General features: G+C 39.0%; 12 protein-coding genes and 1 non-coding gene across 19 annotated transcripts; 7 read left to right on the forward strand and 6 right to left on the reverse strand.

Moving 5' to 3' along the window:
- Positions 1 to 5226: 5226 nt before the first annotated feature.
- Positions 5227 to 22711, forward strand: LOC116323140 (plexin domain-containing protein 1-like). Its single transcript, XM_031743402.2, has 13 exons — positions 5227 to 5831; positions 13444 to 13604; positions 16745 to 16888; positions 16974 to 17043; positions 17170 to 17292; positions 17378 to 17496; positions 17629 to 17728; positions 19028 to 19123; positions 19216 to 19297; positions 19366 to 19426; positions 19512 to 19629; positions 21051 to 21208; positions 21956 to 22711. The coding sequence occupies exons 1-13, from the start codon at positions 5756 to 5758 to the stop codon at positions 22079 to 22081; spliced, it is 1434 nt and encodes a 477-aa protein (XP_031599262.1). The 5' UTR covers positions 5227 to 5755; the 3' UTR covers positions 22082 to 22711.
- Positions 22712 to 23615: 904 nt separating this feature from the next.
- On the reverse strand, positions 23616 to 23687 carry trnac-gca. The gene has a single exon. It is a non-coding gene; the product is annotated as a tRNA-Cys (tRNA).
- Positions 23688 to 24421: 734 nt separating this feature from the next.
- On the forward strand, positions 24422 to 36175 carry LOC116324072 (LIM and SH3 domain protein 1-like). Of its 3 annotated transcripts, XM_031744613.2 has the most exons (8): positions 24422 to 24617; positions 25572 to 25666; positions 27140 to 27224; positions 30570 to 30677; positions 32089 to 32196; positions 34678 to 34747; positions 34826 to 34917; positions 35689 to 36175. In XM_031744613.2, the coding sequence occupies exons 1-8, from the start codon at positions 24549 to 24551 to the stop codon at positions 35860 to 35862; spliced, it is 801 nt and encodes a 266-aa protein (XP_031600473.1). In that variant the 5' UTR covers positions 24422 to 24548; the 3' UTR covers positions 35863 to 36175. The 3 variants fall into 3 exon arrangements, with proteins under 3 accessions (XP_031600473.1, XP_031600489.1, XP_031600481.1); XM_031744629.2 differs by lacking the exon at positions 30570 to 30677; XM_031744621.2 differs by lacking the exon at positions 32089 to 32196 and having other exon boundaries at positions 24423 to 24617.
- Positions 36176 to 36371: 196 nt separating this feature from the next.
- On the reverse strand, positions 36372 to 48533 carry LOC116323147 (kelch domain-containing protein 1-like). 2 transcript variants are annotated; one of them, XM_031743415.2, is made up of 13 exons: positions 48235 to 48533; positions 47341 to 47411; positions 46950 to 47067; positions 42661 to 42773; positions 42346 to 42436; positions 42156 to 42254; positions 41199 to 41273; positions 39293 to 39351; positions 39061 to 39173; positions 38694 to 38766; positions 38431 to 38515; positions 37132 to 37211; positions 36372 to 36752 (listed from the first exon to the last, which is right to left on the reverse strand). In XM_031743415.2, the coding sequence occupies exons 1-13, from the start codon at positions 48334 to 48336 to the stop codon at positions 36632 to 36634; spliced, it is 1200 nt and encodes a 399-aa protein (XP_031599275.1). In that variant the 5' UTR covers positions 48337 to 48533; the 3' UTR covers positions 36372 to 36631. The 2 variants fall into 2 exon arrangements, with proteins under 2 accessions (XP_031599275.1, XP_031599284.1); XM_031743424.2 differs by lacking the exon at positions 48235 to 48533 and adding an exon at positions 47829 to 47930.
- Positions 48534 to 50706: 2173 nt separating this feature from the next.
- On the reverse strand, positions 50707 to 68081 carry plekhm1 (pleckstrin homology domain containing, family M (with RUN domain) member 1). The gene is made up of 12 exons (XM_031744638.2): positions 67599 to 68081; positions 66830 to 66916; positions 62398 to 62639; positions 60766 to 61437; positions 59926 to 60382; positions 58804 to 58951; positions 56271 to 57239; positions 54598 to 54743; positions 53630 to 53823; positions 53408 to 53471; positions 53170 to 53327; positions 50707 to 52735 (listed from the first exon to the last, which is right to left on the reverse strand). The coding sequence occupies exons 2-12, from the start codon at positions 66878 to 66880 to the stop codon at positions 52627 to 52629; spliced, it is 3210 nt and encodes a 1069-aa protein (XP_031600498.1). The 5' UTR covers positions 66881 to 66916; positions 67599 to 68081; the 3' UTR covers positions 50707 to 52626.
- An 819-nt stretch (positions 68082 to 68900) lies between these two features.
- On the forward strand, positions 68901 to 74818 carry LOC120441526 (interferon a3-like). Of its 2 annotated transcripts, XM_039616833.1 has the most exons (5): positions 68901 to 70346; positions 70446 to 70529; positions 70916 to 71065; positions 71207 to 71305; positions 71400 to 74818. In XM_039616833.1, the coding sequence occupies exons 1-5, from the start codon at positions 70194 to 70196 to the stop codon at positions 71493 to 71495; spliced, it is 582 nt and encodes a 193-aa protein (XP_039472767.1). In that variant the 5' UTR covers positions 68901 to 70193; the 3' UTR covers positions 71496 to 74818. The 2 variants fall into 2 exon arrangements, with proteins under 2 accessions (XP_039472767.1, XP_039472768.1); XM_039616834.1 differs by lacking the exon at positions 70446 to 70529.
- Positions 74819 to 82310: 7492 nt separating this feature from the next.
- On the forward strand, positions 82311 to 88125 carry LOC116330610 (interferon a3-like). Its single transcript, XM_039616771.1, has 6 exons — positions 82311 to 82445; positions 82559 to 82642; positions 83011 to 83160; positions 83329 to 83400; positions 83497 to 83598; positions 88057 to 88125. Exons 1-6 carry the CDS (start codon positions 82311 to 82313, stop codon positions 88123 to 88125), a joined length of 612 nt encoding a protein of 203 aa, XP_039472705.1.
- A 7151-nt stretch (positions 88126 to 95276) lies between these two features.
- LOC120441501 (interferon a3-like) lies at positions 95277 to 96315 on the reverse strand. Its single transcript, XM_039616772.1, has 5 exons — positions 96184 to 96315; positions 96019 to 96081; positions 95711 to 95860; positions 95529 to 95612; positions 95277 to 95421 (listed from the first exon to the last, which is right to left on the reverse strand). The coding sequence occupies exons 1-5, from the start codon at positions 96313 to 96315 to the stop codon at positions 95323 to 95325; spliced, it is 528 nt and encodes a 175-aa protein (XP_039472706.1). The 3' UTR covers positions 95277 to 95322.
- A 2514-nt stretch (positions 96316 to 98829) lies between these two features.
- On the forward strand, positions 98830 to 99728 carry LOC120441502 (interferon a3-like). The gene is made up of 3 exons (XM_039616773.1): positions 98830 to 99015; positions 99082 to 99156; positions 99555 to 99728. The coding sequence occupies exons 1-3, from the start codon at positions 98830 to 98832 to the stop codon at positions 99726 to 99728; spliced, it is 435 nt and encodes a 144-aa protein (XP_039472707.1).
- An 11324-nt stretch (positions 99729 to 111052) lies between these two features.
- Positions 111053 to 112047, reverse strand: LOC120441528 (interferon a3-like). Its single transcript, XM_039616838.1, has 5 exons — positions 111916 to 112047; positions 111730 to 111813; positions 111439 to 111588; positions 111259 to 111342; positions 111053 to 111151 (listed from the first exon to the last, which is right to left on the reverse strand). The coding sequence occupies exons 1-5, from the start codon at positions 112045 to 112047 to the stop codon at positions 111053 to 111055; spliced, it is 549 nt and encodes a 182-aa protein (XP_039472772.1).
- A 2549-nt stretch (positions 112048 to 114596) lies between these two features.
- Positions 114597 to 115922, forward strand: LOC120441503 (interferon a3-like). The gene is made up of 5 exons (XM_039616774.1): positions 114597 to 114782; positions 114849 to 114923; positions 115331 to 115480; positions 115649 to 115720; positions 115824 to 115922. The coding sequence occupies exons 1-5, from the start codon at positions 114597 to 114599 to the stop codon at positions 115920 to 115922; spliced, it is 582 nt and encodes a 193-aa protein (XP_039472708.1).
- A 14133-nt stretch (positions 115923 to 130055) lies between these two features.
- LOC116330609 (interferon a3-like) lies at positions 130056 to 132017 on the reverse strand. 3 transcript variants are annotated; one of them, XM_039616829.1, is made up of 6 exons: positions 131966 to 132017; positions 131066 to 131145; positions 130880 to 130963; positions 130589 to 130738; positions 130407 to 130490; positions 130056 to 130299 (listed from the first exon to the last, which is right to left on the reverse strand). In XM_039616829.1, the coding sequence occupies exons 1-6, from the start codon at positions 131973 to 131975 to the stop codon at positions 130201 to 130203; spliced, it is 507 nt and encodes a 168-aa protein (XP_039472763.1). In that variant the 5' UTR covers positions 131976 to 132017; the 3' UTR covers positions 130056 to 130200. The 3 variants fall into 3 exon arrangements, with proteins under 3 accessions (XP_039472763.1, XP_039472764.1, XP_039472762.1); XM_039616830.1 differs by lacking the exon at positions 131966 to 132017 and adding an exon at positions 131312 to 131414; XM_039616828.1 differs by lacking the exon at positions 131966 to 132017 and having other exon boundaries at positions 131066 to 131303.
- A 1397-nt stretch (positions 132018 to 133414) lies between these two features.
- On the forward strand, positions 133415 to 134506 carry LOC120441504 (interferon a3-like). The gene is made up of 4 exons (XM_039616775.1): positions 133415 to 133567; positions 133662 to 133745; positions 134138 to 134287; positions 134429 to 134506. The coding sequence occupies exons 1-4, from the start codon at positions 133415 to 133417 to the stop codon at positions 134504 to 134506; spliced, it is 465 nt and encodes a 154-aa protein (XP_039472709.1).
- Positions 134507 to 135657: the final 1151 nt, after the last annotated feature.

A 135657-nucleotide genomic window follows, 5' to 3' on the forward strand; every position in this document is an offset into this window, starting at 1 on the left:
ATGCAGCTTACTAACCAATTTTGCTAGAGTTACTTGATTACTTCATATTGTCATTCTCCAACCTGAATAAAGTTAGTTTTCACCTTTTATTATCCAATACCTTTAACCACTTAGTGTCTAGTGTTTCAAGGATCAGTGTGACTGAAATTAAAAACTCAAATATGCAAATTAATATTTCATTTTTGTAAAATCAGAAGGTTCAATAAAGACACTACTTTCTGGTAATAATTTCACAGCTCAGGGTTTAAAGTTTTAAGTGCATTAAAGTGTACATATGGTATAAAACATGTCTCATTAATGCAGCAAACATTGTTTTGGTCACATTTGTTTTGTTGTTCTTTTTTCTTTTCTTTTTTTTAAACAGTTCACACAGTTCACAAACATTATGAGTCTGGAGGAAATTTTCATATTTGGCAAACATTTGTGTGTTGTAGCAATATCAGTGAATGTACTTTTAATGAACTTCTCACATCAATCGGCAAAATAAACAGTCTCCTAAGTAATCATGTGGAACAAATTTACTGGCTTACTGGACCTGTAAAAACAGTAAAACCTCCTGCTCTACAGTCACTGTGTTTACGTATTAAAACAGGGGAAAATAAAACATTGTGTAAGTTTATGGGGAATCACAAGGCAGGTCATATTTTAAGCATAATTCTTCCCGCTAAAGGATCAGAGTGTGTTGGATCATTTTCAGCCAGATCTAGCAGCTCATCTCCATCCAACATCTTGTTCCAATTGATGACAAATGCACTCATTTAACATTTTGTCAGGCGTGAAACACATTTTGATTTAGCCTTTTTGGTTTAGTCAAGTTAAACCTCTTTCACCTTTCATCCAGAGTTTTGCCCTAATTATGGTACTTTGTGAACAAGCAAGGAGTCACATGAGGAGAAACCCAATGTAGACACATAGAAAAGATGAAAGAAAAACCAAGAAATTTAAATATCCTATACAATACAAAAAGAAGAATACGCTTAAAGTAAGCCGACCACACTGCCTGTTTAATTTAGGACTAGGTTTGTGTACATCTGCTCACCAAAATATAATGTGCATATTCTGGTAAAAAGGGAATTTGCACGTTTCAACATTTATAATATATATGCAAGAATTTAACAAGGCCTACTCTACACAGAACCACATGATGTCCTCCTACCAGTTCATAAAAACACAGGATTATCTCTTGGGGAATATTAAGGCACAATAAGGAATACCATAGGAGAAAAATATTGGGGGGCGTTAACTGATCATTTCAGAAGAACTATGAATATCTTAATACACCTACTAACATTTCATCATCCCACTCTACTGGGACATTCATCGCTGAAAACAGAGCAGCACCAATTGCAAATATGTGCTGGTGGTTTCCTTATTGTTAACAAATCCTATGAAAAGACCAAAACAATAAAGAGATTCATGTAAAAATTATTGTTGTGCAGCCACAGCCTACACACACACACACACACACACACACACACACACACACACACACACACACACACACATTCTTCTATGCCATGGAGCTCAACTATTGACAAAAAAGATTAAAAACATGTCACAAATTCAGTGTGTGACATGTTTCCTTATTACAACAAGCACACACACCTTGACGTCCAATCCTGTTAACAGAAATGCTCATTGGAGCACCAAGTGTGTATTAATCTGCAGTGTTAAAATAGTCCCCAGGAGATGTTTGAAAAAGCTTTAGTATCAGCATCAAATATGAAAAAGAAACTACAAAACTATGAGATTTATATCTTGCATAAATTTGCTGTGCGTTTTAGAAAAGGATGATGATTTAGTTTTTTTTAATGAGATTTAAAATAAGGCCAGTCACAAAGCTTGTTATTTCAGTTTAATTATTCTTTAGTTTTATACTTTTGTGATCATTATATAAGACCAATAATAAAAACAAACTAAAAAGAAAAAGATGTAAGCTCTCTAAGAGCAAAAAACTTCAGAGTTTAGAGATTTTTTTTCTTTATGTGGACAGCTGTCTGTAACATGCTATTGGGACAGACGGAGAAACTTGTGAGATGCTTTCAGATGATGTTTCTTGTGCCTAAACATAATTACTTTGTGTGAGTGAGGGCAGGGGTGGGCAATTACCAATTTACCAATGGGCCAAAACTGGGACTATTGTTCAGAGCCTCGTGAATAAGATGAATATAGTTCAGTTTTTAAAGAGATAATCTTAATTTTATGTCTTTATAAACTGCTAGTGGTCAGAGTAGATAATTTAATTATTGTTTTTTCTTATTTAATTAACCAGGAAAATTAAGACAAAAAAGATTAAAGTTCCTTTTACGAGACAGTTCGAGAAGGACAGCAGTCCAAAATTAGTAGCACATACTATTAAACCCGATTCTTTGATCCCCATGATAGAACAGAGAAAACCCGAGTCAGGAGTGGTCAAAACATTTATAATTCTTTATTCAATCATCTTCTGGAAGAGAGAGTCCTGCACAGCCCAAAGCCAGTTGCAGGATCTCTAACATTAGAAGCTGAAAATGTGTCTCATACAGGTGTTGTTTTTATCGAAACTATGTGTGATGTGTAAAGTACCAAAATAAGTCCTTATACAGGGAGTGCAGAATTATTAGGCAAATGAGTATTTTGTCCACATCATCCTCTTCATGCATGTTGTCTTACTCCAAGCTGTATAGGCTCGAAAGCCTACTACCAATTAAGCATATTAGGTGATGTGCATCTCTGTAATGAGAAGGGGTGTGGTCTAATGACATCAACACCCTATATCAGGTGTGCATAATTATTAGGCAACTTCCTTTCCTTTGGCAAAATGGGTCAAAAGAAGGACTTGACAGGCTCAGAAAAGTCAAAAAATAGTGAGATATCTTGCAGAGGGATGCAGCAGTCTTAAAATTGCAAAGCTTCTGAAGCGTGATCATCGAACAATCAAGCATTTCATTCAAAATAGTCAACAGGGTCGCAAAGAAGCGTGTGGAAAAACCAAGGCGCAAAATAACTGCCCATGAACTGAGAAAAGTCAAGCGTGCAGCTGCCAAAATGCCACTTGCCACCAGTTTGGCCATATTTCAGAGCTGCAACATCACTGGAGTGCCCAAAAGCACAAGGTGTGCAATACTCAGAGACATGGCCAAGGTAAGAAAGGCTGAAAGACGACCACCACTGAACAAGACACACAAGCTGAAACGTCAAGACTGGGCCAAGAAATATCTCAAGACTGATTTTTCTAAGGTTTTATGGACTGATGAAATGAGAGTGAGTCTTGATGGGCCAGATGGATGGGCCCGTGGCTGGATTGGTAAAGGGCAGAGAGCTCCAGTCCCACTCAGACGCCAGCAAGGTGGAGGTGGAGTACTGGTTTGGGCTGGTATCATCAAAGATGAGCTTGTGGGGCCTTTTCGGGTTGAGGATGGAGTCAAGCTCAACTCCCAGTCCTACTGCCAGTTTCTGGAAGACACCTTCTTCAAGCAGTGGTACAGGAAGAACTCTGCATCCTTCAAGAAAAACATGATTTTCATGCAGGACAATGCTCCATCACATGCGTCCAAGTACTCCACAGCGTGGCTGGCAAGAAAGGGTATAAAAGAAGAAAAACTAATGACATGGCCTCCTTGTTCACCTGATCTGAACCCCATTGAGAACCTGTGGTCCATCATCAAATGTGAGATTTACAAGGAGGAAAAACAGTACACCTCTCTGAACAGTGTCTGGGAGGCTGTGGTTGCTGCTGCACGCAATGTTGATGGTGAACAGATCAAAACACTGACAGAATCCATGGATGGCAGGCTTTTGAGTGTCCTTGCAAAGAAAGGTGGCTATATTGGTCGCTGATTTGTTTTTGTTTTGTTTTGAATGTCAGAAATGTATATTTGTGAATATGGAGATGTTATATTGGTTTCACTGGTAAAATAAATAATTGAAATGGGTATATATTTGTTTTTGTTAAGTTGCCTAATAATTATGCACAGTAATAGTCACCTGCACACACAGATATCCCCTAAAATAGCTAAAACTAAAACAAACTAAAACTACTTCCAAAACATTCAGCTTTGATATTAATGAGTTTTTTGGGTTCATTGAGAACATGGTTGTTGTTCAATAATAAAATTATTCCTCAAAAATACAACTTGCCTAATAATTCTGCACTCCCTGTATGTTACTAGTTCTGCTTTTCTGTCTGGCTTCCTCTATGTATTAATATGCTTGTATAGCTCTACACTAACTTCCTGTTTTTCAGTCTGGCTGAGCACTTAGTTTGTGAGTCAAAAATGGCCTTGCTTTACAAGCCTTTATTATTAAAATACATAATATAATCAGAAAATAAGCACTAAGAATATATGTTTATTCCTTAACAATACACACATACATCCATCCACCAGTTAAATCCAAAATTTTAGGACTGCCCAACCCTAGGTTTGAGTCATATCATCGATTCTCAGTGCCTGACTGCAGCACGTATCATAACAGCAATTCTTCTACACAAATAAAGAAGTTACTAAACTACACACAAGGTTAACACCTAAGTTGTGTGCTTGTCAGTTTTTATTTGCAATATTTGCTTAATTACCTACTTACAGCGCCGACACCAGTCTTCACTTCAGTCACCCCTCCTGAAGTGGCCCATAGTTCTGAGAGGGTTTTATGAGAGACATATTAGGCATCTAGTGTGAACACAGGAAAAGCTCTGATGAAATCCAGCAATCCAATAGATAAGATGGAAGATTTCATCATGGAGCTGTAGCCAAGAAGTCTACAGCAACTGTGTGATGCTATCATGGACCAAAATGTCTGAGGAATTTTTCCAGCTCCTTGTTGAATTCTTTCCACGAAAACTTAAGATAGTCCTGAAGACCAAACTACCAATCTGTACCTAATGAAATGGTCAGAGACTTATATTGCACTCCTAGAGGGAAAAGAAACTGGTAAATAAAAATGGTCACCATAGCACCGCTATCAACAACACCTAAATAATTCCAGGTTCTTCTTTTTCAAGTGTTGGACACAAAACATATTTACCTTATCAAATAATCTTCTACTACCAAGAGTAGAAAAACGGTTATTTTCAAACCTTTCAATTAAAAATGTGCATTATCTCTGTAACAGACTACAGAGGAAGTTCTTCTCAAAATGCCAACCATTTAACTACCAGATTTGTTTTGGTTCAGCTTGCTTCCACATGGGGGAGACATGCTCCTCCCATCTCCAACACCCCCTTTTTTTTTTACTGTGGAAGGAAAGGAAAAAAATGTAGAAATACATAAATATTTCCTCTTTTTGGGAAGTCTTCTAAAAATCCAGAGCTCTGTTTTGGAGAAAACAGAAAAACACAAGAGAGACAGACAGACGTCCAGAGGGGAGGAAGTGAGACAACCGAGTGAAGAGCTAATTCAAAGATAGAAATGTGACTGAAGGAAGAGCACAGAGAAAACACATCTCTTCACTCTGCAACACTTCAGCTGTTTATCATCTCTCCTGCTGCCATGGACCGATCATCTGAGACAGTATACTGAGGGGCAAACAAGGGCAAAAAAAGCAGAGAATAGAGACAGACGGAGGAGGGAGAAAAGCAGTAAAACTTGGCTGAAGTGAGAAAACAGCAGTTGTGTGGGTGAGCAGAGGCGAAGAGACAGAGACGAAAGGTGGGGGAGTGGAGGAGTGAGGCGCCCCATTCCTCTACACAAAGTGAGAGGGGAAACTGGGGAAAAGAAGAAGAAGAAGAGAAGAAGTGATCAAGAGAAGGGGAAGGAAGGAGAAGAGTCAGCCGGACATGGGGCTTTGTGCTGTTCTCCTCATCTGTCTCTCCCAGGCTGAGCTAGGCAGAGTCTGGGCTCAAGAGCATGAAGGTAAGCCCCCTTTCTTTAACGTCAACACCCAATGCACTACAGATCTACAAACAACACCACCATTACGACTACCTTTCTGCACAACTGTCAAGTTTTGTCCAGTGCTGAACAAAACAGCTTCTAAAAATCTCAGTTAAAGTTAATATCACACACACACACCTGAATTTGTAGTCACTAACTATGGAAGGCTTAAAATGCTTTTTTGGCACTTTTTATGGCGTGTCTATGGATACGTGCATGTGTGAAGTTAACTGGTCTCGTGGTAGTTCTCACTGTCAGTCACAGGAAGCACATAAAAGATGGTGTACGAGTCTGGATTTTTATTTTCTCTCTCTCTTCATGATGCTATTCCAAAACCTCTGTATTTGCAGTTTGAAGGGGGAAAAATAAATGTCTGGGGTTAATTTGCTTTAATAATACTGATGCTGTAAATAAGAATTCTGGATTTTAACAAATAAATATTTGAGGTTTTAAGATTCATTTCCAAAGTAAAAGATGAAAGTCAGTCAGTGAGAACAGCATCTGAGCTATTTGGAAAGTTTCATCTCAGACCGTGTTTCATCACCTGCTCTGTGCATTTCCTGTATATGGATCCTCTGCCATCCTATCTGTAGGTGTGTTGGTGCGTGTGTGCATGTATGTATTTTTGTTCTCCTTGGAGATATATTATTTTTAGCCAGCCCCCGTTCTTCCGCTGCTCCTCCTCCTCCTCCGACAATCAGCAGTGCTCTAGTTTCTCTGGCCTCTCCTGTGGTCCCAGTTCCTCTGATCAGGGGCCTAGCTCTGCAGAGGACAACCAGACATAAAGAGAGACAGATCTCCTCTAATATATGGTCACACGAAGTCCAGCACAATGTCCAGCACGATGTCCAGGCTCATCTTTCCCATCAAACACTCCCAAACCAGTGATCCAGGTCATTTTATTAGTCTCCCTCATAAAGATGGATCCCTATTTTGGGCCCTGTAAACTCAGACGTTTTTAGATTAGTATTCTGTTGCAACAGAAAGTAGAACAGCTTTAAACTAAAAAGGAAGTGCTTGAAGCTTGGTAATTAAATGACTACACGCTCAATCGCTTATCCAAAGGAACGCCTGACTGCAGATGATGCCAAATCTCTTTTACAGAGCAGATAATAATCCAGCAGAGTTGATTAAAAAGACTACATGGCTGTCCCCACGTTCTCAAAGGTCAGGACCATCAAGGCTGTTTACACATCCGCAAATTTCGGTGTAAAAGTTTCACAGAAGTTAAACGCCAAATAAAAGTTCTGTGTGCATTTTATAAATGCTGATATATCCATGTATATGTTGCTTTTATAAGCAGGATATCATCATATTATATCAAATCTGTCTGAAAAATGTTAATGAGTTTGTGCAAAAGCAGGCAACACTGTAACTATGGGTCTATAAAGATGCTAGTTGCTAACATGCAATGACAGTACTAACAGTATTTAGCAGTCATTATCCCTAGCATGTTAGCATGCTAACTTTTGCCATTTAGTCTTAAACACAAACAACGTGTGGCCCAGGTATCTGGGCTAAAAGCAGTAGATAAGAAGCCCAAGTTTATCCACTAATCATCTTCATGTTAGCTGAACCAAATTTCCACAACAACCAATCCAACTAGAACCTAATGGAAGAAGCACAGTATAGGTTTGTGGCACAACCACCTATGTTCAAGGTGGAGAGGAAAATAGTCTGACTTTGGGGTCTTGATGGCTTTGATGATGCTGATAAAGGTCAAAAGCTAAAACACATCACTCAAACAATAATGTAGTGTCAGAGCTTAAAAATCTTGAGGCAACAGGGAGGTTGTAGCTAAAAAGTGCCTTTGCTACAAGACCTCTGTTGGTCAACAGAAGACAGCAACCTTTGTATGTGGTGCTGGATCCACTTGTGGATATAATGTGAGCCTCACTATATCTGCATTCCAGTTCCTCAATGTGATAACATCCTCAATGTGATACTACACAATAAGATACACCAACTGCACAAGCCTCTTTCAGGCAGACAATAGGAACAGATACGGTAAACAAGTATGCTCCCAGGTTCAAGAGTGATAAAAAGGGAGTAGAGCCTAATGTTGGTTTTAATCAAAATAAAACAATACATAAATAAATTGCACAAGGACAATGCAGAATAAGCTATTTGACAACATAAGAATGAGGCATATCTTAAGCATTGGTTGGGAAAGAGCCTTTCTCGTGTGTGACTTGTGAAACTAGCAAGATGTAAGCATGCAGGCTGTAGTCATCAACAACCAGTTTTCTGAGCTGCAAAACAACATATTAGATTAAACAGTCATGCACTTCTAAAGTTGTGCGATAAGCTCCCTGGCTTGAAATCTAAACTATAATCACAATGATCCTTAATGACAAAGTAGCTTTAATTTATATATATGTACAAGTAATCACTATAAGGGACAGGATCTGTGTTACCTCTATGGTTTCCATTTGTAGTCCAAGTTCCTAATGACCAATCATGTTTGAGCAGATTCTGGTTGCGTACAGGCAAACAATCTGCGCTAAGAGCCAAACAGACATTAGCCAAAGTATATATTTTTTTAAACCTGACGAGAATTTAGCTTTTTCTTAGCTGAAAAGTTTCTGCATAACAAACAGTGAATAGAGGACGGAGGACAAAGTTTTGGCCCGGATATCGCCTGAACACTCCGGAAACCTCCAAAAATTGGCAATGGACTCCAGAAGCGAGGGTTACCAGATGTCCCACTTTATATGGGAATGCACAGCATATTTGTCCCTTGTCCCGCCGTTCCACATATTGAGACAATGTCTCACATTTTGATTGGAACTAGTTTACAAAGTGAACACATGTGGGTCTCACAAGAAACACATGGCTCAAAAAGAGATGCGCTGACCTACTGCAACCCAAAGATCATTAGGCGGGAGAACAGCAGCTGAAATAATATTTAAAGTTTTTAACAGTATTTACAACAGAAAAAGGGAATGCACAGATGTATAAAGACTATAAATATACATTGTGGCTTTCATTTATGTTAATAATAAGTTGTGGAAAATTGCTTTCAAATACAAAACAGCATTTTCCAATAGATGGTCATTGCTAAATCATTAATTTAAACTTTTGTTTATTTATTAAGTTAGATGTTAAAATGTGAGACTACCTCTTAGCTCCATGTGGTTAACATATGCCTTGTGTAGATGGATTTGCACTATTAAGAGTTTTAATCTGACAGGCTGCACTGATCATTTCACAGGGCAGAACATAATTGTCCTCTGAAGTCATTTCTTGGTTGCTACTGCACATTTCTTACTAAGGTAATCTCAGATTTATGACTATAAATATTAAAGCACTAAATAAACAGTTAACTACAACTGGCCAAGCACATCTGCAAACTCAAATCATATGTCATCTGGACTGAAAATGAAAGATCTGTTCAAAAACATAAACAACTTTGTCTGTTACATTGAAGGGTCAGAGTTCAGAAACAAAGAGTTTCTGAACTCTGACCCTTGTGAATTTGTGCACATTAATCTAAACACCACATTTTTCAGGTCTTTATCATTCCAGCTGCTAGTGTTTGCGATTGTGTGTTATGGTTACTGCTGTTCTGAGGATAAGGTGCCAAATAGGGTCCTCCCACGCTACAAGCTCCAGGCTGGTTTTAACGCAGATCACCCTTTTAAAATCCAAACATAATAAAACCACTGCACTGAACTATACTGAGTCGACAAGCGATGACCTCGTCTTGTGATTATTGTTCCATTAATGATTCTTTACCCAAAAGACCGCAGGTGCTTTGCTAATCCCTGTCCTGACAAAGCACGTAATACTGTGTCTCATTTCCACCACTAGAAAAGACTGATAGGGTCAAGACTTTGATTGTATCTTGAGATTTAATCTGCTCTCGTGTGCTGTGTTTGGACAGTGCACAATAGTTCACTCTCTTCAGTGTGTCTGTCTCTGGAGCAAAGATGTTGGCCTTTTGTTCTCTGTTGATGGGCCTGCAGATAATTCTCTTTCCCCTTCATTGACCAAGTACATGCCCTCGATGTATTCCCGCCTGTACTCAAACTTCAAAGTGTTGCACATTTACCCAGGAAAATATTGTTTTCAGAAGAAATGTATTTTTCGCCCATGGACACAATCCATCCGAACAGACTGAAAGGCCATTTAGCTTTTGTCTCGGTTTAGGAACGTGGCTCTAGTTTTTGTAGCGCCTTCAAAAAATACTTTCATACAGAAGAAAATATAGCCTGTTGTGTTTCTTAGATATCTGTCTTTGACAACAGATGATGAGGTAAATTATAAGGATAAATAAAAGGTTTGTGTGTTTATATTGTTATTATATTATAGCTTTGCATTTTCATATTTATAAAGTAAAAAAATAGAGCAAAAAATGAGAGAAATGGGAAATAGGAGTGTGGAACATGGTACTGGCATGAATGAATACAGTCCGTGTATCAATAGAGCAATGTATATGGTTCATCAGGCTGTGTCCTAGTTTGACAACACCCACTAGATTTGTGGCGGATGCTGCAATGCAGACACATGTGAAGGTACAGTGGACACCGCTGCCATGCAGGTGCCATCTCCTCAAAATAGCAAGCATTTGTTAAGGGATTTAATGTTTCTTAATCAAGTCAACAGACTTGGCACAGAAATAAGGATTTTCTGCTGTTAGATGTGTGAGGTTGGCTAAAAAAGCTGAAAATCTGACATCCTGCAGATGCATAGATGTAAATTCAAAGGACTGTCAGAATGTGTTTCATGCCTTTGATTTTATTTAGCAGTAACATCAGAGGGCATATTTGCAGTGAAGCCACTGACTATTCACCCGTACATCTGTCACATCTGTCGCGTCAACAATTAGAGCATTTGGCCTTGTTCCAGATTCATCAGCATGTTTTTTTTCTGCACCAGTTTGCACATTCCCAGTGCAGGGTCCACATGCACATGTGTCTGCCAGACATGATGCTACTGAGGCCTGTCTTAAGTCCAGGTCCTTATGCAAAGCCCAGCACACTTTTGAACTTTTTTTTAGCGCCCCTTTTTGTGTTGGAAGTTCATCCAGCCCCACATGCAGACAGTTAGATAAGGTTAACGATGTTCCAGGAAAGAAAACATGAACACTTAGATATTTGCTTCACAGATCTTCCAAGTGACCTATAAATTGTAAAGGTGGCAGGAAAAAGTAAGTATAGTCACGGTCTATTAGACTGTAGCCTAAACTGCGCTAACTTGTGTGCAGCCCCTGAGCTCCCCTTTTCAGTTTTCCTGCTCCTCAAAGCTCCTCATTGTTTCACTCTGCTGTTTGACGCCTCCTCAGCTGTTTAGTGATGATGATGATGATGAGTGCCAATCTGACCCAGTTAGGAGCCTTTTGTTCTGCAGCAGTGAAATTAGCTTCCACCGCACCATAATCAAACAAGATTCCTCATTAGCACAATCTCCCCCGAGTGTGTAATAACCTCTCTTTTTCACTTGTCCTATTTTGTCTCTCAAGACTTTTTAATTTGATATAATTCTTAATTTAGAAAAATTAAAATTTTATATATATTTATTTCATGCACTCTCTGTTCATGTGGTATCAGGTATAACTTTGTGGAGTGCATGTTTTTTGAATCAGCAAAACAATCAAAATACAGGCAGTTAATTTTGGGCTTTAAAACTGGACAGGAAATTTTTGGTGTTGAAGCCACAAATTTATATATATATAATTTTTTTTTATAAAACTAAGTTTAACTATATTAGGTGCACAAAAAGTATAAGGTCGTAGCCACCATGACACATTGGCTTGTGAAGTCCGATTATGACCTGAGTCGACATTTCTTTGTTTTGAAAGTGTTTTGAAGTTGTACGCCAAGGCGCTAGATAATCCTTCTTTCTGACACATAGAAACCAAAGTTTACAAAATGGACTTTTATTTTATTTTATTTTATTCAGTATGACACAAAATGAGCGACTGAGCCCATAAACTCATCAGCAAAGTGTTTACAGAGGCCTGGGACGAGGGCCACTTTCTCTTCTTTTTGCAACCACATGTATTTCCCCCTGGTGATCGTTAAAAAGAATGCCATTTTAAGATACATTGACCCAGGAACTACATCCATCTTTTTCAGTCTTTATGATTAGGTGTGAGTTAGTCATAAATATTCATTGTAGTTTTTGTAATAATATATAGTCTATATAAAAGATGGCAAGCAATGTCAACGCAGAAGTGCCTTAAAGCAGCTTTTCCCCCCTAATTGCCAGCAGAAGTTGACTCCACTGGTCACAACATGAAGTCTGATTGTATAGATGACTGTGAAAAAATTACTGGTAAAATTACTAATAGTTAATTAACTGCCTGTGTTAAGAAACTGGTAGGTTACAAAGCTATGCAGCAGCGATTTGCTTTCCTGCCAATCTCACTTTCAAGCACAGAGACGTTAGCAAGTCCAGCCTTTGATCTTAGGTCATCTTAGGATCACAGTCAAAGTTTTCAGTTCATACCAGAGCTGTAGTAAGGGGTCATGGTTGGGGTTTTGTGCAGTTCTTCAACAACAAACTGTGAAAACCATTTTTTATAGGCCTATTTTTTTGTGCACAGGCCTTTCATGTTAGATGACACAGGAGAGGAATACAAACTACTGCTAAACTAATGATCTGGCATTAACATTTTAATCAGAACAAACTGTCAATCCAATAAAACCGCTCCAGACTAAAGGGAGGGGGGGTTATCCACATAATTTTGGCCATAACTTCGAGACGGGGTTCATCTTTCTCGCACTAAAGGGAATGTTCATAACATGCTGTTAATTAATAGCTCAGTTCAGTGAACTAACAGCTCAGAACCAGACAGCAAAGGGAATTTAATCCCTCTGTTTCAGAGGGAATAATGAGCTCTTAACCCTGTCGAACTATCAGTCAGTTCTGCTGATTTTGCAACTGCCAACTGAAAATGTGGACAGTGAGTCATAGATCGGTTGAAAAAAACATAAACAGCCATCTATGATCTGTTAAGCAGATGTCACAAAAACCCACACAAATGTAGGTGGTCAGTGGAGATGTGAATGCTCTAAAAAGATGCACACACAGACAAACCCCCACAATCCTTTTGTACAGACATAGGAATTATTTGACCAAAGAACAATGTTGGCACCACATGATTAAAAAGGAATCATGACCCTATTTCTGCTTGACAGATGTACAGAAAATCTACAGTGTTGTTTGTGCTGATCTTATTTCTGTCTCTATGTGAGTTATTGCTCCATGACCTCTAAACATGGATTTAATTTTCTTTAGATATGTATGCCTGTTAATGATCCAGATTATGGTAACCAATAAAGAACAGGTGTGACCACAGAGTATAAAGTCAAAGTCATTATAATGTCTATAAAAACTACATTTTATGAGACAGTTTTCACAGATTTTGAGAGATAATTACATTATCTTGTTTTTCTTCAAAGTAATTGTGATTTAGTAAGCAAGTCTGTGCGTTTTGGTTGTTGAACTCTTATGCCTCAAATTGATGGTTAACAACAGGTGAGAGATTATGTGGTGAAAGTATTTATTCATGGATTAAATTCTCAAGAAATACATCATCGTGAATGAATCTGCATGTGTGTGCTGCTGCCTTGTGTTGTTCTAGATGCACGGAGTGGGACTGCTTTGGAAGATCTGTCCAGTTTTCACAGAACCAGGAGAGACCAGCAGACCCCACACAAACACAGGGAAGCCCGCAGCTCACAGGCTGAAGGAGGAGGGGGAGTCACTATCAGTCCCCTGCCTGACAACATGACTCGCATAGTGGTGAGATGCAACGACTGATCCATGGCCTTAGATTACGATAGTGGCCGTAAGAAAATCAACTATTTGAATATGGCCTGAATTATGTTCATAGAAATGACGCTCCCATTTCTCTTTTACTAACAACATGTACAGTAAATATCAAGTTTATTGTAAGCTCTAAAATAATGACATCATGCCTATGCTTGAAGCTAAAGCTACACAGCTGTTCCTTAAACCTTCAATCTCTCTAATGGCCAGCAGGGGGCATCTGCTCTGGTTGTAAAAAGTAGTCCCTCTGTATAGATGGCCATAAGAAAGTGAGCCTTATATCGATCGATTTCATACCAAAGTAAACACTTTCCTAATGTCTTTACAGTCTTCATAGTTCAGCTTAAATGGCCAACTCTTTTTCAATTGAAAATAATGTTCATTTAGGAAATTATGGTCCTATTTAGAATAAAACAGACGCTTTTGGGTTGGCATACCTTCTGTAAGACTGCAATGGCCAAAACCGCCAACAGTTTCTTATCGAGCTACCTTTAGCAGTCATAACTCAAAGTTGGTATGAGGTATTCTGAGCAGATAGGCTGTGTTTGGTTTTTTGCAAACATGGCACTGTGCATTATAGCCAAACATCTCCAATTTGGTTTTATGTTTCCAAGGGGCACTTAGGATTGCAACTGTGCAAACCTTAGCATGCTGTTATGTTCTTTCTAGAGAGAAGAGCAGTCCAAAAAACCCATATTATTCAGCCATTTTCTAACTGTACTGTCTTGAACTTTAAAAGTTCTACAGAGGAAGTGTCTACAGAGTCAGTTTTGTTGCTAAATTTGTATGTTGAGACTGCATCACTGCATGTGGCTTCAAAATGTGCTTTCTGTATTGTATTATCTAACTCTACTAAAATTATGCTGAAGTTAGCCTAAACTACAGAATACTTCCTTAAAGAATGGAGGGCTCATGTTGTAGAAAACTGTACAGCCACAGAGCTACAACCAGTAAGAGCAGCAGAAAAACTGCCCCAAAAAACTGTGACCAGTGAGAATGAGGTCAACACAGCTGTGCAAGTCATTGTCAGCTGAATTACAGAAATAAGAATTCTTATATCTTTTGGTTCTGCAAGAAAAAGGGCATTAATAGCTGCCAACTTAAAATTACATTAGCTTGAGGGATAAATATCCCCTACTTATTTTAGGAAAACTAAACCATCCATTACACCAAAGCCAAAGAATCTTTAGCGTCAATAAATATAGTGATGTTTATATGGTTATTATAATGTTTAACCCAAGAAAAGAGTTACTTTCACAAGAACTGCAGAATTAACCTAACCATAGGGTGGGGTGGGGTATCACAGGTTGGTGTGTTGATCCTTAAATGTCCAACATGATAACCCAATGGTCAGGTTAATACTTTTTAATATAGCTTATTGTTATCTGTGTATGAAAATATGAAGAGATAAATGTGAGGCAAACTGTAACTGTAAATGGCTTTGGTAATAATATTGTGCTGACAAGTCAAGTAGCTACTGCCAAGCCAGAAAAAATAAAGTTTAGTCAAAGGTAAAGCCTGTAGCACATCAGTGTCCTGTGCCATTTTCCAGTCATTATTTCAGAAGTGTGTGTCTGCGTGTGTGCGTTTTTAGTGCATGGGATGAGGTTTTATGAGTGTCTTACCTCCTAGACTCATCTTTCACTTCAATCAGCCTCAGTAAAATTCAATCCAAATAAATTGTGTTGTACGTTTTTTTGTTTTTTTTCTTCCTCTCCCTACAATTCAAATTGAAAACAGACCACATACTTGTGTTGCCAGCTTACAGTGTTTGTTTAAGCATGGCTGCGCACGAGTATGTGCATGTGTGTGTGACTCACTTGGATGGGATCACAAGTAACCCTGTTATAATGCTGCTGCTGCTTTTTTAGGGGGAGGCCTGATCTCAATTTCCAAAACCCTCCATCTCCTGTCCAATCAGAGTCACTTCAATAAGTCAGTCAGCTGTGAGGGAAAATAAATGATTATTCTCCTCACCTAGAATCCCCCTAGAAAATACAGGCTGGTGTCAGGCAGTGGAGATGGAAGAAAAAAAGTGGGTCACTTGCTGTAAATGGAGCAGCCGGAGAGGTTGTGAGAGCGCTGCATTTAACTGCTCCACTTTCTGAGCCCACACTAAACCCCAGAACCATTGCTCTCTGTCACCTTCAACTGTGCTATACATTAATAATGCCATCAAGACTGGAGATCTGTATGAAGACACAAGTGCTTGTTGTCAAAGCCAATGTGTAAACAGCTCCATCAAGTGGCGCTATATGGGCAGAACGGAAGGGAAAAATCCCTGCATGACTCATTGAGGTTTATCCCAGTTGTTTTGTCAAAATAAGACATTTTTGCTATTTTCACATTATTTTTGAGCTGATCAACTAAATAGTGTTTTTTTTTTCAGTTCACTCTTACACTAACCTAAATATTTTTCACAAAAAAGAGGAAAAAAGGTAAGACTGTACTTTCATCTAATACCAGTTTGTACTACAAAATGGTGCAGCGAATAATTATAAGCTTTATTTAATTAAGTAAGCCATTAAGAGCACAGGAAATAGAGTAGCTTAAAACATATATATCAAAACTTTAACACTGGAAAATCTCAACAAACCAACTCACAAAATGCTGCCTCCTGTCGGTGAAAGTCAAGTTCTGAAGAAGGTAATTACAAAAAAGTACCTTGTACAAACACAAATGTAAAAACAATCTGTTTAGAACCATGATAAATGTATTGATTAGCTATTAGAAACTGGTACAACAGGATGCAAAAATCCCCAAAATCTTCATAAAGATGAGTTCTCTTTGATAAGGTTTCTTCTCAGAGATATGTAAAAGGGTAAGATGTTCTATTTTTTTCATTTGTTATTATTATAAAAAAAAAAATGCATGCAGCAATCCTTTAGACTACTAGTTTGAAATGTACATAAAACATGATTGAAATACTACACATCTTTATTTTGAAGTGGCTAGAGTTACCAAAATGTATACATTTGGAATTATCCAGTCCTGTAGTAACTCATTGATTTCAATATAAATCAGTCTATTTCATAGTGAGACCTACTCTAAACTACCTCACCATGACTAATGTATTCCGGAAACTTGTCTAATGAGTGACCTCTTTCTCTCAGGAGGACTCCCAGAGGTACTACAGATGGCAGAGTTTTGGTCCAACAGACAGACAGATTGCAAACTTGTGGGTGGATATGGACAACCAGCACAAAAACCAAGTCAGAATTCACGGCATACTGTCCAACGCCCATCGACAGGCAGCGGTGAGATGAGCGTTCACACATTAAAGCACTAATGTCTGATTTACAGACAGATTTAACCACATCTGACATTTCTTCTTATTCACAGAGAGTGGCACTCTCCTTTGATTTCCCCTTCTATGGGCACTACTTGAGACAAATTATTATAGCAACTGGAGGTAGGTCACATGCTGCAGCAGCATTTATCAACTCATCTCCTTCACTTTAAAGATGTGCTGTTCAACCACCAGGTAGAGGTGTTAAACAATCTTTAACTGTTCACTTCTCTTAATGTTTCTCTTCAGGTTTCATCTACATGGGTGAAATAACTCATCGAATGCTAACTGCCACCCAGTATGTTGCTCCCCTCATGGCCAACTTTGACCCTAGCTTTTCTAAAAATTCAACAGTGAGGTACTTGGATAATGGTAGGTAAAGGTTCCTCTATGAAGTCTCTAGAGTTTGGGAGCTCCTGGGTATCTCTGACTGCCCTTTGTATACTGCTTTGCCCAGGTAATTTATTTGTCGTGCAGTGGGACAAAGTGCGGTTAAAGGACCGAGAGGCAGCGGGGCCTTTTACTTTCCAGGCAGCGCTCCACAAAAATGGAACAATTGTTTTCAACTACAAAGATGTAAGTTGTGTTTTTTTTAATCAGATGTAGCAAAAATATAATTCCACCACTTCAATATATTGTAAAAAACACAGCTCAGCTTGAATGTCAGGTTTACAAGTGTCACAACAAACTCTGCTGTTCTTTTTTGAGATCCCATTGCCAGTGGAGGAAATAAATTCTACTGAGCATCCGCTGAAAGTTGGACTGTCTGACGCTTTCATGGGATACCTCCCTACATCACAGCTGTCAGGTCAGTTCCTTTAAAATAAAAAAAGAGATGCTTCTTCTATTGTTAATTTATATTAATTATTCATATTTTGGTAAATTATTAAGCCAGTTAACTGTGGGGTCTAATATGTTTCGAGGGGTACGCAATAAGACATCCTCACAAACCAGTGCAGTTTTTCAGAAAATGATCCACAAAATGAGCAGCTATATGTAAGCTACATCAGAGTAAACTGACCAACCAAGTGATCAGAGGACATTGTGCACAGGTGTGTGGATGTTAACCTGCAAGGAAAGAAGGCTGATGACTTTAGCCCTGATTGGAAACCTAATCTGACATTGTGGTTTCACAAGGTTTTGGATAATGGTTACTAACGACCATTAGATAAACACAGATTTTTTTCTTCCGCTTTTCTGAGTATTTCTGAGCATTTTCAAACTTTTATAAAAACTGACTACTTTGATTTTTCTTCTAGCTAACAAATTAACTATTAGAAACATGCCTAGTGAAAGCCACATTGCTGCCATAAAGAAAAAAAAACAAATAAATATTGCATTATTAAAATAAAAATGGATAGTAAATACATTTTCAAAAAAATACACAACAACAAATTTCTGTACAGAAATTCCAAGTTACATTTACTGTTAATAGTTAAAGCTTTATATTAGAGCCAGTTAGCCTGGTCTGAAGTAAAGTATAATATCAATTTCTTCAATTTCTTTAAGAGTGCTGTAAAATAAATAAATAGTTCAACACCATTCCTTACTTTTCTACAAGACAAAGTCCATCTTTAGACTCGTATACATCTCAAAAGTCCTTTTTCATGTTGTCAGAATATAAACGGTACTTGAACTCAGATATCGCATCTCGTGCCAAGATCAGCACTACATTTTGCAGTTTGTGATCTGAGTTCTTTACCCTCCACCTCCTCGCCTAATTTCATGAAATTTGGACCGACATTCCCAGTTATCATCTCGAAGTCTCTTCCTATTAAAATGGGGTGCTTCCCATTGTCATCAGGTGGTACTCGGTCTAGTACTGTAGGATCATTATCCTCCAATACAAAGCTCTTTGAGATGACTGTTGTTGTGAATGGGTGCTATTTGGACAAATCAAATAGCGAATAATCAATCAAATCTCAGCTCTCACCCTGGCAGAGGAGTAAAAGCAGAAACTAAATACTTTCCATCACAAGTAGTTCATTTTGAGCAGGAGTTATTCCCCTCTCAGAAACATGGAGCACAGATTTCTTTTTAAGTTTTCACATGAGACTTAATACGGAAGAAAGACTTGTAGGCTGATATTTAATTTTTGTTTTGATAGAGGCAAAGCGGCGTAATATCTATGAGTATCATCGTGTTGCCATTGACACCACAAAGATTGTGAGCGGATCAGCTTTTGAGTTCACACCTCTGCCCAGTAAGTCCTGTTTCAAACTAGCTTTTGTGCGACAGCTTAGCCTCATTACTCACCTCTGTAACTGCGTAACGATGCAATTCCCGTTCCTCCAGCTTGTCTTCAACACACATCCTGTGATCTCTGCCTAACATCCAACTTGACAAGCGGCTGTGGCTGGTGCAACACACTTCAACGGTAAGACAAAGTTCAATTCGTGATGTTATGAGATTCTCGCCTTTTCTCACTTTGCTTTTCATTTCTAGATGTTCTGATGGTATAGACCGACATAGACAAGAGTGGCTGGATTACAACTGCCTTGAAGAGGTGAGACTCATTACCATGTCACACAAGAGAGAGATGAGCAGCTTTGCTACTGATTCCTGAGTCATTCTTTTCGGCATTCACTCAGGCTAAAGGCATGTGTGAGGACTACAACACAGTTCTACCTGAAGCAACTATGAGCTCCTTTAATCACTCCTCTCCAGGTCCAACTGTTTCAGTGCTTGAAGAACAGCCTGTTACTAGGGGTGAGTTGGAAAATACAGTGCTGGTATGTCAGCAAAGACTCAGTCCTGCAACTGGTGAAGGATTAATGAAGGAATATTTATTTGTTTATTTTTTGGGATCATGCCAAATGTGACCCTTTGTGAATAGATTAAGGAGAAGCAGAATTACTAGTAGCTCTAGGACTTCTGAGCATCACAGAATTAAAGCTGAATTTCCATAGAGAGCATAAGCGTACAGGTACCAGCTGCACGACTCAATATACACAGGAGATAACTCTTAAATCTGTGTCAGATTTAAACTTCTACATCTTCACATTTTCAGAATGTAAAAAAAATAACAATAACAGAAAGCTTATCATAAAGCTAATCTCACTCTGACTATAAAATTTTGACTAATAATCGTTGATCTTATGTGTGTATTTATACATGAGATTTTGTATAGATCTTTTCAAAAGACACAGTTTATGTAAAATCAAATCTACCTAGGCAAATAGGAGTGCCTTTTGTTGCACTGGCTCGGACACTTTTTTTTAATGAAGAACTAAATGTTACATTTGACAATACTAATCAGAAGAAGCCATAAGATAATTTGGAAATTATCCTACAGAAGTGTGTGAGCAGAAACTATGATTGCTAAAGCTTATAATCTAACCAGGGGTAGGCCACAGGGATCAGTTTTGGGACCACAATTATTCATACAATATGTTCACAATTTTGGGCGGAGATTTTTGTCTTAGTTCATCTATATGTTTCTACTTATATATTTGTGTAAATTTGCTGATTAAGGAACCAATGACAAGGAGATTTTAAATCTCATGTATTGTATTATCCTAGTTAAATAAAGATTACATAAGTCTTAAACTCAACCTTAATGAAGTCCAGCAGAAAAGTAGTTAAATATTTGTTTTCCATGTGGACTTTGGGAAGAGACTGAGGATTGTTTTTAATGTTTTTCTGTGGATTTTCTGTGTATACAGATTTTTGGGAGATTTACTGTAAATACAAACAAGTGAACATGAATTATTTTCTTTCTTGTTTTTTCAATCCACGCATCACTTTCTGCTTCTAAGAGTTATGTTAATTTAATGTCAGTTCATTTATAAACTTATAGTAATTAAAAGCTTCATATAAGAATCCAGAAGCTATTTAAAGGCTTAAATATAATGTGGTAAACAAAGGACAAATCATTTTTACTTTACTCATGTCACACTGTACAACAGCAATGCTCTACAGATTTTCAGTAAAACTCCCTCTGCCTCTTATCGGACGGGCACTATGAATTAAAGTATTCCAAATTTTAAAAAGAAAATCGCCCCCACTTAGTTTTAGGAAGTTATAAGGATGGCCACAGAGTTTTCAAAAGAAAAGTCCATAGTGAGTTACCTAGACATTTGTATATTTAGAACCGCTTTAACAGGAGCAACAATCTTCCTTCCTTTCAGATATACAGACAAGCCCTCCAAACAACGGGATGACAGAGAACACGGCCATCATCGCAGGCGTTGTGGCTGCTCTAGTTCTGCTTGTAGCTCTCACCTTACTGGCTGTTTACTACATCAACACACACCCCACAGTGGCTCCACCATTCTACCTCATGCAGGTCAGAAAAACAACATCCAGCTCTCATTCCCTCTGCAGTAGGGATGGTCACCAAATTTAACTTTCATTTAAAATATAGAGGACCTTTTCTTGTCTTAAAATATATGTTTTCCCTTAATTTTACTTTGACCCGGTGCGCTGTAATATACTGCTATGGTCAGATGGTGGTGGTAATGCACATTGAAGCTGTTTTAAGCCACTATTGAAATACATCGTGGATGCTGGTATTAAAAGGCATGTAGATTTAAGGCACTTCTGCATTGGCTTCACTTTTCAAACCTGGAAGTTATGTCCATCTTTTATAAAGTCTATATAACTACCAGACTTCAGGCAGGTTAAACGTGTAATCAGCATACTCTGTCACTGGGTGACCAGTTTACTTCACAGGTCAATGAAATGACTGATTCACCTGATGAATGAGAAGTGAGTGATATCCATGTGTCTGCAAAAAGACTTGCAGAAGTCTGTAACAAAACAGCCCTGAACTCTGGAAACACTCTCCTGATGATCTTTAAGCTCCAATGAGCCAATGACTCAGTGGCTTCACAGTAAAACCCACACTTGAATTGAAAACACTAACCTTTAAAATTCATAAAAGCACTTGCAGTAAAGTTTAGGGCATTTATGGATGTGGAATAGGCACACTGCAGTGGCTACATTCATCTTTTATGCCGTCTATGGTTGAAGCCTGCATCTTCCCATTTGCCTGCTATGTGGTCTTTACCTACTACTGTTTCTCTGTCTGCAGCGACGCACCAATAACTACTGGCCCTCTATGAAGTTCCGCAATCAGGGCTGTCACTCCAGTTATGCTGAAGTCGAGCTCGGGGGCCATGAAAAGGAAGGCTTCATTGAAGCTGAGCAATGCTGCTAAGGGTCTAGGACTTGCAGGACTCAATCAGCAGAAGAGAGGACACCATCTTGAGGAAAACTGCGGTACTACAGGAGGATGAATATGGACATTCAAGCTGACCATCAACACAAGATGTCCTTACTCCAACCTTTGAGGCTGGACAGTGTTTACTGTAACTGCTCTTGTAGCTCTTGCCAGCTTTCTCTGTGTCTTTTGCTGTTTGCCATCACACAGGGGATTAGCCATATTATCTAAGGGTTGGAGGGTTTGAGAGGAAGACAGCAGTACAGAAACGATGAGATGCAAATGTCCAAAAGCCAACGATGCAAGGGCCTGTCAGGGAATGAATTAAACTAGCCTTCATACTGCAAATCAATGTACCACTCAACTTTACTCTGTGTTTTTTGTTTTTATCCATTTTATGGAGTCACTTTTGTTTCATGAAACTTCTACGCGAGCAACGATGAGTTCATAAAATGTTATATCTATGTGGACTTCACTACAACAGATATTTAGCTTTATAGCTGATAGTGATTATAAAGAGGTATGTTGTTTGGATGAATTTTAGAGATGTGAAGTTATGAGAGTTTTCTTTGAACCTTTCTGTTTAAATGTCTTCTAATAAAAGCTGGTGACGAGTCTGGATTTTGATCTCATGGTCATAGTCTGGTGAGTGACGTGGAGTAACAAATCTATTTAGATGCTTTTCAATTTTTATAACTAAATGAATGAGCCTTAAAATTGAAGGAAACAGCATTAAAGATAATATTTGAGAAATACCTTATGTGGGCATTAATGCTTCATGTGCATCTAATTTTAAAAAATAAATTTACATTATAGCTTAAGCACAGCTGTAATAACAACTCAAAATGACTGCATGTATGGAATTCATTTTTTATGCAAATTTATTTTACAGCAAATGTATCTCTCTTGCTCTGGAACAGCTGGGATGGATGGAAATTTATCTCCTTCCTTGCTCAAGTCCCATGATAGGTTAAAAATTGCAAAAATGCAAGGCATTTAGGGCTGTGCACAGCATTGCCACAGGATGGCGCCATAACACAACACGAAATTCCACATGACAAGCGCAGCCATGATGATCATTTATCATATTGAACTTAAAAAATGAAGTTGTGTACCGAGCAGAGACAGATATTCCGATAGTTTTGCTAACATGCAGGCATATTAACCGCTTGCAACGTCTATGCAAACTTATTTTTCTTATTAATCTGCAAACTTTGCAGATTAATAAGAAAAGAGATTTTCCACACAACTAATGGTGGCAAAATCAAAACGTAAAGTAACAGTACACATTGGGACATGTAATTAATTTAGTGGTAAAACCCTCTGAAGAATTTCTTATAAATAAGGTGGAATATAGTATTTGAAGACGCGGTGGGAAACATAAAAGCGACAAAGAGACATACGGCAACACGTAGAGATTATGTTCGTTAAGTATGGAATAAACTTCATATATCACTATGCAATCGGTGTAGTTTTCTATTACATTTATTTATACGAACGCAACGATAAAAAGTCACCAAGGGAAGAAAAGAGGGGGCACCCGGATTTGAACCGGGGACCTCTTGATCTGCAGTCAAATGCTCTACCACTGAGCTATACCCCCGATGTACGAAACAGCCAAGTACTGGCTATATGAATATACCACATGTTCAGTACTGACACGCTGAACACATTGTAATAGTTGTTTCTTGCATTTACCAATAAATCCCAACATGTATTATAATACACAGGTGTGTTTAGTCCGAAGCTTTCCGCTAACGTTAACAATGTAAACAAAATGGCAGACCTGGTTGTAATCGACCTTGTTTCCAGCAGAGGGCGTCAAATAAACAAAGTCGAACCGCAATACAGGATATTATCATGTCCCCACGTAGCAGTTGGAGATATCTATTTATCATTCACGTCATCAATAGCGTGAAAAATTGTCGTTGTTGTATAGATGTAGATATTTAGAGTTTACTGCGATAAATTTATGTTTAGAGTCGACCTTATTTATTTAAAAGCGTTATTACAGTACATTTGGATTAGTCTATGTTATTACTCCTTTTAAGGTTATCAACCTCACTTCTCCTCAACGCTGCTGATGCTGCCTTCATGGCATGCGAAAACCATGTAATGTATAAAACGTATTTGGACAAGCTAAAGAGGTCGCTGAATGATGCGCAATGGTTTCGTTGTTAATTCATTTTAAGTTACTAAAAATATCATATAGAATCACGTTTGACGACCATCTCGTAATAATTACTTAAACACCAGAAGTAAAATTGCTATATCCGACGACCCATAAAGGCAACATGAGGTCTCCGTGCTGCACAGTTGACTCCTCCTCGCCTTGGGGTCATATTAACTGAAATGCCTGCGAGAAAGCGGGAGGACGGTTCGAGTACCAGCTGCCCATTACAGGTCCTTTACTCCTGAACTTTTTTACTGGACCAGTAAACTTGTTTTTCTTTTTTCTGCAATCATGAATCCGCCCTGTGGGAGATGCAATAAACCAGTTTACCCAACAGAAAAAATAAACTGCCTTGATAAGGTAAGGTGAAACAAGTTTAAGCCCATCCACTGACTTTAATGTAATTTACTCTACTGTATGCAAAGATTTATCAGTTGAATATGAAGACTAACTTATACTGTCAATTTTATTATAGATATTTTGAATTTATATTAGTTTTGTCCACTTGCAAAAGTTCTTTTTTATTCTACAGTTTTAAAAATATTTTTATGCAGTCATATCTCATGTGATGCTTTAACTAGGTGCATATTTTGTACAGTCACAACCAAGACAGAAAACATGCAAAATGCAAGTCCAGATAATAACCCCGTTACACATAAAAATCAACTCGAAATCTCCAAATGTTAAAAAAGGGATATCTTACATAATCAATAATAATCTGTGTATCTGTGGTTTCTCAAATAGATGTACTCTGATCATTTTAGTGGAATCAGATGAATATTATTTATAATCAAGATAATCTAATCACTTTAAGGACTTAACCGAAGCAAAGTGACCTGAGTTACAGAGATGTTATCAATTCCTGATTTCTTTTGGGAAGAATGGCTTCCTGCAGGACATTTCTTTTAATAATGTAAAAAAGATATTTATGGGAAAATTTATATGCATATGCATAGTGCATAGGTTTAAAAATGCACCTAATTTTACAGCATTTTTTCTCATACAGTCATTTTCCACTGGAACCATTTCTTATTGGCAATCTTATAGTGAAGCGATGGGAGAAATAGAAACAGATTAGTAGGACAGCTGTGGCCTTATGTAGAGGAGTCAAGGGATTTCCCCGCTCAGCGAGAGAAAGAGAGAGAAAAAAGTTTTATTTTTTCAAATGAAAAACCATTAAATTCAATCAGCCAGTAAGAGTGAACAAGATTTCCACAGTGTTCTGTCAAAAAAGGTTAATACAGATCTAAATTTGCGTCGATGGAAATGCATTTTCTTCTAAGTGCTAAACCTATCTCTTCTCTTTTTTCCTAGTATTGGCACAAAGGTTGTTTCAGCTGTGAGGTCTGCAAGATGGCCTTGAGCATGACGAACTACAAAGGCTTTGAGAAGAAACCTTACTGCACTATGTGAGTGTTCACAGCGTGCACCACCATGATGACTAAAACAAACACTTAAAATAGCTGGATAGCATCTGATTCTTTGTTAAGCGCTTGCAGTATATTTGTAAGAAACAAAACCGTATATAAAATATAAAAGATGTGGTTACCTTCCCTCTGAAGCCTCAGCATTAGCATTTCAGACGTAGACGTGGTGGTTTTTTTGTTTGTTTGCTTGCTTTTTTTTGAGCCAGCCTTATTTGGATGAAAGAGTCAAGCGCTAAGTTATGAGGAAACGCTAGCAAGCTTCATTCATGCACTGTACAGATGATTCACGCAGACACTGTGTGTGCTAACTAGTGCCAAGTAATTGACTAATAAATTATAGAATTTCATTCATTAAATTTGAAGCACAGATTTCTTGGACAGGCTGTACTTTGCAGCATGCCATATTATTAGTCAGATATTAGTCAGTTTGCATTAACACACAATGTCCAGAAGTACAGTTCAGTAATGCCAATTACTGGAGGTGAGCCCTACAGTATCGGCTATGGGCTAGGTGTTGGCACACCTGTCAGTCAAAGGGCTCAACTACTTTGGGCCTCAACAAAATCCAAATGAGTGATTTCTTGAAAAGAAAAATCCACTGTACAGTAATCACAAAAGGCAAATATTGTAAGTTTATTGCTGAATTTGGACATTTTAACATGGGAGTCACTTTTGGAGCCAGCCTAAAATGGCCCTTAGAAGCACTACAGTTTTTGGCATTTCACTTTTTCAGCTCCTTTATGTTACTGCTTGTTATTAAGTAACATTAGCGTCAATCAAAATCAATTCATTACACAACTATAGCCACAAAATTCTAATACGTAGCATCATAGGAATTATTTACTACGGCCTTTTTTCTATTATCTGTGCAAGGTGATTCAACAGGTTTGGTTGTTTTATCATTAACAAATCTGCCACATGAGCAGAAGTTAACTTCTGAAGCGGTTGAGCAGGAGAAGCTGCAGGCAGCATGTGGAAGTGATGGAAAAGAGAAGTGTGAGCAGACAGATTGAATCATGTGATTCCAGTCATTCCTAAGGATTGACGTGAGATTAGAAATTTGCTGTCCAATTGTTATTAAACAGCAACCCGGGTTCATCTGTTGTGCTTGTTACGTAATCCACAAATGATTTGCAGAATGAACAAATTAATCAGTTTATTCAATTCAGTCTGACAACAGTTTACTTCTCCTGAAAATCAAATATAGCTAAAAACAAAGCAGCCAAGCATAAAGCCATTGAACATCCATAGGAGCTAAAATGTATGGAAAAACTCTATCAGCCAATCATATTGTTGCGCTGGATTTCATAGAAGATTGCTGTTGTGTTGTAGGACCTTGGTTAACACAAATCAATCTAGTGATGGCCTTGCTGCTTAACTGGATAGATGGGCGGATGAATGCATGATGTGAATCTTCATTTATGTAATTTCTTCCCTTCTGGGTTTTTTTTTCAGGCATTACCCCAAAACCTCCTTCACCATAGTGACCGACACCCCCGAGAATCTGCGTCTCAAACAACAGAGCATGCTTAATAGTCAGGTGAGACTTTAGCAGTTCAGGCCTATCTCTGCTATCATTTCCATCTCGGTTTTGACCGGCAGAGAAAGAAGATACTTTTTGTAAGCTCACTGCAGCAACATCGCTGGGTGTTACAATATCTGTCAGTCCTGATTGCCTCTTTTCTGTCATCACAGTGTTGGTGCTGGTGCGAGAAATAACAGTTCTGCTTTGGTGTCTTTGATAACCAGATATGCCAGGGAACTGAATTTTACATTGTGAAAGCTGCACATTTTAACAGAAGTTGCTTTGGCTCATGTTTTATTAAAATTAGCCCTGAATTTTCCGCCATGGCCCTCACACCGCCACTGGGAACAGTGATTCCAACTTTGGTGGCAGCAATTGTTTGGAGCTGTGCTGATGTCAGCTTTTTTGGCACCAGCATCAGTCTTTTTAAAGGTGGAAATAAGTGGAGCTTTTTCTAGGTTAAGCACTGGCAACAGCAACCCATTGGTGGAAAAGTTCTATATATATCTCCTTTACTGAGCTCGGTATCAGAGCAGGAGATCAGGACGCAGATCTTGGCTCTGCTCTCATGACAATTGGATTCCTTTGATTAAATCAAAGGTACCCTTTGATGAGTTACTTAAATAAGGACATGGTAGCTTCATTTTGAGACTCTACTTTTACAACATGAGCCAATCTGACATTCGTGAAGTTCAAATGCGTTTTGTCAGGAACTCTTATAAGTGATCAGAGGTTTGAGAGCATTTTTAAAAATACTCTCAGATTCGGTCTCCTTTTAGCCTCTGATGTGGTACCGGCCTCCTTTTCCCTGCCATCCCTGTTCTTAAGCTCTAAACTAATCACACTGTTCATGCCAACCTGTTCTAACCTGATCAAAGAGATAAATCCTGCAAGTCACGCAAAATTAAAGAGATTCCTTCACCGATTAAACTTTAAGGATCATCTTGCCACTCAGTATTTTGAGGTGAAGCTTCTCTTCCCTTTTAAAAGGACAAAAAAAGTCAGGCTATCCACTCACGAGAGACCCGTGCAGACCTGTATTTGTATTTGAATATCGAAATTTGCAGGGAATAGTTCAATTTAGTTAACTGAACACTGCATAACCTTTTACCAGTTCACATTTCCTGTTTATCAGCGAATGGTTTCTATAGCAAAGTATTCATGCACACTTGCACATTTGTTTTGGAATTTCAAGTGCTTTAAAAGAAACTGCATAAGCTGATGAATGGTCTTTTTTCAGTTCTTAAGAAAAATGAGTGGTACTACTGCGTTGCCAAGAATCTGCATTGCCAAGAAAAATCATCCAAGTGAAAAATGTGAATTTTGTGAATTATTCAACACATAAATTGTTTCAGAAAAGAGAGGACACAGTTTTAAATGTAACTTTTTCAATGCAGTGAACAATGCAAAGGTCTTATAATGGCTGAAAAAATCTTAAAGGTATGCGCTTTAAAGTCTAAAAATACATGAAACCGTTTAATATTTTTGTAGCTTCATTGATGTCATCTATAAATGCATCAAACAGTATTGACTTTCAGTACTGCTCTTCTGTTTCCTTTGTCACCGCCTTGCTATTTTCAAGTGTTTCTGTGTCAACATGTGGTAATAAATCAAAACCATGCATGGTAAATATTAGCACAATTGTTTGATGAGAGGCACTGTGACCTACATCTGCCCAGTTCACTGAGGTTTGTGGGCATTCATTTATGCACAGCTCTTTTAAGGTCCCCGTCACAACAATTCACCTGGGTTGAAGTGTAACCTTGACTGGGTCATTCCCTTCTTTTGTAGATTTGCTGCTGTGCTTGCAATCATTGTCCTATTGCACGACCAAATGTTGACTAAGCTTTAGCTGTCAGGCACATGGCCTCACTTCTGACTCTAGAATACTCTGGTATACAAAGTTCATGGTCGACTCAGTGACTGCCCAGGTCCTGTGGTTGCAAAACCTCATGATGTGTGAGGTATATGTGGTGCTTCTTTGGTTTGCTGTTCTTTATGGCTCCACTTTGTTCTCCTCTGTCGAAAGCACATTGTTACAAAAGTGTTGCAGTGCGTTCAGATGCAGCTTTGCAAACCTAAACCATACTGCCAAGTAGGGCTGAGTGATAAGAGGAAATGTAACTGTTGGGAGGGGGGGATTAATGATGCATTGGCAGCGTGTGGGAGAAAAAACTCTGAATTACATGCAGACAGCTTAATATTGCCACGGCAATTTATACTGGATGGTTATGATAAAGCCATTTTTACCATCGTACATAGGAAAATTCACGATACATAAAATTTATTCGTTATATTGTCTACTGCCATGTAGAGGCTTTCTCTAACCAACTCTTCCAAACAAGCAAAAGAAAATTTCACCTTTTTTCTAATTTTGCTGTTATGAATTTTATTATTTAACATTTTTACTGAGGTGTGTAGGGTCTGATATATAAGTCTTGTTTTTTTTTGTTTTGTTTTTTAAATTTCTCTGAGCACAGTCTAACTTGGGGGGAATTTGCTGGAAAATCCACCCCCGGGAAGATTGTGGCGTTGTGGTACCACACACCTTAATTCTGCAGAGCAGCAAAGTGCTGAAACTTTTTGACGATCAGTTAATTAAGTGTATTTGATTAGCAGCACTTGGCTGCAACTTACACTCTTAATTCATATGGACACAGTAAGGCTGTACTGAGTTTTTCTGGTTTTCTTTTTTTGCAAAGGATTGAGTCCTATAAAAGAAATGTGACCGTCTTTTATTTTTTATTCCACTAGATTCCTTTTAAGCTGTCTCTTTGAACAGTTAGTCTCTAAATAAACAAGCACCTGATGAACCAAGACAAACACACCAAGAGCGGCTGTATTTTTGGTTAACAATTAAATCTGTCGTTTCATTTCAACACGGCTGTTATAACAGCCTGATCAAATTTACACCACCACCCCTCCCGTTCTGCGCTTTACTCATCAAACCAGCCCAGTTCATTGTTTATAACCATAAAAGTCTCTGCAGTCAAGCTCTCTTACCGAGGAGGCATATTCCTCATAGCAACATCATGACTCACTTATGTTTGCATGTCTGCGTGAGTTCGTGGGGATCTCAGATTTACTTTCAAATACACATGCAGGCATGGAATAAGTTTGCAAGTGTTTCCCTGAGGTTTTAAGCTTCAAAAATTCTTGCCAAAAGGCCATTTAAAGCCCTGCATGAATCAGTTTTTGTATATTTTTTATTCAAATGCAGTAAAAATGTTTAACATGGTCATTTTAACAAGTATAACCCTTTAGAATTGAGAATTCAAGCCAAAGCATGTTCCTAAGCCCCTTTGTCTAAGTTAAAAACATTAAAATGAACAATAAAGACTGACGAATGAAAATTTACAGGCGCTCTATAAGGAGGAGTTTGAAAAGAACAAGGGGAAAGGTTTCAGCGCCGTGGCTGACACTCCAGAGATGCAGAGAGTGAAGAAGACACAGGACCAGATCAGTAACGTATGCTCGGTCCACCTTAAAGACCGGCAAGAATCGAATTCTCCAATAACATCTCCATTTATCCATTACTTCTCCAATTATAACAAATGATCTTCCTTCCTTTTTTCCCTCCTTCTTTAAAACATTATTGAAGTTTGTGATGCGGCTTTGCTATCTGCATGTCTGCATGTCTGCATGTGCTTCCATACCATCTTGTTCTTTACATGCAAGTCTTTGTTAATCATCCTTTGTTGGCTTTGATTCAGTGCTGCATTCAGGTTGTGCTAAATTTGAGATGAAATTAAAAATAATAATAATCCTAGGAAGTTACAATTGCAGGTGTGCCTTGCAAAATAATAAAAGCATAGATGAAATGTTCTATAGAGATATCTGTTTAGTTTACAAGCTTCACTAAAATGTAAACGTTTGCAAAAAGTCATAGATTTTCCACTTCAGGCTGCAAAGAACTATGCAAATATCCCTTAGAGAACTATTTTAAGAACTATTTTCTTTTAGCGTGCATGGTAGACGGGCTGCAGGATTGGATTTTTTGTCACTGTAATAACAGATTGTTGTAACAGTAAAACAATGCACAATGAAACTGAATGCAGCTTCATTTTAAAACTCGACTTCCGTGTTTTTAGCTGATGTCAAAGATGAAACGATGCATGCATTCGATATGTAACAAAGCTAACTGTTTCCTTCCACTTGTGTCATTGAACTTGTTTAATGTTTAAAGAAATATTGAATCATTGTTGGGAATATGACCACTCACTTTCTTGGTCAGAGGCAGATAAAAAGATTGACAACACTCTCATGTCTGTATGCTAATAATGAACCACCAGCCAGTTGGCTTAGTTTAACCATTAGGCCTCTTGATATCAATAACATTACCCCCTAAGAGCTGCAGATTTGTTTTTACACTGTTTTCACAGAGAAAGTGTTCACTAGTGAACCTTATACATGCTTCAAGAGGAATTTCGGGGACAGTCCCACGTTAATGGCTGTTAGCGACTTCATATTAACCGCTTTAAACTGTCCTCATGAAACAAAACTTTAAATCTAGTCAATGACAGCTCGAAGTCTGTAAGGCCAAAAGGAAAAATATAGACCTCCATGGTTAAACCTTATAGCGATAAGGAAAGTCAGTACACACAGATGTTATTGTACCTGGGCTACAATGCAACCAAGATTGATGCAAAGGAGAGGAAGCGCAGCATTACTACATATTTTTTAGTCATAGTAATTTCAAGTGGTATCGCCATCCTTTCAAAAAAAAAAAAGGCATGCGGTTGGATTTTAATAACAGATAAAACTCAGTCCTGATACACAAAGAGAGTGGAGTCAATTTTTTTAAATACATTTCTACCAATCAAGCAGGTTTTTCTTTAAACTTCAAGTTATTCTTCTAAAATAACTCTGAAATTTGCAGGCCCTTTACAAGGAGGAGTTTGAGAAGAGCAAGGGGAAAGGTTTCAGTGTGGTGGTCGACACTCCAGAGATGCAGAGAGTGAAGAAGACACAGGACCAGATCAGTAACGTAAGTGCAGTCATGTTGTCAGACTCCTTCAATACCCTTCTAATAGAACTTTTGTATCTTCAGTTTACTCTTTACTTGCAAAAATGAGGGAAAACTGCTGGATGCTTGGCCTTGACTGTCAAACATCTGGTATGCATCTCACTATGGCAACATTTTTCAGTTCCAGAAGCATGTCATAGACAGATGCAAGCAAGTCTGCAGATGTTAAACAAGGCATTTTAGTTTTCTAAGAAGAAAACGAGAAAGTCCAGATCAGGATTGTAGATTTGCTGACGGCTTCAGCATACAAAGCAGAGAACGTGTTGCTGCAGAGAGCAGCAAAAGATGTCAAGAGTACAACCCTGCAGAGACACACAGGCACATTTCAGGCATTTCTCTCCATCCACTGAGGAACAGCTGCCCTATATGGTCAAAGTCTCTCAGCTGTGGACACAAAGGGAACTGCTATCCACACACACATACACACAAACTTTCTCTTCTTCTCTCATGGGAGCACTAGTTGTAGAAAGGAATCACGGGTGATAAGCTGTGTGTCAAAGGGGCAATATCTTATTTTTTCCACTGGTATTCGTATCAGTCTTTTTCTCCTTTCTCCACCCTCACTTCCCACTTTAAAAACAATCCCTTTCCTCCAGTTTTATTCCCACAAATTCCTGTTTCTGTTTACTCCTCTCGAGGTTTCTTGAGGTCACAGGAGGCTGCTCCTTCTCTTCCTTAAGCAACATCCAGTTTCCTCTAAGTAGCCTACTAGACCCAGAGTTGTTTTTATTCTTGGGGGACATACTGTATGTTGCACAAGCAACATACCAAACTAACAACAAAATAAGTTCAGCACATATCTAGTTCAAGAATCTTTGAGTTGCTTTGTGTCACTGAATACCCCATCACCAGTGGTTTCTGTTGGAAAACACTGAAAAAAACAGTATTTAAAAATAAGTTGCTTTCAGGCAGTTAGACCAAAAAAGGCAAATACAATTTACTGCATATAAAAGATCAGCCAGCGATGTCACTAGGCCATTAGTGGAATTCTGTTTTAAAGCCTCAACTTGAATATTTTTGGCATAGCCATGTTGGGTTTTTTTTTTTTTAATCAGTGAGGGGTACATCTCCATGACATATGGCAGTGATCTGTCATCAGTATTAGTCTGAATGGCAACATAATTGACAGCATAAACACATTGTTTTATTAAATAATATGTTAAATTAGCAATTGAGGCTATAAACTTATTAGACAAGTGTCACAACTTGGCTCATAAGGCCATGACAAAAAGGTCGACACACCGCTTGCCAATATAAACATTATTTATTAAACCAAGTTAAACAACTGAAATAGAAACTATTGACGTTTGCAAATCTATGGCCTCAGTGATGTAGGTTGTAGATATGTAAGGAGATGTAAGCAAGTGTATGTACGTGTGCAATGTATGTGTGCAAAAACAAGTGCTATGCAGGGCGTGATGGTGACAAGGAGCAGGAGGGAAAAAGAGAGTGCCAGCTCTAGATTTATAGTCTGGGAACAGCTGGCACTGACAAACCCTCCTCTGCCCACCAGCGACGTCAAAGCAAATGAGAAAACCCAAAAAAGTTGATTCTGTTCATCTAAAACGTTTCTCCCACTGAAAACGCTACGTCCAGATGAACAGAATCAACTTTTTTGGGACTTCCTTAACTAGGTGATTGAGCATGCATCAAGACAAATGTGAAGAGTTGAAAACAAGAGTCAGGGGTCGTCACACGTCTTTACTAACCACAAAGATAAACTGAAGTGTAAGACTACATTTGCAACTTCCTTTTGCAACCAGTGGAGAGAAACATAATTTTTGCTAAGTGTAAGACGCACCAAAAGAAGCTTCTAGGACATGCTGTTAGGACAGGTAACTGCGCAGCAAGTTTGATAATGCCATTAAAAAAGCTTCAAAAGGCACAAACGTGGCAAAGCGGTCCAGGTCAGAGGACCCTAACTATAACCCTAACCCTGTTATTGGAAGTGAAGCCTTGAAGACAGCTTTCGGCTACAAGCCTGTGTCAGCACACCTGCACATCAAAGTGATTCCCTGTAATATCCAAATGAATTAATTAAAAAATAGTTTCCTGTTTATTTAATGAAGGAAAAAACAGTTCTCTGTATTGGGCTATAAACATGGTATCTAATGATATAAAGTTCAGCATTTTTAACATGGGAGTCTGTGGGGGCTTTTTGAGCCACCCTCAAGTGAAACTAAACAAATGTGACAGCGGTTGACCTTCAAAAATGAGCAAGTGGGCTGCAACTACTGAAAATAGACAAATAAAAGCGGACACTAAATAGATGTGGGTCTTTCTCTCTCTGCGTCTGTGGCTGCGATATCCACTCGTCATCTCTCAGCACCTCCTAAAATGGTGAGCTGCTTCTCACAGTGGGAGGGTTTGCTGAGGCTGAACCGTCAAATGTGAAAGCTCAGCGCCCCCGTGTGGATTTAACATGTGTGCATGTGTGTGCAGATAAAGTACCATGAAGACTTTGAGAAGAGCAAGATTCGAAGTGACGCGCCTCCTCCGGAAAATAGGCAAGGTGAGATGGATCCTTACACAGGGACTTTATAACAATTTTTCCTTTAAATATGTGAATCAAGTCTGTGTTTGTGTTTAGACTATGAGGACCAGCCTTCCAACCCTGTCAGTCACTTCAGTCAGTCTGCTGGACAAATGCGTACTGCTGCTGTAGCACCACACAGTGGAGGGGTAAGGACAATACATAAGCAAACGTATGCCCAAAAGTATGTGGACACATACATTACACCTGTGTGCATGCTCTCTTTTAAGATGAGCCTCATTCTGTAGGTACATCAGTCATCTGGAGAGATTCCTCCAGAGGTTGATTCTGCAGGGATTCACTATGAATGTTGATTGATAAGGCCTGGCTTCCAGTTCAACCAAATCTATTGTATTCCAGAATAGAAAACCAGGTTTTTATGGACGTGACTGTGTAGACTGGGCGATATATTTACCAAAAAACCCGCAAGAAGAAACACAAGCTGTTGCCACAAAATTATGTTTTCTATACACGTCATTTCAAGTGCACTCCCACATTTTAATAGTAAAGAAAGGTGTCTACACACTTTGGCCCATACAGCATACCCTGTATTTGTGTGAAATGCTTTTCTAGCTTTTTTAATTTTCTCTTGTCTCCTGCAGCGATAACACAGATCCCGGATACTATCACTTCATGAAACACAGCTGTAGTTTTTAAGCTTTCATCATAGGTGTGAATGCTCACAGTTTTAGACTTTAGATTTAATTAACTATAAGCACAGCAAGCTCTAGTGAATTGTTAAAACTTCTTGCCATGTATTACATTTGCTTCTGTTTATTTTTCCTGTAGGGAAATTAAATTCAAATGTATCCTGGCAGACTGTGTGCTCTTTATGTTGTTATCTGCTATATCAGTGTGTCTGCATGTCTGACTGGTTCTGTTCATTCATCTCTTCTCTGTGTGTGTTTCCACTCATTCAGAAGCGCTACCAGGCCATGTACAGCTACATGGCAGCTGAAGCGGATGAGGTTTCTCTGCAGGAAGGTGATCTGATCTTAGATGTGGAGCCGATAGACGAGGGATGGGTGTTCGGCTTTAACCAGCGCACTGGGCAGCGGGGCATGCTTCCTGCTAACTATGTACGACCTGTGTGAAACAAACAGTTCTGCCCAGCAGATATTAAGAGATCCACCTCCTGCCCTGTGGATCTGCTGCCTGCACCTGCAATCAGGCTTTGAAATCACCTTTTTGCAAATGAAATATTGCATTTAAAAAGCATCCCTGCCTGGTTCTGCTTTGCATTTTTTCCATAAATGTAATTTTCAAATCGTATGTTGGGGCTCTGCTTATAGTTTCTTTGACTTCCATGAAGAATAAATATTGATAATAAAGCTTTTATGTTTGTAATAAGGTCAAAGGAGAAAGGAGGAAAGGAAACAAATTCACAATAAAACCCATTCATCTTCAGATTTACTAATTATTTATATATTTTTTTTTGGGGGGGGGGGTAACATTTACTATCACAGAGCCCACTCTTAGAGTAGAGTGTTATCCTGTGTATTTTTAAAGCTACAATTACTTATATTTTTACAATTGCTTATGCTTTTATTTTGCAACATTTTCCACTCTGAAAGTGATAAAAAAAAAAAGCTACACTAATGTGTTACATCAATACCTTTTATTACTATTTCACAGAACATATCTAAACATTAAACAGACAGCACAACATGAAACCACAAAATGGAATAATATTTTACCCAACATGAAAAAGGCTTCATTTACAAATTAAATTAAAAAGTATCTTTAGCACCATTTTGTTTTTAAAAGTATAAATACATATTCCCAACTTATAAATGAAGACATTTCAGTGACAGATTTGCTCAGAATTTTGGTGTCTAGTCTAAACATAGTCCTCTTTAAATTTTAAGAACTGGCAGAAAAAAAGCTCATTCTCTTCTCAAGTGTCCTCTGTAGCTTCGATGGCAGCCAGCTGAGCTGCATCCTGAGCAGCTCTGAGTTTCGTCCAATGACATCCTCACATAACCTGAAGAAGAGCAGAACACAGGAAAATACCTCAGCGTGCAGTTTTATTTATTCAAGGGAACCCTTATGTTTTCTGTCACCTACACTCTCACCAACCACTTTATTAGGTAGACCTTGCTAGTACCAGCTTGGGGCCCTCTCACACGCCTTGCTGCATGTGAGGCACAACTACAAGGAGTTGCATAGCTCACAGTGAGAATAGAAATAGCTCTAAGTGTTTGCAGACTTTATTAAAACTGATTAACTCTGTGTAAATGGAGATTTCAGTGATGACAAGAAATACATGTGTTAAAGTATGAAATCATTAACACAACAGAAAGTATGAAACCCACGCTGCATCTGTGTTGTTAAATGAATCCTAAAATTTTAGTTAGTCATACCTGGAGAGGGAGTAAGGCTGAGTCTGAAAGATGAGTACGTCTCTGCAGTGATGTGGTGATGGAAGCCTCAAAATAACCATCTGGTGACAGGATTTAAAATAATCCCATGAGGATGGATGATACATGAAAGAATCATACTTTTTTCCCTACTTGAACGTTTTTGGACACAAAAATTGAATCAGAGCTTATGGTTGCCACACTCAGCGAACCCTCTGCATGTCCTACTGTACGGACTGTCATAAACGTTTGCACGGACTTCTTGCAGATGATAAATCCTGAAGGCTTTCTTCAAATCCCTGACATTTTCTAAAATACTGCTGCATTTAACATTAACAAGAACAAAATGTCAAAATGCTGTTTTTTCCTCTTTAAAGCTCATGATTTCTCTCCCACCTGTGCTCCTAGGTTCATTTTTTCTGTGCAACATCAACACCAGTGATTCCAGTCATCTTATTTGAGTTAGTTTTCTGTTTGTGAACAAAGCATAATGCTACAATTTCTACATCTGAGCAGGAAATGTAGCTTTTAGGAGGTTTTTGCAGTTTCTTTAAGCATTGCATGATCTGAACTTGAGGTGAATTTGCTAGGATGTCTTCCTTTGGGAAACACACTGGGAGACATCGTCAGCTTCCCTCTCATAAATAAACTTTCTGACTGTAAACTTTCTGACAATAACCCTTCCCAGATCAATGAGCAGCAATAATGGCTTCTCTGAGATCATTGCTGGTGTCTCTCCTCCTTTATACTGTGTTAACACACAGCTGGAGGCTCCAGACCAGCAAACTGCCAAAATTTATGTATTTATAGAAGTCTCCACACTTGCTGATGATCTGATAAACAGATAATAAACTTCACTTTGGCTTAGTATTTGTTAAATAAATAATGGCAATTTGTAAAGTGCCATGTGTTGTGGTTCATCTGAGGCTTATTTACCTGATTTTAAGACCCGCTAAGGAACAAATTACTTTTTCTGTTGCCTTGATATGTAAAACCTTACAACTGAAAGAGGTTATTTTTCACATGACTCTGCAACACATTGCAGGTGCATTTAATACTTTGAGCCCTTAAACTACTTATCCTTCATTTATGTAACACTCCTGATTAAAGACGACGCTGTAATTGGTTCACTCAACAAATTACCTTAAGAGTAATGGGGTTTAAAAGTATTTAAGGAAAGTTGCTGTTTAATGCAGCAGCCTTTTGTTGCTGTCTGCAATGTGAAAGGATTATACCACAATGGATTTATTCAGTAAAACCTTACAGTGTAACAAAACAATATGACCGATGTTAGTCACATACTGAGTCCATGACGATGCAGAGGTTCCTGCTGCCCCCAAACACCACGACATCACTATCCCTCCCCAGGCACGCCGTATGGAAAACTCTGTCAAGTAAATAAAGGTTTACTGCAGAAAGGCTTAAATTTTGTACAGTTTGAAGAGTTCTGGGGAACAAATAACAAGATTTTATGGATAAAATAGACATTTCTATGAGAACAAATTATGATAAAACTATGACGCTGAAACACTTAATTTTAACACGTATAAAATGATTTTAATTACCTGGGCTTGTCTTTGTGGGGGTGTATCATCTTGGTCCACTCTCTTGTTTGTGTGTTAAACTGCCAGGCATCATCTAAAAGAAAGAGGCTCATGATAAAATAAAGAAGCTTCACTTTCACAAACCATTCACTTCCTTGAACCAAAAGAACCAAAAGATTATCATTAAATGCAATCAGAATGGTTATCTGTTTTATAAATGGCATCAGGCAAAACAAGGAGGGATTTGCTTAAATATTTGGGAGTTTTTTGGGAAATCGGACCATAAAGAACCACTTCATTTTCTGCCTCTTTATAATTACTTTCATTCTTGTAGTATTTTGTCTCATACCATAACAGATCGGTGCTTATTCTGGGTTCTTAGACTTACTTAAAGTATCTCCATTTGTGCCAAAGCCTCCGTACATGAACAGCGTGTGATCTGACGTGGGCGTCATGGTATGCCAAGAGCGACCAAGAGGTGCAAAAGCTGAGGAGATGTCACTGTTCAAAAAAGATAAATAAAAAAAAAAAAAATATAGAGCAGTGGTCAGTAAGCCACTAAGGACAAATGCTGTTAGGTCATTGCTTTTGTATGTGTGCAAGAGTGAAAGAAAATTTACAGTTTGGTCCAGGTCCAGGTGTCCAGGTCTAAGCAGAACATGTCCAACTCTGCTGCTTCCTGCAAATGTAAACTCAGATTTTTTAGGCATTGTTCTTGCCTGAGGCACTACACTTGGCTGTAAATGACTGCAGCGCTCAGCATTAAAAGAAAAATATGAAGTGCAACAACTTTATAAATTTGTGCACATCTGGATCGGTTATTTTGCAGCTGCTATTTTTGGACTGTATGTAAAAGAGGGACCGACATAATCACCCCCTGATGGCCATTTAAGGAAAGTTCAAAGCACTTCCATATTGGCTACACTTTTCAGACCTGGAAGCTATGTCCATCTTTTATGTACAGTCTGGAAGTCCTGTTTTGACCACTTACTGGCTCTTCCACCAGTCTATCAAAACAACAACACATTTTTATTTTGAGGAGAAGGAGGACAAAGTTACAGGAAGTTACAGTCTGCCAAGTCGGGCAGGTGGTGAGTTAGTAATATGCTCTTGTTTTCACAAAACTCTAAAACCCCTCAGCCGCCTAGTAGACACACCTATGGTATCGATTTCAAAATCACCCTGTTCTCAAGTTATTGCATTCACAAACTTAGGTGTCCACGCCGCCCGATCAGTGGGGTGACAACAACACCCCATCACCCTTTTGCAGTTGAGGGGTAAAAAGCAGCTAATTTCAGGTTCAGCTCCACACAATCTTGTGAATGCTGCAGTGTCGATCCTCAAAATTAAAGTAGAATCAAAAGAAAGATGATGCAACAAAATCAGAAGCTTCACACAAAGATAAAGGCATACATTTAATATACCTTAAGGCCACCAGTTATGCGGGTCTCAATGCATATTTTGCCCTCTCATCTTTCTTACAGGACAATTTTACATGCAAAGTTTTTTTTTTCTACTTTGTCTACACCGTTTTGGGCAAGAAAAGTGTTATCAGCCTTTTAGAGGGCCTTGAGGTTTATGTTCATTGTGTGATCCTGTGGGTGCTTACGTTACACTTTCACTCACACCTGTGGTGAGTGAAACTATATTTGCCTCTTTGTGTCTCCATATAGAGAAGCTGCAAGCTGATATGAGTTGGTGTATTTTTTCAGTGTGTGTAGCCCTCAGAAATATAGGCCTTTTATTACGACCTTTAGTGTCTGAACCTGGACTTTGTCATATTTTTTACTGTATGACAGTCGGGTCAGTCTGAGGTCAGAACAGAATTTCTATGGAGCAAACTAATAATATTGGCATGCTGGGAGAGGACTGGAGGTGTGGAAGGAGATAAACCTAAAAGGGGCAGCTGGGAAATCTTAAATCCTGGAACTTTTTGGCATTTAAAATCATACTTTTGGAGAAATAAAGTTTTAAGAGAGTGACTGTTAATCTGCCATCACTACATGACCGACAGAATATATATTATTGTTGAGCATCTCAATATAAAGCTATGTGTATTAATTTGTTGTATTTCCACTCCACTTTTCTGAGATTTTCCCGCAAGACTGTAGCTGCATTTGTAAGGTGGAACACTGTTGTTAGGTGATAAGCATTGACTTCCACCTCATCCCAGAGAGGGTGGATGGGACTGAGGTCGGGACTCTGTGCAGGTCAGTCAAATTCTTTCACACCAAAAAAGAAAACCATTTTTATAAAGGATCTGGCTTTGTGCATGAGAGCGGCGTCACGTCACAACAGGAAAGGGATGTTGAAACAGGAAAGGGCCTTCCCCAAACTGTTACCACAAAGTTGGAGGCAGAGTATTGTCTAAAATAGTCGCAGTATACTTCAGCATTAAAGTTTCCCTTTGAGGACGACTTGAAACAAAATGCAGATCAACCGATACAAAATAGGTTGCGTGCAAGAGTGTCTGCATATTTTTGGTTGTTTATGGTGTCGTTAAGCAGCTCAGAAAAGTGAACTCACCACACCACCATTGATGTAACCTTTGTTCCCCAGCAAGGCACTGGCATGGCAGCCTCTGGGGGATGGAGCAGAACCCTGAACAAAAGAAAACACACCATTTCATTATAAAAATTACCAAAACACGAATTATAGTTTTGTGACATCATCCTACTCCATTTTTTTATTTTTTTAAAATTTATTTTAGGCCCACCCAGAGAATCATCCTTGCTAGTCTGATAACCTTGACAACAACTGATGAGGCTGGTGATCCTTCCACAAAATGGTCCTCAGATGATGAAGCTTAGACCTGCAGCTTTTCCTGTAGCACCACCAGCATTTCAATACAGTGACTTTACCACTGAAACCTGTCCCTTCGCTTTCAGTTAGACCCTAATTTTTCTACATATATGAAAAACCTATCATATACCCACCATGCTGTAATATGGTATTCTATTATATGAGCATGGTAAACACAATGTAGGATGTAGCTAAAACCTTAACTCCTTCTAATGGCCAGCAACTCCTCTAGTTGCAAAAAGGTGTCTAATTGTGTACAAGTCTGTGGAAAAAGAGCCCTCAGCTCCCTTAATTATGATATCAGTAAACACTTTATTTGTGAGTGTATTGTCTCAGTTGCTATTTTAATGTCTTATTAATTGTTACAAGGTATTCATTTAGTAAATTACAGAATCTTTTTGAAGTGTGGAAGTTTTCAGCTGGGATCAACTTCTGCTCCAGTCATTTGATTAAAGATAACAAAATATACAATTTTAGTGTGTAATGCTTCAAGGTCATAGGTCAAAAGTCAGACATCAGTGTGTCGTTAGAAAAGCAGGCTGATGTCAGCACGTTGTAATAAAACATCAAAGTTTTAGTATAGCTTTTAGCACAGCTGTGTCTGAATACAGCCTCTGAGAACTGTTAGCATGGTTATAGCCTAATAGTTCAAAAGTAGGACCATCGTACTGTTCTACTCACTTGAGTCTCCGGCATGCTCCATGTAGCTGTGAGTGTGTCAAACACATTCACCTCACTGTTCCATCCCTTGCACAGAGTTACTTCATTTACAGCTCTTGACTAAAAAGAAAAAAAAAATGGATCATCATTAGTAAAACAATGATTAACCAATAAATCGGCAACCAAAGCTCTCTATCAGAGTAATATCTACCCAGGACATCTCTTCCAAAGTGAAGTTTGATGACGATGTGTTTCGTAACTCACTCAAGGTCTTGCATCCATATCCACCAAAGTAGATCAATCTGCACAGAGACAAATAAAGGAGACAATAATGCTCTTTTTACCTTTCATTTGAAAAAATGAAATTACTGAAACCTGGAAGAATTTGTGAAAAAAAACAACGACAAACAAACATCCCTCAATTAAACAAAACAATGAGGTGAAGGTGCAACATAAACCACTGCTATTTGTATTTGTAAAACTGGGGCTGCTATTCACTGACAGCTTGTGTATTGTAGTAACTGACCTGTCTCTGTGTACCCAGCAGGAGTGTTTGTTACGAGGTGAGGGGGTCGTTCCCTTCGTGTCAGTCACTCTCTTCCATGAGCAGCATGGCTCAGAGAGGTCAACGCTGAACATCTACAAAAACAGTTCAATTTATTAAACAAAATAAGAAAAATACACTCGCTGGCTACTTTGGTAGGTACACCTGATCAGCTGCTCCTTAATGCAAATATCAAATTAATCAATCACATGGTCTAATGCATTTAGGTGTGTTAGACATGGCCAAGATCAAACTGTGGATCAGAATGAGGAGGAAAGGTGATTTAAGACTTTTAATGTGGCATGTTTATTGGTGGCAGATGGGTTGATCCGAGTACTTCACAAATTGCTGATCTACTGATTTTTTCCACACAACCATGACTAGGGTTCAGAGAGAATGGTCAGAAAAAGAGAAAATATCAAGTGAGCGTCAGTTCTCTGGGGGAAAAATGCCTTGTTGATGTCAGACATAAGAGGAGAAACAAAACTGGTAGGAGCAAATTTGCCATAAACAGCATGAAAGCATGGATCCATGCTACCTTGTATCCATGGTTCAGGTGGTATAATGGGGATATTTTCGATCTAGCCAATTTTTAATTCAAACCTTTTTTTTAAGGAGCTTCTGGCTGCTCGTGTTTGTATTTTATTGTCAAAACTGAGCCACAAATTCTTGACTCTAAATTTTTCATATTATAGGGATGGTAAACCCACACTGCTTATGCACCTTTTCATTTTAAAAGCCATTCTTTGTGAACTTCTAGTCTGCCTCTGCAGAGAGCTTTCACACGCTTCAAATAGCTATCAGAACAGATGATCGAGCTGGATAATCTCCAGTATCTACAGAGTCTGGTATGAGCCTGGCAAAACAGCATTTGTGAATCATACACCCATACACCCACACACACACACACACACACACACACACACACACACACACACACACACACACACACACACACACACACACACACACACACACACACACACACACACACACACACACACACACACACACACACACACACACACACACACACACACACACACACACAGCTTGGAATAATACACAAGATAAACTACATTTGGAGACCGTCTTCATACCCTGAATCAAAACACCACAGTCAAAACATGAAAAAAATGAATTATTTTAAATAGATGAATCTCCTTTATGCCTCTCTAAACACTGATGTGCAGACAAGCCCCTGTGACTCTGGGGCAATCTTTATGCACGTCCGATCACATTGTCCAATCTTCCATATCAGTGATAGCCACCAGAAAGTATAAAGAACAGGTCAGGCTCTTAGTGAGTTCTTCTTAAACATTATCACAACAATGAAGTCACACAGCTGAGCCCGTTTTCAGAAGAGACAAATATTTGATGACCTCTGAAAAAGTCAAACAACTTTTACAGCTTTCTTTTTAAAAAAAAAAAAAAGCTCAGAAGACTTACTCAAATAGTACATCTGAAACATAATGAACAATATTACACTTAAAAAAAAAAATACACTACTTCAAATGTGTTGTTCCTGGGGAAGGAGGCATGCATACCGCTGCACATACATGTGAAGTGTCAAAGAGTTATGCAAGGAATTTTTTTTGTTTGTTGTTTTTTTAGAAAGCCCGAGAAAGAGAGCCTTGTCTGCTTTCTTACTATTGTGCATCTTAGTAATATTGTGCTGAAACTGACTTTAAAAAAAAATTTGTTTGGTTTTTGGTTTGTTTTTTTGCAAGTTACCAAAAAATGTAAAGTCTGATATCAAAAGTTTACGGGGGGGTAGCTAGGTGTAGTTTTCCAAATCTATTCAACTATCCTTTAAACAGTTCTGCTGAAGTATGGACTCCCACTGTGAGCAAATCTAGCAAAGTTCAGAACGATAACCTGATCTCAACAACATTTACACCAGCTCAAGTCACTAGCTAACTTTTTGACTTTGTGCATGCTAATATTTGCTCATTATATCAAAGACAAAGGACAGTCAGTGCTAAATGCAATGTTCCAATGTGAATGAGACATTTTAATTTTGAACTGTAACTTATATATATATATATATATATATATATATATATATATATATATATATATATATATATATATATATATATATATATATATATATATATATATATATATATATATATATATATATATATATATATATATATATATATATATATATATATATATATATATATATATATATATATATATATATATATATATATATATATATATATATATATATATATATATATATATATATATATATATATATATATATATATATATATATATATATATATATATATATATATATATATATATATATATATATATATATATATATATATATATATATATATATATATATACATACATACACATACATACACACATATATATATATATATATATGGGCAGCACGGTGGCACGGTGGTTAGCACTGTTGCCGCACAGCAAGAAGGTCCTGAGTTCAATTCCACCATCAAGCCGGGTCTTTCTGTGTGGAGTTTGCATGTTCTCCCGTGTTTGCGTGGGTTCTCTCCGGGTACTCGGCTTCCTCCCACCGTCCAAAGACATGCAGCTTGTGGGGACAGGTTAATTGGATAATCCAAATTGCCACTAGGTGTAAATGTGCGAGTGAATGTGAGTGCGAATGGTTGTCCGTCCCTGTGTGTTAGCCCTGCGACAGACTGGCGACCTGTCCAGGGCGTACCCCGCCTCTCGCCCTATGACAGCTGGGATAGGCTCCAGTGCCCCCCGCGACCCTGAAAAGGATAAGCGGAAGCGAATGGAATGGATATATATATATATATATATATACATATATAAATAAGAGCTGCCATGGTGACAGTTTGGAGGTAGGGACACTTTCTTGTCCATTCTTTTTCTAAACCAGGATTACATGTTTGTACAACTCATTTACCAAATTTTAAAGTAAACTATCTGACAGGAGCAAACTGGTAGCCAAATTGTGACTGATACATCTGCACCCAGTCAAATAGAAAGGCTAAAATCATTTTCCAACAGTTTCACATATTACCATCAAGTTAGTTAAGTGAAATAGTGAACTTATACTGGTCATATGTGTGAATGTGAGCGTGAATGATTGCCCTGCAACAGACTAGCAACCCATTTCGGATATACCCCACCTCTTGTTCTATAACAGTTGGGATAGGCTCCACCCCCTTAACGACCCCAAATTGGATAAGCTGAAGAAAATGGATGGATGGAAGTAGCTGGAGTGCTGTTCACAGCATGCTCCGAGAAACTGCAAAAAACCCAAGAGCTCAAACTCTACAGGCCTCTGTTAACATGTTAAATGTAAAAGTTCATGGCAGTCCAGTTGTCAAGTACGGTGGTGGATGGGTAAAGATTGTAGGGCTTATTATGCAGCCACAGGAGCATGAACTCCTCTAGATGTGAGGACATCTCTCCGACAAGTTAAAACTTCCTTAAAACTGAGCCATACAAGAGGGCATTTACCTTAAGTACTAATATCTGCATGGAAAAGTTCTTGCCCTGCACAAAATTGTAAAATTAGTCTCTGATTAGTGAAACATGCACACTGGCCCATTTTTAACTTACCACTGTGCATTTGTTGTTAGAGCTGAATTATCCTGAACCAACAGGGCTGTGCAATCTGCATTCAGACACCCACTATGGCTCAAGTGAAAGCTCAATAAATAAAAAAAGACTACAAGAAAAGGAACCAAGCAAGTGAAAGCCATGGAGCGCATGATTTGCCAGTCCAAGATAAGAAAATCACCGCAAAGAAGAAAATGAAAATCCAGATTCTCCAGCATCCATAAGATAGTGCCAAGATGTCTAAGTGTCGGCATCTGACAATATCTTTCATTAAAATACTTCTGGTATGATTATTTCAAATAAGATGAGTTGAGATAAAGAATACTGGAATATGCTTACACTAAAAAGTTTAGTATTATGTTTTCAAGAGGAAGTATTGGCTGTATTCATGTTAAACACTATTTAAATTGGCTGAACAAGAAAAAAAAATGCTGAAGCTGAAACACTGTCACACAACCTTGTGCATAATTATTTCCTCCACTGAAGTTTTTCAGACACTACTTCTGCATTTTGATGGATGAACCTGGTAAGTACCAGATGATTTATTTTATTACCTCCTGATACATAAAACCATAAAATTGAACGAATGTTTTTATATGATTGCAGAAGTTTGTTCAAGCGTTTATCTTTATCAAACGTGACGCTCAGGTCTGAGTTGGAACAGAATGTGTTGCCCAGCATCTCACCTGGTTGGAGTACCCAGCTGTTTCATAGCCTCCAAAGATGTAGAGTTTAGTGTTAATATTAGCACCGCAGAAGCCCGACAGGTCTGGTGGGATGTCCCCAGTCATCTCTCTCCGCTCCCTGCAAAGACAAAAATGTTAAAAAACGCCTGTAAAAGATAAGAAGGTAAAGCCTTAGAAATCTTAAACACACCTATAAAGTAAACACTAAGAAAGGTTGGCTTTGGTTTTAGTTGACCTGACTCAAATAACCATAAAAGAAAAGGCTGTTGTTTGAATCTGTGTTCTTATACAGCTGCTAAGTCACTTTTATCTAGTTTGTCCTATCCTCTGATACATATCAGTGTGACACAGCATTTATCTCAGCTGATAAACAGCCCTCATTTGATCTTACCACATCCCACTGTCTAAATCACAGAGCCATATCTCATCACTGGGCAACACGACATCCTGTCCAGCAACTACCTGTGAAGGAACAAAGACAAGATAAAGCTGTGAAAGGATTTTCTTTTTAAAAAACAAAGAAAAAAACGCATATGTCCTCTTTTGTTCACTAAAGCTGCACATTGCTGAAAAGCTTTGGTGGCTTTAAATAGCTGATGGACATAGCAACAACCTGGATGCAGCAAGATGCAGTTTAAAAAAAATGTTTCTCGTTTAAACATGCTCCTGTAGCTAAGGATTCCTAGAAGGATATTTGAGATCTCCAGTTCATTTGCCAAGTTGGTTTCCGCAGTGTTTTTTTAGGTCTACGTATACATATACAGTCACAAACGCACTGAACCAAAACAAATGTTCACTTTGAATTAAATCTATTACACAAAGGTGCTGGTACACTTTTGTGTAACTCATTCAATTCAGTAGCAGCTCAAGCTTTAGTACCTTTCAACGAAACATGCGTGATGCATGTTAAAGCTTTCATCGTGGTACTCATCACATAAATACGAGCACTGATTTACTCCGGTGATTTATTCCTTTAGGATTCAATTTCCTCAAAGTAAACACAGCGAGGACGCACTGAGTTACCATAGAAGCAGTCACCGGTGACTTTTTTTTTTTTTTTTTTTATTTATTGTCATGACGTGGCTCCGCGTACCTGCACCTAATCATCCAGGTAAAGAAAGGAAATCCTAGAAAGTTAATTCTCTTCATCATCAGTACGAGACTGAAGAAGTCATTGGATGAGTGACGAAACGTTTCTCCAACTGAAAACGTCCAGATGAACAGAATCAAGTTTTGGGGACCTGCACAGGTAGCGAGGCTATAATTACACCTCGGCGCTTCTTACCTGGTAACCTCCCCACACATACAGCGTTTTGTTGTGTATGAACGCGGTGTGGCTGCTCCTCTCCAGCGGGCTGACCGGCGCGTCTCTCTGAGCAGCATCCATCCCAGCTCTGCGCTCTTACTCTCCTACCTGATGAGCAGCGCTACGCCGCTCAAATAAAAACCGCCGAAAAGTGCTTAACAAAGCTTAAGGTGAATGCTGTGGCGGCTCAGAGGATCTGATCATGGCTCAGAGAAAAGAACCGTCTGGACTGGAGGCTTTGCGGAACGTGTTTTTCAGGCTTGCTGCCTTTGCTTACTCCTCCCACAAGTATGAGCCCTTCATGCAAGTTCGCCTCCACCGGCATACCACAGCGCACGGAGGTTGCGTGTTTAGAATACCTAAGTAATTAAGAATCATTTGTTTTGATGGGCCGCATGAAAATTTAACACATTGCACATAATTTCTGCAGCTTATATCTGATAGAGTGAAATATAATCATGCTAGTATACTCAACAATAAACAGGCAGGTTAGAGAAGCAGTGAAGTGGATATTTTAACACCCCAAACACAGGTGAAATCAGAGCATAGAAGCGTTAGGTATGGTTTGGTGTTAAGGAATGTGCTCAGAGTGATACATCTGTTGCTTTTCATGTCAATTTGGCAACATAAATCGTCCCAAATTAAAATGAGCAGCTCAACCTGTTATACAGCCAAGACTTCTCCCTCCTCCCCTCTTCAGGAGCTTCCAAAAACAAATCCTAGTTGAATTCTAGTGAATTGAAGGTCAAAACATTAGATTCATCAATCCTGTTTATTTTCAATAATACTGTAAATCACATCTAATCTGTGTATTTTCACTACATATTACTGGTCATCCCCTTCCTTCTGCAGGAGCTCTTTGTCTCTAAAAGTCCTGCACATTTCAAGGTTCATGTTAAACGTGGACTTAACCAGAGTAGCTTCGCATTATTCAGTTTAAAATAATCCTTGTTTTTCTAATACTGGTCTTTGTTACAGCCCCATAGACTGTTTTAGGGCCTCTTGCTTTAAGCCATCTTTCTTCTGATTGGTAAACATAAGGTCCCTGGGACAGCCATGTGCCACATGTGACCATATAAGGGATAGCCACGCTCACTGAAATAAAACAGAGTCCAGAGTGAGGATCAAACTATCCGTTTAAAACACTTTGAAGCATCAGCTTTTGTCATTTATAAATATTGATTTCATTATTCGCAATTTTAGTATTTCTTCATCTTAATATGAGCATCAGTATAAATATGACAGAAAATGAGGAAAAGCACAACATGTTCACCTTAAATGTTGTTGAAAACAGGAATTTCCCTTCTATTTTTCTACATGTAAAGACACACCCAAATTCCAACAATGATTTTAATGTGACAGATGGTGATGAAGCTAACCTCCTGACTTCCGTATTACACAGAGTAACTTGTTAAACACTGTGTTATTGTTTTTGTGCAGTCATGTTAAAAACAAAGTTTCCACAGGACTTGATGGAGTCCCCTTGCGTGACCAAATTTGAAGCATTGGACAAATGGCCTCACATTTGACTGGAATACTTTCATATACAGGGTCATGGGACATCATCCCAGGGCTGTTAAAAACCTGTTCTGCAGAGATATGTGGTCCTCCAGCACACCTGCATTTGCGAAAGGTCCCAAGCCTGTGAAACACATCTTGCTTGGTCCCTGTTGCAAAGGAGAGTCATCACATTGAATACCAAGACTACAAGACCTGTAGCGCTCACCACACGTGTCTTTAAGACGCTTGAGGGACTGGTCCTCTCGTATATCAGAGGTATTGTGTCAGATCAAACCTTTTACAGTTTGCTTCCTTAGACCACAGTATGTGCATTAGCAAGACATCATCTCTACTACCATCTTGAGCAGCACATGGGCGCCACAAGGAACCATATCGTCTACATACCGTAGCATACGGTAGGCACTCCACGGCCTGTTATTTGTGTGTCCACAGTGGAGACAAACATATGAAGAAGACCAGCTTTGTGGTCCAGTCTCAAAATTGAGGAAGTCCAGCAGGTGGTGGAAGAAGAATCCTCTCGAAACTGAAGTCAATTATGATCAATCCTGCACACCCAATCCATGCCCTGGAGGTTTACCAACAGTAGCATCTTCAGCCAAAGACAGTGCACCACAGTGCAAGCTGCTATAAGACTGTGTAATGCACAATAATACTATTCGATCCAGGTTTGCATAGTTGTATGTTATTGGCAGTTGTATTTAATTGTTTATATATTATTGACTTTATTAGGAATTAATATTGTTTAGCTGAGATGACGACTCTGTGACTGCGAGGTGCCGGGGTGTGTGTTCTGCAAAATAAGCGTCTGGTCTTCATCAGCCTTCCAGGGACTGATGATGAAAATTAGCCTGTATGCCTGTGTGTGCCATGGCTTTGTGAGTAAAATGAACATGATCTGGGGTGAAAGGCTTAAAATAAAAGACAACCGAATCAAATACACTGACATTTATTTCAATACAGTCATTCATACATAATGAGATGAAATAAATACAAAATCAAGAAATAACAGTACTGCAGTATATGCAATTTTCCCTTGCATTTGATATGTTCTGCATATAGCAAAATGGAGTTAAGTACACCTTCAACTTATTTTTGTTCTTTGCAGACCCCAAAGAAGTCTGATGATTCTCAGTTCAAAGTCAAAAATGAAAGAAAAGGGAAAAAAAGATCAGAAACAGCTTTTAGTTTAGGGATAATTTAATGTGGCTGGAGATATTAGAGCTCAAATAACTCAGCTGAAATATCGATTTAACAGTCATTTCCGAGTGCAAATACGCAAATTACGTTTAAACTTTATAAACACTCATCTCAAATCTTAATTTTTAATGTTTTTGGCACACACTTATTAAATTATTTCATTAAATGCATGAATAAGCAGCATAAACAAATCTCTTCTTTGAGCCTTAAGAATTGCCTGTTTAATCACACATATATAGAGAAACATTCCACAAAGCTCTTGTATTTACACTAAATCTAAATATTTAATAGATCAATGTAATTTTTTTTATTGTATGATTATGGGTTAAAATTAAAAAAAAAAAAAAAAGGCATTTTGGCCCCGTAATAGTGAGATATCATGGGAAAACTAAAGCTTAAATAAAAGAGAAGGCACAATCAAGATCTGTTAATCACAACATTTCTCATTATTCTACAAGTACAGTACTAAATATTAATGCTGGAAATCATGTCTGAATAATTTGTGCATCGAGGGCAAACAGAAAACGTACTGTGGATCACTTCTGTGTAAACATGATGGTTAAGAAGACGTTGATGTGACAAGCAAAGTAAAGAGCGTGAATGGTCACTTTTCCACTGCACGAACTTGTAGCAGGAACCAAGTTTACAGGAAGTCCCCATGATCAGCTCTTAATGTCTGTTTCTATGAAGGAACCCATGTGTGGAGATCCTGAATGCACCAAAACAATGCGAAGGGTAAGACAGTTATCCAACGCTACGATTTCTGCTCGTAACTTGGTTTTTCTCTAGAGGAATGAATAACACTGATCAGCGCATTACAGTGTTTACCAGACTTGTATGTTTGGTTCGGAAAAATTGAACCAGTCTTCGATACGGTCTCTGAGACTTTTCTATCTCAATTTCAGTCTCAATTTCAGAATTATTAAACCACTAGTTAACTATGAATCTGTGAAACCAGATAATGATGGTCGTCATTCGTTTTATCCACTTATGTCTCAAATTTTACAATTTGAAAGACTCCTGATCTTCTTTGTTCGAATGGGTTTGGGGTTTTTTCAAAGATTTTCTTTTTCTGAAACTTAAAAAAAAGAAAGAAAAAAAAAAGTAGTGTTTCATAGTAGTTAAGAACCTCAAAGTACAGGCTCTTATCCTGGAGTACATATTGATCCAGAAGCAGTCCTAGAAGAGGTTCTACAGGGGTGGGGGTGGGGATTCCTGAGTTTAGAATAGGTAATGGTGCAAGCTACTTCATAGTTCCTGCAGTGGAAAATGGCCAACGCTAAAAAATGTTTGGATACAATAGATGGCAGCAACCTCCACCTCTGACCTGGCCTTTTTTGATGTCGTGGCTGAATCAGAAATCAGAGAGGTATTTAAATCACTGGTCAGTAACATTTGGCTGCATCGTGTGAGCAGCACGAGGCTCTGAATGCCTCTACATTAGTGCAAGAGAGTCTAGCTACTGTAGCACTGTGGCTTCAAATACCTTCATCTTCATGCTTGCTTTAAGTCAGTTAGGGCAGGCAAACTTATAATTGCACTTGAGGTTACATCATGTAAAAGCTAAATTTTGTTTTCTTTACTGTCCACCAGCTTACGTTTAACAGTCTGGCCCCGTGGCTCACAGCTCAGCACTGTCCCTGCTGACCGTGCTCAGTCCTGCAGATCCCTCTCCATGTATTTCCTCATCCGCTGACAGCGAGGACAGGACTGCCCATCAGCCTTGCAGCTTATGTGAAACAAAGCTTTGCAATCTTCACACCTGGGCAAGAAAAAAAACAAACCACTGTGGCGACCCCTAAAAGTAGCAGCTAAAAGACGATCATTTTGGTCTGTGTGCTTGACTAAAAGTGTTTTCTACGTCTCTCCGGTAGATTGTGTCTTGCTATTCATATTAACAAGAGGGCTTCAGTTTATTTTTGTCCTGTATTTACACTTTATGTAGCCCATGTTAAAAAGCGACAGACAGTGGCGACTAAACAGAACACTGAAAACACAAACAAGGGGAAAGAAGTCACACAGAAGAACAGGATGTTTAAAAAGTTGGAGCTGGTGTTTAGCATTTAATTTAGAATGTTTGGACAACAAGGCTGGCCTCATTGTGGAGACTTTTTCCTTTTTAAAAAGTATTTTGTTTTAGGGTTCAAGCAAATAAAAAGAATGAGGAATGAAGAGAGTTGCCTTTGGAAAACATACCTTGTGGTTGTCTCAAACTGGAAGGGGAAGATTGTGTCGTTAGAGTGGCATATCTGACAAATGTAGCCACGCTGGGTGCAAAGGTCACAGCTGAACACGTGATTAGAGGCGTGTTGCACCAGCGTGCGCAGAAAGTTTACATACTGGCCCTCTGCTACCTGGGAAAAAATAAATAAATACAGATGACTATATGTAGTCATCTGATCGTGTATGCAATGAAAATGAGCCAGAAGGTTACCTGTCGCAGGTCCTTGACACTGTACAGGTGGTTTGACTCCAACAGGTAAGTTCGCTGCCCCATTCTAGAGAGAGAAATGGAAGGGGAGAAAAAAAAAAAAAAAAAAGGTGTTTAAGATGTTTTAGAGAATTCAAATTGATCGTTCCTATTGGAAAGAAATTCAACGGGAACAATGTAGCCTATAATATTTTATTATTATTGCCGAGGCATTCTGCCAAACACCTCGCTTGGAGTTTCTTGCAGGCTCCACTGCGGCAGGTACGCAGATATTCACCCAGAAGGCATAGCTTCTGCCTCTGCTCGTGGGCCTGACCCATGGACTCAGCGTGCGCAACCAACTCAGGGTTCAGCTGCTCCAGGTTGAGCAGAGGCTCTTGTTCTACCTGCTTCAGAAGCCACAAGGCTTTCTTAGACACCTGTGCAGACAAACAAGTGTAAACAGTCTCATGAGGCTGATATGTTGCTTCAAGATGTTCAGCAATTAACAAAACAAAACAAAAAAGACAAACTAGAATATTTAGTTATGAGTGGATTAGAATTCATAAAACACACCCGTGCACAAAAACTGTAAAAGGACTGTACTGTCAGTCAGCCTGGAGGAAATGCAAATAGTCTGTACTGCCATTTAACTCTATTCCAGCAGATGGCGCTGTGCAAACAGTTTCTGTGACAAACAGCAACAACCAGACTTTTTGGTCTTGCAAAGAGGTGACCGCCTCAAAATATAAACACTGCGTGTGTACATTTAGTACATATTAGCCTAATCCAGTGTTCAATTCCTCATTCAGGTTTGCACTGTAATAAATCAATGTTTGAATCAAACCTCAAAACTTGCAAGTAATAAAAAAAAAGGTTACTCATTCATATTCATGACAGCAATCACATTTATGCTCATAATTAGTGTATGTGAATATAAATATTTCCTTAATTAAATTTCTGATATTAAAAACTGAAATGGCATTTACTTTTTGACTTGATTGTTTCAGCAAAGCCATCTTTTTATTTAACCTCAGAGGTCACAAAACAGTTAAGTTGCAAAAAAACACAACAGTTTCTTCAAATGACACCAAGCTTCCATCTAAATTAGCAGGTAGGAAGTCATATGTGTTTGTTTTTTCAAATTGCTGTAACAAATTCGTGACAAATTTTTTATAGAAGTTTGTTTGCAGATAGTTATGCGTTGCACCTACCTCTCTTTGGGTGACATCCCAGTTGTGTACCATGCGTGAGGGGATGATGGAAGTGTTACCTTTGTGGCATGACTCACAGTAGTACTTGCCAGAGAACTCACATAACCTGGCTCTGCCCAGTGACAGTCCAATCTTCTGAGGACAGCCTGCAAGACACCACAAAGCACAACTCAGTCTGAGTCACATCCACTCTCACAATGAGTCCGATTCCTCTTCCCATAGACTCAGCCAGTGACACATTATTATTTACAAGGCTATGCCTGATCTGCTCCCCGTGTCGGAAGTTGCTGTCTTTCATCCCAAGATTCATCGCTCTCATCTGTCCTGAAAGCTCCTACTGTTTTTTGTGAAAAAAAAACATTCAAATCTGCAGCTCCCTCCACTTCAACATGGTCTCACTCCATTTAAGGTGATTTTACTTCAGTTTGCAAATGATTTTTCTGACGTTTACTCTTCCTTTTTGTGGCCAGAGACAGATCACAAAATGTGTTGCGTTTCTGCATAATAAAAACAGAGGCAAAGAAACAGAAAACAAAAAAAACCCCAAAACAGATGGATGAGACTGTGGCTGGACAAAGTGGCCTACACAGGCTGTAAACTCCATATGAGAGGCTAAAGGTGAGAAAATATAATCACTGCTTACTATTATAAAACAAACAGGCGCTAATCATTAACTCATGGCACATTCCACGTTTGCAAATAGCTCTTTGTTCTTCAATACTGCCGCTAAGAAGGCGTCGCGTTGGCTGAAGTGATGTTTGCATTGCCGTTTGTTTGTGGATCTGTCAACAGGATTACGCAAAGAAACACCTGACCGAGTTTCAAGATACTTGGTGGAGAAGTGGGACAAAAGCAAAGGAATAATACTTTAAATTTCTTTGGGGAAAATAGGTGGATCTTAAAGATGGGTTTTATTGGTTTTTGGGTAAAAGGATCGTAAAAAATACAACTGAACGACAAGATCCGGTCTTAGACTCCTAGGCAACATATGCTGATTTTTATCATCACATTCAAAACCAAACTAAACACAACAGGAAATGAACAGACTGAACAGACAAGTGCAAATCTTCCATAATCTCCAGTTTTCTTAATGTAAATTTTTTTTTTTTCCTCAGTACATAAAATGACATTATCTACTGGTTTATGGATCCTGGATTTTAAAGTTTCAGCATTATTGTTTTGGCTATCAATATATTAGTTTTGCAAAGCCAGAAGTGAACAATATTTGAAGAATAGGTTGAAGTGCAAAGTTATTAGCTAACACAAACAAGCTCAAGCCATAGACTCGCACACACAGACTCATCTGCAATGATCAGTACCACACAGCAAGTCAGGTCCATTAAAATGTTCCAAAAGACACATTATAAACAATAGGCCATACCCTTAACTTTAAGATTTAGTCAAATGCAAACAAATGTATTATTAAAGCATTCATTTACTGTAAAGTTTATTTATGAAGGACGAAACTATCCAAGACTCCAAAAATGTGTTAGTTCGAGGATGTAAACATGCTTTTTAATGCTGTTAAGTTGAGAATTTTTAAACAAGGTTGATTTTATCCGTCTTTTGATACTGCAGACAGGATGGATTACCACAGCAAGCAAAATCTGCTTGATTTGACATCAAACAGGCTTAAAAAGATTTAAAGATATTTTTTAAAATTCTAACATTACCTGCACATTTGAAGCTCTGAGTGTCCAGGCCCTTCTCTGAGGGAACTTTGAAAAGGTGAACAAGAAGTGCTCCATCTTCCTTTAGCCTATGCTGCACCAGTCTGTACAGATTTCCAGTCGCTTCCAACGGTACCTCAGAGCCTTCACACTCCCCGTTCTCCAGGTATGAGTCCAGAGCGTCTCGGATAAACTTCCTCCAAAAGCGAGCCTCCTTCTCATTCTCCGCTCTAAATCTAAGTGTCTCTCGGATGGTCAGGAGCTTGAAAAAGGCCGGTCCCCCCTGAGAAACATCGGGAACCACATCCCGGATTTCCTCAACAGGGTAGTTTAGCCGCTGTAGCTTCCTTCCTTCTTTTACGAGAAATCCTTTCAAGGTCTCCAAGGAGAGAGAGAAAACCATACGTTCCCACGTCCGGGCCTCAGGATCTGTGGAGAAGTACAAAACAGCTTCTTTGATGGAATCTGTTTCTAAATCTGCAGTCGATGTCCAGTCAAAATCCTGCTGAGGAGGAGATGGAGAATCCTGCCCTCCACAAGCATCAGAACCAGATGGGCCTTGCTCGGGGCTGGAGGGGGCCAAGGGTGGAGAAGAAACTGCACGTTCTTCCACACCATTCTCACATCCGGTGTGCAGCACCTCCCACTGCTCGTCATGCGGTACTGGTCGGCTTTTGTTGACAGCCTCAATAATCCGGTCCACCCAGTCCTCAGCTTCATCACGATTTGCCGCCCGGAGGTTAAGCCGTTTTCCGGGAAAGATCAATTCAAAGCGTCCCTCAGATGAGGTGATGCGAACGTCTTCACATCGCACCAGGGAGCAGTTTTCGCAGCATATCCGTTCCTCTGCATTCACATACAGGCGGAACTCAAAGGGTGACAGCTCGCAGTAGTAGTCGCGCCATAATCCTACGGCGCTGCGTCGTTCTAGGTGACCGAGCTTCAGCAATCCTCGAAAGGGGTTGGACAGCCCTGGGAAAAACACATACATAGATGACATTGTCGTGTTTTCACACTGAGAATGCCTCTTTTATATCCATGTTTACTGGCTCAGCTATACATACAGAAAATTAAGCCACAATTGAAACTTTTGCATTATTTTTTAGCAAAGTTGCAGGGTTGTCAGAAATAAAAAAAATAAAAAAAACTGGAGTGGTTTTCGATGTAGCTGTCAACTGTGTGTTAAAACTTAAACACTAAAGGAAAAATCCTCAGTAGGACAGGGATTTGTGTCCATGAGTGAAACTATATTATTGTTTGTTAATGTGTTATTACATTAACGTCTGGTAATTCTATGACATGTAGGCCATAGAATGTAACATAAGTAATCTAACAAATTACTTTCCCCAGAAAGTAATTCTTCCCTGGCAAGTCCTCTCAACTTGCTACAACACAGTGATGCAATGTAGAGAAAAAAAAATAGAGAAGGAAACGGGGTTACAAGAAAAAGAACAGGCCGATACGTGAGCTGACATTGGATTTCCGACCAGCTATTACATGACTACAGAGTTCCTATTAGCAGCACGAAAACAAAATGAAAAGAAGGCTTGGAATTCAAGTTGACATCCCCAGTGGGATAATTTCACCAGCCAACATTCCCCATTATTTGCTTCAATAGATAAGTTAACACTGGCTCACAACACAGTTAAATAATCTAATCTGTTGATGTGAATGACTGAGATTAGCTACTCGTGAACAGTCCCATTATTGACAAAATGATTTAAAAAATAAATAATAAGCATAGTCCATATGCTTTGTCACAAAATGTCCCATGACATGCTTCACTATCTGCGCTGTTACCGTTACTGTGTTACACTCTCTTTCACATTATTTCTATTTTTAAAACAGGCCATGGGACTCATCCAGGTGACGTCCTGCAAATGTAGTAAAATCACATTCCACAGTGATGTGGCCACGCGCCGAGCATTATGTAACAGCAGGCGTTTTCTCTTTTGAGACCTGAAGGAAATTACCTGCTGGGAAAATCTGGGGGCGTGGCTTTAATCTCATTCCACGCTTTCTAGTGCTCCCGGACTTTAGTGCAGTATGTTACTTCATTCGTAATCCCTCAGTGGCTACCTGTATTGACCAGGTGTGCGCAGACTGCAGCTACCACTAGAAGTGCTGTGGAGCAACGATTTTACATGTGGGCTTCTGTTTAGTTTGTTCTTTAACAACTCGGTTTCTTTCACTTGAATGCAATGATCTATTTGTGATAGAAACACAGTCTGTTCAGAGAAACTCAGTTGACAGGAGACTCAGACTTCTTTCCTCGGGCAGTGAGATTGCTGAGATTCCCCATAATTACTTATTCCTTCATTTATATATTTTTCTTATATCGCATAAAAGTCTTACATCTTTCATTTTCAAACAAGCTTGTAGTGCACAATTAAGAAAAAAAAAAAAAAAAGAATCTTTATTATGTTGTCACATTGAGCAGTGACTGCTGTGAATTATGCCCAGCGCCCAAAACTCTTTTCATACAACCGTTTATTATAAGTTTTACACTCAAAGCTTGGGAGACAGGGGGTGGTACCTATTTGTCTGCGATGGACGACACTTGGACGTGACGGCGAGATGCTGGGCTCAGCTGCGGGAGGAGAGACCGGTGCGTCATCGCTGTCCGGCAAATTCTCCAGATGGGGCTTATAAATGTCATCATCTGAGATCCAAGAATAAGAATGCTGCAAAAAGCAGGAGAGGATGTTTTATTTAGCATTGGGAACCGAAGGGTTTCATTTGCATGTTAATGGTAACTAACAGAAAAAAAAAACAGAGCTGAGACTTTCAGAGAGCAGAGTGCAGGTTGCAAAAAATGGTTCCCCTTTAATCATGTGTCACTGGTGTTAGTGGTGAAGCTATAAACAGTGGTCTATAAGCAGTCACGTAAATGTAAGTACAAATGTGTCTGTCTTGACTAATGTTAAGAGATTTTCCTATATTTATGTAAAACACTAAGAAATATCTTTAGCTTTTCCTATTTAGAGATCACAATTAACACGAGAGTTAATTTTCACTCTAGGCATTTGCTGGTATAGTATGGCTACTTTCTGTACTCCATTTCAGTAACATCTTGCCACAGGATTGGTTTCATATCACTACCAATTTGCCTTCCGGCAGCATTCTCACAGTCCATTAACACTGAACACTGGAACAGCAGGTTGGCGTGTTTTTGCTGCTGCGTGCTTAAGCTACAGATCAGAGGTGTTTTTCAGGTAAAGTGTCACTGTGGATGTGAGTACTATAGTAAGACTCAGTACTCAGTCAATAAAAGTTAGCCCTAATTAGACAAGGAGTTAGAAGATGGATGGACGATGGATGGATGGACAGACTAAGTTAGTAAAACTAATGTGACTACTCACCATTTTTGTGAGGGGTTTTAAAATGGGAAAAAAATAAACACAAAATAATTTTTTTCCATTATTTATTACAGAGATTATGTTTTTTTCTCTCCATGCATCATTCAAGATTAAGAGTTGAACATCCTACTTGACATTTCATGCAACAAATATCAAATAGTTTTTTGCGTTCTATGTAATCAGCAACCACAGCATTTATGAACTGATATGAGTGCATTTGACAAATTTGCATTAAGGCCAGATAAAGTTTGTGGTTTTGCTCAAATAACAGTTACTCTCCATAGAGATGTTATACTTACTGATAGTGAATCTGAAGATGACTTTCTGCTCAAGATGCTTGTAGAGCGACGTGGGCACTGATGAACTACAGAGTCCGCGTTGGTTTTTTCCGAGCTCTCCGTTAGCTTCTCCTCCTGGACAGGCTCAACGGTCACACTTAGTTCCTCCACAGGTTCTGCAGGTTCACTGACTGCTGAGACAAGACCTATGTCCGAGTGCAACTCTGAAGAGGCACTTTTGCAGACTTCAGGGGGACACTTATCATCATCAGATGATGGCAGCTCAGTGGTTGTTTCTGGTTGTTTCTCTAAATCAAGCTGTCCAAAGTTTGGAGGCTGGTACTCAGAAGCTTGGGGCTCACTGTCACTGATAACACCCTTCTCAGAGAACTGAGAAGGACCCATGCTGGAGACAAATGAGTCTTCCTGTGTCGAGTCCTGACTGCAGTGTCCGCTCTCCCGGAAATCAGTCAGCGAGCTGCAGAGATACAGACAACTCAAAACATGTATTTTACTTCAAGTTAAATAAAAGAAAAGCTTTTGTTGATGAAAGACCCAAAAAAAAACTCTCAGCATCGAAGCTGCTAATTTTATATGCTGGTTATTGGCTGCTTTTCAGTTCCGTGCCAGAGCCCATATTGGGGTGGATGTGCACATATCTTTCAGTTTTATTGGAGGCTATTTCCTGCCAATGATTAACACACATCTGGTGCTCTGGTGATTATTAGAACAACAGGATGGTGTATGAGGGACTGACTAAAAATATACTACAAGATGGGGCTCATTCAGATGTTAAGAACAAAGTTATTTAACTCCTATTTGCTCCAGAATGATTAAAAACTGTTTAAAATGTATACATACTCTTTCTGTGGCCTCTTGGTGCAGATGTTGGGATTAATGGCTGCTTCCAAGTCACATGAAGACCAATGCTCTCCTGTCGGGCTGCGGGGGTCCTGTCCCTGCAGAAGGCTGTCAGAGCTCAAGCTGGAGGACAGCTGAGAGGAGCCTGTGGTATCCAGGCTTAAATTAGAAGAACGAAGAGCAGTCTGACTCCCTTGTAAAAGATCTGATCCCCTCCCCACTAAAACTGGGCAGCCTCTCTGTACATCCAGTGCGTCCGAAGAACCCGATGACTGAGACACTGTATCCCAAATTTCCTTGCATATGGGCTTGGAGGTGGGAGGGTCTCCACCATTGAGGGGCAGGTCCAGTAAGTCTGCCTGGGACAAAGGGCAGAGTCCGGCAAGAGCCAGAGGCGTGGTGGTCCACTCATTGAGGACAGATGACTTGTAAGACAGGCTGAATGTGAGGGAGGCCAGACCCTGGAGGTAGCTGAGCAGAACCTCTCGCTCCTCCGGGTTCAGAAGCAAGGCACTGGGCTGATAATGGGCCTTCAGCTTGGAGTCTTCGCGGAACAACGATACGAGGTAGCACTCCAGGAGGCCGTGGTTGAGGGCCAGCCGCAGCCACGCTCGGCAGCGACCCACATCAGTGCCCACAAAGCTGATCTTCTCCAGCTCTGTGACCACATCACTAGTTAAAGAAAGAGTGTGATAAACATATTGCATTTTCACAGAATTATACCTTAAATCAGGCATACTTAAACTTAAGAACGGCATCTCTCAATATGAACTCTGAAAATCTTCAGGGACACTTCTAACCCTTTACTAAGAACTCTGATTTAAACACAAGACTCGGATTAATGACCTCCTGAGGTTTCTGTTCTTCATTTCATTTGATCAATCATCTCTGTTATTCTGTGTAATTCTCTATTAACAGCCTTCTTTTTTGCCAGCTGATAATGATCAGCCAATTTTTAAAATCTTTTGTCTTGTACTTGTTTTGTAAATGGAAATATTAAAACTTGAAAATATTACTCAGGGAACTCAGAAGATTTTAACTTCAAGCTTAACAATTGTAAATTTTTCACAGACCACACAGACAACCTGCATACCTTCAATACCCAAAAGGAAGCTGAGGGCCACACTTTGGGAATCACTGATTTGAATTTCTCAATAACATTGTTATTGAGAAGATTGAACATTGTATGTTCACTTTTCTTCCTTGCAGCCACCACATGCTGCTTTAAAGAGACACACACATACACATGAACACACACCAAAACCCCCTCATCCATGAGACACAATACTGTCAGAATTCTTTTTGCCTCCTGGAAGATAGTTTTCCAAGAAGGATATTAATGTATACCTTATTTTATTGGCAACCTGTGCAGGGTGGACCCTGGCTCTCACCCTGTGATAGCAAGGACTGGCCCAAAAAAGTAGTTGTCATCAGATTACTCGATCAATCAGTGGAATAATTGTTAGAATACTTGATTATTCAAGTTGCCTCAAGGCGCTTTGCATAAGGTAAAGACACTACAATAAAATGAACCTGAAATCTAAGATAAAATCTCCAAATGTATTTTTTCCAAAGGGAAAAAGTCCCAAACCCCCAAAGTTTAGGAATAATTGTGCCTTGGTTCTGACTTACCGGTGGGTGACACTCTTGAGGAGGCTCCAGAAAAAAGGCTGAGGGAGGGGTCCACGGTCCCCTTTCCTACTGCTGCTTCGAGACTCTGAGCGGATGTACTTGCTCTTGATACCGTGGATGAAGATGGCCTCCAGGGCACAGCAGAGGAGGTTAGCATCGGAATCATCACTGGTGACTACCGAGTCTGACGCAACATATCGTTTCTGCAGGGCCTTGAGCGACTGCGCCAACTTCTCTTTGATCTAAGAAACAATACGTGGAAGAGGAAAAAGATTTTAATAAAACACCTTCCTCATCTGGTTCTGATGGGAAGCAGGCTGTCAAACAAGAAAAAAAATTCCTGTTCAACCACATACATAGAAAACATCTTCAAGCATTAACTGGCACTTTTTTTCTGCATTTCATTCCACAGTGTGATGACAAACAAGCAGTTTGAGATCAGCTGTGATGTTATGACACTCAACCTGTATATAACCTCCTGTCACATGTCACCCACTGTCAGCTGATGGGGAAAAAAATAACAAACACATTACAAACAGACCTACATAATGTAAAAGGTTAGAGGACAAAGGCAGCTTCTTCCACAACACAGAAGAACCTTAGTGCTCTTGAGCACTGAAGAACTCTTCCTTTGCTGTGCTTGACCTGTAGAAGAAAAACATCTACAGGTCCCGTTCCAAGCACCTGCACATATACAGTGCATTTATGCAGCGGGGTTATTTTCTGCAAAACTAGAATTACAGGGTTTTTCCAAGATCCAAAATGGGCCAGACAAGCACAGTTTGTCCAACTATACTAACTATACTCAAAGATATGACTTTGTTTCACCTTACCTAATGATCTGAGGTCTCAAAGCCTTGTTAATCAAACATAAATTTTTTCTTTCTTTCTTTGAAACATTTGAAAAAAACATTTGAAAAAAAAAAAAAAAAGCCATAACCCTGGGGTTTTCCTGGATGAAAGCAGGCGTCTGGAGAATGACTACACACGGCTGATCCATGGTTACGGAAAATAATATTTGTTATCTAAGCTAACAGAAGTTTCTCCCTGTTATTTTTAGCAATTTTATAAACCAATTTAAAAAAAGTACATATAGACAATAAACTGAACTGGGTTAAGAACACCACTGCACTCTACAGTAAGGGCCAGAGTCGTCTCTACTTTCTGAGGTGGCTGAGGTCTTTCAACATCTGTCAGACAATGCTCAGGATTTTCTGTGAGTCTGTTGTGGCCAGTGCTATCCTCTATGCTGTTGCATGCTGGGGCAGAAAGTTGAGGGGCACAGATCCCAACAGACTCAATAAACTGATCCGCAAGGCCAGTAATGTTGTGCTGATGGAGCTGGACTCCCTTAGAGTGGTGTCTAAGAGGCAGCTGGTGTCCAAGATAAGGACAATGCTGAATAATACCACTCCATTACATGCTGGCTATTCACCGGAGCACGTTCAATGAGAGACTGAAATTACCAAAAAGCACTTCTGCACCACACAGGAAATCATTCCTGCCTGTGGCCATCTCCCTGTACAACTCCTCCATCTACTACACTGTAAACGCTGCAATAGTTACACCCTTTTGCACACTCTCTACACCAGGGGTCAGCAACCCTGAGCACGCATGCCACAGCTGGCACGCGAAGTGTTAACTGATGGCACGACCATAGCTGGACTGGCCATCAGGCATACCGGGTATTTGCCCGGTGGGCCAATGGTGATTTTTCATTTTTATGGGCCTATGATTTTTTTTTTTTTTTTTTTGTAACGGTATTAAAGGTTGTGGATTGGCCAGATGCTGTATCGATGTGTAAAACCAACTCAGTTGTTTGATGGTGGCTATGACGGAGCTTCCACAGAGGCAACAGGTGGATGAGGGAAAGGGGAGGCAGGAGGAGGAGGAGAGACCCGAGGCAGCCGCCGGTCCGAGTGTCAGGTGAACTGAACTTCAGCTAAGAAGTTATGACCTGCAGTCTATCTGGGTCAGATATAAACCAAGTTTAGGTGGAGTTTATTTTCGTTGTGCTGACTTTTTACAGTCAGTTACAATAACTCGTACTGCGTACTCGCTAGCATGACAGAGTTTCTATACAGCTGGGTGGGTGCTATGATGTTACTGATAGTGAACTTTATTTTATTCATAAGGTTAGTTAGTAGAGTTGCCAACCGTCCTGTAAAAACGGAATCATCACAAAAGACACAAAGCTGGAGTTTTTCTGCATCTTTACGCTGCACAGCTGTTTCTTCTTCTCTCATTCTCTCCCCCTCCCTCTCCTTTTGCTACTTCAATCATGAAACTGATCAATGATCAGCTGATTGGCTTTTCTCTCTTGTTTGTTTATCGCCCACTTTGCGCCAGAAAGAGGAAACCAGCGGATGTCGCGCTAAACAACAGCAGCACATTTAAGCTTGATCAGCTGTTGTTAGAATTTATTTAATAATAATTTCTAGTATCAGACCAGAGATCACATTAACATGTGTATCCCTGTATTAACAAACATGCCATATTGGCTCAGTTTCTTTTTCTTATCATTGTTGTGAGGAGACCATAAATAGCATTTGCATTTTCTGTTGTACAGTTCATTTGCTGTTATGGAGTTCTTGTTATGAATAAAAAGTGTCTTTTTTTTGTTTCAAAATAGCTGATAACTATTCGCTGATAGCTGCAAACATCTGCGAACAAATGTAATTGTATAAAGTTGTTCTATATAGTGTGTAACTGTTAATATAGAGCGTTATTAAATTTATTGCTAATGCAATCATATGGCACACTGACTTCTGAGGAAATTTTAGATGGCACTCATCAGAAAGGTTGCCTACCTCTGCTCTACACTAAATAGCAAATGACAAAGTTCACAGGTTAAAGTTAAATGTCAATCATATATATTCAACCATTGTAATATTCTCACCTCTGCAATACTCTTGATATTTATAATTGAGCGATTTGTATATATATTAGTGCTATTTCTTAAATTTGTAACCTTTGTAACATATTGCATTATTTATGTAGTTTAGTCTGTTACTGTCTTGGAGCAACTTTAACCCACATAATTTCCTTAGGGATTATGAAAGTACTCTGATTCTGAAGTCTACCATTCAGGCTAGAGTTAGACAGGGCTCTCAAAGAGTAGCCCACAGACCAGTGGCAGCCCTTGGCAGTTAATAACACAGTTTAGGTTATACAATCATATACAGTGCACAACAAATCTTTGCAATATGAATGATGTTGAGGAGTTTAATTGTGGTTAGTGGTTAAAAAAAGCCAAACAGACACAGTTGGAGCAATAACAACATGTTTAACATAACACAGCTTTGATGGTGAGAGGTGACGGTCTCACACGTTGTCATTATTTAGTTTCAAGAAACACGGGGTGATTCATTTAAATCTCAGAGTTATAATCTATAGTCACACTGAAAATAAACTAATGCTGCATGTATTAAGTATAAGAAAGCCAATGTGTGAGTAAAAATATTAAGTAAACAGCAAATATTAGCCAGATCTATTCCTTGTTAAGTAATTCAGCTTTGTACTGCAGTGGTTTTATATTACAGTTCACCACAGACACAAAAGCACAAAAAGTGCTAACAGCAAGTTCCTGATTCCTGACACGATCACCCGGGCCTGATGCATCAGTTAGGTCTATTAAAAAAACTTGAAATAATTCTGAAATATGTGAAAATATTTCACATTAATTGTTCAATACTTGGCTCTTGGGTTAATTTATCTAAGTAAGTAAGACCCTCTGAGACAAAACATGTCCACCACTGATCTAAAGGAATAGAACTTGTTAAAAGTTTCTTAGGTTAACCATCATTCAGCCCTTCAATGCAGGTCCCCTGAAGCATGCACAACAAGAGCAGAGGGGTCCATCTGGGCCTCTTTTTTCCTTCCTGTCTGTACCTGAAGACCTCCTGTACTCCTGGGTGAGACTACACCTATGCAAGACCAGCTTCACTATTAAACATAATTAAAATCCTCTGTTGATAAGCTTAGCACCGGGATTATGATGCATTTCCTCTGCTGCATCCCCTATTAGTGGCCTTTCAAAACAGGCTGTGCTGTTTTTGTTTTTTCTTTTCGAGGACCCCATGTCCCCCACGACCTAAACATCAGTGGGTTTTTTCCCCCCCATTTGTTTAAGGCTTTCTGGGGAAAACTGAAATGCAAGACAAGATTTATGAATAATTTTCCATAACTCGCCAGTCCAATCTCCAGCTTTGTACTTTCCTGCTGCATACTGTATTTTAGTCTGCAACAAAACTGTAAATAAAGTCACTGATCAACACAGAGAGCAGTTCTGTCTGTGGTGTAATGCCCAGCGTACTTTGCATTACAACACAAACTACTTAAATATCACAAGCCAACTCTCACGCTATCTCACCAGCAGAGAAAGAAGCCAGACAGAAGTGAAATCCGCAACGTGAAAAGAGCTGACTCTTACCTTTTTAACATCTTTAGCCTCGTGTGGAGCTTCAGTCTGCGTGGCGAGCATGGCACCTCCTGGAATGAGTTACTCCAACATGGCACACTGAAACACACAAAAAAGACCTGCCCTTTTGGCACTTGCAGGCTTGACTAACAACGACCTAACGAGTCATGCGAGTTTGTATCCTGAATATGACCACGCCGACGAGCCAGACATGTGACGAGAAGGAAACGATTTTCCCTCTTCACATCGAGTTTTCAGAATTTCCTATCACGAGTCTGTGCTCTGTGACATTATCTGCCATTTCATGCTTTCTGTGAGTAGCCCATGGGTCATGTGAAGCACAGATTAAAGAGGACGTCTGCAGGGAAGTAGCTTCTTACTTCCCCAATAAAAACTAGGAGGCACTCTGATAACTAATCAGCATGTAATCCAACCACCCTGACATCATCACATCCAAATAAGATTGCGTTAAATACATCAAGTGCTGGGCTATCAGCAAACAAAGTACTGTTTACCAAACAGTGGCTAGTTAATAGTTTCGTTTTAAACACCCAAAGCGACATTTAGAAGCATTTGTTTTCTCTGCAGACGCTTTGCAGTGACGAGCACTGGGCGTGTGTGCATTAATGACAGAAATGCACGACCGAAACACTGTAAATTAAACAAATAAAATAAAAAATCAATTTAAAAAAGCTGTGTAAATAACGAAATGTCTATCAGCTATGTTATAATATTAAAATCAGACGCTGTCGGCGGCTTTTACTAGCTAAGTTTTGCTTACCGAAACAAACAGCCTGGCTAACAGGTCGAAAAACAAGCGCGTGTCCTCCTTAAATTAACGTAAACACGTGAGCTGCACGTTAGAGGAACACAAATCCGTGCAGTCGCTCTCCATCGCTTCCAAAACACCTAAAAATAGAGCAGAAGTTAGCTCGACTTTAGACGCTCGACTGTCACCATCCAACTGAAGAAGAAATGCATCATGGGAACTCAGACTAGTGATGCGTTCATGCTCCATCACAAATGCTGTGAAACTGGGCTTATTCTCATGGATTCTCTTCTTGTCGAGCTTTTTCTTCTTCGTGAGCTTCTTTATGATTTTCTTGATCTTCTTCTCATTCTCCTCTTCATCCTCTTCAAGGACACAGTGGATCATCTATTTCACCCTATCTTAAGCATCCTCTTCTGTCACACCAACCCTCTGCATGTCCTTCTTCACTACATCCAAGAACGACCTCCGTGGTCTTCCTCTTTTCCTCCTGCCTGGCAGCTCCATCTTCAACATCTTCTGCCCAGCATATGCAGTATCTCTTGTCTGCACATGTCCAAACCATCTCAACCTTATCTCTCTAACTTTATCTCTAATGTGCTTGACCTGAGCTTTGTCTCTGACATGTGCATTTCCAGTCTGATTATTTGCACAGAAAACCTTAACATCTCCAGCTCAGTCTTCTCTCTTTTTGTCGAAGTCACCACCTCCAAACCATAAATCATAGCAGGTCTCTTTCCTGTCTTTTAAACCTTCCCTTATGGCTCGTACCTCTAGGTCCTCTTCCACCTGCTCCCTACTCTCACTACAGATTGCAATGTCATCTGCGAGCATCGCAGCCAATGGAAACTCTTGCCTGAACTTATTCCTCAGTCTATATGACAAAAAATAAATAAATAATAATTTATTGACATTATTTGTGTCACTGCATGCCTACCCTGCCCTGACATTAAAATTATTCTTCATGAATTGTAAAAGTGACCCGTTTCTCCTCCTATGTTATTTAAACTGACTTAGAAGTGACAAATTATAGCTATTAGCTTTATGACTTTTACATTTAAAAAAAAAAACCCAAAAAACATAAATGGCTATTTTGCCCTTCTGGATGATAAAATGGTTTATCACCCAGAAGATAAACCATTCTATCATGGTATTTGAACAGAGTTAAACCCAAGTAGCTTAATAACATGAAAATAACAAAAATAAAAGAAAGAAAAAAGCTCAATTAAATAGAAAATATAAATAGAATAAAATTGTTTTATCTGTTGTACATGCTTTTAGCTTATTTTTTATAAGGATTTTAATGTGGCAGGAGTTAAATAGAGCATGTTTGCATTTCACCATCTAAACATGAGCTCCAACTCAAGTTGATTTCCATTCCTCTGGCGAGATTTCATTTTCACTGTCGACATATTTTTTTATTGTGTCTCATGGTTTCCGGGTTATTTTTTATTTAAGACAACACATTAAAAAAAAAACAAAATCAACATGCAGTAGGTTAACTACTAACCTTAACTAAAGGTAAACAGAAGCGGTAAAACAAACAAAAAAACAAAAAAACAAAACAAACCCAAAGTGGAAGCTGTAGTTTACGAGTAACACTTAAAGACGACATAGTGGTTTTATTGTTGTCGACGCCAGAGGACTTTCTGTTCTCCGTTCTCAGCTCCTGCCCTGCTAAAGACTTTTCATATCACACTCTGCAACTTATAAACTACTCCATCACATAGCCTCACCACCGAAACAATATATTGCCAGTATATTTGGCTTTTTATTGGTTTCAGAAACTCAAAAAAAACATAAACTTCAATCACTCTATACTCCTTTCTTATCCTCTGTAATCAGTCGTATTTGAAAATAAAAGCAAACGTGCGTAAGGAAGTTTCGTGCACATCTACTTTCATTTTCCTTCGTGTCTACAGACACAGCACTGATGTGTGTGTGTCCAAACCGTCAATGCATTTGTGTCTACCAATTTAAAGATTTTAACTGACTGTTTGATCTTTTTTTTCCTTTTCTTTTTTTTTAAATTAGCTACCTTAATGTCTTGCAAACTGCCGAGAAGGTAAAGACTCCCTGAAAAACATTGCTGTAAATCTCCTATCTTCAATTTTCCCAGATTAAAATCAAGAAGTAAAAACAGATTTCGGATAAATAAACTTTTACTTGACAGTAATTAAATTACATTTAAACTAACTGAACTAATTAAACTAATTAAACGACTATTGTTCTACGTTTACTTTAAAATCGCCTAAAGGTTTCATATTAATCTCAAGCATTAAGAGATGGACATAGTTAGAGGAGGAGATTTTTGTTTTTATGCTTTATGTGGTAACTTGACGTCATCTCATGGTGCTGCTGCCTCAGTTTTTTTTATATCATAGACAATTTTTATACACAATTATCCCAAAGAACACATATTAAAACTGAAAACGATGACATAAATCTGCTATGTTTTTACTTTGAGGACTTTCCAGCTGATTAGAAAATGAAATAGGTGTGTCCTTGGGCTCTGCTATAAATGAAGCGCTGGAGGTTTGCTCCATCAGAACACCAGGAGACCTGAGAATTTGCTTCACACTAAGGAAATTTCTACATTTTTCAAAAATGATCAGCAGGATTTTCATCGCTTGCCTGTTTCTCGGGATGTACAGTACGGGCTCCTCGCTAAGTTGCAAATGGATTGTAAAACATCCAGGAAACACAAAGAGTCAATTCAGTCTGTACAACAAAATAGCTTTAGATTTCCTTGATATGATGGTGAGTGCACTTCTTTGCATAATGTTTAATGTGGTATTGATTTAAATAGTTTGATTAGTTCCATGCATGTGATGTGTGTGCGTTTTGTGTGTGATGCAGATTACTAACACCACTAAGGATGCTGAAATTGAGCACAACGTAGCTTTCCCTAATCGACTGTATCGCCAGACGTCCAAAGCAACAGTAAGTCATCCCTAACTTTTTACATAAAGTTGTTTCTTTTTTTGTTGGAAGAACTGAAAGTGTCGTGATGGCAAATCTACAAAAGTTTGTCTTTACCTATATATAGACTATAGCTATTAAAAGGGTCGTAGGGATTCTCTCCCACAGAGCCAAGGGAGTTGTCTATTATCATGACTCTGTCATAACTCCTGTGTATAATTCAAGGACAAAAATACAAAGAACTCATTTTCAACCATTTATTCCTGTGCAAACTAAGATATATCTGGGAAAATTTTCATTGCTGTGTGGATTCATGTTCTTTGACTTTCTAAGCCATCCATCTTCAAGTGTCACAAAAGTATTCCTATAGTAATCTCTTCTTCTTCTTCTTCTTCTTCTTTTTCCAGGCTGAGGATAAACTGGCTTTCACAGTTCAGATTCTGAAGGAGCTGCTTGCCCTGTTTGAGGAGGATCACAGCTCTGCATCATGGGAGGAGAACACAGTGGAGAACTTTCTCAATATAGTCGACAAACAGACTGAAGAGCTTCGCTCCTGTGTAAGTTCACTTTCATTCGTTTTTGTAATTTTACAATGAATTCAGTCTCTATTATGTAAAAGACCTGACAACTGCGAATAAGTTAAAGTGGTGAATGATTTATTTAAATATATTTTGTTTTATTTCTCTTGATTTACTTAGATTGGAAGCCACAGCAATACGACACAGAAGGGGCAACAGCTGTCTTTCAGGAGAGAAAAGTATTTCAAGAGACTCTTAAATAAAATCCTAAAGAAAAATGTAAGCCTGCATTATTTTTACTGAGCCTGTATTTAGATATGACAGATATTTCACCTCTGGTATTTTAATAATAATAATATTGTTTTGTCTGTAGGGTTACAGTGCTGAAGCCTGGGAGAAGATCAGGAACATAACACAAGCCCATCTGAGACAATGTGAATTTCTTATATCTCTGAGAACTGCCCACTGAAAGTTGTCTGTCGGATACATTTTTTTAAAAAGTATTTGTTAATTTATTGTTAAATTATATCTTAGTTGGTTTAATTTATTTATTGTATTTATGATATTTACACTATTATTTATTTTTAATATTTGTGTATTATTCATTTATTTATTTGTTTTGTAAATTTTCATTAAAATAAACTATTTCATATTATTTTATATGTTACATTGAATAATTATTATCTTATTTCACTCATCCCTGATCCCGAGTGGACACTCCACCCTTTTCTGGCTGAGCACCATGGCCTTAGATTTGGAGGTGCTGATTCTCATTCCCACCTCTTCACATTTGGCTGTGCACCATTCCAGTGTGAGCTGGAAGTCATCAGCCGATGAAGCCAATAGAACCACATCATATACGAAATGCAGAGCTGAGATTCAGAGAATACCTAAGTAAAAACCTTCCGCCACTTGGCTACACCTAGAAATTCTCTAAATAAAAACTATGAACAGAATCCGTGACAAGGGCAGCCCTGGTGGAATCCATCACCCACCGAAAACCAGTCCAACTTATTGCCGGCTATGTGGACCAAGCTCCTGAAATGGTTGTATGAGAATCGAATGGCCCATAGCAATGAGCCAAACAGCCCATACTCCTGAAGCACCTTCCACAGGACACTCTGAGGGACATGGTCGAGTGCCTTCTCCAGATCCGCCAAGCCAATGTAGACTGGTTGGGCAAACTCCCATGCATCCTCAAGTATCCTCGAGAGGATAAAGAGCTGGTCCAGTGTTCCATAACCAGGGTGAAAACTGCATTGTCCAAGGTTTGACTAATTGCCACCTCAGAGGTACCACCCCTGATCTCCAGGCATGTCAAGCAAAACAGCCCTACAACATCCAGAGCCTTCAGGAACTTAGGGCGAACCTCATCCACCCAGGGGCCCTGCCACCAAGGAGTTGTTTAACTGGCTCAGTCACGTCATCCCCAGAGATAGATGAGTGGCTCCCTTCATCTCTGACTCTGCCAGTGGGATTAAGGAGGTCCTCGAAGTAATCCTTCCACCACCCAAAAATGTTGTCAGTTGAAGTTAGCAGTGCTCCACCTGCAGTGCAGGTAGAGCATCGCTTTTCTCTCCTGAGTTGCCTGATGGTTTGGTTCAAGGTTCAAGGTAACTTTATTTATACCCATAGGCAAGGTAAATTTGCTTTACAGAAAAATGATAGCATTTGGCATCCCTTCAAAAACACACATACATAATAAAAATATAAACCTCACTGTAGCACATATATAGTAATTTAACGTTTCGAATCAAAAACAAAAACAGTTCTTATTTAATTCAGTGACAGCAACAGGGACAAAGCTGTTTTAAAACGCTTTGTCCTGTATCTTGGAAATAGAAACCTCCGCCCTGACCAAACCATGCGACCAAACAAAAGGATAAAACAGACTCAATAAAAGAACGATAAAACAAAGTTAACATTTTTTGGTCAATATGGAAATGAGCAAGTTTCCTAAGGCAATAAAGGTGCTGGTGACCCTTTTTACAAACTGATTTGCAATTCTGATCAAAGTTCAGTTTTTCATTGATTATGGTCCCAAGATATTTATATGATTGCACTTGCTCTATTTTCTGACCTTTAATTAAAGTGACTCTGTGCCCATTTTGTTGTTTCCTAAAATCAATAACCATATCTTTTGTTTTTGATATGTTCAACTGGAGATAAGACTCCTCACACCACTGAACAAAGTCATCAATGACTGGACCGTGGTTAGTTTCACCCTCTTTCAGTAAGCTGCCAATAACAGAGTCATCTGCATATTTAATGATGGCCCTGTTTTCATATCTGCTCTGACACATGTTTGTATAGAGAATGAATAATAAGGGCGATAAGACACACCCTTGAGGAGAATCTGTGGAGGAGAACACTGGGTCAGACAGAACCCCATTTATTCTCACTCTTTGTGACCTGTCAGTTAAAAAATCTAAAATCCAGCCCACCAGGTTTTTCTTGATTTCAAACTGTTCTAAAAGTCTTTTAATTAAAATATGGGGCTGTATTGTATTAAAAGCCGAAGAAAAATCAATGAAAAGAAGTCTTGCAAAAGTCCCTTTACTCTCTACATGTTTAAGAATCAGATTTAGTAAAGTCAAAAGTGTGTCCTCCACTCCTCTATTGCTGCATTGGATCCAGCTGATGTTCAATCTCTTTCATAATCACATTTCTGATGATTTTTTCAAAGACTTTCATTACAACTGAAGTGAGGGCAACAGGCCTGAAGTCGTTTAGAATTTTTGAACGACTAGATTTAGGGACAGGAACTACAACTGCTTCTTTCCAAAGAGAGGGCACATGTTGTGTTTGCAAGGATTTATTAAAAATAACCTGAAATATAGGACTGAGTTCTTCAGCACAAGATTTAATTAGGCGGCCACTAATATTATCAGGACCCTGGCTATTGTTCACATTAACTGTATGAAAGGCCTTTTTGACATAGCTGAGTTCAATGATAAAGTGCTGAGTATCTCTCAGTTTCTGTTTCAGTTCCAAAATATCCTTGCTAAAATCAGAAGAACTAAAACAAGCATAAAACATATTTAAAGCGTTTGCAAAATCGCTGTCTGAATTAAAACCATCTAAAATGATCTGACTACTGCTCTGAGGATTTTGAAACCCTGCTATGGTTTTCATACAAGTCCAGGCAGACCCAAAATTTTATTGCAGCAAATTTGCTTTCAAGAAGGTTTTTGTAGCTCTGTTTTGCTTTCAAGATCTCGATTTTCAGGTCCTTGGTGGCTGTCTGAAAATCAGTAACAGCCCCCTCTTTTTCCTTAAACAGGATTTGACGCTTTTGGTGACCCGTGGCTTATTGTTAGCGTACACACGCGCTTACGGGGTATAATCATGTCTTTACAAAATACTGCATAAGAGCTAGTAACATCCACCAAAGCGTCAAGATCATCTCCACAATACTGAATAAAAACTTCCCAATCTTAAAACATTCCTGCAAGGTAAGCACAGATTCTTCTGACCATACGTCAACATCCTTAGTCTTTGTCTTCTATCGTTTTAAGACAGTTTTATAGATGGGCAGAAGATGCACACAGTTATGGTCAGCAAATCCCAGAGGAGGAAGCGGGAGGGATTTATAAGCATTCTTCACCGATCCGTACCAAAGGTCCAACATTTTATCCCGTCTGGTAGGACAGGATACATATTGATACAAATTGCCCAAAGTTGATTTCAATTCAATTCAATTCAATTCAATTTTATTTATATAGCGCCAAATCACAACAAAAGTCGCCTCAAGGCGCTTTATATTGTACAGTAGATAGCACAATAATAAATACAGAGAAAAGCCCAACAATCATATGACCCCTATGAGCAAGCACTTTGGCGACAGTGGGAAGGAAAAACTCCTTTTAACAGGAAGAAACCTCCGGCAGAACCAGGCTCAGGGAGGGCGGCCATCTGCTGCGACGGTTGGGGTGAAGAAGGAAAACAGGATAAAGACATGCTGTGGAAGAGAGACAGAGATTAATAACAGATATGATTCGATGCAGAGGGTCTATTAACACATAGTGAGTGAGAAAGGTGAGTGGAAGGAAAAACTCAATGCATCATGGGAATCCCGGCAGCCTCACGTCTATTGCAGCATAACTAAGGGAGGATTCAGGGTCACCTGGTCCAGCCCTAACTATATGCTTTAGCAAAAAGGAAAGTTTTAAGCCTAATCTTGAAAGTAGAGATAGTGTCTGTCTCCTAATCCAAACTGGAAGCTGGTTCCACAGAAGAGGGGCCTGAAAACTGAAGGCTCTGCCTCCCATTCTACTTTTAAATACTCTAGGAACAACAAGTAAGCCTGCAGAGCGAGAGCGAAGTGCTCTAATGGGGTGATATGGTACTACAAGGTCATTAAGATAAGATGGGGCCTGATTATTTAAGACTTTGTATGTGAGGAGCAGGATTTTGAATTCAATTCTGGATTTAACAGGAAGCCAATGAAGGGAAGCCAAAACAGGAGAAATATGCTCTCTTTCTAGTCCCTGTCAGTACCCTTGCTGCAGCATTTTGGATCAGCTGAAGGCTTTTCAGTGAGTTTTAGGACATCCTGATAATAAAGAATTACAGTAGTCCAGCCTGGAAGTAATAAATGCATGAACTAGTTTTTCAGCATCACTCTGAGACAGGATATTTCTAATTTTAGAGATGTTGCGCAAATGGAAGAAAGCAGTCTTACATATTTGTTTAATATGTGCATTGAAGGACATGTCCTGGTCAAAAATGACTCAAGGTTCCTCACAGTGTTACTGGAGGCCGAGGTAATGCCATCCAGAGTAAGAATCTGCTTAGATACCATAGTTCTAAGATTTTCAGGGCCGAGTACAATAACCTCAGTTTTATCTGAATTAAGAAGCAGAAAGTTAGCGGCCATCCAGGTCTTTATGTCTTTAAGACATTCCTGCAGTTTCACTAATTGGTGTGTGTTACCTGGCTTCATGGATAGATAGAGCTGCGTGTCATCTGCATAGCAGTGAAAATTTATGCTATGTCTTCTAATGATGCTGCCTAAGGAAGCATGTATAATGTAAATAGAATTGGTCCTAGCACTGAACCCTGTGGAACTCCATAATTGACCTTAGTGTGTGAAGAGGACTCTCCATTTACTTGAACAAATTGGAGTCTATTAGATAGATATGATACAAACCACTGCAGCACAGTACCTGTAATACCTACAGCATGTTCTAATCGCTCTAATAGGATATTATGGTCAACAGTATCAAACGCAGCACTGAGGTCTAGCAGGACAAGCACAGAGATGAGTCCACTGTCAGAGGCCATAAGAAGATCATTTGTAACCTTCACTAAAGCTGTTTCTGTGCTGTGATGAGCTCTGAAACCTGACTGAAACTCTTCAAATAAGCCATTCCTCTGCAGATGATCTGTTAGCTGTTTGACAACTACTCTTTCAAGGATTTTTGATATGAAAGGAAGGTTGGAGATTGGCCTATAATTAGCTAAGACAGCTGGGTCTAGAGATGGCTTTTTAAGTAAAGGTTTAACTACAGCCACCTTGAAGGCCTGTGGTACATAGCCGATTATTAGAGATAGGTTGATCATATTTAAGATTGAAGAATTAATTAATGGCAGGACTTCTTTGAGCAGTTTTGTAGGAATGGGGTCTAAAAGACACGTTGATGGTTTGGAGGAATTAATTATTGAAGTTAACTCAGAAAGATCAATTGGAGAAAAAGAGTCTAACTTAACACCGATGGTACTAAAAGTAGCTGTAGATAATATTACATCTGTGGGATGATTATTGGTAATTTTTTCTCTAATGATAAAAATTTTATTTGTGAAGAAGTTCATGAGTTAAGAGAGACATGGCTGAAGTCCCCCATTATAAAGTTTGGGGCGTCAGGAGAGAGCGCCTGCAGCTTCTGCACTACGTCTGAGATGATGCCGCAGGTGGAGGCGGGGTGAGCCCTCGGGTGAATGTAAACTATGGTAATAAAAAGTTGTGGAAACTCACGAGGGAGGGCGCAGTGACAGGGATAAAAGTTCAACATCTGGTGTATGGCGTTATTTTCGTGCCACTATTCTGAACGCACGTAAAAAAAAAACATTGAGAGCACGTAAAAAAATTTTTTGCAGGTGCAAGTGTTGCATTTTGAGGAGAAATTTATTTTGAGCGAAAAAAAGCTAAATTTGAGTGAACAAAATTCATTGCTGCGTGCAAAAAATGTATTTCACTGTTTGCTATTATCCATACACACACACAATAGCAGTTCCTCTCGCTCAGTTTTTGCATTTGCGCTTGCTCGCAATGTGTTGCTTGCGCTCTCAACATTTCTGCCCGTGCGCGTTCAACTCTTTCTGTACAGTGTACAGATAGAGTTGAACTGAAATACATTTTCTGCACGCAGCAATGAATTTTGTTCACTCAAATTTAGCTTTTCTTCGCTCAAAATAAATTTCTCCTCAAAATGCAACACTTGCACCTGCAATTTTTTTTTTTTTTTTTTTTTACGTGCGCTCAGAATAGTGGCACAAAAATAACACCATACTGGTGTACAAATACACTCGCTAACAGTTACAGCGCTACAGTAACGTTTGTTCACATACAAGCATACCCTCCTTGGAATTTCCCTGTTACCCGTGCATCCCGATCCCGGCGAAAAGGAGCTCCAATTTTTCCAAATTGACAAATCGGCGTCCTGGTCCTGTTCCGTCAGCCATGTCTCGGAAAAAGATATTACACAGCTGTCCCTGAAGTCTTTCTGGAACCTGACGTTTCCCTGGAGTTCGTCCAGCTTGTTCCTAGGAGACTGAACATTTCCAAGGATAACAGAGGGCAGGGGAAACCGACTGACCTGTTGTCTCCTCAGACGCAATTTAACACCTCCACGTCTCCCTCTTTTTCTCTTCTTCTTGTCACTTGTTCTGTTAGAGTCTCTATGTATAAAATCCGGCATACATGAGGTGAGGTCCTTACCATCATACGGTAAGTTAAGTTGTAAAAGCTCGTCGTGGGAGGAAACAATCCTCAGCTGACTCACGGCCTCACCCACATCATCGAAAACAAGCCAGCACAGTAGAAATCCAACCACAATGAAGAAAAAAGAATCAATGACGTTCTCACTGTTGTGGAGCGTGTGTGACTTTGTAAGAAAACCGTCACTTCTTCAAGGAAAACACATGCCAGCGATAGAAACGAAAAACGATAAAACAATTAAAAAAACTTAGAAACTTAGGACGCAAAGCTCTCATTCACTGCCGGTCGCTGCGTGCGCATGCGCCCATTTGGCAGGCTCTCTTCTAGACAGTCCCAAAGCCTTTTATCATAGCCTCCCCGAACTCTGCCACACCCGAGTTTTTGCTTTAGCCACTGCCAGAGCCTTCCGCTTGGCCTGTTGGTACCCATCAGCTGCTTCCAAAGTCCCACAGGGTAACCGAGCCCGATAAGACTCCTTCCTCAGCTTGGTGGGTCTCTTTCCCTCTGGTGTCCACCATTTGGTTTGGGGGCGGGGGCACCAACCAGTGTAGCGGCTTCGTTAATGGAGGTGCTGAACATGGTCCATTCGGACTCAGTATCCCCAGTTTCCCTCGGAATGCTGTTTAAACTCTGCCGGAGGTACACTGTGTGCTTTTTTATTCTAGTTCTTGAAGAAAAAAATGTTTCTTAAGCCACTTAACTCTGACCTTTGAGACATTCAAGCTTTAAAAAGTAAACAACTCAAGGGATGAACTAGGTTTGTGTCGACACACAAGATTCAAAGAACCTTTTTTTTAAAGTATACTTATGATATACTTGAATATTCTTTTTTGTAAGGGTAAGACTGGTTGTTTGAAACAAAGTGGACTGTAATTACGTTTCACATTGTTTGAATAAACAAATACATTTATTAATATATTCAATATTCAACTCAAGAAATTCCATTTTAGTGTAGCTGCAACTTACTCCTTAAGTTGTATGTCATAATACTCTCACAATGAATTGCATTTTATGTTAATACACTCTGAATGAGGATTTAAGTAATTACTCTTAGATTTACAGTAGAAAACAAAAGAAATAGTATAATCTCAACAACATCACCAATTGCTACATTTGCTGTATTTGAGTACATGAGTACATTGAGTTACCGTAAAAGTAATGTATTTTCATGGAATTTTCCCACAATGACATGTAAATTACAGTACCAAACATCCAGTCATGCAATGATTTAATAATGGAGTGCACCAAGGCAAATACACTCATTCATACATGCGCTCATTCTTCATCCACTTGGCAGCCGCTTTTATTTTCCTCGGTCTGACGACACAGCACCGATATGTTTATGTACACACCGTTCATGCATTTTAAATTCTACATATTTAACCCATAATTGTACATGTTTTGCCTCCATTTTTTAATATAAAACAAACGAAGTAAAAGGGATGTCGACAAATAAGCGTTTACTGAACTGTAGATAAATTCTTAAAAAAATTACAAAGGAGCAATATTATAAACTCCCGTTAAAATAGCCCCAACGTTTCATATAAATGTCAAACATCACACTTTATTGGATATATAACGAACTTCTGTCACACCAACCCTCCTTCTTCGCTACATCCAGATACACATGATACCAAAGGATATTTTAAGATATTGTTCGTAAAATTTGTAAAATTTAAATGATTGTTCATGAATTGTAAATCGCACACGTATCTTGTCATTTGTTGTTTTGTCTGACTAAAGCGTGACAAATTATAGCTATTAGATGTTTAACTTTTACAAAGCCAGCGAGCAAACAAACAAACATAAAACAAAGCAAAACAAAACTAAGGTTGATGTGCATTCGGTCATTTTTAAGGTTGTTATGCCCTTCTGGATGATCAAACGGTTTAGGTTTGGTTTGGGAAAGCCGAAATATCTCAATGACATGAAAATTACAAAAAAAGAAAAAAAAAGCTTTATTAAACGGAAAAGGGTAAAATGTCGCCCTGCGACAGATTGGCGACCTGTCTAGGGTGTACCCTGCCTCTCGCCCTATGATAGCTGGGATAGGCTCCAGCGGCCCCCGCGACCCTGAAAAGGATAAGCGGAAGTGAATGGATGGATGGATGGGTAAAATGGAATAAAAGAGCTGAAAAATTAAAACACAATCAAATGGGGAGAAGTAAAGTAAAATTGCTCAACAAATTCGAAGCATTTTCTTACCTGGTCAGCGATCCTGTCATAGGTTAGGTCAGGGGTCGGCAACCCGCGGCTCCGGAGCCGCATGCGGCTCTTTAGTCCTTATAGTGCGGCTCCGCGTGGTTTGGGAAAATAAATTAGAAGTATTTCGCTGAAGTGTATTTTATTTATGTTAGTTCTTTTAAACTTGTAGTTCTAAATTGGAAGATTATTGTGATATTGAAATATAAATATAAAATTATATTCTATTATTTTTTCCTCGCTCAATATAAGCGTCACACTCGCGGAAGCCGGTATTCCCGCCGAAACGCCGTGCATTTATCGAGACTTTCAAGCCCAGGTAGGCCAATTATGGATCTTCGGATCAACATTATGTCAGCAGCTCCACCGTGAACTATGTTAAAGACAAACACTGCTCACGCCTCACAGATGACAGATGACAGCTTACAGTCCTGCGTAAACTCACTTCGCACAGCACCGATTAGCAGACGCTGTGCGCAGAGGTTCAGGAGCAGAAGTCTCATTGTAAACATACCACGGCAGACCCGACGATGTTTGCATGAAGGCGCTTTTCAGCATCTCTTTATTGAGCACTTTTCACACACGGTTGCTGTACGCATACAGCCGGCTGTAGCTTCGCAGCTCACAGCCCGACACACACCACCACCAACAACAACAACAGCAGAGAGAGCACAGACTTTAAGGCAGCGAGGCGTGATTGCGGGTGCCGCTCAGGTGCGTCCGCCTCCCCTGCAGCGGCGCTGCAGACCACGCCCCCGCCGCACGCATTAACCAGGTAAAATACATATTTAGGCAGAATTTTGCAAATTTTTCTATTTTTCATTTTTCAGCAGCATAGTGCTTTTTTACCAATTATTTTTATTTTATTTTTTAGTCAGGTCAATGCTCCAAAAGCCCAAAGGCGATATAAGGGTGGCGGCTCACAACAGTTTTTGTTTGCTACATGGATCATTTTAGTTCAGCTGGGTGTCTTTGCTTTTGTTATATTTCTTTAAGAGTTCAAAATGTGTTGATTACATAAATAAAATGTAATTTTCTCTGTAGCACTTCAAGGATTTCATAAGCAACACATCTTAGTTGTTCACACAAAGGATAAAAAACAATATATACAGTGTTATCTTCATTTTAGATGTCAAAAAGTATTTGCGGCTCCCAGTGTTTTCTTTTGCGTGGAAACCGGGTCCAAATGGCTCTTTAGGTGTAAAAGGTTGCAGACCCCTGGGTTAGGTGGTGGCGTACAAACTGGATAGACCACCTGTCTATCAGAGGGCTAACACAGAGAAACACTAATAAGCATGAACTAATAACCATGCCTGGACTTTGGGACTTTAGTGTTTTTGACACCGCAGGGTTCAAATCATGTATTACATGTGAGAACAGATGATTCTGTCTACAGATGTGCTGTGTTGTACAGCGTTATTGCATGGGGTATGTGAGATTTGTTATTACTGTTATACGTGCTTTTAGCTTATTTTTATAAGGATTTAATGTGACAGGAGTTACTTAGGGTTCAAGTTTGCATTTCATAATCTAAACATGAGCTCCAACTCAAATTGTGGTCAGCTTGTGGTCAGCGCTGACCACAAGCACAGCAGTGCTGACCACAAGCAATGCTGACCACAGCTTGAGTGGTCAGCTTGTGGTCAACACTGCTGACCACAAGCTGACCACAAGTTCATGTTAAAACACTGGAAAATGACTAAACATGTTAGAAATATTCCAGTGTTAGAAAATCAGCAATGCTGTGTTAGTCATTGTTAATCTTTAAATCTGACTAGGTTACTGTTAAAAATATAACACTGTCAAAAGTGTTCATTTAACACTCAAAAGAGTGGACCTATATATACACACCTTAGTGTCAATTTAACACTGGAGATTTCGTTGTGTACCTGAAGGTTAATCTCGAACATTTCTCTATTTTTATGGAATACTCTCTTAATATGACAGAATTACCCCCAAAAAACAAAATACAAACTGAAAATGATGACATACAGTTTCTTCTAGTTCCATTTTTACTAGTTCTAGTTGATGAAATTCTTGCGAACTGCCGCTATAAATGAAGTGCTGGAGGCTTGCTTAATCAGAACACCAGGAGACCTGAGAGTTTGCGTCACAGGAAGGAAATTTCTACATTTTTCAAAAATGATCAGCAGGATTTTCATCGCTTGCCTGTTTCTCGTGATGTACAGTACGGGCTCTTTGCTTAGTTGCAAATGGATTGTAAAACATCATTTCAGTTTATACAACAGAAAAGCTTTAAGTTTACTTGATGTGATGGTGAGTGCACTTCTTTGCATAATGTTTAATATGGTATTGATTTAAATAGTTTGATTAGTTCCATGTTTATGATGTGTGTGTGTGTGTGTGTGTGCGTTTTGTGTGTGATGCAGATTACTAACACCACTAAGGATGCTGAAATTGAGCACAACGTAGCTTTCCCTAATCAACTGTATCACCAGACGTCCAAAGCAACAGTAAGTCATCCCCAACTTTTTTCATAAAGTTGTTTCTTTTTTTGTTGGAAGAACTGAAAGTGTCGTGATGGCAAATCTACAAAAGTTTGTCTTTACCTATATATAGACTATAGCTATTAAAAGGGTCGTAGGGATTCTCTCCCACAGAGCCAATGGAGTTGTCTCTTATCACGACTCTGTCATAACTCCTGTGTATAAAAATGTATAATTCAAGGACAAAACACAACAACCTTATTTTCAAACATTTGTTCCTGTGCAAACAAAGATTTTCGGTCTCCGGGAACTTTTTCATAGCTGTGTGGATTCTTGTTCTTGACGTTTTAAAGAAGTATTCCCATAGTGATCTCTTCTTCTTCTTCTTCTTCTAGGATGAGGATAAACTGGCTTTCGTAGTTCAGATTCTGAAGGAGGTGTTTGACCTGTTTGAGAAGAATCGCAGCTCTGCACCATGGGAGGAGAACACAGTGGAGAACTTTCTCAATATAGTCAACAAACAGGCTGAAGAGCTTCACTCCTGTGTAAACTCACTTTCATTACAATGAACACTGATATGGCATTTTTTAATTTTACAATGAATTCAGTCTCTATTATATATATTATATATCAGTCTCTGACAAATGTGAATAAGTCAAAGAAGTGAAGGATGTATTCAAATATATTTTGTCCTTTCCTTGTGGTTTATTTAGATTGGAAGCCACAGCAACATGACACAGCTGACGCATTTCAAGAGACTTTCAAATGAAACCTTAAAGGACAATGTAAGTCTGCATTATTTTTACTAAACCTGTATTTCGATATGACAGATATTACACCTCTGGTATTTTAATAATGATAATATTGTTGTGTCTGTATAGGGTTACAGTGCTGAAGCCTGGGAGAAGATCAGGAACATAACAAGCCCATCTGAGACAATGTGCGTTCCTGGTTACATCTCTGGGAACTGCCCACTAAAACTTGTCTGTCGGATAAATTTTAAAAATGTATTTGTATTTTTTTACTTGGTTTAATGTATTTATTGTATTCATAATATTTATACTATTGTTTTTATTTATTTATTTATTTATTAGATTTCTGAAAATTTTCCATGAAATAAACTAGACATTTCTTATTACTTTATATGTTAAAGTCAATAAATATTTTCTTATCTCACAAACTGAGATATGTTGACTTTTCTGTTCCTGAAATTTCCAGAATAAGGGTTATGCACTAATTTTTAATGAGTGCAATCAAACATTAGAAACATTGTCCAGATTTATATAGAAAGACTGGTTTGATTCTTCACAAAAGCTCTGATACCTCATGTGGAGTGAGTATAAGCACCAAGACCACGTTAAAGACTTTCTTTGGTTTTTAAAGTGGTGAGTTGTTCTCACACAAGATTCAAAGAACCCATTTTAAATGGTATATTTAGGCACTTTGTTACTAGCACCTGTCACAACAAAGAAAGAAAGAAAAAATGATTTGTTTGCAGGATTTTTTTAGTCGTATCTAAAAAAAAAAAAATGCCAATGATAACAGTATTTTCCATCAACAAGATGATTTCCAATGAGCTATCATCATCAAAAAACAAACAAACTACTAAACAAAAACCAAGCAAACAATAAGAAACATAAAAAATACAGTACAACCAATGAAAAATGGCGAAAGGAGTTAAAAGTCAATAACCGCTTATGCTGAATTACAAAGGAAATAACAGATAAAGTTGATCATAAAAAACAGACACATTGTTAAACTTTTTTTTTAATTTACAAACTGTGCTTTATGAAAAACTGACATAAGATAAGATAAGATAAGATAAGATAAGATAAGATAAGATAACCTTTATTAGTCCCACAGGTGGGAAATTTGTTTCGTTACAGCAAAAGTGCAAAGTTATGTAGCAGAAATTAGAAAACACTGGAATGCAATAAAATAAAATAAAATACCATATACAATAGAATAAAATAGAATAATATATACAATAGAATAAAATAGAATGCAAATGCTATATACAACTGAGTAAGAAAATACAAAAATACAACTTTGTCAGAGAAAGAATTGCACATATAGCAGTCTTATTGGACATGTGTGGATGTGTGTGTTTGATCAGCTGCAAAAGTCTTTATTGTGGAGTCTGACAACAGTGGGGAGGAAAGACCTGCAATCTCTCCGTCCCACACCGTGGTGCCGCAGCCTGCCGCTGAAGGAGCTGCTCAGTGCTGTCACAGTCTCCTGCATGGGGTGGGAGATGTTGTCCAACAGGGATGACAGCTTAGCCGCCATTCTCCTGTCACTCACCACCTCCACTGGGTCTAGAGGGCATCCTAGAACAGAGCTGGCCCTTCGGATCAGCCTGTTCAGTCTCTTCCTGTCCCCAGCAGAGATGCTGCCGCCCCAGCAGACCACACCATAAAAAGATGGCTGAGGCCACCACAGAGTCATAGAAGGTCTTCAGGAGTGGGCCCTCCACTCCAAACGACCTGAGTCTCCGCAGCAGGTACAGCCTACTCTGCCCTTTCCTGTAGAGGGCGTCTGAGTTATGAGTCCAGTCCAGTTTGTTGTTCAGATGAACACCAAGGTACCTGTAGCTGTCCACAGTCTCAATGTCCATACCTTGGATGTTCAGTGGTTGCAGTGGAGGATGTTTGTGCCTGCAGAAGTCTACCACCAGCTCCTTGGTTTTACTGGCGTTGATCTGGAGGTAGTTAGAGTCAGTCCTCTGTACTCCTTGTCGTCCCCATCAGTGATGAGGCCGACTATTGCAGAGTCATCAGAGAACTTCTGCAGGAAGCACTGGGTGAAGTTGTGGGAGAAGTCTGCAGTGTAGATGGTGAAGAGGAATGGAGCCAGAACCGTTCCCTGTGGGGCCCCGTGCTGCAGACGACCCTGTCCGACACACAGCCCTGAGTCCTCACATACTGTGGTCGGTCGGTGAGGTAGTCCAAAATCCAGGTAGTGAGGTGATGGTCCACTCCTGAGTTCTCCAGCTTGTCCTTCAGGACCGAGGGAAGAATAGTGTTGAAGGCACTGGAGAAATCAAAGAACATGATTTTCACAGTGCTCCCAGCGGTCTCCAGGTGAGCGAGGGAACGATGTAGGAGGTGAATGACGGCATCATCTGCTCCAATGCCAGGTTGGTAGGCAAACTGAAGTGGGTCCAATGATGAGCTCACCAGGTGCCGAAGCTGAGCCAGGACCAGCCGCTCCAGGGTCTTCATCAGGTGGGATGTCAGAGCCACCGGCCTGTAGCTGTTGAGGTCCTTGGGCGTGAAGTCTTTGGCACTGGTACAACACAGGAGGTTTTCCAGAGCTGTGGGACTCTCCCCAGCCTCAGGCTCAGGTTGAAGATGCGCTCCATCACCCCACACAGTTGGTCCGCGCGGGACCTGACGACCTTGAGCTGATGCCATCTGGGCCCGCTGCCTTCTTGGCTTTAATCCTCCTCAGTTCCCTCCTAACCTGGGTGGTTGAGAGAGACAAGCTGGAGCCTTGTGTTGAGTGTGTATTGGATGCTGTTGTCGGGGGTGGGAGGAGAGAGCAGGGTGAATAGAGGAGGTGTGAAGTGTCTGAGGTGTCAGAGGTGGAACAGCAGCAGTGGGGGTGGGTGAGTCTGCAGCCGATGTCGAAGACTGCCTCATGGCTGAATCAAATCTGTTGAAGAAATGATTCAGTTCATTTGCCCACCTCACATCCCTCCCAGGCAGAGAGTTCTGATGCTTGTGGCCCGAGATGGTTCTGAGGCCTCTCAGACTTCACCAACGTTATTTTGCTGAAGCTGGTTCTCCATCTTCTGCCTGTAGCTGTCCTTCCCATTCCTTATCAGTCCCCTCAGCTCTTTCTGCACCCTTTTCAACTTCTTTGTCTTTGGATTTGAAGGCCCTCCTCTTCTGCTTTTTGAGGACAGCTTTAATTTCTGGGGTAATCCAAGGTTTGTTGTTGGAGAAACACCGTACAGTCTTGGTAGGTGCGGTGTTATCCACACAGAAATTAATATAGTCAGTAAATGATACAATTACTCCTCCAGTTTAGACATATTTGAGATTGTGTTTAAAACGCCCTCTGTCTCAATACATATGAAGAATAACGCATGGTGGAATGACCACAAAGTAAAAGTTAGACTGATGCAGTACATGAGCACGATGCCTACACAAATACAGAGTCATGTGTAAAGAACTGAAAAATGGTTGAAAAGTTTTTCCATATTAGGGCATTAAAATAAATAAATACATTCATTAATATAATATAATATAATATAATATAATATAATATAATATAATATAATATAATATAATATAATATAATATAATATAATATAATATAATAAACTGTCTTAATTGTGTCAATTTACTGATTGACTGACAGAAGAGTTACATCTTATATTATGGGTTTTCTTTTAACCCATTAAAGAAGACTTTAATTCCTCTTTTGTGAACTTCCAAGCACTGTGGAGTTTTTCCTTTTTTTGTTTGTTTTGTTTTTGAGAGACGTTATTTTTGAGTTTAATTGGAATCGAAATCTGGTTAAAGGAACTTAAGTTTCCCATTTTGATAATAAAAGTAATATTAACAATAAATTCACTTTGTTTGTAAGAAGATAGACTCTTTTATTTAGTAAAATATATTTTTCAAAATGTTCAGTTTGCTCATTATGAAGACAAAAATTTTCCAAAATCTTGATCAGCATAGAAAAACAATCACAAAAAACGACACAGCTGACGATTTCAAGAGACTTTCAAATGAAACCCTAAAGGACAATGTAAGTCTGCATTATTTGTACTAAACCTGTATTTCGATATGACAGATATTACACCTCTGGTATTTTAATAATGATAATATTGTTGTGTCTGTAGGGTTACAGTGCTGAAGCCTGGGAGGAGATCAGGAACATAACAAGCCCATCTGAGACAATGCGCGTTCCTGGTTACATCTCTGGGAACTGCCCACTAAAACTTGTCTGTCGGATAAATTTTAAAAATGTATTTGTATTTCTTAATTGGTTTAATGTATTTATTGTATTCATAATATTTATACTATTGTTTTTATTTATTTATTTATTAGATTTCTGAAAATTTTCCATGAAATAAACTAGACATATTTCTTATTACTTTATATGTTAAAGTCAATAAATATTTTCTTATCTCACAAACTGAGATATGTTGACTTTTCTGTTCCTGAAATATCCAGAATAAGGGTTATGCACTAATTTTTAATGAGTGCAATCAAAAAATATTGTCCAGATTTATATAAAAAGACCGGTTTGATTCTTCACAAAAGCTCTGATACCTCATGTGGAGTGAGTATGAGCACCAAGACCATGTTAAAGACTTTCTTTGGTTTTTAAAGTGGTGAGTTGTTCTCCAGCTTCCTTGAATATATCTTACATTTTTTTTTTTCTTTCTACACTGTCTATCCATCCGTCTTCTTCCACTTATCCAGGGCCGAGTCGCTGGGCAGCAGTCTAAGCAGAGAAGGCCAGACCTCCCTCTCGCCGCCAACTCTCCCTGAACACCAAGGCATTCCCAAGTCAGCTGAGAGCTATAATCCCTCGGCGTGTCCTGGATCTTCGCTGATGCCTCATTCAATTCAATTCAGTTTTATTTATATAGCACCAAATCACAACAACAGTCACCTCAAGCCGCTTTATATTGTACAGTAGATCCTACAATAATAGATACAGAGAAAAACCCAACAATCCTATGAGCCCCTATGAGCAAGCACTTTGGCGACAGTGGGAAGGAAAAACTCTTTTAACAGGAAGAAATCTCCAGCAGAACCAGGCTCAGGGAGGGGCGGGGCCATCTGCTGCGACAGGTTGGGGTGAAAGAAGGAAAACAGGATAAAGACATGCTGTGGAAGAGATTAATAGCAGGTGCGATTCAATGCAGAGAGGTCTATTAACACATAGTGAGTAGGAGAGGTGACTAGAAAGGGAAAAACTCAATGCATCATGGGAGTCCCCCGGCAGCCTATGTCTATTGCAGCATAACTAAGGGAGGATTCAGGGTCACCTGGTCCAGCCCTAACTATATGCTTTCGCAAAAAGGAACGTTTTAAGCCTGATCTTAAAAGTAGAGATAATGTCTGTCTCCCGAATCCAAACTGGAAGCTGGTTCCACAGAAGAGGGGTCTGAAAACTAAAGGCTCTGCCTCCCGTTCTACTTTTAAATACTCCAGGAACAACAAGTAAGCCTGCAGTGCGAGAGCGAAGTGCTCTAATAGGGTGAAATGGTATTACAAGGTCATTAAGATAAGATGGGGCCTGATTATTCAAGACCTTGTATGTGAGGAGCAGGATTTTGAATTCAATTCTGGATTTAACAGGAAGCCAATGAAGGGAAGCCAATACAGGAGAGATATGCTCTCTTTCTAGTCCCTGTCAGGACTCTTGCTGCAGCATTTTGGATTAATTGAAGGCTTTTCAAGGGAGCTTTTAGGACTTCCTGATAATAATGAATTACTGTAGTCCAGCCTGGAAGTAATAAATGCATGAACTAGTTTTTCAGCATCACTCCGAGGACAGGATATTTCTAATTTTAGAGATGTTGTGCAAATGGAAGAAGGCAGTCTTACATATTTGTTTAATATGTGCATTGAAGGATATGTCTTGGTCAAAAATGACTCCAAGGTTCCTCACAGTGTTACTGGAGGCCAAGGTAATGCCATCCAGAGTAAGAATCTGGTTAGATACCATATTTCTAAGATTTTCAGGGCCGAGTACAATAACCTCAGTTTGATCTGAATTAAGAAGCAGAAAGTTAGCGGCCATCCAGGTCTTTAAGTCTTCAAGACATTCCTGCAGTTTAACTAATTGGTGTGTGTTATCTGGCTTCATAGATAGAGCTGCGTGTCATCAGCATAGCAGTGAAAATGTATACCATGTCTTCTAATGATACTGCCTAAGGGAAGCATGTATAATGTAAACAGAATTGGTCCTATCACTGAACCCTGTGGAACACCATAGTGGACCTTAGTGTGTGAAGAGGACTCTCCATTTACATGCACAAATTGGAGTCTATTAGATAGTCTATTAGATACATATGATACAACCCACTAGAGTTGGATGTCTCGAGACCGGTCTTGGTCTCGAGACGTGGTCTTGGTCTCGTCTTGGTCTCGACGGACTTTTGTCTTGGTCTCGGTCTTGGTCTCGATGGACTTTTGTCTTGGTCTTGTCTTGGTCTCGACGGACTTTTGTCTTGTCTCGGTCTTGGTCTCGCTGTTTCGGGTCTTCCGTTCTCAAATCGACATAGTGTTCGGGAGATTTGGAGTCAACCATCAGCGGAGCGGGGGTGGCTTACTGGGCTTAAGCCGGGTCATTTTTTTCAGAAGCATGGGGCACCGTCGTAAATTCCCCTAATTTTGGTATGATCCGAGCTCAGGCACTAGGCGACTGAGCACAGCACGCATGTGAGCGAGGAGAAGCTGCTGCCTGCGAGTTTGCTGCAGACAGAGGACAGCTTAAGTTTGACCAGGTACCAAAGCAAATCATTCGTACTGAACTAATAATGTAAATATGACAGTGTATCACAAAAGATTGATATCAAACTGATCAGTTGGTTATGTTACTTGCTCTTCGAGTGAATCAACAAATGGATAAATAAAAAGCCGAACAACAATGCTGATTTTTAGAGAGTCTTAGCTTACATTTCATATTTTCAGTTGTTACCCTCCACGGCTAAACAAACTCTCTAAATCGGTTTCAATTGTGTACTGATGAACACAACAATGGACATAAAAGCTTCTTTCAAAGAAAAACTCAGGTAGATGTTATTTTATATATTATGTTTTGTATGTTGTTCAGTATATCTATGCAAAACGAGAAATTTCAATACACAGCAGTATATTCACAGATGAAACCAGATATTTACATACACTTTAGGGAGAAAACATAAAAACTATTTTTACTGTTAAACATTAATTTAGAGTAAACTTTTGTTTTAGATAAATAAATGTTGAAATATCTTTTGAATTAGTTTAATGACAGAAAAAGAGAGACAGAGCTGTGTATTTTATCCCTTTCATCAAATTTAGGAGAACATATACACTAAGTTTATTGTTAATTAATAAGAAAACTCCAGACGATTCCATTCTGAGCTTAAGAAGCTTCTGATAGGTTAGTAGAGTCCATGTGAGTAAATTGGTGGCACACCTGTGGATGCATATAAGGCAAAACACAGAGCCTGTTTCTGTGACATGTGAAAATCAAGAGATGTCAACCAAAACACCAGGAACAGAATTGTGGAGCTCCAGAAGTGTGGCTCAATTTTGAATACAATTTGGTGCCATTTGCAATTAAGAAATACATATAGTTTTTCTCTTTACTCTTAAAGTTAACAAATATGTTTTTATATTTATCAATCTAAAAAATAAACATTTAGTCTGATTTGATGTTACAATTAAAAAAGTGTTTGTGTTTTTATCTGAAGAGTATGTAAATATCTGGTTTCCACTGTATATTTGATGATGTTGGTGTTTGGCTTGATTGTCAGCACAAAGAGGGAGAGAGAGGAGCAGAGAGGGAGAGAGAGCAGAGAATGAGGGCAGAACAGAGGTGGAACAAGAGCAGGTGAGACACACATGTCAGTCAAATGGTTGTTTGCCAAAACTCATCAGAACATGTATCTAGTACCTGTTTCTTTTAGATACCATTTGTTACTTTTCAAATTCTATATTTATTAAGTTATGCAGGCTTGTTTGCACAACAAGGCTAAATAATTATATAAACTTTTCAGAATCTAAATAGTGTACTTTGGTAGAATTAAAAAAATAAGTGTAGTGCAGGTCTATGATGATTTTCAGTGCTACTATCATCTAGTTCTGATTCTGGTTCCGTCTTGGTTAAGTCCTAAGTAGTCCTGATTTTGAACTGTTGTAGTCCTGTTTTAATTCTGGATTAGTTCTGGGTCTGGTTGAATTGGGGTTTAGTCCCTGTGTCTTGATACAGGCCCGACTTTGTTCTGCCTTGCTGCTTAATTAAAAAACTAGTTTAAGGTGTCCTGCATATGTGATATTTATTTTTTTTCCTATATGAAGTCATTCTTTTTTGAACAAAACTCAAAACAGAGCCTAATAATCTTTCAGTCATTTCTACCCTCACTTAATTTCCTTTATGCTCAGCTCTCACACAGTGGCTCAGTTATGCTCCAATCCTCCATATTGTTGCCAATCACATGCGAGGATATAGGATAATATCATTATGTGAAAACAGAGAGGGTGAGAGACGCGACAGTCAAGTGGAGCGTGCGTCTGTCCTCTCAGTAAGTGAGTGAGACAGTAGACAGCGGTGAGGAGGGCTGTGCAAAAGCAAAACACATAAATATGCCTGACACCCGTAAACCAAGCAGCATCTGGCTGCAGTTTAAAGACTTTTTTTGTCTCGGTCTTGGTTTTGGTCTTGGTCTCGTCTCGGTCTCGGTCTTGGTCTCGTCTCAACTTGGTCTTGGTCTTGGTCTTGTCTTGGTCTTGATACCCTCTGGTCTTGGTCTTTGTCTTGGTCTTGATACCCTCTGGTCTTGGTCTTGTCTTGGTCTCGGATTAGGCGGTCTTGACTACAAGTCTACAACCCACTGCAGCGCAGTACCTGTAATACCTACAGCGTGCTCTAATAGAATATTATGGTCAACAGTATCGAACGCTGCACTGAGGTCTAGCAGGACAAGCACAGAGACGAGTCCACTGTCAGAGGCTATAATGGAGACCTGGGGTTCTATTATCTTGTTTGTATTTTTATTAATTGATTGGGAATTAAAAAGTATAATAAAGAAATCACACATTAGTTCTTATGAATTCTTTATTAGGTTTACTTGATGTAGGATTAAATTGACAGCTTGTAAATGAGAAGAGTCAAGGGGACTGGCTAGTGATGGGTCCAGCAACACTGACGCACCGACGCTTGTATCAAGCTCACCTAGCGAAGCCTGTATCGGTGCGTGCGTCGCTTTAAGAAAAAGTCACGTGATCGATACAGCTGCTGTATCGCTCATTGCCAACGCGCCAAACTGTGTTTAAAAGGTACCGCATCCGCATCTGCTAACGGAATGAGTCACCACAAAAAAAAAAAAAAATAAATACACATCTCTCCATAACAAAATGCAGCCCGAAAGAAAAAGAAATGTTTCTGCTGTGTGGGATCATTTTGATCTTTTAACTGCAAATAAGGTAATAGTTTGTCTGTTTTTGTTTCAGTGTAATCTATCAGAATAAGAAAAACAGCAATGTGAGTTGAAGTGTAAATTATTTATTTCATTTCATGCAGGTTAAATGTCGCATCTGTTCTGCATTTCTTACACAAACAAAAGCACCTCCTCAATGTTTAGGCATTACAGAGCCAAACATGAAAATGAGGAGACAAACACACTGAGAATGAACACTGGTAGGCCTATATTGACACTGAACAGCTTTATCATCATTTTTTTTTAATTAATATGTGTTTTATTATTTTGAAATCAAGCATCTAGGAAGACTGTTCTGGACCAGGCAGTCCTGAATTTTATTATAAAGGACTGCCAACCCCTTAGTATTGTGGAGAGTGTTGAAGAGAAACATTCCAAGATCAGAGGATCCTTTAAGGTACTGGGGGAACTGGAAGACATCTTATCAGAACCTTTTCCACCTGGCTTTACAGTTTGTGTACCCCAGCTTCATCTGTGCCCGTGAGTTTTCCAAAGCTGGGGAAATGGTGTCAAAAAAACGCAATAGACTGAATGCAAAGACATTGGATAAACTTATTTTTCTAAATAGAATTTTATAATAAACTGAGTCAAATCATGGGTAATATTACATTCACAATACTTTCATTTTAATTTTCACTTAGTGTCATTCACAATATATTTTATAGATGTCTACAATATTTGAAATGTAAAAGATATAAAATGATTCCATGGAAAGTACAATACCTTACAGTGTACAAGTATGACTAGGTCATTGAATCAGTGTCTGTTGTGAGTCTCAAGTAAGTTGCCTGCAATGATATTTAAGGTCCAGCAGGTGTCAGTATGGAGCAAAACAGCAACACTGTGTCGACACAGTATCAATACAGTTTGGGGAATGTGCTGAAACGCTTCACGAGGCCTCATCTACCCATCACTAGGACTGGCCATCCTACCTGTGTCAGAAAAGAGCCGAAGTTAGAGCTGCTTACATTTAATCATTTGTCGATAACCTAAACATATGTGAAAAGAGAATTTGGAAAAGTACTCACCTATCCTGGTTGCTTCTTGCAGGATGTGGCGTAAAAGAGTGAAAGCAGCTCAATCACCTGCTTAAGAGCTCCTGGAGCAGACCAGTGTGCCAGGTTAGGGGAGTATGGTTAAGAATGGTTTTAATTTAGATAGTAATGGTTGAAGCTTGAGTTATTGATTTGTTTATAGTGCGTGTTGGAAATATGTATATGTTTGTTTTGTGCTCTAATGTTATTGTATGTTTGTTTGTGTGGAGGGTTATGTTTTCATTTTGATTAGCTAATCCCCATACTTGGGCTCGTCCGGATGCTCACCTGAATAGGTAGAGTATAAAAGGAAGCCATTTTGTTTTAGTTGTTGGTGTTTGTGCTGTTAACATGTGCCTTCTTTAATAAAGTGCCAGTCCATGGATATATTTTATTCCAGTCTCGCGTCATATTATTGGAAGGAACCTATGACCGCCGGCCAAAACTGACAGAGGCTGTAAGAAGATCATTTGTAACCTTCACTAAAGCTGTTTCTGTGCTGTGATGAGCTCTGAAACCTGACTGAAAGTCTTCAAATAAGCCATTCCTCTGCAGATGATCTGTTAGCTGTTTGACAACTACTCTTTCAGGAATCTTTGAAATGAAAGGAAGGTTGGAGATTGGCCTATAATTAGCTAAGACTGATGGGTCTAGAAATGGCTTTTTAAGTAAAGGTTTAACTACAGCCAGCTTGAAGGCCTGTGATACATACATGCCGATTATTAGAGATAGGTTGATCAGATTTAAGATTGAAGCATTAATTAATGGCAGTAATTCTTTAAACAGTTTTGTAGGAATGGGGTCTAAAATACACGTTGATGGTTTGGAGGACGTAATTATTGAAGTTAACTCAGAAAGATCGATTGGAGAAAAGAGTCTAAATGAATATCAATGGTATTTAAAGTAGCTGTAGATAATATTACGTCTGTGAGACGATTCTTGGTAATTTTTCTCTAGTGATTAAAATTTTATTTGTGAAGATGTTCATGAAGTCATTACTTGTTAATGTTAAAGGGATGGTTGGCTCAACAGTGCTCTGACTTTTGTCAGCCTGGCTACAGTGCTGAAGAGTAACTTAGGGTTGTTCTGATTTTCTTTAATCAGTGACGAATAGTAAGATGTTCTGGCTTTACGGAGGGCTTTCTTATAAAGCAACAAACTATTTCTCCAGGCTAAATGATCATCTTCTAATTGCAATCATAATCTGGTTAAAGGAACTTACAAGCTCCCCATTTTGATAATAAAAATGTAATATAAACAATAAATTCACTTTGTTTGTACAAAGATAGACTCGTTTATTTAATAAAAATATATTTTAAAAAAATGTTCATTTTGCTCATTATGAAGACAAAATTTTTACAAAATCTTGATCAGCATAAACAATCAAAACAAAAATAAATATACAAACAACCAAGTAAATAAATAAATAAATAAAATAAATAGACAAGCAATTAGAAGAACACAACCGTCATCACAGACATGACAACAGACAGGTTTTAGTGGGCAGTGTGCAGAGATGAAGCCAGCTGTTCTGCTCTCATTAGATGGGCTTTGGTTTCCTTCCTGATCACCTCCCAGGCTTCAGCACTGTGACCCTACAGAAATACCAATATTAGTATTATTATTACTGAAATAAGTTATTCCATCTATTTATCTTAAGAATGATCTAAACCCCAAATTAATGAGAATGATGTGATCTTACCATTTCCTTTAAGATATGATGTGAGAGTCTCTTAAAATACATGTGCAGCTTTGTGGTTTTCCTCTTGTGACCGTGGCTCCCAATCTAATTTAATTACAAGCAAAATGACAATTAAGAATATGTCATGTCATTTAAAGTATCATATTCATATGTACTAAAAACCTAACTGAAAGTGAACTTACACAGGAGTGAAGCTCTTCAGCCTGTTTGTTGACAATATTGAGAAAGTTCCTCACTGTGCTGTCCTCCCATGATGCAGAGCTGTGATCCTCCTCAAACAGGACAGCCACCTCCTCCAGAACCTGAACTGTGAAAACCAGTTTATCCTCAGCCTGGAAGAAGAAGATCAAACACAGACCACTTTAGAAATGCTTTAATAATAATAAGAGTAGATTTAAAAGACACAAGTAACCTGTCATAAGAGAAAATTATCTTTTTTTTTTCAATATTCAAAAGCTGAGGTTCACTTACTGATGATTTGAAACCTGGCGGTACAGGTGATTAGGGAGGCCACGGTGACCTCCACTTCAGTGGTGTTAGTGACGTTTTTAGCCTGAAACACATTGAGTGTTTTAGTCATCAGATGCTAAAGTGAAATAATTCTAAAACTATTTAAATAACGAATCAACTAATATTAAAATATTAAAACACTCACCATGGTATCAAGTAGATTCAGAGTTTCTTCGTTGTGCTGTCTGAATTTATGATCCATCCATCTGCAGCTTAGCGAGGAGCCTTCAGTGGACAGAGCAAGAAACAGGCAAGCAACGAGAATCCTGTTCAGCATTTTTAAAAGGTATAAACTTCCTTTGTATGAAGCAAATGTCTCCCGGTGTTCTGATGGAGCAGACCTGCAGCGCCGCATTTATAGCAGAGCGAAAATATTTCATTTTCTATATACCTGGGAAACCCGCAGGTGGATAAGATATCCGAAGTTATAAGGGTTAAAAGTTAGTTGACATCATTATGAGGATTCCTGGAGATACACATCCATTTGAACACCTAAGAAACATGACGACAAACACAACTCACGACTGATGATTTTATTTGTAACCATAACGTGTATAGGTTTACCTTTTGATACTAAACAGTTAACGTGTTACAGGGATATTAATGCTGCTTTGAGGACATTTAAGTCTATTATGTCAAGAAACGGGCATGTGGCAGGCAGAGAGTGGACCCACAAGCATGAATAGGTGACGAAACAAAACTGATCAGATCACAGGTCAGACATATGTTAACGATAACGTCATTGCAAGTACTACAGGTGCTGGATTGCTTTTCTTGTTTGTTTGTTTGTTTGTTTTGTTTTGCTGAGGAGGGCCTTTTTCAATTATTTTTATTTCAGACTCATTCAGAATCGGAGCAGATGAAGACTCCTGGTTTGCCCTCCACTATTGGTCACATGAGGCCAACACAAATACATCACAACTGATTTACAAGTACAGCAGAAGTGCAAGCTGTTTAATAATAAACAAACTGCTAAAAAAGCTAAATGCAGGCCACATGAAATGATGCAATGATGCAATGAACCAAGGTAAATACACCTGCTCATCCATACCTGCGCCCATTCTTCACCCACGTGGCAGCCGCTTTCATTTTCCTCGGTAAAGAGAAAACAAATACCCAAAGTGGAAGCTGTAATTTACGAGTATCACCTATAGGCGGCGTAGAGTTTCTATTTGTAACAAGTGTCACCTGGCAGTTTGCTGGCTTCCGCCGTGTGATTGGCAGAGGAACTTTGAACAGGTAGTAGGTGTGTGAGGTGAGGTCAGCGCTCTTCTGTGGGAAGTTCCAGAGACAATTAACTCACTCTGGTGCGAGTGGGTATGTTGTTCGTGTGAAGTTTTAATGGTGTTCAAGCTCTAGATCGACTGCGCGCGATCGATATTCTGTTGTTGTGATGCCTCTGCAGTTAATTTTTTCTTTTTGGTTGATTTGTAATTTCTTTTGGTTAGTCCGTCCAGCCGTAAAGACTGTTATGAATGAAGGGCGGACTAACCTCTCTCGTTTTTATTTTTATCTTTCCGTTTATTTATTTGTGCCACTTCCCTTTTATAAATCCAGACTGCAGGTCACGCATATCGCTGATTCCCAGCTGTGCTGAGACCAGAACTGTTTGCAGTGCGTGCCCACTGGTAAATGGACTGTTGCAAATGGATTGCAGTGTCTCTAAACTGGGTGTGACGGTTTGCAGTGTAGTGTTATTTGCTCGCACCTTTGGTTTGATGGGTCTCATGTGCAGCTGGAATGTTAGTAAAATATGTTTTAAGTCCTGTCTGGGAATGAATGGGAAATGTATGTTTAATTGATGGAATAAATACATTATACATTTATCTCTTTGTCATTTTATTTGACACCTTAGTGCTCTGTTACATATTGTTGTAGACGCCACAAGACTTTCTGTTCTCCGTTCACAGCTCCTGCCCTGCTTTTCAAGACTTTTCATAACACACTGCAACTTATATGACCAGTAGGCTATATTTGGCTTTTTATTTATTTCAGAACCTGAAAAAACAAACTTAAATCACTCTATACTCTTTTCTTCTCTTCTTTATTCAACCCTACTTGAAACTGAAAGCAAACGTGCGTAAGGTGCGTCAATGACGTTTGGTACACATCCGCTTTCATTCTATTTGATCATGAGTGACGAAAAACTGTGTTCGACGTTGGCTGTTTTCATTTTTTAACTTTTTTTTTTTTTTTTTTTTAGAATAGAATAGAATAGAATATTCTTTATTGTCATTGCCACAAGTACAATGAAATTGAGAGATGTCTCTGATCAATGCAACATTCACAAAAATAAATACTTAAAAACTATGTTATAAAAAACCAAAAAAACCCAAAAACTATGTTGTAAATACTGTAGAAAAAATAAAATAAAATACAATCTTCTCATACAGTAAATGCACCCAAAGCAATCCAGGCCTAATGCCACATACAGTCACTTGACATACGTCCTAGGTGATATATCACTCAACAATCAAACACTCAGTCAAAACTTCCATTAATGCCTTGCTACCCGCAAAGAAGGTGAATACTGCCTGCAAAACATTACTGTAAATCTCCAACCTTCAACTTTCCAATATAAAATAATGTAAGAAAGAATTTCGCATAAACAAAATGAAAATTATGTTATAAATCTTTTTGTTTTGTTTTGTTTTTTTTTTACTTTCTAGTTGATTAGAAAATGAAATTCTTGCACTCTGCTATAAATGAAGCGCTGGAGGTTTGCTCCATCAGAACACCAGGAGACCTGAGAGTTTGCTTCACACTAAGGAAATTTCTACATTTTTCAAAAATGATCAGCAGGATTTTCATCGCTTGCCTGTTTCTCGGGATGTACAGTACGGGCTCCTCGCTAAGTTGCAAATGGATTGTAAAACATCCAGACAACAACATGAGTCAATTCAGTCTGCACAACAAAATAGCTTTAGGTCGACTTCATATGATGGTGAGTGCACTTCTTTGCATAATGTTTAATATGGTATTGATTTAAATAGTTTGATTAGTTTCATGCATGTGATGTGTGTGCGTTTTGTGTGTGATGCAGATTACTAACACCACTAAAATTGAGCACAACGTGACGTTCCCTAATCAACTGTATCAACAGACGTCCAACGCAACAGTAAGTCATCCCCAACTTTTTACATAAAGTTGTTTCTTTTTTTGTAATGAAAGAACTGAAAGTGTCGTGATGGCAAATCTACAAAAGTTTGTCTTTACCTATATATAGACTATAGCTATTAAAAGGGTCGTAGGGATTCTCTCCCACAGAGCCAAGGGAGTTGTCTCTTATCACGACTCTGTCAAAACTCCTGTGTATAAAAATGTATAATTCAACGACAAAACACAACAACCTTTTTTTCAAACATTTGTTATTGTGCAAACAAAGCTTTCCAGTCTCTGGAAAATTTTTCATAGCTGTGTGGATTCTTGTTCTTTGACTATTCAGACATCCATCTTGAAGTTTTGAACAAGTATTCCCATAGTGATCTCTTCTTCTTCTTCTTCTTCTTCTCCCAGGATGAGGATAAACTGGCTTTCGTAGTTCAGATTCTGAAGGAGGTGTTTGACCTGTTTGAGAAGAATCGCAGCTCTGCACCATGGGAGGAGAACACAGTGGAGAACTTTCTCAATATAGTCAACAAACAGGCTGAGAAGCTTCACTCCTGTGTAAACTCACTTTCATTACAATGAACACTGATATGGCATTTTTTAATTTTACAATGAATTCAGTCTCTATTATATATATTATATATCAGTCTCAGACAAATGTGAATAAGTTAAAGTGGCGAATGATGTATTCAAATATATTTTGCTCTTTCCTTGTGGTTTATTTAGGTTGGAAGCCACAGCAATACGACACAGCTGACGCATTTCAAGAGACTCTCAAATGAAACCCTAAAGGACAATGTAAGTCTGCATTATTTTTACTAAACCTATATTTCGATGTGAGAGATATTACACCTCTGGTGTTTTAATAATAATAATATTGTTGTGTCTGTAGGGTTACAGTGCTGAAGCCTGGGAGGAGATCAGGAACATAACACAAGCCCATCTGAGACAATGTGCGTTCCTGGTTGAAACTCTGGAAACTGCCCAATAAAACTTGTCTGTCGGATAAATTTTTAAAAATGTATTTGTATTTTTTAATTGGTTTAATTTATTTACTCTATTCATAATATTTACACTATTATTTATTTTTAATATTTGTGTATATTTATTTATTTATTTGATTTCTGAAAAATTTCCATACAGTAAACTAGACATATTTCATATTATTTTATATGTTAAAGTCAATAAATCTTTTCTTACCTCACAAATTGAAATATGTTGACTTTTCTATTCCTGAAATATCCAGAATAATTATTATGCACTTATTTTTAATGAGTACAATCAAACATTAGAAACATTGTCCAGAATTATATAGAAAGACTGGTTTGATTCTTCACAAAAGCTCTGATACCTCATATGGAGTGAGTATGAGCACACTGAAAAAAAGGCCATGTTGGATTTACTTGATTCAATAGTGGACATCGGTTGCACACAAATATTTTGCTTTGGCAGAAACTTAAACAACTGAGTTCAATCAACACAACTTTTTCATATTCAATAAACCTGTGCATTTTGTGTTCATAAAACGCGATTGAAACATGTTTAGATGAAGTAAGTTGAGCTCTTGGAATATTTTAATCCTTCACAATTTTGTCATTTTATTTCAACACTATTCAATAACTTTTCCCCAATACTACTTGGTCACTTAAATACTACATGTTCTCTTCATATTATGTAATGTTCAACAAAGTCTAGATCCTGGTTACCATAAAAATTGAATGGATGTACAACAACTACCACCCTCCTATCTTTATCCTGGTTGCAGGGGGGCTGGGAAATAACCCTGAAGTAATAGGTTACAAGGCAGGGTACACCCTGGACAACTCATAAGTCTATCACAAACAACCATTTGCACTTACATTGACTGGTAATTTAGAATCACCAATTAACCTAACTCTAACAACTGCATGACTTTTAACTGTGGGAAGAAACCAGAATACCCAGAGAGAAACCAATGCAAACTACCCAGAATGTGGATTTGAACCCAGGATCTTCTTACTGTGAAGCAACAGCACTAACCACCATGCCACCAATCCAGACTTAACAAAAGCAGGAAAGCTATGATTTCAAGGCTTGATGCAGAATTTTTTATACGTTTTGTCCTTGACAGGTTAAACCACAATAAATAGCGATAGCATACACGTGGTGTGTGTGTATAGTTGTCTGCCTCTTATAACTCCAGTGATTTTCCTGCAGTTTGACATCTCGTGCGATCTTGTGAATTTCATGAGTTCAGCAACTAACCACTCTTACTAGATTGTATCATGTCATCTCAACAAGAACAAATTAAGTTGTTGAATTTCATACAGATCCTTCATGATTTAATTACGTTTATAGAAACATGATATTATTGTGTTTAAATTACAAGTTAGACTTTTTTAATGTAACAACCACCCAATTTGCTCGATTTGACTGAGATGGATGCCTTCCTGAAACCACGATCCAAAGCGTACGAGACTGAAAGTTATTGACTTACTTCACTTGAACATGATATGAACAATTTAATCTAGCCTCTCTGCATATCATGTAGTTTCTACACTATATAGTTACACTTAACTTTAAAGTATGAGGCACTTATGTTAAATACACGCAAGATGTTTACGTAAATCCAAGAGTTGGCCAATCCCTTTTTTTCAGTGCACCTGCACTACACACAGTGCAGGTAGAGCATCGCTTTTCTCACCTGAGTTGCCGGACGGTTTGGCAGAATCTCTTCGAGGTAGTCCCTAAGGCTTTTTCCGTGGCCTGCCCGAACTCCTGCCACTGGGTTGTAAACTCTGCCGGAGGTGTGAGTTGAAGATCTTGCGGACCGGGGCCTCTCCTAGGCATTCCCAGCACACCCTCACTATACATTTAGGTGTGCCAGGTCTGTCCAACATCCTCCCCCTTGTACACTGTGTGCTTTTTTATTCTAGTTCTTGAAAAAATTATTTTTTTTGTTTCTTAAGCCACTGAAATTGGACCTTTGAGACATTCAGCATTAAAAAGTAAATAACTCAAGGAGTGAACCAGGGTTGTGTCTACACACAAGATTCAAAGAACCCATTTTAAATGGTATATTTAGGCACTTTGTTACTAGCACCTGTCACAACAAAGAAAGAAAGAAAAAATGATTTGTTTGCAGGATTTTTTTAGTCGTATCTAAAAAAAAAAAAATGCCAATGATAACAGTATTTTCCATCAACAAGATGATTTCCAATGAGCTATCATCATCAAAAAACAAACAAACTACTAAACAAAAACCAAGCAAACAATAAGAAACATAAAAAATACAGTACAACCAATGAAAAATGGCGAAAGGAGTTAAAAGTCAATAACCGCTTATGCTGAATTACAAAGGAAATAACAGATAAAGTTGATCATAAAAAACAGACACATTGTTAAACTTTTTTTTTAATTTACAAACTGTGCTTTATGAAAAACTGACATAAGATAAGATAAGATAAGATAAGATAAGATAAGATAACCTTTATTAGTCCCACAGGTGGGAAATTTGTTTCGTTACAGCAAAAGTGCAAAGTTATGTAGCAGAAATTAGAAAACACTGGAATGCAATAAAATAAAATAAAATACCATATACAATAGAATAAAATAGAATGCAAATGCTATATACAACTGAGTAAGAAAATACAAAAATACAACTTTGTCAGAGAAAGAATTGCACATATAGCAGTCTTATTGGACATGTGTGGATGTGTGTGTTTGATCAGCTGCAAAAGTCTTTATTGTGGAGTCTGACAGCAGTGGGGAGGAAAGACCTGCGAAATCTCTCCGTCCCACACCGTGGGTGCCGCAGCCTGCCGCTGAAGGAGCTGCTCAGTGCTGTCACAGTCTCCTGCATGGGGTGGGAGATGTTGTCCAACAGGGATGACAGCTTAGCCGCCATTCTCCTGTCACTCACCACCTCCACTGGGTCTAGAGGGCATCCTAGAACAGAGCTGGCCCTTCGGATCAGCCTGTTCAGTCTCTTCCTGTCCCCAGCAGAGATGCTGCCGCCCCAGCAGACCACACCATAAAAGATGGCTGAGGCCACCACAGAGTCATAGAAGGTCTTCAGGAGTGGGCCCTCCACTCCAAACGACCTGAGTCTCCGCAGCAGGTACAGCCTACTCTGCCCTTTCCTGTAGAGGGCGTCTGAGTTATGAGTCCAGTCCAGTTTGTTGTTCAGATGAACACCAAGGTACCTGTAGCTGTCCACAGTCTCAATGTCCATACCTTGGATGTTCAGTGGTTGCAGTGGAGGATGTTTGTGCCTGCAGAAGTCTACCACCAGCTCCTTGGTTTTACTGGCGTTGATCTGGAGGTAGTTAGAGTCAGTCCTCTGTACTCCTTGTCGTCCCCATCAGTGATGAGGCCGACTATTGCAGAGTCATCAGAGAACTTCTGCAGGAAGCACTGGGTGAAGTTGTGGGAGAAGTCTGCAGTGTAGATGGTGAAGAGGAATGGAGCCAGAACCGTTCCCTGTGGGGCCCCCGTGCTGCAGACGACCCTGTCCGACACACAGCCCTGAGTCCTCACATACTGTGGTCGGTCGGTGAGGTAGTCCAAAATCCAGGTAGTGAGGTGATGGTCCACTCCTGAGTTCTCCAGCTTGTCCTTCAGGACCGAGGGAAGAATAGTGTTGAAGGCACTGGAGAAATCAAAGAACATGATTTTCACAGTGCTCCCAGCGGTCTCCAGGTGAGCGAGGGAACGATGTAGGAGGTGAATGACGGCATCATCTGCTCCAATGCCAGGTTGGTAGGCAAACTGAAGTGGGTCCAATGATGAGCTCACCAGGTGCCGAAGCTGAGCCAGGACCAGCCGCTCCAGGGTCTTCATCAGGTGGGATGTCAGAGCCACCGGCCTGTAGCTGTTGAGGTCCTTGGGGCGTGAAGTCTTTGGCACTGGTACAACACAGGAGGTTTTCCAGAGCTGTGGGACTCTCCCCAGCCTCAGGCTCAGGTTGAAGATGCGCTCCATCACCCCACACAGTTGGTCCGCGCAGGACCTGACGACCCTTGAGCTGATGCCATCTGGGCCCGCTGCCTTCTTGGCTTTAATCCTCCTCAGTTCCCTCCTAACCTGGGTGGTTGAGAGAGACAAGCTGGAGCCTTGTGTTGAGTGTGTATTGGATGCTGTTGTCGGGGGTGGGGAGGAGAGAGCAGGGTGAATAGAGGAGGTGTGAAGTGTCTGAGGTGTCAGAGGTGGAACAGCAGCAGTGGGGGTGGGTGAGTCTGCAGCCGATGTCGAAGACTGCCTCATGGCTGAATCAAATCTGTTGAAGAAATGATTCAGTTCATTTGCCCACCTCACATCCCTCCCAGGCAGAGAGTTCTGATGCTTGTGGCCCGAGATGGTTCTGAGGCCTCTCCAGACTTCACCAACGTTATTTTGCTGAAGCTGGTTCTCCATCTTCTGCCTGTAGCTGTCCTTCCCATTCCTTATCAGTCCCCTCAGCTCTTTCTGCACCCTTTTCAACTTCTTTGTCTTTGGATTTGAAGGCCCTCCTCTTCTGCTTGAGGACAGCTTTAATTTCTGGGGTAATCCAAGGTTTGTTGTTGGAGAAACACCGTACAGTCTTGGTAGGTACGGTGTTATCCACACAGAAATTAATATAGTCAGTAAATGATACAATTACTCCTCCAGTTTAGACATATTTGAGATTGTGTTTAAAACGCCCTCTGTCTCAATACATATGAAGAATAACGCATGGTGGAATGACCACAAAGTAAAAGTTAGACTGATGCAGTACATGAGCACGATGCCTACAGAAATACAGAGTCATGTGTAAAAGAACTGAAAAATGGTTGAAAAGTTTTTCCATATTAGGGCATTAAAAATAAATAAATACATTCATTAATATAATATAATATAATATAATATAATATAATATAATATAATATAATATAATATAATATAATATAATATAATATAATAAACTGTCTTAATTGTGTCAATTTACTGATTGACTGACAGAAGAGTTACATCTTATATTATGGGTTTTCTTTTTTTTAACCCATTAAAGAAGACTTTAATTCCTCTTTTGTGAACTTCCAAGCACTGTGGAGTTTTCCCTTTTTGTTTGTTTTGTTTTTTTGAGACGTTATTTTTGAGTTTAATTGGAATCGAAATCTGGTTAAAGGAACTTAAGTTTCCCATTTTGATAATAAAAAGTAATATTAACAATAAATTCACTTTGTTTGTAAGAAGATAGACTCTTTTATTTAGTAAAATATATTTTTCAAAATGTTCAGTTTGCTCATTATGAAGACAAAAATTTTCCAAAATCTTGATCAGCATAGAAAAACAATCACAAAAAAGCGACACAGCTGACGATTTCAAGAGACTTTCAAATGAAACCCTAAAGGACAATGTAAGTCTGCATTATTTGTACTAAACCTGTATTTCGATATGACAGATATTACACCTCTGGTATTTTAATAATGATAATATTGTTGTGTCTGTAGGGTTACAGTGCTGAAGCCTGGGAGGAGATCAGGAACATAACAAGCCCATCTGAGACAATGCTGCGTTCCTGGTTACATCTCTGGGAACTGCCAACTAAAACTTGTCTGTCGGATAAATTTTTAAAATGTATTTGTATTTCTTAATTGGTTTAATGTATTTATTGTATTCATAATATTTATACTATTGTTTTTATTTATTTATTTATTAGATTTCTGAAAATTTTCCATGAAATAAACTAGACATATTTCTTATTACTTTATATGTTAAAGTCAATAAATATTTTCTTATCTCACAAACTGAGATATGTTGACTTTTCTGTTCCTGAAATATCCAGAATAAGGGTTATGCACTAATTTTTAATGAGTGCAATCAAAAAATATTGTCCAGATTTATATAAAAAGACCGGTTTGATTCTTCACAAAAGCTCTGATACCTCATGTGGAGTGAGTATGAGCACCAAGACCATGTTAAAGACTTTCTTTGGTTTTTAAAGTGGTGAGTTGTTCTCCAGCTTCCTTGAATATATCTTACATTTTTTTTCTTATACACTGTCTATCCATCCGTCTTCTTCCACTTATCCAGGGCCGAGTCGCTGGGCAGCAGTCTAAGCAGAGAAGGCCAGACCTCCCTCTCGCCGGCCAACTCTCCCTGAACACCAAGGCATTCCCAAGTCAGCTGAGAGCTATAATCCCTCGAGCGTGTCCTGGATCTTCGCTGATGCCTCATTCAATTCAATTCAGTTTTATTTATATAGCACCAAATCACAACAACAGTCACCTCAAGCCGCTTTATATTGTACAGTAGATCCTACAATAATAGATACAGAGAAAAACCCAACAATCCTATGAGCCCCTATGAGCAAGCACTTTGGCGACAGTGGGAAGGAAAACTCTTTTAACAGGAAGAAATCTCCAGCAGAACCAGGCTCAGGGGGAGGCGGGGCCATCTGCTGCGACAGGTTGGGGTGAAAGAAGGAAAACAGGATAAAGACATGCTGTGGAAGAGATTAATAGCAGGTGCGATTCAATGCAGAGAGGTCTATTAACACGTAGTGAGTAGGAGAGGTGACTGGAAAGGAAAAACTCAATGCATCATGGGAGTCCCCCGGCAGCCTATGTCTATTGCAGCATAACTAAGGGAGGATTCAGGGTCACCTGGTCCAGCCCTAACTATATGCTTTCGCAAAAAGGAACGTTTTAAGCCTGATCTTAAAAGTAGAGATAATGTCTGTCTCCCGAATCCAAACTGGAAGCTGGTTCCATAGAAAAGGGGCCTGAAAACTGAAGGCTCTCCCTCCCATTCTACTTTTAAATACTCCAGGAACAACAAGTAAGCCTGCAGTGCGAGAGCGAAGTGCTCTAATAGGGTGAAATGGTACTACAAGGTCATTAAGATAAGATGGGGCCTGATTATTCAAGACCTTGTATGTGAGGAGCAGGATTTTGAATTCAATTCTGGATTTAACAGGAAGCCAATGAAGGGAAGCCAATACAGGAGAGATATGCTCTCTCTTTCTAGTCCCTGTCAGGACTCTTGCTGCAGCATTTTGGATTAATTGAAGGCTTTTCAAGGGAGCTTTTAGGACTTCCTGATAATAATGAATTACTGTAGTCCAGCCTGGAAGTAATAAATGCATGAACTAGTTTTTCAGCATCACTCCGAGGACAGGATATTTCTAATTTTAGAGATGTTGTGCAAATGGAAGAAGGCAGTCTTACATATTTGTTTAATATGTGCATTGAAGGATATGTCTTGGTCAAAAATGACTCCAAGGTTCCTCAGAGTGTTACTGGAGGCCAAGGTAATGCCATCCAGAGTAAGAATCTGGTTAGATACCATATTTCTAAGATTTTCAGGGCCGAGTACAATAACCTCAGTTTGATCTGAATTAAGAAGCAGAAAGTTAGCGGCCATCCAGGTCTTTATGTCTTTAAGACATTCCTGCAGTTTAACTAATTGGTGTGTGTTATCTGGCTTCGTAGATAGAGCTGCGTGTCATCAGCATAGCAGTGAAAATGTATACCATGTCTTCTAATGATACTGCCTAAGGGAAGCATGTATAATGTAAACAGAATTGGTCCTATCACTGAACCCTGTGGAACACCATAGTGGACCTTAGTGTGTGAAGAGGACTCTCCATTTACATGCACAAATTGGAGTCTATTAGATAGTCTATTAGAGTCTATTAGATACATATGATACAACCCACTGCAGCGCAGTACCTGTAATACCTACAGCGTGCTCTAATAGAATATTATGGTCAACAGTATCGAACGCTGCACTGAGGTCTAGCAGGACAAGCACAGAGACAAGTCCACTGTCAGAGGCTATAATGGAGACCTGGGGTTCTATTATCTTGTTTGTATTTTTATTAATTGATTGGGAATTAAAAAGTATAATAAAGAAATCACACATTAGTTCTTATGAATTCTTTATTAGGTTTACTTGATGTAGGATTAAATTGACAGCTTGTAAATGAGAAGAGACAAGGGGACTGGCTAGTGATGGGTCCAGCAACACTGACGCACCGACGCTTGTATCAAGCTCACCTAGCGAAGCCTGTATCGGTGCGTGCGTCGCTTTAAGAAAAAGTCACGTGATCGATACAGCTGCTGTATCGCTCATTGCCAACGCGCCAAACTGTTTAAAAGGTACCGCATCCGCATCTGCCAACGGAATGAGTCACCACAAAAAAAAAAAAACAAAAAACACGAAATTACTCTCGCAAAGATTAAAAAAAAAAAAAAATAAATAAATAAATTACACATCTCTCCATAACAAAATGGAGCCCGAAAGAAAAAGAAATGTTTCTGCTGTGTGGGATCATTTTGATCTTTTAACTGCAAATAAGGTAATAGTTTGTCTGTTTTTGTTTCAGTGTAATCTATCAGAATAAGAAAAACAGCAATGTGAGTTGAAGTGTAAATTATTTATTTCATTTTATGCAGGTTAAATGTCGCATCTGTTCTGCATTTCTTACACAAACAAAAGCACCTCCTCAATGTTTAGGCATTACAGAGCCAAACATGAAAATGAGGAGACAAACACACTGAGAATGAACACTGGTAGGCCTATATTGACACTGAACAGCTTTATCATTTTTTTTTTTAAATTAATATGTGTTTTATTATTTTGAAATCAAGCATCTAGGAAGACTGTTCTGGACCAGGCAGTCCTGAATTTTATTATAAAGGACTGCCAACCCCTTAGTATTGTGGAGAGTGTTGAAGAGAAACATTCCAAGATCAGAGGATCCTTTAAGGGACTGGGGGAACTGGAAGACATCTTATCAGAACCTTTTCCACCTGGCTTTACAGTTTGTGTACCCCAGCTTCATCTGTGCCTGTGAGTTTTCCAAAGCTGGGGAAATGGTGTCAAAAAAAAAAAAAAACGCAATAGACTGAATGCAAAAACATTGGATAAACTTATTTTTCTGAATAGAAATTTATAATAAACTCTGAATCAATTACATTTAAATGGGTAATATTATATTCACAATACTTTCATTTTAATTTTTACTTTATGTCATTCACAATATATTTTAAACATGTCTACAATATTTGCAATGTAAAACATATAAAATGATTCCATGGAAAGTACAATACCTTACAGTGTATACACGTATGACTATGTCATTGAATCAGTGTCTGTTGTGAGTCTCAAGTAAGTTCCCTGCAATGATATTTAAGGTCCAGCAGGTGTCAGTATGGAGCAAAACAGCAACACTGTGTCGACACAGTATCGATACAGTTTGGGGAATGTGCTGAAACGCTTCACGAGGCCTCATCTACCCATCACTAGCTGAAACGCTTCACGAGGCCTCATCTACCCATCACTAGGACTGGCCATCCTACCTGTGTCAGAAAAGAGCCGAAGTTAGAGCTGCTTATATTCAATCATTTGTCGATAACCTAAACATATGTGAAAAGAGAATTTGGAAAAGTACTCACCTATCCTGGTTGCTTCTTGCAGGATGTGGCGTAAAAGAGTGAAAGCAGCTCAATCACCTGCTTAAGAGCTCCTGGAGCAGACCAGTGTGCCAGGTTAGGGGAGTATGGTTAAGAATGGTTTTAATTTAGATAGTAATGGTTGAAGCTTGAGTTATTGATTTGTTTATAGTGCGTGTTGGAAATATGTATATGTTTGTTTTGTGCTCTAATGTTATTGTATGTTTGTTTGTGTGGAGGGTTATGTTTTCATTTTGATTAGTTAATCCCCATACTTGGGCTCGTCCGGATGCTCACCTGAATAGGTAGAGTATAAAAGGAAGCCATTTTGTTTTTAGTTGTTGGTGTTTGTGCTGTTAACATGTGCCTTCTTTAATAAAGTGCCAGTCCCTGGATATATTTTATTCCAGTCTCGCGTCATATTATTGGAAGGAACCTATGACCGCCGGCCAAAACTGACAGAGGCTATAAGAAGATCATTTGTAACCTTCACTAAAGCTGTTTCTGTGCTGTGATGAGCTCTGAAACCTGACTGAAAGTCTTCAAATAAGCCATTCCTCTGCAGATGATCTGTTAGCTGTTTGACAACTACTCTTTCAGGAATCTTTGAAATGAAAGGAAGGTTGGAGATTGGCCTATAATTAGCTAAGACTGATGGGTCTAGAGATGGCTTTTTAAGTAAAGGTTTAACTACAGCCAGCTTGAAGGCCTGTGATACATACATGCCGATTATTAGAGATAGGTTGATCAGATTTAAGATTGAAGCATTAATTAATGGCAGTAATTCTTTAAACAGTTTTGTAGGAATGGGGTCTAAAATACACGTTGATGGTTTGGAGGACGTAATTATTGAAGTTAACTCAGAAAGATCGATTGGAGAAAAAGAGTCTAAATGAATATCAATGGTATTTAAAGTAGCTGTAGATAATATTACGTCTGTGAGACGATTCTTGGTAATTTTTTCTCTAGTGATTAAAATTTTATTTGTGAAGATGTACATGAAGTCATTACTTGTTAAGGTTAAAGGGATGGTTGGCTCAACAGTGCTCTGACTTTTTGTCAGCCTGGCTACAGTGCTGAAGAGTAACTTAGGGTTGTTCTGATTTTAATCAGTGACGAATAGTAAGATGTTCTGGCTTTACGGAGGGCTTTCTTATAAAGCAACAAACTATTTCTCCAGGCTAAATGATCATCTTCTAATTGCAATCATAATCTGGTTAAAGGAACTTACAAGCTCCCCATTTTGATAATAAAAATGTAATATAAACAATAAATTCACTTTGTTTGTACAAAGATAGACTTGTTTATTTAATAAAAATATATTTTAAAAAAATGTTCATTTTGCTCATTATGAAGACAAAATTTTTACAAAATCTTGATCAGCATAGAAAAACAATCAAAACAAAAATAAATATACAAACAACCAAGTAAATAAATAAATAAATTAAATAAATAGACAAGCAATTAAATGAACACAGCCGTCATCACAGACATGACAACAGACAGGTTTTAGTGGGCAGTGTGCAGAGATGAAGCCAGTTGTTCTGCTCTCATTAGATGGGCTTTGGTTTCCTTCCTGATCACCTCCCAGGCTTCAGCACTGTGACCCTACAGAAATACCAATATTAGTATTATTATTACTGAAATAAGTTATTCCATCTATTTATCTTAAGAATGATCTAAACCCCAAATTAATGAGAATGATGTGATCTTACCATTTCCTTTAAGATATGATGTGAGAGTCTCTTAAAATACATGTGCAGCTTTGTGGTTTTCTTCTTGTGACCGTGGCTCCCAATCTAATTTAATTACAAGCAAAATGACAATTAAGAATATGTCATGTCATGTAAAGTATCATATTCAATGTACTAAAACCCAACTGAAAGTGAACTTACACAGGAGTGAAGCTCTTTAGCCTGTTTGTTGACAATATTGAGAAAGTTCCTCACTGTGCTGTGCTCCCATGATGCAGAGCTGTGATCCTCCTCAAACAGGACAGCCACCTCCTCCAGAACCTGAACTGTGAAAGCCAGTTTATCCTCAGCCTGGAAGAAAAAGATCAAACACAGACCACTTTAGAAATGCTTTAATAATAATAAGAGTAGATTTAAAAGACACAAGTAACCTGTCATAAGAGAAAATTATCTTTTTTTTCTTTCAATATTCAAAAGCTGAGGTTCACTTACTGATGATTTGGAAACCTGGCGGTACAGGTGATTAGGGAAGGCCACGGTGACCTCCACTTCAGTGGTGTTAGTGACGTTTTTAGCCTGAAACACATTGAGTGTTTTAGTCATCAGATGCTAAAGTGAAATAATTCTAAAACTATTTAAATAACGAATCAACTAATATTAAAACATTAAAACACTCACCATGGTATCAAGTAGATTCAGAGTTTCTTCGTTGTGCTGTCTGAATTTATGATCCATCCATCTGCAGCTTAGCGAGGAGCCTTCAGTGGACAGAGCAAGAAACAGGCAAGCAAAGAGAATCCTGTTCAGCATTTTTAAAAGGTATAAACTTCCTTTGTTTGAAGCAAATGTCTCCCGGTGTTCTGATGGAGCAGACCTGCAGCGCAAGATTTATAGCAGAGCGAAAATATTTCATTTTCTATATACCTGGGAAACCCGCAGGTGGATAAGATATCCGAAGTTATAAGGGTTAAAAGTTAGTTGACATCATTATGAGGATTCCTGGAGATACACATCCATTTGAACACCTAAGAAACATGACGACAAACACAACTCACGACTGATGATTTTATTTGTAACCATAACGTGTATAGGTTTACCTTTTGATACTAAACAGTTAACGTGTTACAGGGACATTAATGCTGCTTTGAGGACATTTAAGTCTATTATGTCAAGAAACGGGCATGTGGCAGGCAGAGAGTGGACCCACATGCATGAATAGGTGACGAAACAAAACTGATCAGATCACAGGTCAGACATATGTTAACGATAACGTCATTGCAAGTACTACAGGTGCTGGATTGCTTTTCTTGTTTGTTTGTTTGTTTGTTTGTTTGTTTGTTTGTTTGTTTGTTTGTTTTGCTGAGGGGGGCTTTTTTCAATTATTTTTTATTTCAGACTCATTCAGAATCGGAGCAGATGAAGACTCCTGGTTTGCCCTCCACTATTGGTCACATGAGGCCAACACAAATACATCACAACTGATTTACAAGTACAGCAGAAGTGCAAGCTGTTTAATAATGAACAAACTGCTAAAAAAGCTAAATGCAGGCCACATGAAATGATGCAATGATGCAATGAACCAAGGTAAATACACCTGCTCATCCATACCTGCGCCCATTCTTCACCCACGTGGCAGCCGCTTTCATTTTCCTCGGTAAAGAGAAAACAAATACCCAAAGTGGAAGCTGTAATTTACGAGTATCACCTATAGGCGGCGTAGAGTTTCTATTTGTAACAAGTGTCACCTGGCAGTTTGCTGGCTTCCGCCGTGTGATTGGCAGAGGAACTTTGAACAGGTAGTAGGTGTGTGTGAGGTGAGGTCAGCGCTCTTCTGTGGGAAGTTCCAGAGACAATTAACTCACTCTGGTGCGAGTGGGTATGTTGTTCGTGTGAAGTTTTAATGGTGTTCAAGCTCTAGATCGACTGCGCGCGATCGATATTCTGTTGTTGTGATGCCTCTGCAGTTAATTTTTTCTTTTTGGTTGATTTATAATTTCTTTTGGTTAGTCCGTCCAGCCGTAAAGATTGTTATGAATGAAGGGCGGACTAACCTCTCTCGTTTTTATTTTTATCTTTCCGTTTATTTATTTGTGCCACTTCCCTTTTATAAATCCAGACTGCAGGTCACGCATATCGCTGATTCCCAGCTGTGCTGAGACCAGAACTGTTTGCAGTGCGTGCCCACTGGTAAATGGACTGTTGCAAATGGATTGCAGTGTCTCTAAACTGGGTGTGACGGTTTGCAGTGTAGTGTTATTTGCTCGCACCTTTGGTCTGATGGGTCTCATGTGCAGCTGGAATCTTAGTAAAATATGTTTTAAGTCCTGTCTGGGAATGAATGGGAAATGTATGTTTAATTGATGGAATAAATACATTATACATTTATCTCTTTGTCATTTTATTTGACACCTTAGTGCTCTGTTACATATTGTTGTAGACGCCACAAGACTTTCTGTTCTCCGTTCACAGCTCCTGCCCTGCTTTTCAAGACTTTTCATAACACACTGCAACTTATATGACCAGTAATCTATATTTGGCTTTTTATTTATTTCAGAACCTGAAAAAACAAACTTAAATCACTCTATACTCTTTTCTTCTCTTCTTTATTCAACCCTACTTGAAACTGAAAGCAAACGTGCGTAAGGTGCGTCAATGACGTTTGGTACACATCCGCTTTCATTCTATTTGATCATGAGTGACGAAAAACTGTGTTCGACGTTGGCTGTTTTCATTTTTTAACTTTTTTTTTTTTTTTTTTTTTTTAAATAGAATAGAATAGAATAGAATATTCTTTATTGTCATTGCCACAAGTACAATGAAATTGAGAGATGTCTCTGATCAATGCAACATTCACAAAAATAAATACTTAAAAACTATGTTATAAAAAACCAAAAAAAACCAAAAGTTATGTTGTAAGTACTGTAGAAAAAATAAAATAAAATACAATCTTCTCATACAGTAAATGCACCCAAAGCAATCCAGGCCTAATGCCACATACAGTCACTTGACATACGTCCTAGGTGATATATCACTCAACAATCAAACACTCAGTCAAAACTGCCATTAATGCCTTGCTACCCGCAAAGAAGGTGAATACTGCCTGCAAAACATTACTGTAAATCTCCAACCTTCAACTTTCCAATATAAAATAATGTAAGAAAGAATTTCGCATAAAGAAAATGAAAATGATGTTATAAATCTTTTTTTTTTTTTTTTTTTTTTTTTTTAACTTTCTAGTTAATTAGAAAAAGAAATTCTTGCACTCTGCTATAAATGAAGCGCTGGAGGTTTGCTCCATCAGAACACCAGGAGACCTGAGAGTTTGCTTCACACTAAGGAAATTTCTACATTTTTCAAAAATGATCAGCAGGATTTTCATCGCTTGCCTGTTTCTCGGGATGTACAGTACGGGCTCCTCGCTAAGTTGCAAATGGATTGTAAAACATCCAGGCAACAAAATGAGTCAATTCAGTCTGCACAACAAAATAGCTTTAGGTCAACTTCATATGATGGTGAGTGCACTTCTTTGCATAATGTTTAATATGGTATTGATTTAAATAGTTTGATTAGTTTCATGCATGTGATGTGTGTGCGTTTTGTGTGTGATGCAGATTACTAACACCACTAAAATTGAGCACAACGTGACGTTCCCTAATCAACTGTATCAACAGACGTCCAACGCAACAGTAAGTCATCCCCAACTTTTTACATAAAGTTGTTTCTTTTTTTGTAATGAAAGAACTGAAAGTGTCGTGATGGCAAATCTACAAAAGTTTCTCTTTACCTATATATAGACTATAGCTATTAAAAGGGTCGTAGGGATTCTCTCCCACAGAGCCAAGGGAGTTGTCTCTTATCATGACTCTGTCATAACTCCTGTGTATAAAAATGTATAATTCAAGGACAAAACACAACAACCTTATTTTCAAACATTTGTTATTGTGCAAACAAAGCTTTCCAGTCTCTGGAAAATTTTTCATAGCTGTGTGGATTCTTGTTCTTTGACTATTCAGACATCCATCTTGAAGTTTTGAACAAGTATTCCCATAGTGATCTCTTCTTCTTCTTCTTCTTCTTCTTCTTCTTCTCCCAGGATGAGGATAAACTGGCTTTCGTAGTTCAGATTCTGAAGGAGGTGTTTGACCTGTTTGAGAAGAATCGCAGCTCTGCACCATGGGAGGAGAACACAGTGGAGAACTTTCTCAATATAGTCAACAAACAGGCTGAGAAGCTTCACTCCTGTGTAAACTCACCTTCATTACAATGAACAGTGATATGGCATTTTTTAATTTTACAATGAATTCAGTCTCTATTATATATATTATATATCAGTCTCAGAAAAATGTGAATAAGTTAAAGTGGAGAATGATGTATTCAAATATATTTTGCTCTTTCCTTGTGGTTTATTTAGGTTGGAAGCCACAGCAATACGACACAGCTGACGCATTTCAAGGGGCTCTCAAATGAAACCCTAAAGGACAATGTAAGTCTGCATTATTTTTACTAAACCTATATTTCGATGTGAGAGATATTACACCTCTGGTGTTTTAATGATAATAATAATTATAATATTGTTGTGTCTGTAGGGTTACAGTGCTGAAGCCTGGGAGGAGATCAGGAACATAACACAAGCCCATCTGAGACAATGCGCGTTCCTGGTTGAAACTCTGGAAACTGCCCACTAAAACTTGTCTGTCGGATAAATTTTTAAAAATGTATTTGTATTTTTTAATTGGTTTAATTTATTTACTCTATTCATAATATTTACACTATTATTTATTTTTAATATTTGTGTATATTTATTTATTTATTTGATTTCTGAAAAATTTCCATACAGTAAACTAGACATATTTCATATTATTTTATATGTTAAAGTCAATAAATATTTTCTTACCTCACAAATTGAAATATGTTGACTTTTCTATTCCTGAAATATCCAGAACAATTGTTATGCACTTATTTTTAATGAGTACAATCAAACATAGAAACATTGTCCAGAATTATATAGAAAGACTGGTTTGATTCTTCACAAAAGCTCTGATACCTCATATGGAGTGAGTATGAGCACCAAGACCACTTTAAAAACTTTTGGGGTTTTGAAAACTCCCTTTTAAAAGGAAGAAACCCGGCCACCTCTCCCCGAACACCAAGGCATTCCCAGGTCAGCCTAGATATATAATCCTCCAGCGTTTTGATGGATCTGCCCTGGTGCTTCATGCGGACAAAGCTCCTGCAGTGGTTGTATAAGGTTGAATGGCCCATAAAATTGATTGGCCAGAAACCCCCAACTCCCAGAGCACATTCCACAGGACACTTGAGGGACAAGGTCAGATGCCTTCTCCAAGTCCACAAGGCACATGTAGACTGGTTGGGCAAACTCCTTGCACCCTCAAGTCGAGAACTGGATAAAAAGCTGGTCCAGGGTTCCACGACCAGGACCCAGAAACTGCATTGTTCCTCTTGTATCCAAAGTTCGACTAATGGACTGACTCTCCTTTCCAGCACCCTGGCATAGACTTTTTGAAGGAGGCTGAGGAATGTGATTCCCTATAGGTGGAACACATCCTTTGGTCCCCCTTCTTAAAGACGGGAACCACCACCCGGTCTGCCAATCCACAGGTACCGCGCCTGATCTCCACACAACATTGTAGAGGTATGTCAACCAAAACAGGCCTACAGCATCCAGAGCCTTCAGGAACTCAGGGTGAACCTCATCCACCCCCTTCCTGAAACCACGATCCAAAGCTCTGCCACCAAGGAGTTGTTTAACTAGCTCAGTGACCTTACCCCTCCTCCCTTCGTCCCCGACTCTGCCAGTGGGATTAAGTAGGTCCTCTTTAAAGTATTCCGTCCACTTCCCAAAAAAGATGTTGTCAGTTAAAAGAGTCAGCAGTGCTCCACCTGCACTACACACAGTGCAGGTAGAGCATCGCTTTTCTCACCTGAGTTGCCGGACGGTTTGGCAGAATCTCTTCGAGGTAGTCCCAAAGGCTTTTTCCGTGGCCTGCCCGAACTCCTGCCACTGGGTTGTAAACTCTGCCGGAGGTGTGAGTTGAAGATCTTGCGGACCGGGGCCTCTCCTAGGCATTCCCAGCACACCCTCACTATACATTTAGGTGTGCCAGGTCTGTCCAACATCCTCCCCCTTGTACACTGTGTGCTTTTTTATTCTAGTTCTTGAAAAAATTATTTTTTTTGTTTCTTAAGCCACTGAAATCGGACCTTTGAGACATTCAGCATTAAAAAGTAAATAACTCAAGGAATGAACCAGGGTTGTGTCTACACACAAGATTCAAAGAACCCATTTTAAATGGTATATTTAGGCACTTTGTTACTAGCACCTGTCACAACAAAGAAAGAAAGAAAAAATGATTTGTTTGCAGGTTTTTTTTAGTCGTATCTAAAAAGAAAAAATGCCAATGATAACAGTATTTTCCATCAACAAGATGATTTCCAATGAGCTATCATCATCAAAAAACAAACAAACTACTAAACAAAAACCAAGCAAACAATAAGAAACATAAAAAATACAGTACAACCAATGAGAAATGGTGAAAGGAGTTAAAAGTCAATAACCGCTTATGCTGAATTACAAAGGAAATAACAGATAAAGTTGATCATAAAAAACAGACACATTGTTAAACTTTTTTTTTAATTTACAAACTGTGCTTTATGAAAAACTGACATAAGATAAGATAAGATAAGATAAGATAAGGTAAGATAAGATGACCTTTATTAGTCCCAAAGGTGGGAAATTTGTTTCGTTACAGCAAAAGTGCAAAGTTATGTAGCAGAAATTAGAAAACACTGGAATGCAATAAAATAAAATAAAATACCATATACAATAGAATAAAATAGAATAATATATACAATAGAATAAAATAGAATGCAAATGCTATATACAACTGAGTAAGAAAATACAAAAATACAACTTTGTCAGAGAAAGAATTGCACATATAGCAGTCTTATTGCACATGTGTGGATGTGTGTGTTTGATCAGCTGCAAAAGTCTTTATTGTGGAGTCTGACAGCAGTGGGGACGAAAGACCTGCGAAATCTCTCCGTCCCACACCGTGGGTGCCGCAGCCTGCCGCTGAAGGAGCTGCTCAGTGCTGTCACAGTCTCCTGCATGGGGTGGGAGATGTTGTCCAACAGGGATGACAGCTTAGACGCCATTCTCCTGTCACTCACCACCTCCACTGGGTCCAGAGGGCATCCTAGAACAGAGCTGGCCCTTCGGATCAGCCTGTTCAGTCTCTTCCTGTCCCCAGCAGAGATGCTGCCGCCCCAGCAGACCACACCATAAAAGATGGCTGAGGCCACCACAGAGTCATAGAAGGTCTTCAGGAGTGGGCCCTCCACTCCAAACGACCTGAGTCTCCGCAGCAGGTACAGCCTACTCTGCCCTTTCCTGTAGAGGGCGTCTGAGTTATGAGTCCAGTCCAGTTTGTTGTTCAGATGAACACCAAGGTACCTGTAGCTGTCCACAGTCTCAATGTCCATACCTTGGATGTTCAGTGGTTGCAGTGGAGGATGTTTGTGCCTGCGGAAGTCTACCACCAGCTCCTTGGTTTTACTGGCGTTGATCTGGAGGTAGTTAGAGTCAGTCCTCTGTACTCCTTGTCGTCCCCATCAGTGATGAGGCCGACTATTGCAGAGTCATCAGAGAACTTCTGCAGGAAGCACTGGGTGAAGTTGTGGGAGAAGTCTGCAGTGTAGATGGTGAAGAGGAATGGAGCCAGAACCGCTCCTGTCCGACACGCAGCCCTGAGTCCTCACATACTGTGGTCGGTCGGTGAGGTAGTCCAAAATCCAGGTAGTGAGGTGATGGTCCACTCCTGAGTTCTCCAGCTTGTCCTTCAGGACCGAGGGAAGAATAGTGTTGAAGGCACTGGAGAAATCAAAGAACATGATTCTCACAGTGCTCCCAGCGGTCTCCAGGTGAGCGAGGGAACGATGTAGGAGGTGAATGACGGCATCATCTGCTCCAATGCCAGGTTGGTAGGCAAACTGAAGTGGGTCCAATGATGAGCTCACCAGGTGCCGAAGCTGAGCCAGGACCAGCCGCTCCAGGGTCTTCATCAGGTGGGATGTCAGAGCCACCGGCCTGTAGCTGCTGAGGTCCTTGGGGCGTGAAGTCTTTGGCACTGGTACAACACAGGAGGTTTTCCAGAGCTGTGGGACTCTCCCAGCCTCAGGCTCAGGTTGAAGATGCGCCCCATCACCCCACACAGTTGGTCCGCGCAGGACCTGACGACCCTTGAGCTGATGCCATCTGGGCCCGCTGCCTTCTTGGCTTTAATCCTCCTCAGTTCCCTCCTAACCTGGGTGGTTGAGAGAGACAAGCTGGAGCCTTGTGTTGAGTGTGTATTGGATGCTGTTGTTGGGGGTGGGGAGGAGTGAGCAGGGTGAATAGAGGAGGTGTGAAGTGTCTGAGGTGTCAGAGGTGGAACAGCAGCAGTGGGGGTGGGTGAGTCTGCAGCCGATGTCGAAGACTGCCTCATGGCTGAATCAAATCTGTTGAAGAAATGATTCAGTTCATTTGCCCACCTCACATCCCTCCCAGGCAGAGAGTTCTGATGTTTGTGGCCCGAGATGGTTCTGAGGCCTCTCCAGACTTCACCAACGTTATTTTGCTGAAGCTGGTTCTCCATCTTCTGCCTGTAGCTGTCCTTCCCATTCCTTATCAGTCCCCTCAGCTCTTTCTGCACCCTTTTCAACTCCTCTTTGTCTTTGGATTTGAAGGCCCTCCTCTTCTGCTTGAGGACAGCTTTAATTTCTGGGGTAATCCAAGGTTTGTTGTTGGAGAAACACCGTACAGTCCTGGTAGGTACGGTGTTATCCACACAGAAATTAATATAGTCAGTAAATGATACAATTACTCCTCCAGTTTAGACATATTTGAGATTGTGTTTAAAACGCCCTCTGTCTCAATACATATGAAGAATAACGCATGGTGGAATGACCACAAAGTAAACGTTAGACTGATGCAGTACATGAGCACGATGCCTACACAAATACACAGTCATGTGTAAAAGAACTGAAAAATGGTTGAAAAGTTTTTCCATATTAGGGCATTAAAATAAATAAATACATTCATTAATATTATATAATAATATAATATAATATAATATAATATAATATAATATAATATAATATAATATAATAATATAATAAATAAACTGTCTTAATTGTGTCAATTTACTGATTGACTGACAGAAGAGTTACATCTTATATTATGGGTTTTCTTTTTAACCCATTAAAGAAGACTTTAATTCCTCTTTTGTGAACTTCCAAGCACTGTGGAGTTTTCCCTTTTTTTGTTTTGTTTTTTTGAGACGTTATTTTTGAGTTTAATTGGAATCGAAATCTGGTTAAAGGAACTTACAAGTTTCCCATTTTGATAATAAAAAGTAATATTAACAATAAATTCACTTTGTTTGTAAGAAGATAGACTCTTTTATTTAGTAAAAATATATTTTTCAAAATGTTCAGTTTGCTCATTATGAAGACAAAAATTTTCCAAAATCTTGATCAGCATAGAAAAACAATCACAAAAAACGACACAGCTGACGCATTTCAAGAGACTTTCAAATGAAACCCTAAAGGACAATGTAAGTCTGCATTATTTGTACTAAACCTGTATTTCGATATGACAGATATTACACCTCTGGTATTTTAATAATGATAATATTGTTGTGTCTGTAGGGTTACAGTGCTGAAGCCTGGGAGAAGATCAGGAACATAACACAAGCCCATCTGAGACAATGTGAATTCCTGGTTGAAACTCTGGAAACTGCCCACTAAAACTTGTCTGTCGGATAAATTTTTAAAAATGTATTTGTATTTTTTAATTGGTTTAATTTATTTACTCTATTCATAATATTTACACTATTATTTATTTTTAATATTTGTGTATATTTATTTATTTATTAATTTCTGAAACATTTCCATACAGTAAACTAGACATATTTCATATTATTTTGTATGTTAAAGTCAATAAATATTTTCTTACCTCACAAATTGAAATATGTTGACTTTTCTATTCCTGAAATATCCAGAACAATTGTTATGCACTTATTTTTAATGAGTACAATCAAACATAGAAACATTGTCCAGAATTATATAGAAAGACTGGTTTGATTCTTCACAAAAGCTCTGATACCTCATATGGAGTGAGTATGAGCACCAAGACCACTTTAAAAACTTTTGGGGTTTTGAAACTCCCTTTTAAAAGGAAGAAACCCGCCACCTCTCCCCGAACACCAAGGCATTCCCAGGTCAGCCTAGATATATAATCCCTCCAGCGTACGATGGATCTGCCCTGGTGCTTCATGCGGACAAAGCTCCTGCAGTGGTTGTATAAGGTTGAATGGCCCGTAGCAATTGGCCAGAAACCCCAACTCCCAGAGCACATTCCACAGGACACTCTGAGGGACAAGGTCGAATGCCTTCTCCAAGTCCACAAGGCACATGTAGACTGGTTGGGCAAACTCCTTGCACCCTCAAGTCGAGAGGATAAAAAGCTGGTCCAGGGTTCCACGACCAGGACCAAAACTGCATTGTTCCTCTTGTATCCAAAGTTCGACTAATGGACGGACTCTCCTTTCCAGCACCCTGGCATAGACTTTTCCAAGGAGGCTGAGGAATGTGATTCCCTATAGGTGGAACACATCCTTTGGTCCCCCTTCTTAAAGACGGGAACCACCACCCCGGTCTGCCAATCCACAGGTACCGCGCCTGATCTCCACACAACATTGTAGAGGTATGTCAATCAAAACAGGCCTACAGCATCCAGAGCCTTCAGGAACTCAGGGTGAACCTCATCCACCCCGAGGCTCTGCCACCAAGGAGTTGTTTAACTAGCTCAGTGACCTTACCCTCCCTTCGTCCCCGACTCTGCCAGTGGGATTAAGTAGGTCCTCAAGTATTCCGTCCACTTCCCAAAAATGTTGTCAGTTAAAGTCAGCAGTGCTCCACCTGCACTACACACAGTGCAGGTAGAGCATCGCTTTTCTCACCTGAGTTGCCGGACGGTTTGGCAGAATCTCTTCGAGGTAGTCCCAAAGGCTTTTTCCGTGGCCTGCCCGAACTCCTGCCACTGGGTTGTAAACTCTGCCGGAGGTGTGAGTTGAAGATCTTGCGGACCGGGGCCTCTCCTAGGCATTCCCAGCACACCCTCACTATACATTTAGGTGTGCCAGGTCTGTCCAACATCCTCCCCTTGTACACTGTGTGCTTTTTATTCTAGTTCTTGAAAAATTATTTTTTTGTTTCTTAAGCCACTGAAATCGGACCTTTGAGACATTCAGCATTAAAAAGTAAATAACTCAAGGAATGAACCAGGGTTGTGTCTACACACAAGATTCAAAGAACCCATTTTAAATGGTATATTTAGGCACTTTGTTACTAGCACCTGTCACAACAAAGAAAGAAAGAAAAATGATTTGTTTGCAGGTTTTTTTAGTCGTATCTAAAAAAAAAAATGCCAATGATAACAGTATTTTCCATCAACAAGATGATTTCCAATGAGCTATCATCATCAAAAAACAAACAAACTACTAAACAAAAACCAAGCAAACAATAAGAAACATAAAAAATACAGTACAACCAATGAGAAATGGCGAAAGGAGTTAAAAGTCAATAACCGCTTATGCTGAATTACAAAGGAAATAACAGATAAAGTTGATCATAAAAAACAGACACATTGTTAAACTTTTTTTTTAATTTACAAACTGTGCTTTATGAAAAACTGACATAAGATAAGATAAGATAAGATAAGATAAGATAAGATAAGATAAGATAAGGTAAGATAAGATGACCTTTATTAGTCCCAAAGGTGGGAAATTTGTTTCGTTACAGCAAAAGTGCAAAGTTATGTAGCAGAAATTAGAAAACACTGGAATGCAATAAAATAAAATAAAATACCATATACAATAGAATAAAATAGAATAATATATACAATAGAATAAAATAGAATGCAAATGCTATATACAACTGAGTAAGAAAATACAAAATACAACTTTGTCAGAGAAAGAATTGCACATATAGCAGTCTTATTGCACATGTGTGGATGTGTGTGTTTGATCAGCTGCAAAAGTCTTTATTGTGGAGTCTGACAGCAGTGGGGACGAAAGACCTGCGAAATCTCTCCGTCCCGCACCGTGGGTGCCGCAGCCTGCCGCTGAAGGAGCTGCTCAGTGCTGTCACAGTCTCCTGCATGGGGTGGGAGATGTTGTCCAACAGGGATGACAGCTTAGCCGCCATTCTCCTGTCACTCACCACCTCCACTGGGTCCAGAGGGCATCCTAGAACAGAGCTGGCCCTTCGGATCAGCCTGTTCAGTCTCTTCCTGTCCCCAGCAGAGATGCTGCCGCCCCAGCAGACCACACCATAAAAGATGGCTGAGGCCACCACAGAGTCATAGAAGGTCTTCAGGAGTGGGCCCTCCACTCCAAACGACCTGAGTCTCCGCAGCAGGTACAGCCTACTCTGCCCTTTCCTGTAGAGGGCGTCTGAGTTATGAGTCCAGTCCAGTTTGTTGTTCAGATGAACACCAAGGTACCTGTAGCTGTCCACAGTCTCAATGTCCATACCTTGGATGTTCAGTGGTTGCAGTGGAGGATGTTTGTGCCTGCGGAAGTCTACCACCAGCTCCTTGGTTTTACTGGCGTTGATCTGGAGGTAGTTAGAGTCAGTCCTCTGTACTCCTTGTCGTCCCCATCAGTGATGAGGCCGACTATTGCAGAGTCATCAGAGAACTTCTGCAGGAAGCACTGGGTGAAGTTGTGGGAGAAGTCTGCAGTGTAGATGGTGAAGAGGAATGGAGCCAGAACCGTTCCCTGTCCGACACGCAGCCCTGAGTCCTCACATACTGTGGTCGGTCGGTGAGGTAGTCCAAAATCCAGGTAGTGAGGTGATGGTCCACTCCTGAGTTCTCCAGCTTGTCCTTCAGGACCGAGGGAAGAATAGTGTTGAAGGCACTGGAGAAATCAAAGAACATGATTCTCACAGTGCTCCCAGCGGTCTCCAGGTGAGCGAGGGAACGATGTAGGAGGTGAATGACGGCATCATCTGCTCCAATGCCAGGTTGGTAGGCAAACTGAAGTGGGTCCAATGATGAGCTCACCAGGTGCCGAAGCTGAGCCAGGACCAGCCGCTCCAGGGTCTTCATCAGGTGGGATGTCAGAGCCACCGGCCTGTAGCTGCTGAGGTCCTTGGGGCGTGAAGTCTTTGGCACTGGTACAACACAGGAGGTTTTCCAGAGCTGTGGGACTCTCCCAGCCTCAGGCTCAGGTTGAAGATGCGCTCCATCACCCCACACAGTTGGTCCGCGCAGGGACCTGACGACCCTTGAGCTGATGCCATCTGGGCCCGCTGCCTTCTTGGCTTTAATCCTCCTCAGTTCCCTCCTAACCTGGGTGGTTGAGAGAGACAAGCTGGAGCCTTGTGTTGAGTGTGTATTGGATGCTGTTGTTGGGGGTGGGGAGGAGTGAGCAGGGTGAATAGAGGAGGTGTGAAGTGTCTGAGGTGTCAGAGGTGGAACAGCAGCAGTGGGGGTGGGTGAGTCTGCAGCCGATGTCGAAGACTGCCTCATGGCTGAATCAAATCTGTTGAAGAAATGATTCAGTTCATTTGCCCACCTCACATCCCTCCCAGGCAGAGAGTTCTGATGTTTGTGGCCCGAGATGGTTCTGAGGCCTCTCAGACTTCACCAACGTTATTTTGCTGAAGCTGGTTCTCCATCTTCTGCCTGTAGCTGTCCTTCCCATTCCTTATCAGTCCCTCAGCTCTTTCTGCACCCTTTTCAACTCCTCTTTGTCTTTGGATTTGAAGGCCCTCCTCTTCTGCTTGAGGACAGCTTTAATTTCTGGGGTAATCCAAGGTTTGTTGTTGGAGAAACACCGTACAGTCCTGGTAGGTACGGTGTTATCCACACAGAAATTAATATAGTCAGTAAATGATACAATTACTCCTCCAGTTTAGACATATTTGAGATTGTGTTTAAAACGCCTCTGTCTCAATACATATGAAGAATAACGCATGGTGGAATGACCACAAAGTAAACGTTAGACTGATGCAGTACATGAGCACGATGCCTACACAAATACACAGTCATGTGTAAAAGAACTGAAAAATGGTTGAAAGGTTTTTCCATATTAGGGCATTAAAAATAAATAAATACATTCATTAATATAATATAATATAATATAATGTAATATAATATAATATAATATAATACAATATAATATAATATAATAAACTGTCTTAATTGTGTCAATTTACTGATTGACTGACAGAAGAGTTACATCTTATATTATGGGTTTTCTTTTTAACCCATTAAAGAAGACTTTAATTCCTCCTTTGTGAACTTCCAAGCACTGTGGAGTTTTCCCTTTTTTTGTTTGTTTTGTTTTTTTGAGACGTTATTTTTGAGTTTAATTGGAATCGAAATCTGGTTAAAGGAACTTACAAGTTTCCCATTTTGATAATAAAAAGTAATATTAACAATAAATTCACTTTGTTTGTAAGAAGATAGACTCTTTTATTTAGTAAAAATATATTTTTCAAAATGTTCAGTTTGCTCATTATGAAGACAAAAATTTTCCAAAATCTTGATCAGCATAGAAAAACAATCACAAAAAACGACACAGCTGACGCATTTCAAGAGACTTTCAAATGAAACCCTAAAGGACAATGTAAGTCTGCATTATTTGTACTAAACCTGTATTTCGATATGACAGATATTACACCTCTGGTATTTTAATAATGATAATATTGTTGTGTCTGTAGGGTTACAGTGCTGAAGCCTGGGAGGAGATCAGGAACATAACAAGCCCATCTGAGACAATGCGCGTTCCTGGTTACATCTCTGGGAACTGCCCACTAAAACTTGTCTGTCGGATAAATTTTTAAAATGTATTTGTATTTCTTAATTGGTTTAATGTATTTATTGTATTCATAATATTTATACTGTTGTTTTTATTTATTTATTTATTAGATTTCTGAAAATTTTCCATGAAATAAACTAGACATATTTCTTATTACTTTATATGTTAAAGTCAATAAATATTTTCTTATCTCACAAACTGAGATATGTTGACTTTTCTGTTCCTGAAATATCCAGAATAAGGGTTATGCACTAATTTTTAATGAGTGCAATCAAAAAATATTGTCCAGATTTATATAAAAAGACCGGTTTGATTCTTCACAAAAGCTCTGATACCTCACGTGAAGTGAGTATGAGCACCAAGACCATGTTAAAGACTTTCTTTGGTTTTTAAAGTGGTGAGTTGTTCTCCAGCTTCCTTGAATATATCTTACATTTTTTTTCTTTCTACACTGTCTATCCATCCGTCTTCTTCCACTTATCCAGGGCCGAGTCGCTGGGCAGCAGTCTAAGCAGAGAAGGCCAGACCTCCCACTCGCCGGCCAACTCTCCCTGAACACCAAGGCATTCCCAAGTCAGCTGAGAGCTATAATCCCTCGAGCGTGTCCTGGATCTTCGTTGATGCCTCATTCAATTCAATTCAGTTTTATTTATATAGCGCCAAATCACAACAACAGTCACCTCAAGCCGCTTTATATTGTACAGTAGATCCTACAATAATAGATACAGAGAAAAACCCAACAATCCTATGAGCCCCTATGAGCAAGCACTTTGGCGACAGTGGGAAGGAAAAACTCTTTTAACAGGAAGAAATCTCCAGCAGAACCAGGCTCAGGGAGGGGCGGGGCCATCTGCTGCGACAGGTTGGGGTGAAAGAAGGAAAACAGGATAAAGACATGCTGTGGAAGAGATTAATAGCAGGTGCGATTCAATGCAGAGGTCTATTAACACGTAGTGAGTAGGAGAGGTGACTGGAAAGGAAAAACTCAATGCATCTTGGGAGTCCCCCGGCAGCCTATGTCTATTGCAGCATAACTAAGGGAGGATTCAGGGTCACCTGGTCCAGCCCTAACTATATGCTTTCGCAAAAAGGAACGTTTTAAGCCTGATCTTAAAAGTAGAGATAATGTCTGTCTCCCGAATCCAAACTGGAAGCTGGTTCCACAGAAGAGGGGCCTGAAAACTAAAGGCTCTCCCTCCCATTCTACTTTTAAATACTCCAGGAACAACAAGTAAGCCTGCAGTGCGAGAGCGAAGTGCTCTAATAGGGTGAAATGGTACTACAAGGTCATTAAGATAAGATGGGGCCTGATTATTCAAGACCTTGTATGTGAGGAGCAGGATTTTGAATTCAATTCTGGATTTAACAGGAAGCCAAAGAATGGGAAGCCAATACAGGAGAGATATGCTTTCTCTTTCTAGTCCCTGTCAGGACTCTTGCTGCAGCATTTTGGATTAATTGAAGGCTTTTCAAGGGAGCTTTTAGGACTTCCTGATAATAATGAATTACTGTAGTCCAGCCTGGAAGTAATAAATGCATGAACTAGTTTTTCAGCATCATCCCACATGTGGGACTAATAAAGGTTATCTTATCTTATCTTATCTTATCACTCCGAGGACAGGATATTTCTAATTTTAGAGATGTTGTGCAAATGGAAGAAGGCAGTCTTACATATTTGTTTAATATGTGCATTGAAGGATATGTCTTGGTCAAAAATGACTCCAAGGTTCCTCACAGTGTTACTGGAGGCCAAGGTAATGCCATCCAGAGTAAGAATCTGGTTAGATACCATATTTCTAAGATTTTCAGGGCCGAGTACAATAACTTCAGTTTGATCTGAATTAAGAAGCAGAAAGTTAGCGGCCATCCAGGTCTTTATGTCTTTAAGACATTCCTGCAGTTTAACTAATTGGTGTGTGTTATCTGGCTTCATAGATAGAGCTGCGTGTCATCAGCATAGCAGTGAAAATGTATACCATGTCTTCTAATGATACTGCCTAAGGGAAGCATGTATAATGTAAACAGAATTGGTCCTATCACTGAACCTTGTGGAACACCATAGTTGACCTTAGTGTGTGAAGAGGACTCTCCATTTACATGCACAAATTGGAGTCTATTAGATAGTCTTTTAGAGTCTATTAGATACATATGATACAACCCACTGCAGCGCAGTACCTGTAATACCTACAGCGTGCTCTAATAGAATATTATGGTCAACAGTATTGAACGCTGCACTGAGGTCTAACAGGACAAGCACAGAGACGAGTCCACTGTCAGAGGCTATAATGGAGACCTGGGGTTCCATTATCTTGTTTGTATTTTTATTAATTGATTAGGAATTTAAAAGTATAATAAAGAAATCACACATTAGTTCTTATGAATTCTTTATTAGGTTTATTTGATGTAGGATTAAATTGACAGCTTGTAAATGAGAAGAGACAAGGGGACTGGCCATCCTACCTGTGTCAGAAAAGAGCCGAAGTTAGAGCTGCTTACATTTAATCATTTGTCGATAACCTAAACATATGTGAAAAGAGAATTTGGAAAAGTACTCACCTATCCTGGTTGCTTCTTGCAGGATGTGGCGTAAAATAGTGAAAGCAGCTCAATCACCTGCTTAAGAGCTCCTGGAGCAGACCAGTGTGCCAGGTTAGGGGTATGGTTAAGAATGGTTTTAATTTAGATAGTAATGGTTGAAGCTTGAGTTATTGATTTGTTTATAGTGCGTGTTGGAAATATGTATATGTTTGTTATGTGCTCTAATGTTATTGTATGTTTGTTTGTGTGGAGGGTTATGTTTTCATTTTGATTAGTTAATTAGTTAATCCCCATACTTGGGCTCGTCCGGATGCTCACCTGAATAGGTAGAGTATAAAAGGAAGCCATTTTGTTTTTAGTTGTTGGTGTTTGTGCTGTTAACATGTGCCTTCTTTAATAAAGTGCCAGTCCATGGATATATTTTATTCCAGTCTCGCGTCATATCATTGGAAGGAACCTATGACCGCCGGCCAAAACTAACAGAGGCTATAAGAAGATCATTTGTAACCTTCACTAAAGCTGTTTCTGTGCTGTGATGAGCTCTGAAACCTGACTGAAAGTCTTCAAATAAGCCATTCCTCTGCAGATAATCTGTTAGCTGTTTGACAACTACTCTTTCAAGGATTTTTGATATGAAAGGAAGGTTGGAGATTGGCCTATAATTAGCTAAGACTGATGGGTCTAGAGATGGCTTTTTAAGTAAAGGTTTAACTACAGCCAGCTTGAAGGCCTGTGATACATACATGCCGATTATTAGAGATAGGTTGATCAGATTTAAGATTGAAGCATTAATTAATGGCAGTAATTCTTTAAACAGTTTTGTAGGAATGGGGTCTAAAATACACGTTGATGGTTTGGAGGAAGTAATTATTGAAGTTAACTCAGAAAGATCAATTGGAGAAAAAGAGTCTAAATGAATATCAATGGTATTTAAAGTAGCTGTAGATAATATTACGCCTGTGAGACGATTCTTGGTAATTTTTTCTCTAGTGATTAAAATTTTATTTGAGAAGATGTACATGAAGTCATTACTTGTTAATGTTAAAGGGATGGTTGGCTCAACAGTGCTCTGACTTTTTGTCAGCCTGGCTACAGTGCTGAAGAGTAACTTAGGGTTGTTCTGATTTTCTTTAATCAGTGACGAATAGTAAGATGTTCTGGCTTTACGGAGGGCTTTCTTATAAAGCAACAAACTATTTCTCCAGGCTAAATGATCATCTTCTAATTGCAATCATAATCTGGTTAAAGGAACTTACAAGCTCCCCATTTTGATAATAAAAATGTAATATAAACAATAAATTCACTTTGTTTGTACGAAGATAGACTCGTTTATTTAATAAAAATATATTTTAAAAAAATGTTCATTTTGCTCATTATGAAGACAAAATTTTTACAAAATCTTGATCAGCATAGAAAAACAATCAAAACAAAAATAAATATACAAACAACCAAGTAAATAAATAAATAAATTAAATACATAGACAAGCAGTTAAATGAACACAGCCGTCATCACAGACATGACAACAGACAGGTTTTAGTGGGCAGTGTGCAGAGACGAAGCCAGCTGTTCTGCTCTCATTAGATGGGCTTTGGTTTCCTTCCTGATCACCTCCCAGGCTTCAGCACTGTGACCCTACAGAAATACCAATATTAGTATTATTATTACTGAAATAAGTTATTCCATCTATTTATCTTAAGGATGATCTAAACCACAAATTAATGAGAATGATGTGATCTTACCATTTCCTTTAAGATATGATGTGAGAGTCTCTTAAAATACATGTGCAGCTTTGTGGTTTTCATCTTGTGACCGTGGCTCCCAATCTAATTTAATTACAAGCAAAATGACAATTAAGAATATGTCATGTCATGTAAAGTATCATATTCGAATGTACTAAAAACCCAACTGAAAGTGAACTTACACAGGAGTGAAGCTCTTTAGCCTGTTTGTTGACAATATTGAGAAAGTTCCTCACTGTGCCGTCCTCCCATGATGCAGAGCTGTGATCCTCCTCAAACAGGGCAGCCACCTCCTCCAGAACCTGAACTGTGAAAACCAGTTTATCCTCAGCCTGGAAGAAGAAGATCAAACACAGACCACTTTAGAAATGCTTTAATAATAATAAGAGTGGATTTAAAAGACACAAGTAACCTGTCATAAGAGAAAATTATCTTTTTTTTCTTTCAATATTCAAAAGCTGAGGTTCACTTACTGATGATTTGGAAACCTGGCGGTACAGGTGATTAGGGAAGGCCACGGTGACCTCCACTTCAGTGGTGTTAGTGACGTTTTTAGCCTGAAACACATTGAGTGTTTTAGTCATCAGATGCTAAAGTGAAATAATTCTAAAAGTATTTAAATAACGAATCAACTAATATTAAAACATTAAAACACTTACCATGGTATCAAGTAGATTCAGAGTTTCTTCGTTGTGCTGTCTGAATTTATGATCCATCCATCTGCAGCTTAGCGAGGAGCCTTCAGTGGACAGAGCAAGAAACAGGCAAGCAAAGAGAATCCTGTTCAGCATTTTTAAAAGGTATAAACTTCCTTTGTATGAAGCAAATGTCTCCCGGTGTTCTGATGGAGCAGACCTGCAGCGCCGCATTTATAGCAGAGCGAAAATATTTCATTTTCTATATACCTGGGAAACCCGCAGGTGGATAAGATATCCGAAGTTATAAGGGTTAAAAGTTAGTTGACATCATTATGAGGATTCCTGGAGATACACATCCATTTGAACACCTAAGAAACATGACGACAAACACAACTCACGACTGATGATTTTATTTGTAACCATAACGTGTATAGGTTTACCTTTTGATACTAAACAGTTAACGTGTTACAGGGATATTAATGCTGCTTTGAGGACATTTAAGTCTATTATGTCAAGAAACGGGCATGTGGCAGGCAGAGAGTGGACCCACATGCATGAATAGGTGACGAAACAAAACTGATCAGATCACAGGTCAGACATATGTTAACGATAACGTCATTGCAAGTACTACAGGTGCTGGATTGCTTTTCTTGTTTTGTTTTTTTTTTGTTTTGCTGACGGGGGCTTTTTCAATTATTTTTATTTCAGACTCATTCAGAATCGGAGCAGATGAAGACTCCTGGTTTGCCCTCCACTATTGGTCACATGAGGCCAACACAAATACATCACAACTGATTTACAAGTACAGCAGAAGTGCAAGCTGTTTAATAATGAACAAACTACTAAAAAAGCTAAATGCAGGCCACATGAAATGATGCAATGATGCAATGAACCAAGGTAAATACACCTGCTCATCCATACCTGCGCCCATTCTTCACCCACGTGGCAGCCGCTTTCATTTTCCTCGGTAAAGAAAACAAATACCCAAAGTGGAAGCTGTAATTTACGAGTATCACCTATAGGCGGCGTAGAGTTTCTATTTGTAACAAGTGTCACCTGGCAGTTTGCTGGCTTCTGCCGTGTGATTGGCAGAGGAACTTTGAACAGGTAGTGGGTGTGCGAGGTGAGGTCAGCGCTCTTCTGTGGGAAGTTCCAGAGACAATTAACTCACTCTGGTGCGAGTGGGTATGTTGTTCGTGTGAAGTTTTAATGGTGTTGAAGCTCTAGATCGACTGCGCGCGATCGATATTCTGTTGTTGTGATGCCTCTGCAGTTAATTTTTTCTTTTTGGTTGATTTGTAATTTTCTTTGGTTAGTCCGTCCAGCCGTAAAGATTGTTATGAATGAAGGGCGGACTAACCTCTCTCGTTTTTATTTTTATCTTTTCGTTTATTTATTTGTGCCACTTCCCTTTTATAAATCCAGACTGCAGGTCACGCATATCGCTGATTCCCAGCTGTGCTGAGACCAGAACTGTTTGCAGTGCGTGCCCACTGGTAAATGGACTGTTGCAAATGGATTGCAGTGTCTCTAAACTGGGTGTGACGGTTTGCAGTGTAGTGTTATTTGCTCGCACCTTTGGTCTGATGGGTCTCATGTGCAGCTGGAATCTTAGTAAAATATGTTTTAAGTCCTGTCTGGGAATGAATGGGAAATGTATGTTTAATTGATGGAATAAATACATTATACATTTATCTCTTTGTCATTTTATTTGACACCTTAGTGCTCTGTTACATATTGTTGTAGACGCCACAGGACTTTCTGTTCTCCGTTCACAGCTCCTGCCCTGCTTTTCAAGACTTTTCATAACACACTGCAACTTATATGACCAGTAGGCTATATTTGGCTTTGTATTTATTTCAGAACCTGAAAAAACAAACTTAAATCACTCTATACTCTTTTCTTCTCTTCTTTAATCAACCCTACTTGAAACTGAAAGCAAACATGCGTACGGTGCGTCAATGACGTTTGGTACACATCCGCTTTCATTCTATTTGATCATGAGTGACGAAAAACTGTGTTCGACGTTGGCTGTTTTCATTTTTTAACTTTTTTTTTTTTAACTGCCATTAATGCCTTGCTACCCGCAAAGAAGGTGAATACTGCCTGCAAAACATTACTGTAAATCTCCAACCTTCAACTTTCCAATATAAAATAATGTAAGAAAGAATTTCGGATAAACAAAATGAAAATGATGTTATAAATCTTTTTTTTTTTTTTTTTTTTTTTTTTTTTTTAAACTTTCTAGTTGATTAGAAAATGAAATTCTTGCACTCTGCTATAAATGAAGCGCTGGAGGTTTGCTCCATCAGAACACCAGGAGACCTGAGAGTTTGCTTCACACTAAGGAAATTTCTACATTTTTCAAAAATGATCAGCAGGATTTTCATCGCTTGCCTGTTTCTCGGGATGTACAGTATGGGCTCCTCGCTAAGTTGCAAATGGATTGTAAAACATCCAGACAACAAAATGAGTCAATTCAGTCTGTACAACGAAATAGCTTTAGGTCGACTTCATATGATGGTGAGTGCACTTCTTTGCATAATGTTTAATATGGTATTGATTTAAATAGTTTGATTAGTTTCATGCATGTGATGTGTGTGCGTGTGTGATGTAGACTACTAACACCACTAAGGATGCTGAAATTGAGCACAACGTAGCTTTCCCTAATCGACTGTATCGCCAGACGTCCAAAGCAACAGTAAGTCATCCCCAACTTTTTACATAAAGTTGTTTCTTTTTTTGTTGGAAGAACTGAAAGTGTCGTGATGGCAAATCTACAAAAGTTTGTCTTTACCTATATATAGACTATAGCTATTAAAAGGGTCGTAGGGATTCTCTCCCACAGAGCCAATGGAGTTGTCTATTATCACGACTCTGTCATAACTCCTGTGTATAATTCAAGGACAAAAATACAAAGAACTCATTTTCAACCATTTATTCCTGTGCAAACTAAGATATATCTGGGAAAATTTTCATTGCTGTGTGGATTCATGTTCTTTGACTTTCTAAGCCATCCATCTTCAAGTGTCACAAAAGTATTCCTATAGTAATCTCTTCTTCTTCTTCTTCTCCTTCTTCTTCTTCTTCCAGGCTGAGGATAAACTGGCTTTCACAATTCAGATTCTGAATGACCTGTTTGCCCTGTTTAAGAAGAATCGCAGCTCTGCACCATGGGAGGAGAACACAGTGGAGAACTTTCTCAATATTGTCCACAAACAGACTGAAGAGCTTCGCTCCTGTGTAAGTTCACTTTCATTCGTTTTTGTAATTTTACAATGAATTCAGTCTCTATTATGTAAAAGACCTGACAACTGTGAATAAGTTAAAGTGGTGAATGATTTATTTAAATATATTTTGTTTTATTTCTCTTGATTTACTTAGATTGGAAGCCACAGCAATACGACACAGAAGGGGCAACAGCTGTCTTTTAGGAGAGAAATGTATTTCAGAGACTCTTAAATGAAATCCTAAAGAAAAATGTAAGCCTGCATTATTTTTACTGAGCCTGTATTTAGATATGACAGATATTTCACCTCTGGTATTTTAATAATGATAATATTGTTTTGTCTGTAGGGTTACAGTGCTGAAGCCTGGGAGAAGATCAGGAACATAACACAAGCCCATCTGAGTCGATGTGAATTTCTCATATCTCCGAGAACTGCCCACTGAAAGTTGTCTCTCGGATACATATTTTTAAAAAGTATTTTTTAATTTATTGTTAAATTATATCTTAGTTGGTTTAATTTATTTATTGTATTTATGATATTTACACTATTATTTATTTTTAATATTTGTGTATTATTCATTTATTTATTTGTTTTGTAAATTTTCATTAAAATAAACTATTTCATATTATTTTATATGTTACATTGAATAATTATTATCTTATTTCACAAACCGAAATATGTTGACCTTTCTATTCCTGAAATATCCAGAATAAGGGTTATGCATTTATTTTTAATGAGTACAATCAAACATTAGAAACATTGTCCAGATTTATAAAGAAAGGAGTTTGATCCTTCACAAACGCTCTTATAACATAGAAAGCAGAAGTACTGATACCTCATATGGAGTGAGTTTGAGCACCAAGACCTGCCGGATAAATTTTTAAAAGTGTATTTGTATTTTTTAATTGGTTTAATTTATTTACTCTATTCATAATATTTACACTATTATTTATTTTTAATATTTGTGTATATTTATTTATTTATTGATTTCTGAAAAATTTCCATACAGTAAACTAGACATATTTCATATTATTTTATATGTTAAAGTCAATAAATATTTTCTTACCTCACAAATTGAAATATGTTGACTTTTCTATTCCTGAAATATCCAGAACAATTGTTATGCACTTATTTTTAATGAGTACAATCAAACATAGAAACATTGTCCAGAATTATATAGAAAGACTGGTTTGATTCTTCACAAAAGCTCTGATACCTCATATGGAGTGAGTATGAGCACCAAGACCACTTTAAAAACTTTTGGGGGTTTTGAAACTCCCTTTTAAAAGGAAGAAACCCGGCCACCTCTCCTCGAACACCAAGGCATTCCCAGGTCAGCCTAGATATATAATCCCTCCAGCGTACGATGGATCTGCCCTGGTG

Source organism: Oreochromis aureus, linkage group 8 (genome assembly GCF_013358895.1).
Source record: "Oreochromis aureus strain Israel breed Guangdong linkage group 8, ZZ_aureus, whole genome shotgun sequence".
Taxonomy (NCBI): Eukaryota; Metazoa; Chordata; class Actinopteri; order Cichliformes; family Cichlidae; genus Oreochromis; species Oreochromis aureus.

Bases quoted from the DNA above. Each gene is read 5' to 3' on its own strand.
- LOC120441504 (XM_039616775.1), top strand. From the start codon at position 133,415: ATGATCAGCAGGATTTTCATCGCTTGCCTGTTTCTCGGGATGTACAGT. The intron at 133,568-133,661 runs GTGAGTGCACTT...TGTGTGATGTAG, and splicing joins TAGGTCGACTTCATATGATG to ACTACTAACACCACTAAGGA. The intron at 133,746-134,137 runs GTAAGTCATCCC...TTCTTCTTCCAG, and splicing joins GCCAGACGTCCAAAGCAACA to GCTGAGGATAAACTGGCTTT.
- LOC116323140 (XM_031743402.2), top strand. From the start codon at position 5,756: ATGGGGCTTTGTGCTGTTCTCCTCATCTGTCTCTCCCAGGCTGAGCTA. The intron at 17,293-17,377 runs GTAGGTAAAGGT...TGCTTTGCCCAG, and splicing joins AGTGAGGTACTTGGATAATG to GTAATTTATTTGTCGTGCAG. The intron at 21,209-21,955 runs GTCAGAAAAACA...CTCTGTCTGCAG, and splicing joins CACCATTCTACCTCATGCAG to CGACGCACCAATAACTACTG.
- LOC116330609 (XM_039616828.1), bottom strand. From the start codon at position 131,275: ATGCGGCGCTGCAGGTCTGCTCCATCAGAACACCGGGAGACATTTGCT. The intron at 130,964-131,065 runs GTAAGTGTTTTA...AATGTGTTTCAG, and splicing joins TGAATCTACTTGATACCATG to GCTAAAAACGTCACTAACAC. The intron at 130,491-130,588 runs GTAAGTTCACTT...TAATTAAATTAG, and splicing joins CTAAAGAGCTTCACTCCTGT to ATTGGGAGCCACGGTCACAA.
- LOC120441501 (XM_039616772.1), bottom strand. From the start codon at position 96,315: ATGCTGAACAGGATTCTCGTTGCTTGCCTGTTTCTTGCTCTGTCCACT. The intron at 95,613-95,710 runs GTAAGTTCACTT...TAATTAAATTAG, and splicing joins CTGAAGAGCTTCACTCCTGT to ATTGGGAGCCACGGTCACAA. The intron at 95,422-95,528 runs GTAAGATCACAT...GTATTTCTGTAG, and splicing joins ATCATATCTTAAAGGAAATG to GGTCACAGTGCTGAAGCCTG.
- plekhm1 (XM_031744638.2), bottom strand. From the start codon at position 66,880: ATGCTCGCCACGCAGACTGAAGCTCCACACGAGGCTAAAGATGTTAAA. The intron at 62,640-66,829 runs GTAAGAGTCAGC...ATTGTTTCTTAG, and splicing joins AGGCTAAAGATGTTAAAAAG to ATCAAAGAGAAGTTGGCGCA. The intron at 57,240-58,803 runs GTACCACCCCCT...TGTTTTTCCCAG, and splicing joins CGTCCATCGCAGACAAATAG to GGCTGTCCAACCCCTTTCGA.
- LOC116324072 (XM_031744613.2), top strand. From the start codon at position 24,549: ATGAATCCGCCCTGTGGGAGATGCAATAAACCAGTTTACCCAACAGAA. The intron at 25,667-27,139 runs GTGAGTGTTCAC...TTTTTTTTTCAG, and splicing joins AAGAAACCTTACTGCACTAT to GCATTACCCCAAAACCTCCT. The intron at 27,225-30,569 runs GTGAGACTTTAG...GAAAATTTACAG, and splicing joins AGAGCATGCTTAATAGTCAG to GCGCTCTATAAGGAGGAGTT.
- LOC116323147 (XM_031743415.2), bottom strand. From the start codon at position 48,336: ATGGATGCTGCTCAGAGAGACGCGCCGGTCAGCCCGCTGGAGAGGAGC. The intron at 38,516-38,693 runs GTAATTAAAATC...TTTACTTGACAG, and splicing joins CCCCACAAAGACAAGCCCAG to AGTTTTCCATACGGCGTGCC. The intron at 37,212-38,430 runs GTATGTGACTAA...TCCTGTCACCAG, and splicing joins TCTGCATCGTCATGGACTCA to ATGGTTATTTTGAGGCTTCC.
- LOC120441503 (XM_039616774.1), top strand. From the start codon at position 114,597: ATGATCAGCAGGATTTTCATCGCTTGCCTGTTTCTCGGGATGTACAGT. The intron at 114,924-115,330 runs GTAAGTCATCCC...TTCTTCTCCCAG, and splicing joins AACAGACGTCCAACGCAACA to GATGAGGATAAACTGGCTTT. The intron at 115,721-115,823 runs GTAAGTCTGCAT...TTGTGTCTGTAG, and splicing joins ATGAAACCCTAAAGGACAAT to GGTTACAGTGCTGAAGCCTG.
- LOC116330610 (XM_039616771.1), top strand. From the start codon at position 82,311: ATGATCAGCAGGATTTTCATCGCTTGCCTGTTTCTCGTGATGTACAGT. The intron at 82,446-82,558 runs GTGAGTGCACTT...TGTGTGATGCAG, and splicing joins TAAGTTTACTTGATGTGATG to ATTACTAACACCACTAAGGA. The intron at 82,643-83,010 runs GTAAGTCATCCC...TTCTTCTTCTAG, and splicing joins ACCAGACGTCCAAAGCAACA to GATGAGGATAAACTGGCTTT.
- LOC120441528 (XM_039616838.1), bottom strand. From the start codon at position 112,047: ATGCTGAACAGGATTCTCTTTGCTTGCCTGTTTCTTGCTCTGTCCACT. The intron at 111,814-111,915 runs GTGAGTGTTTTA...AATGTGTTTCAG, and splicing joins TGAATCTACTTGATACCATG to GCTAAAAACGTCACTAACAC. The intron at 111,589-111,729 runs GTAAGTGAACCT...TTTTTCTTCCAG, and splicing joins GCCAGGTTTCCAAATCATCA to GCTGAGGATAAACTGGCTTT.
- LOC120441526 (XM_039616833.1), top strand. From the start codon at position 70,194: ATGATCAGCAGGATTTTCATCGCTTGCCTGTTTCTCGGGATGTACAGT. The intron at 71,066-71,206 runs GTAAGTTCACTT...TGATTTACTTAG, and splicing joins CTGAAGAGCTTCGCTCCTGT to ATTGGAAGCCACAGCAATAC. The intron at 71,306-71,399 runs GTAAGCCTGCAT...TTTTGTCTGTAG, and splicing joins ATAAAATCCTAAAGAAAAAT to GGTTACAGTGCTGAAGCCTG.
- LOC120441502 (XM_039616773.1), top strand. From the start codon at position 98,830: ATGATCAGCAGGATTTTCATCGCTTGCCTGTTTCTCGGGATGTACAGT. The intron at 99,016-99,081 runs GTATTGATTTAA...TGTGTGATGCAG, and splicing joins TTTGCATAATGTTTAATATG to ATTACTAACACCACTAAAAT. The intron at 99,157-99,554 runs GTAAGTCATCCC...TTCTTCTCCCAG, and splicing joins AACAGACGTCCAACGCAACA to GATGAGGATAAACTGGCTTT.